The sequence below is a fragment of the Oncorhynchus nerka genome, linkage group LG4 (genome assembly GCF_034236695.1).
Source record: "Oncorhynchus nerka isolate Pitt River linkage group LG4, Oner_Uvic_2.0, whole genome shotgun sequence".
In the NCBI taxonomy this organism is placed as follows: domain Eukaryota; kingdom Metazoa; phylum Chordata; class Actinopteri; order Salmoniformes; family Salmonidae; genus Oncorhynchus; species Oncorhynchus nerka.
The window spans coordinates 2,490,710-2,634,888 of NC_088399.1; the positions used below are offsets into that span (position 1 = coordinate 2,490,710).

The window sequence follows — 144,179 nt, forward strand, 5'->3', positions numbered from 1 at the left end:
TCTGGACCAGGATCAGTCAATATGAGGGATAAACCCTGTGTATTCTGAACCAGGATCAGTCAATATGGGAGAGAAACCTTGTGTATTCTGGACCAGGATCAGTCAATATGAGAGAGAAACCATGTGTATTCTGAACCAGGATCAGGTATCAGTCAATATGAGGAGGGAGAAACCCTGTGTATTCTGGACCAGGATCAGTCAATATGGGGAGGAGAAACCCTGTGTATTCTGAACCAGGATCAGTCAATATGAGGAGAACCGTGTGTATTCTGGACCAGGATCAGTGAATATGGGGAGGGGGGAACCCTGTGTATTCTGAACCAGGATCAGGTATCAGTCAATATGGGAGGGAGAAACCTTGTTTATTCTGAACCAGGATCAGGTATCAGTCAATATGGGGAGGGAGAAACCCTGTGTATTCTGAACCAGGATCAGGTATCAGTCAATATGGGAGGGAGAAACCCTGTTTATTCTGAACCAGTATCAGGTATCAGTCAATATGAGGGAGAAACCCTGTGTATTCTGGACCAGGCTCAGTCAATATGAGGGAGAAACCCTGTGTATTCTGAACCAGGATCAGTCAATATGGGGAGGGAGAAACCCTGTGTATTCTGGACCAGGATCAGGTATCAGTCAATATGGGAGGGAGAAACCCTGTGTATTCTGAACCAGGACCAGGATCAGTCAATATGGGGAGGGAGAAACCCTGTGTATTCTGAACCAGGACCAGGATCAGTCAATATGGGAGGGAGAAACCCTGTGTATTCTGCACCAGGATCAGTCAATATGGGGAGGGAGAAACCCTGTTTATTCTGCACCAGGATTAGTCAATATGAGGGAGAAACCCTTTGTATTCTGGACCAGGATCAGTCAACATGAGGGAGAAACCCTGTGTATTCTGGACCAGGATCAGTCAATATGGGGAAGGAGAAACCCTGTGTATTCTGGACCAGGATCAGGTATCAGTCAATATGGGGAGGGAGAAACCCTGTGTATTCTGAACCAGGATCAGTCAATATGAGGGAGAAACCCTGTGTATTCTGGACCAGGATCAGGTATCAGTCAATATGGGAGGGAGAAATCCTGTGTATTCTGGAACAGGATCAGGTATCAGTCAATATGGGAGAGAGAAACCCTGTGTATTCTGGACCAGGATCAGTCAATATGAGGGAGAAACCCTGTGTGTTCTGAACCAGGATCAGTCAATATGGGAGGGAGAAACCCTGTGTATTCTGGACCAGGATCAGTCAATATGGGAGGGAGAAACCCTGTGTATTCTGGACCAGGATCAGGTATCAGTCAATATGGGAGGGAGAAACCCTGTGTATTCTGAACCAGGATCAGGTATCAGTCAATATGGGAGGGAGAAACCCTGTGTATTCTGGACCAGGATCAGGTATCAGTCAATATGGGAGGGAGAAACCCTGTGTATTCTGAACCAGGACCAGGATCAGTCAATATGGGGAGGGAGAAACCCTGTGTATTCTGAACCAGGACCAGGATCAGTCAATATGGGAGGGAGAAACCCTGTGTATTCTGCACCAGGATCAGTCAATATGGGGAGGGAGAAACCCTGTGTATTCTGGACCAGGATCAGTCAATATGAGGGAGAAACCCTGTGTATTCTGAACCAGGATCAGTCAATATGGGGAGGGAGAAACCCTGTGTATTCTGGACCAGGATCAGGTATCAGTCAATATGGGGAGGGAGAAACCCTGTGTATTCTGGACCAGGATCAGGTATCAGTCAATATGGGAGGGAGAAACCCTGTGTATTCTGAACCAGGATCAGTCAATATGGGGAGGGAGAAACCCTGTGTATTCTGGACCAGGATCAGGTATCAGTCAATATGGGAGGGAGAAACCCTGTGTATTCTGAACCAGGATCAGGTATAAGTCAATATGGGAGGGAGAAGCCCTGTGTATTCTGAATCAGGATCAGGTATCAGTCAATATGGGAGGGAGAAACCCTGTGTATTCTGGACCAGGATCAGTCAATATGAGGAGGGAGAAACCCTGTGTATTCTGGACCAGGATCAGTCAATATGAGGAGTGAGAAACCCTGTGTATTCTGGACCAGGATCAGTCAATATGGGGAGGGAGAAACCCTGTGTATTCTGGACCAGGATCAGTCAATATGAGGAGTGAGAAACCCTGTGTATTCTGGACCAGGATCAGTCAATATGAGGGAGAAACCCTGTGTGTTCTGAACCAGGATCAGTCAATATGGGAGGGAGAAACCCTGTGTATTCTGTACCAGGATCAGTCAATATGGGGAGGGAGAAACCCTGTTTATTCTGCACCAGGATTAGTCAATATGAGGGAGAAACCCTTTGTATTCTGGACCAGGATCAGTCAACATGAGGGAGAAACCCTGTGTATTCTGGACCAGGATCAGTCAATATGGGGAGGGAGAAACCCTGTGTATTCTGGACCAGGATTAGTCAATATGAGGAGTGAGAAACCCTGTGTATTCTGGACCAGGATCAGTCAATATGGGAGGGAGAAACCCTGTGTATTCTGTACCAGGATCAGTCAATATGGGGAGGGAGAAACCCTGTTTATTCTGCACCAGGATTAGTCAATATGAGGGAGAAACCCTTTGTATTCTGGACCAGGATCAGGTATCAATCAATATGGGAGGGAGAAACCCTGTGTATTCTGCACCAGGATCAGACAATATGGGGAGGGAGAAACCCTGTTTATTCTGCACCAGGATTAGTCAATATGAGGGAGAAACCCTTTGTATTCTGGACCAGGATCAGTCAACATGAGGGAGAAACCCTGTGTATTCTGGACCAGGATCAGTCAATATGGGGAAGGAGAAACCCTTTGTATTCTGGACCAGGATCAGGTATCAGTCAATATGGGGAGGGAGAAACCCTGTGTATTCTGGACCAGGATCAGTCAATATGGGGAGGGAGAAACCCTGTGTATTCTGGACCAGGATCAGTCAATATGAGGAGGGAGAAACCCTGTGTATGCTGAACCAGGATCAGGTATCAGTCAATATGGGGAGGTAGAAACCCTGTGTATTCTGGACCAGGATCAGTCAATATGAGGTAGAAACCCCGTGTATTCTGAACCAGGACCAGTCAATATGAGGGAGAAACCCTGTGTATTCTGGACCAGGATCAGTCAATATGAGGGAGAAACCCTGTGTATTCTGGACCAGGATCAGTCAATATGAGGGAGAAACCCTGTGTATTCTGGACCAGGATCAGTCAATATGAGGAGGGAGGATCCCTGTGTATTCTGGACCAGGATCAGTCAATATGGGGAGGGAGAAACCCTGTGTATTCTGGACCAGGATCAGTCAATATGAGGAGGGAGAAACCCTGTGTATTCTGGACCAGGATCAGTCAATATGGGGAGGGAGAAACCCTGTGTATTCTGAACCAGGATCAGTCAATATGAGGAGTGAGAAACCCTGTGTATTCTGAACCAGGATCAGTCAATATGGGGAGGGAGAAACCCTGTGTATTCTGAACCAGGATCAGTTAATATGGGGAGGGAGAAACCCTGTGTATTCTGAACCAGGATCAGTCAATATGAGGAGTGAGAAACCCTGTGTATTCTGAACAAGGATCAGTCAATATGGGGAGGGAGAAACCCTGTGTATTCTGAACCAGGATAAGTCAATATGAGGGAGATCCCCTGTGTGTTCTGAACCAGGATCAGTCAATATGGGAGGGAGAAACCCTGTGTATTCTGGACCAGGATCAGGTATCAGTCAATATGGGAGGGAGAAACCCTGTGTATTCTGGACCAGGATCAGGTATCAGTCAATATGGGGAGGGAGAATCCCTGTGTATTCTGGACCAGGATCAGGTATCAGTCAATATGGGAGGGAGAAACCCTGTGTATTCTGAACCAGGATCAGGTATCAGTCAATATGGGAGGGAGAAACCCTGTGTATTCTGGACCAGGATCAGGTATCAGTCAATATGGGAGGGAGAAACCCTGTGTATTCTGGACCAGGATCAGTCAATATGAGGAGGGAGAAACCCTGTGTATTCTGGACCAGGATCAGTCAATATGAGGGAGAAACCCTGTGTATTCTGAACCAGGATCAGTCAATATGGGAGGAGAAACCCTGTGTATTCTGGACCAGGATCAGTCAATATGAGGAGTGAGAAACCCTGTGTATTCTGGACCAGGATCAGTCAATATGAGGGAGAAACCCTGTGTATTCTGAACCAGGATCAGTCAATATGGGGAGGGAGAAACCCTGTGTATTCTGGACCAGGATCAGTCAATATGAGGGAGAAACCCTGTGTATTCTGAACCAGGATCAGTCAATATGGGGAGGGAGAAACCCTGTGTATTCTGGACCAGGATCAGGTATCAGTCAATATGGGGAGGGAGAAACCCTGTGTATTCTGGACCAGGATCAGGTGTCAGTCAATATGGGAGGGAGAAACCCTGTGTATTCTGAAGCAGGATCAGGTATAAGTCAATATGGGAGGGAGAAGCCCTGTGTATTCTGAATCAGGATCAGGTATCAGTCAATATGGGAGGGAGAAACCCTGTGTATTCTGGACCAGGATCAGTCAATATGAGGAGGGAGAAACCCTGTGTATTCTGGACCAGGATCAGTCAATATGAGGAGTGAGAAACCCTGTGTATTCTGGACCAGGATCAGTCAATATGGGAGGGAGAAACCCTGTGTATTCTGGACCAGGATCAGTCAATATGAGGAGGGAGAAACCCTGTGTATTCTGGACCAGGATCAGTCAATATGAGGGAGAAACCCTGTGTGTTCTGAACCAGGATCAGTCAATATGGGAGGGAGAAACCCTGTGTATTCTGTACCAGGATCAGTCAATATGGGGAGGGAGAAACCCTGTTTATTCTGCACCAGGATTAGTCAATATGAGGGAGAAACCCTTTGTATTCTGGACCAGGATCAGTCAACATGAGGGAGAAACCCTGTGTATCACCAGGATCAATATGGGGAGGGAGAAACCCTGTGTATTCTGGACCAGGATCAGTCAATATGAGGAGTGAGAAACCCTGTGTATTCTGGACCAGGATCAGTCAATATGAGGGAGAAACCCTGTGTGTTCTGAACCAGGATCAGTCAATATGGGAGGGAGAAACCCTGTGTATTCTGTACCAGGATCAGTCAATATGGGGAGGGAGAAACCCTGTTTATTCTGCACCAGGATTAGTCAATATGGGGAGGGAGAAACCCTGTGTATTCTGGACCAGGATCAGTCAATATGGGGAGGGAGAAACCCTGTGTATTCTGGACCAGGATCAGTCAATATGAGGAGTGAGAAACCCTGTGTATTCTGGACCAGGATCAGTCAATATGAGGGAGAAACCCTGTGTGTTCTGAACCAGGATCAGTCAATATGGGAGGGAGAAACCCTGTGTATTCTGTACCAGGATCAGTCAATATGGGGAGGGAGAAACCCTGTTTATTCTGCACCAGGATTAGTCAATATGAGGGAGAAACCCTTTGTATTCTGGACCAGGATCAGGTATCAATCAATATGGGAGGGAGAAACCCTGTGTATTCTGCACCAGGATCAGACAATATGGGGAGGGAGAAACCCTGTTTATTCTGCACCAGGATTAGTCAATATGAGGGAGAAACCCTTTGTATTCTGGACCAGGATCAGTCAACATGAGGGAGAAACCCTGTGTATTCTGGACCAGGATCAGTCAATATGGGGAAGGAGAAACCCTTTGTATTCTGGACCAGGATCAGGTATCAGTCAATAAGGGGAGGGAGAAACCCTGTGTATTCTGGACCAGGTATCAGTCAATATGGGGAGGGAGAAACCCTGTGTATTCTGGACCAGGATCAGTCAATATGAGGAGGGAGAAACCCTGTGTATGCTGAACCAGGATCAGGTATCAGTCAATATGGGGAGGTAGAAACCCTGTGTATTCTGGACCAGGATCAGTCAATATGGGAGGGAGAAACCCTGTGTATTCTGGACCAGGATCAGTCAATATGAGGAGGGAGAAACCCTGTGTATTCTGGACCAGGATCAGTCAATATGAGGGAGAAACCCTGTGTATTCTGGACCAGGATCAGTCAATATGAGGGAGAAACCCTGTGTATTCTGGACCAGGATCAGTCAATATGAGGAGGGAGGATCCCTGTGTATTCTGGACCAGGATCAGTCAATATGGGGAGGGAGAAACCCTGTGTATTCTGGACCAGGATCAGTCAATATGAGGAGGGAGAAACCCTGTGTATTCTGGACCAGGATCAGTCAATATGGGGAGGGAGAAACCCTGTGTATTCTGAACCAGGATCAGTCAATATGAGGAGTGAGAAACCCTGTGTATTCTGAACCAGGATCAGTCAATATGGGGAGGGAGAAACCCTGTGTATTCTGAACCAGGATCAGTTAATATGGGGAGGGAGAAACCCTGTGTATTCTGAACCAGGATCAGGTATCAGTCAATATGGGGAGGGAGAAACCCTGTGTATTCTGAACCAGGATAAGTCAATATGAGGGAGATCCCCTGTGTGTTCTGAACCAGGATCAGTCAATATGGGAGGGAGAAACCCTGTGTATTCTGGACCAGGATCAGGTATCAGTCAATATGGTTGGGAGAAACCCTGTGTATTCTGGACCAGGATCAGGTATCAGTCAATATGGGGAGGGAGAATCCCTGTGTATTCTGGACCAGGATCAGGTATCAGTCAATATGGGAGGGAGAAACCCTGTGTATTCTGGACCAGGATCAGGTATCAGTCAATATGGGGAGGGAGAAACCCTGTGTATTCTGGACCAGGATCAGGTATCAGTCAATATGGGAGGGAGAAACCCTGTGTATTCTGAACCAGGATCAGGTATCAGTCAATATGGGAGGGAGAAACCCTGTGTATTCTGGACCAGGATCAGTCAATATGAGGAGGGAGAAACCCTGTGTATTCTGGACCAGGATCAGTCAATATGAGGAGGAGAAACCCTGTGTATTCTGGACCAGGATCAGTCAATATTGGGAGGGAGAAACCCTGTGTATTCTGGACCAGGATCAGTCAATATGAGGAGTGAGAAACCCTGTGTATTCTGGACCAGGATCAGTCAATATGAGGGAGAAACCCTGTGTGTTCTGAACCAGGATCAGTCAATATGGGGAGGGAGAAACCCTGTGTATTCTGAACCAGGACCAGGATCAGTCAATATGGGGAGGGAGAAACCCTGTGTATTCTGGACCAGGATCAGTCAATATGGGGAGGGAGAAACCCTGTGTATTCTGGACCAGGATCAGGTATCAGTCAATATGGGAGGGAGAAACCCTGTGTATTCTGAACCAGGACCAGGATCAGTCAATATGGGGAGGGAGAAACCCTGTGTATTCTGAACCAGGACCAGGATCAGTCAATATGGGAGGGAGAAACCCTGTGTATTCTGCACCAGGATCAGTCAATATGGGGAGGGAGAAACCCTGTTTATTCTGCACCAGGATTAGTCAATATGAGGGAGAAACCCTTTGTATTCTGGACCAGGATCAGTCAACATGAGGGAGAAACCCTGTGTATTCTGGACCAGGATCAGTCAATATGGGGAAGGAGAAACCCTGTGTATTCTGGACCAGGATCAGGTATCAGTCAATATGGGGAGGGAGAAACCCTGTGTATTCTGAACCAGGATCAGTCAATATGAGGGAGAAACCCTGTGTATTCTGGACCAGGATCAGGTATCAGTCAATATGGGAGGGAGAAACCCTGTGTATTCTGGAACAGGATCAGGTATCAGTCAATATGGGAGGAGAAACCCTGTGTATTCTGGACCAGGATCAGTCAATATGAGGGAGAAACCCTGTGTGTTCTGAACCAGGATCAGTCAATATGGGAGGGAGAAACCCTGTGTATTCTGGACCAGGATCAGTCAATATGGGAGGAGAAACCCTGTGTATTCTGGACCAGGATCAGGTATCAGTCAATATGGGAGGGAGAAACCCTGTGTATTCTGGACCAGGATCAGTCAATATGGGGAGGGAGAAACCCTGTGTATTCTGGACCAGGATCAGGTATCAGTCAATATGGGAGGGAGAAACCCTGTGTATTCTGAACCAGGACCAGGATCAGTCAATATGGGGAGGGAGAAACCCTGTGTATTCTGAACCAGGACCAGGATCAGTCAATATGGGAGGGAGAAACCCTGTGTATTCTGGACCAGGATCAGTCAATATGGGGAGGGAGAAACCCTGTGTATTCTGGACCAGGATCAGTCAATATGAGGGAGAAACCCTGTGTATTCTGGACCAGGATCAGTCAATATGGGGAGGAGAAACCCTGTGTATTCTGGACCAGGATCAGGTATCAGTCAATATGGGGAGGGAGAAACCCTGTGTATTCTGGACCAGGATCAGGTATAAGTCAATATGGGAGGGAGAAGCCCTGTGTATTCTGAACCAGGATCAGTCATCAGTCAATATGGGAGGGAGAAACCCTGTGTATTCTGGACCAGGATCAGGTATCAGTCAATATGGGAGGGAGAAACCCTGTGTATTCTGAACCAGGACCAGGATCAGTCAATATGGGGAGGGAGAAACCCTGTGTATTCTGTACCAGGATCAGTCAATATGGGGAGGGAGAAACCCTGTGTATTCTGGACCAGGATCAGTCAATATGGGGAGGGAGAAACCCTGTGTATTCTGGACCAGGATCAGTCAATATGAGGGAGAAACCCTGTGTATTCTGGACCAGGATCAGTCAATATGGGGAGGGAGAAACCCTGTGTATTCTGGACCAGGATCAGGTATCAGTCAATATGGGGAGGGAGAAACCCTGTGTATTCTGGACCAGGATCAGGTATCAGTCAATATGGGAGGGAGAAACCCTGTGTATTCTGTGGATCAGGTTCTGGGAGGGAGAAACCCTGTGTATTCTGGAACCAGGATCAGTCAATATGGGGAGGGAGAAACCCTGTGTATTCTGGACCAGGATCAGGTATCAGTCAATATGGGAGGGAGAAACCCTGTGTATTCTGAACCAGGATCAGGTATCAGTCAATATGGGAGGGAGAAACCCTGTGTATTCTGGACCAGGATCAGTCAATATGGGAGGGAGAAACCCTGTGTATTCTGGACCAGGATCAGTCAATATGAGGAGGGAGAAACCCTGTGTATTCTGGACCAGGATCAGTCAATATGAGAGAGAAACCCTGTGTATTCTGGACCAGGATCAGTCAATATGGGGAGGGAGAAACCCTGTGTATTCTGGACCAGGATCAGTCAATATGGGAGGGAGAAACCCTGTGTATTCTGGACCAGGATCAGTCAATATGAGGGAGAAACCCTGTGTGTTCTGAACCAGGATCAGTCAATATGGGAGGGAGAAACCCTGTGTATTCTGGACCAGGATCAGTCAATATGGGGAGGGAGAAACCCTGTTTATTCTGGACCAGGATCAGTCAATATGAGGGAGAAACCCTGTGTATTCTGGACCAGGATCAGTCAATATGAGGGAGAAACCCTGTGTATTCTGGACCAGGATCAGTCAATATGGGGAGGGAGAAACCCTGTGTATTCTGGACCAGGATCAGTCAATATGAGGAGAGAGAAACCCTGTGTATTCTGGACCAGGAGTCAATATGGGGAGAAACCCTGTGTATTCTGAACCAGGATCAGTCAATATGGGAGGGAGAAACCCTGTGTATTCTGTACCAGGATCAGTCAATATGGGGAGGGAGAAACCCTGTTTATTCTGCACCAGGATTAGTCAATATGAGGGAGAAACCCTTTGTATTCTGGACCAGGATCAGGTATCAATCAATATGGGAGGGAGAAACCCTGTGTATTCTGCACCAGGATCAATCAATATGGGGAGGGAGAAACCCTGTTTATTCTGCACCAGGATTAGTCAATATGAGGGAGAAACCCTGTGTATTCTGGACCAGGATCAGTCAATATGAGGGAGAAACCCTGTGTATTCTGGACCAGGATCAGTCAATATGGGGAGGGAGAAACCCTGTGTATTCTGGACCAGGATCAGGTATCAGTCAATATGGGAGGGAGAAACCCTGTGTATTCTGGACCAGGATCAGTCAATATGGGGAGGGAGAAACCCTGTGTATTCTGGACCAGGATCAGTCAATATGAGGAGGGAGAAACCCTGTGTATTCTGGACCAGGATCAGGTATCAGTCAATATGGGGAGGGAGAAACCCTGTGTATTCTGGACCAGGATCAGTCAATATGAGGTAGAAACCCCGTGTATTCTGAACCAGGACCAGTCAATATGAGGGAGAAACCCTGTGTATTCTGGACCAGGATCAGTCAAGTCAATATGGGAGGGAGAAACCCTGTGTATTCTGGACCAGGATCAGTCAATATGAGGAGGGAGAAACCCAGGATCAGTCAATATGGGGAGGGAGAAACCCTGTGTATTCTGGACCAGGATCAGTCAATATGGGGAGGGAGAAACCCTGTGTATTCTGGACCAGGATCAGTCAATATGGGGAGGGAGAAACCCTGTGTATTCTGAACCAGGATCAGTCAATATGAGGAGGGAGAAACCCTGTGTATTCTGAACCAGGATCAGTCAATATGGGGAGGGAGAAACCCTGTGTATTCTGGACCAGGATCAGTCAATATGAGGAGAGAAACCCTGTGTATTCTGGAACAGGATCAGTCAATATGGGGAGGAGAAACCCTGTGTATTCTGAACCAGGATCAGGTCCCTGTCAGGATCAGTCATATGGGAGGGAGAAACCCTGTGTATTCTGGACCAGGATCAGGTATCAGTCAATATGGGAGGGAGAAACCCTGTGTATTCTGGACCAGGATCAGTCAAATATGGGGAGGGAGAAACCCTGTGTATTCTGGACCAGGATCAGTCAATATGGGAGGGAGAAACCCTGTGTATTCTGGACCAGGATCAGTCAATATGGGAGGGAGAACCCTGTGTATTCTGAACCAGGATCAGGTATCAGTCAATATGGGAGGGAGAAACCCTGTGTATTCTGGACCAGGATCAGTCAATATGGGAGGGAGAAACCCTGTGTATTCTGGACCAGGATCATTCTGGGGAGAAGGATCCAGGATCAGTCAATATTGGGAGGGAGAAACCCTGTGTATTCTGGACCAGGATCAGTCAATATGAGGAGGAGAAACCCTGTGTATTCTGGACCAGGATCAGTCAATATGAGGGAGAAACCCTGTGTATTCTGAACCAGGATCAGTCAATATGGGGAGGAGAAACCCTGTGTATTCTGGACCAGGATCAGTCAATATGGGAGGAGAAACCCTGTGTATTCTGGACCAGGATCAGTCAATATGGGGAGGGAGAAACCCTGTGTATTCTGGACCAGGATCAGGTATCAGTCAATATGGGGAGGGAGAAACCCTGTGTATTCTGGACCAGGATCAGTGTCAGTCAATATGGGAGGGAGAAACCCTGTGTATTCTGAACCAGGATCAGTCAATATGGGAGAGGAGAAACCCTGTGTATTCTGAACCAGGATCAGGTATCAGTCAATATGGGAGGGAGAAACCCTGTGTATTCTGGACCAGGATCATTCAATATGAGGAGGAGAAACCCTGTGTATTCTGGACCAGGATCAGTCAATATGAGGAGAAGAAACCCTGTGTATTCTGGACCAGGATCAGTCAATATGGGGAGGGAGAAACCCTGTGTATTCTGGACCAGGATCAGGTATCAGTCAATATGAGAGGGAGAAACCCTGTGTATTCTGCACCAGGATCAGTCAATATGGGGAGGGAGAAACCCTGTGTATTCTGCAACAGGATTAGTCAATATGAGGGAGAAACCCTGTGTATTCTGGACCAGGATCAGTCAACATGAGGGAGAAACCCTGTGTATTCTGGACCAGGATCAGTCAATATGGGGAGGGAGAAACCCTGTGTATTCTGGACCAGGATCAGTCAATATGAGGAGTGAGAAACCCTGTGTATTCTGGACCAGGATCAGTCAATATGGGAGAAACCCTGTGTATTCTGGACCAGGATCAGTCAATATGAGAGGGAGAAACCCTGTGTATTCTGCACCAGGATCAGTCAATATGGGGAGGGAGAAACCCTGTGTATTCTGCAACAGGATTAGTCAATATGAGGGAGAAACCCTGTGTATTCTGGACCAGGATCAGTCAGCATGAGGGAGAAACCCTGTGTATTCTGGACCAGGATCAGTCAATATGGGGAGGGAGAAACCCTGTGTATTCTGGAACAGGATCAGGTATCAGTCAATATGGGAGGGAGAAACCCTGTGTATTCTGGACCAGGATCAGTCAATATGAGGAGGGAGAAACCCTGTGTATTCTGGACCAGGATCAGTCAATATGAGAGAGAAACCCTGTGTATTCTGGACCAGGATCAGTCAATCAATATGGGAGGAGAAACCCTGTGTATTCTGGACCAGGATCAGTCAATATGGGTAGGGAGAAACCCTGTGTATTCTGAACCAGGATCAGTCAATATGAGGGAGAAACCCTGTGTATTCTGGACCAGGATCAGGTATCAGTCAATATGGGAGAGACAAACCCTGTGTATGCTGAACCAGGATCAGGTATCAGTCAATATGGGATGGAGAAACCCTGTGTATTCTGGACCAGGATCAGTCAATATGAGGGAGAAACCCTGTGTATTCTGAACCAGGATCAGTCAATATGGGAGGGAGAAACCCTGTGTATTCTGAACCAGGATCAGTCAATATGGGGAGGGAGAAACCCTGTGTATTCTGAACCAGGATCAGTCAATATGAGGGAGAAACCCTGTGTATTCTGGACCAGGATCAGTCAATATGGGAGGGAGAAACCCTGTGTATTCTGGACCAGGATCAGTCAATATGAGGGAGAAACCCTGTGTATTCTGGACCAGGTATCAGTCAATATGGGAGGGAGAAACCTTGTGTATTCTGAACCAGGATCAGGTGTCAGTCAATATGGGGAGGGAGAAACCCTGTGTATTCTGGACCAGGATCAGGTATCAGTCAATATGGGAGGGAGAAACCCTGTGTATTCTGGACCAGGATCAGTCAATATGGGAGGGAGAAACCCTGTGTATTCTGGACCAGGATCAGTCAATATGGGGAGGGAGAAACCCTGTGTATTCTGGACCAGGATCAGTCAATATGGGGAGGGAGAAACCCTGTGTATTCTGGACCAGGATCAGTCAATATGAGGGAGAAACCCTGTGTATTCTGAACCAGGATCAGTCAATATGGGGAGGGAGAAACCCTGTGTATTCTGGACCAGGATCAGTCAATATGGGAGGGAGAAACCCTGTATATTCTGGACCAGGATCAGGTATCAGTCAATATGGGGAGTGAGAAACCCTGTGTATTCTGGACCAGGATCAGTCAATATGAAGAGGGAGAAACTCTGTGTGTTCTGAACCAGGATCAGTCAATATGGGAGGGAGAACCCCTGTGTATTCTGAACCAGGATCATTCAATATGGGAGGGAGAAACCCTGTGTGTTCTGGACCAGGATCAGTCAATATGAGGAGGGAGAAACCCTGTGTATTCTGGACCAGGATCAGGTATCAGTCAATATGGGAGGGAGAAACCCTGTGTATTCTGGACCAGGATCAGTTAATATGGGGAGGGAGAAACCCTGTGTATTCTGAACCAGGATCAGTCAATATGAGGAGGGAGCAACCCTGTGTATTCTGAACCAGGATCAGGTATCAGTCAATATGGGGAGGGAGAAACCCTGTGTATTCTGGACCAGGATCAGTTAATATGGGGAGGGAGAAACCCTGTGTATTCTGAACCAGGATCAGGTATCAGTCAATATGGGGAGGGAGAAACCCTGTGTATTCTGTACCAGGATCAGTCAATATGAGGAGGGAGAAACCCTGGGTATTCTGGACCAGGATCAGTGAATATGGGGAGGGAGAAACCCTGTGTATACTGGACCGGGATCAGGTATCAGTCAATATGAGGAGGGAGAAACCCTGTGTATTCTGAACCAGGATCAGGTATCAGTCAATATGAGGAGGGAGAAACCCTGTGTATTCTGGACCAGGATCAGTCAATATGGGGAGGGAGAAACCCTGTGTATTCTGGACCAGGATCAGTCAATATGGGGAGGGAGAAACCCTGTGTATTCTGAACCAGGATCAGGTATCAGTCAATATGGGGAGGGAGAAACCCTGTGTATTCTGGACCAGGATCAGTCAATATGAGGAGGGAGGAACCCTGTGTATTCTGGGCCAGGATCAGTCAATATGAGGGAGAAACCCTGTGTATTCTGGACCAGGATCAGGTATCAGTCAATATGAGGAGGGAGAAACCCTGTGTATTCTGGACCAGGATCAGGTATCAGTCCATATGAGGAGGGAGAAACCCTGTGTATTCTGGACCAGGATCAGTCAATATGTGGAGGGAGGAACCCTGTGTATTCTGGACCAGGATCAGTCAATATGAGGGAGAAACCCTGTGTATTCTGGACCAGGATCAGGTATCAGTCAATATGGGGAGGGAGAAACCCTGTGTATTCTGAACCAGGATCAGATGTCAGTATATGAGGAGGGAGAAACATGTTACTATGGTAACCCCATTACCAGCAGACAGGAAGCAGTATCCGTATCGGCTGGGAATGACAATGAAAGGTGCACATGGTTAAATAACCAGAACACTTCTTCTATGGTTTTATGTAAAGGCTTGTTTATTCTACATGGAGCTGTTACTACAATTGAAAGTTATCAAAACACTTAGTTTAGAATATCTACATAAATTCAACAATTGCATTCTTCTCATATTACTCTGTAGACTACTGACCAAGTCAAAGCTTCCTCTGGCATCTCACCATACATCTGCCTGTAGTTATTGAACTGAATCTACAGGAGGTTTGTTTGTTGTGAATGAGTGGGGAGGAAACAGCTGCAGGCAAGGTTCTGACAGATGGGTGTGTCTTGGTGGTGGCAAGGACGTCAAACCACACCCCCAAGCCAACTCACGTTTGGTTTCTGTCATGGCCGCCAGTATTTCTTCCAGCTGCTTCGTTAATTTATTATCTAGCTGCATTGTATCCAGATCTCCAGGGCCGGTTGTAGCCTTTTGGGGGCCCCACTACCTCACTGCATTGTATCCAGATCTCCAGGGCCGGTTGTAGCCTTTTGGGGGCCCCACTACCTCACTGCATTGTATCCAGATCTACAGGGCCGGTTGTAGCCTTTTGGGGGCCCCACTACCTCACTGCATTGTATCCAGATCTCCAGGGCCGTTTGTAGCCTTTTGGGGGCCCCACTACCTCACTGCATTGTATCCAGATCTACAGGGCCGGTTGTAGCCTTTTGGGGGCCCCACTACCTCACTGCATTGTATCCAGATCTCCAGGGCCGGTTGTAGCCTTTTGGGGGCCCCACTACCTCACTGCAAAATATTTTAGTGCCCCCCCCTCCTGACGTTGGAGAGAAAAAAACATCTTGTTTTAAAGTTTATTTCCTGCAATTCTGTGAACTGTCTTGTGCAAGTTTTAAATTTCCATAATACCTGTTATGTACCTGGTGTCAGCTAGAGATGACGTGCAGGAACATGATGGTATTTGTAGTTTTTCACGATCTCTACTTTGATGCTAATTAGTGTTTTCAAATCTGAGAGTAAATAGAGACAAATATATTGATAAAAAGTCATCTTGTCCAAGAGAGATGTACAGGTTAATAAAATGCCTACGTGAAACACAGACCTTATTTTAAGTGTTTCTAACAATCCCCAATGGGAAGAATGAATGGTGGAAAATAGACTGGAACCATTTCCCTGTTTCACCGCTAGGTTGTATGGGTATTATCACACCTCCAATGTGGGGCTCTATACACAGCATATACAGTTGAAGTCATAAGTTTACATACAATCAGGTTGGAGTCAATAAAAATTATTTTTCAACCACTCCACAAATTCCTTCTTAACAAACTATAGTTTTGGTAAGTCGGTTAGGACATCTACTTTGTGCATGACAAGTAATTTGTCCTATTGTTTCCAAACAGATTATTTCACTTATAATTCACTGTATCACAATTCCAGTGGATCAGAAGTTTACATACACTAAGTTGACTGTGCCTTTAAAACAGCTTGGAAAATTCCAGAAAATGATGTCATGGCTTTAAAAGCTTCTGATAGGCATCAGAGTGTGGAGTGTCCATCACAAAGCCCTGATCTGGAGTGGAGTGTCCATCACAAAGCCCTGACCTGGAGTGGAGTGTCCATCACAAAGCCCTGACCTGGAGTGGAGTGTCCATCACAAAGCCCTGACCTGGAGTGGAGTGTCCATCACAAAGCCCTGACCTGGAGTGGAGTGTCCATCACAAAGCCCTGACCTCAAATTTATAGAACATTTGTGGGCAGAGCTGAAAGTGTACAAGCAAGGAGGCCTTGCAAACCTGACTCGGTTACACCAGCTCTGTCAGGAGGAATGGGCCAAAATTCACCCAATTTATTGTTGGAAGCTTGTAGAAGGCTAACCAAAACATTTGAGCCAAGTTAACCAATTTAAAGGCAATGCTACCAAATACTAATTGAGTGTATGTAAACTTCTGACCCACATTATCTCTACTATTATTCTGACATTTCATGTTCTTAAAATAAAGTGATTTTTACTAGGATTAAATGTCAGGAATTGTGAAAAACTAAGTTTAGATGTATTTGGCTAAGGTGTATGTAAACTTAGTTTTAGTAACGTACTGAGCTGATGGAGGAATTTAGTAACGTACTGGAGGATGAAAGACGACACCTGGGCTGTTTTATGCGACAGATTTAAATGATTGACATGAAAGAGGAGAGGGACACAAATCAGATGAAGGCTGCTGGGAAAAACTTCAAAGCGAAATAATGCAGCAGATGAGAGGAGGAAGATATTTCAGACCAGAGTCTCTCTGAACAGTTAACCCTATGATGACAACGAGTCTCTCTGAACAGTTAACCCTATGATGACAACGAGTCTCTCTGAACAGTTAACCCTATGATGACAACGGACAACTAGTCCCACCAATATTTAGTAAGCATAAATAACTGGTTAACATCAATGACTACAATGCATGTAGTACCCAGTGGTAGTTCAAATACATTAAAATACTACTTAAGTTAAAATACATTAAAGTACTACTTAAGTTAAAATACATTAAAGTACTACTTAAGTTAAAATACATTAAAGTACTACTTAAGTTAAAATACATTAAAGTACTACTTAAGTTAAAATACATTAAAGTACTACTTAAGTCAGTTTTTTGGATATCTGTACTTTACTATTTATATATTATTGGACAATTTTTATTTTTACTTCACTACATTCCTAAAGAAAAGACTTTAAAAAACAAAAACGTTTTACTCCATACATTTTCTTGAATACTTAGCAGGACAGGAACCTGGTCCAATTCGGGCACTTCTCGAGAGACAACCTTTACTTCACTACATTCCTAAAAATAAAATAAATTTAAAGTACTTTTTACTCCATACACTCAAAAGTACTCATTACATTTTGAATGCTTAGCAGGACAGAAACATGGTCTAATTCACACACTTATCAAGACAACATCTCTGATCTGGTGGACTCACTAAACAGAGAACATCCCTGGTCATCCCTACTGCCTCTGATCTGGTGGACTCACTAAACAGAGAACATCCCTGGTCATCCCTACTGCCTCTGATCTGGAGGACCCACTAAACAGAGAACATCCCTGGTCCTCCCTACTGTCTCTGATCTGGAGGACTCACTAAACAGAGAACATCCCTGGTCATCCCCACTGCATCTGATCTGGCAGACTCACTAAACACAAATGTTTCATTTGTAAATGATGTCTGAGTGTTGGAGTGTGACACTGGCAAACTGTCAATGTAATAAAACCGTGCTATCTGCATTTCTTAATGTAAGGAATATTAAATAATTCATACTTTTGTTTTTGATACTTAAGAACATTTAAAACCAAATACTTTTGACTTTTTACTCAAGTAGTATTTTACTGGCTGACTTTCTCTTGAGTTATTTTCTATTAAGATATCTTTACTTTTACAACAGTATGAAATGACTTTTTCCACCACTGAAACTAACGCTAATAGTATTTCACTACAACGTTACTGTTCTCAGCCCAGTTACAGCATGTTGCATAACGTCATCATTCTACCAAGGTGTATCATGAGCTCTAATTCAATTACAAAATGGGAAGGGAAGTTCTAATAATGAGTTGATTCTCTTAGTTGAGCTGACACCCTGTTGTCGTGGAGAAACAGCAATGCCTGGATCTTGAACTAGCCGGGCCAATTGAACGCCCCCCCAGAACCCGAGAAGAAAACAGCTCATATTGATGTTTTGGCGCTGGAGGGAGAGAAAAATATTCCGCAGACTGAGATTCTGAGTTTACAAAAAAGAGCTACTGCGAATTCAGAAACAGAAACGCCGTCAGCGAAATACATGTGGAAAGAATACTAATCTTGTTATTTATTAAAACAATGCTTTCCCAAGCAATGTGGTGCCCCCGCTCATGTTCTGGTGCTTCCAGTTCCCCCCTTTATGATAGAGAATAACAATGACTTAATAATACATTTTAATGCAGATAGTCTTATTAAGAATTGCACATGTCAGTCAAAATATAATATTGCTTTTTACATGTTACACTACACACACACACACACACATTAGGCTGTAAAAATGGTTCTCAATCAAGGTTCTCCTCACCGCATTCACATCAACAGCATGTTGCACCTGGCCATCTTCTTCATTCTCCTCGTCCTCCTCAGCCTCCTCAGATAGGTCCTCCTCAGGTAGGTCCTTCTCATCCTCCCCAGGTAGGTCCTTCTCATCCTCCTCAGGTAGGTCCTCCTCATCCTCCTCAGGTAGGTCCTCCTCATCCTCCTCAGGTAGGTCCTCCTCATCCTCCTCAGGTCCTCCTCATCCTCCTCAGGTCCTCCTCATCCTCCTCAGGTAGGTCCTCCTCATCCTCCTCAGGTAGGTCCTCCTCATCCTCCTCAGGTAGGTCCTCCTCATCCTCCTCAGGTAGGTCCTCCTCATCAGGTAGGTCCTCCTCATCCTCCTCAGGTAGGTCCTTCTCATCCTCCTCAGGTAGGTCCTCCTCATCCTCCTCAGGTAGGTCCTCCTCAGGTAGGTCCTCCTCATCCTCCTCAGGTAGGTCCTCCTCATCCTCCTCAGGTAGCTCGTCTCCTTGTCTCTTGCTGAAGTTATACATAACTGCCACTGTATATAGTGATTGTCAGTGTAGTGTCCATCTTCATGCACCACCTGTAGGGGAGGGAATCTTCCATACTACAAAAACTCTCTCTATGAGATCTATGGGCAGGATATGAGAGGTGGTGTGTTCTCTCTCTATGAGATCTATTGTCAGGTTATGAGAGGTGGTGTGTTCTCTCTCTATGAGATCTCTTGTCAGGATATGAGAGGTGGTGTGTTCTCTCTCTATGAGATCTCTTGTCAGGATATGAGAGGTGGTGTGTTCTCTCTCTATGAGATCTCTTGTCAGGATATGAGAGGTGGTGTGTTCTCTCTCTATGAGATCTATGGTCAGGATATGAGAGGTGGTGTGTTCTCTCTCTATGAGATCTCTTGTCAGGATATGAGAGGTGGTGTGTTCTCTCTCTATGAGATCTATGGTCAGGATATGAGAGGTGGTGTGTTCTCTCTCTATGAGATCTATGGTCAGGATATGAGAGGTGGTGTGTTCTCTCTCTATGAGATCTATTGTCAGGTTATGAGAGGTGGTGTGTTCTCTCTCTATGAGATCTATGGGCAGGATATGAGAGGTGGTGTGTTCTCTCTCTATGAGATCTCTTCTCAGGATATGAGGTGGTGGTGTGTTCTCTCTCTATGAGATCTCGTCAGGATATGAGAGGTGGTGTGTTCTCTCTCTATGAGATCTCGTCAGGTTATGAGAGGTGGTGTGTTCTCTCTCTATGAGATCTCGTCAGGATATGAGGTGGTGGTGTGTTCTCTCTCTATGAGATCTATGGGCAGGATATGAGAGGTGGTGTGTTCTCTCTCTATGAGATCTCGTCAGGATATGAGAGGTGGTGTGTTCTCTATGAGATTTCGTCAGGATATGAGAGGTGGTGTGTTCTCTCTCTATGAGATCTCGTCAGGATATGAGAGGTGGTGTGTTCTCTCTCTATGAGATCTCGTCAGGATATGACTTGGTGGATTGTCTCTCTTCAGGTGTCTGGGGGTTTAAAAGGGGAGTCATAAGGTGACAAGAATATCCATTGTTACCTAGTAAGGGGCATTCATATGCTCCCCTTTCCAGCATTGCACACAGACGACTATTGTCAAAGTATCTGCTGTCATGGGTGGATCCTGGCCGTCTAGCTAGGATGTTGGTGAGCTGACCTTTGACATCACAGACAGCCTGCAGGTTGACGGAGCAGTAGGATGTTGGTGAGCTGACCTTTGACCACACAGACAGCCTGCAGGTTGACGGAGCAGTAGGATGTTGGTGAGCTGACCTTTGACCACACAGACAGCCTGCAGGTTGACGGAGCAGTAGGATGTTGGTGAGCTGACCTTTGACCACACAGACAGCCTGCACGTTGACTGAGGAGTAATCTTTCTGATTACGGAATAGTCCTCCATTCTCACTACCAGGGTTGGGAATAGGAATGTGTGTCCAGTCTATTGCCCATAGTACACCTGGGAATCTAGCTTTCCTGTAAAAATCCAGCTGCTGTTTCCTCTGTAGGACTGAACCTGATGTACTCATTCTTCAGGCCGGCAACAGCACTGGACACTCTGACTACAATCCTGTAGACGGTTGACTTGTGGAGTCCAGAAAGGTCCACATCCATCCACCATCTGGAAACATCCAGTTACATAGAACCGTAGAGCCATCAGGAGCTGAAATAGTAGGGGTACATCCTCGTTCCCGTCGTTCCCACGCTTGGTCCAATCTTTCTTTCCAGTTGCATTACAGATTCCTTGGAGCATCTCCTTGAAAACTCATCATTATCATAAAAAACCTCAACAGGATACAACCCGTCTCGTAATGTTCTCTGAGGAACTCTGTCATTCTGGTCTCTCCACAGTCGATATCCTGTCATTTTATCAGTTCAACCACATCAAATGGCAGTTCAGAATTCATCTTCAATCTAAGTTAATATTCAAGCTTAAAATTACTCTAGGTTTAAAAGTGAAAACTAAAACTTATGATTAGAGGAAGGATTCATTTTAACTAGGGATAATTTAAAAATAGATTTAAAGTTTGGTGCAACAAGATGAAGATGAAACTGGGTTAAATGAAGGCTTAAGAGTTCCTCCATGTTGGTGCAACCTACCCTGTATATTGGGTTTTCCTAGATTTTGGCAGATCCCTGTATTTGGCATGACAATGAGTGAAAGGTAGTTGCATGACGGCACCAACAAACTGGCCCTCAGGTCAGCTGTATTATAGGTGATATCACTCAGGTTAGCTGTATATTAGGTGATATCACTCAGGTTAGCTGTATTAGAGGTGATATCACTCAGGTCAGCTGTATTAGAGGTGATATCACTCAGGTCAGCTGTATTAGAGGTGATATCACTCAGGTCAGCTGTATTAGAGGTGATATCACTCAGGTCAGCTGTATTAGAGGTGATATCACTCAGGTCAGCTGTATTAGAGGTGATATCACTCAGGTTAGCTGTATTAGAGGTGATATCACTCAGGTTAGCTGTATTAGAGGTGATATCACTCAGGTCAGCTGTATTAGAGGTGATATCACTCAGGTCAGCTGTATTAGAGGTGATATCACTCAGGTCAGCTGTATTAGAGGTGATATCACTCAGGTCAGCTGTATTAGGTGATATCACTCAGGTCAGCTGTATTAGAGGTGATATCACTCAGGTTAGCTGTATTAGAGGTGATATCACTCAGGTCAGCTGTATTAGAGGTGATATCACTCAGGTTAGCTGTATATTAGGTGATATCACTCAGGTCAGCTGTATTAGAGGTGATATCACTCAGGTCACTCAGGTTAGCTGTATTAGAGGTGATATCACTCAGGTCAGCTGTATTAGGTGATATCACTCAGGTTAGCTGTATATTAGGTGATATCACTCAGGTTAGCTGTATTAGAGGTGATATCACTCAGGTTAGCTATATTAGAGGTGATATCACTCAGGTTAGCTATATTAGAGGTGATATCACTCAGGTTAGCTGTATTAGGTGATATCACTCAGGTTAGCTATATTAGAGGTGATATCACTCAGGTTAGCTGTATTAGGTGATATCACTCAGGTCAGCTGTATTAGAGGTGATATCACTCAGGTCAGCTGTATTAGGTGATATCACTCAGGTCAGCTGTATTAGAGGTGATATCACTCAGGTTAGCTGTATTAGAGGTGATATCACTCAGGTCAGCTGTATTAGAGGTGATATCACTCAGGTCAGCTGTATTAGAGGTGATATCACTCAGGTCAGCTGTATTAGAGGTGATATCACTCAGGTCAGCTGTATTAGAGGTGATATCACTCAGGTTAGCTGTATTAGAGGTGATATCACTCAGGTCAGCTGTATTAGAGGTGATATCACTCAGGTCAGCTGTATTAGAGGTGATATCACTCAGGTTAGCTGTATTAGAGGTGATATCACTCAGGTCAGCTGTATTAGAGGTGATATCACTCAGGTCAGCTGTATTAGAGGTGATATCACTCAGGTTAGCTATATTAGAGGTGATATCACTCAGGTCAGCTGTATTAGAGGTGATATCACTCAGGTCAGCTGTATTAGAGGTGCCCATCAATTGCATTAATGCCATCAATACACCTCCTGTAAGCAATTCAGGCCATCTTTAGACCATAACTGTAGATAGATCGAGACACTCCCTTGCCAATGGTCATAGTGTGTTAACCTGAATGTCTGACATGAAAACATCTGGAATGTACACGCTTTATGATCAGTTGTGTTTGACAACGACAGACTTTGGGGTGGAATCTGGCCAAAACGAGAGTTGGGTAAAACAGGTCACCAAGCTTTCAGTTAATGGATCAACATACTTGGCAACAGAAAGTTAAAATTATGAACAGGTCTATGTCCCCAATGGAACCCTATTCCCTTTGTAGTGCACTACTTTAGAGCAGGACCCAAATGGAACCCTATTCCCTTTGTAGTGCACTACTTTAGAGCAGGACCCAAATGGAACCCTATTCCCTTTGTAGTGCACTACTTTAGACCAGAACCCAATGGAACCCTATTCCCTTTGTAGTGCACTACTTTAGACCAGGACCCAATGGAACCCTATTCCCTTTGTAGTGCACTACTTTAGACCAGGACCAATTTGGGACACAGGCCAGGTCTTGGCAGACTAATGACTTGGTTGGCTCCCTTTGGTCTGGGTCAACAACAGAATACAGACAGTAACAAGTATCTAAGTCGTGTGGTCACAATGAAGGCCCAAAAGACCTGGGTAACAGCTGTTCAGCCGTTTAGTCAGACCCTTCTTCCTGTTGTGATGGTAATGTGTTTATAATGACAGTTAAAGAAGTTTAGTCAGAGAGAGGGGGGATACAGAGAGCTTCTGCAGGTAAGTCCTTCACATCATCATACATTAAAGTTTTTAAATAGTTCATGTGGTGTCAACACTAACAAAATAGAAAACAAATAACTAACAACCAATAAGAGTCTTGCAATGAATCTGCCCTCTGTTCCGACCCATCTCCATGGCAACACCCTGGTCAATTATAGTGGGTCCAATTGTCCATCTCCTGGCCACCCACCTCCCTGGCCCCAGCCTGCCCTCGTCCCCCCATCGCCTGGCCACCCCTGGGCTGGGCTCCACACTGTAGCCCCCTCTCCTCTGGTCTCTAGCCCCAGTCCTCTCCTCCTGTCTCCAGCTCCTCTTCTGCTAGCTCCGGCCCTTCTCCTCTCCTCCTGTCTCCAGCCCCAGCCCCTCCCCCCTCCTCCTGTCTCCAGCCACAGTCCCTCTCCTCCTCCTCCAGCCCCTCTCCTCCTGTCTCCAGCCCCCTCCTCCTGTCTCCAGCCCCCTCCTCCTGTCTCCAGCCCCCTCCTCCTGTCTCCAGCCCCCTCCTCCTGTCTCCAGCCCCCTCCTCCTGTCTCCAGCCCCTCTCCTCCTGTCTCCAGCCCCTCTCCTCCTGTCTCCAGCCCCTCTCCTCCTGTCTCCAGCCCCTCTCCTCCTGTCTCCAGCCCCTCTCCTCCTGTCTCCAGCCCCTCTCCTTCTGTCTCCAGCCCCTCTCCTCCTGTCTCCAGCCCCTCTCCTCCTGTCTCCAGCCCCTCTCCTTCTGTCTCCAGTCCCTCTCCTCCTGTCTCCAGCTCCAGCCCCTCTCCTTCTGTCTCCAGCCCCTCTCCTATCTCCACCTCCAGCCCCTCTCCTCCTGCCTCCAGCCCCTCTCCTCACACCACTGAGTGATCATTGTTTTGTCTCCCTCCACTCAGCACGGTGTGATTGATAGAGGAGGCTGAGCGGTCGGAGCCCTCGGCTGCCGTCCCGTTAACGTTCTCCTGGCGCTGACAGCACAGGATCTGCTTGAAGGTGGCGCTCATCTCCTTGTCCCGGTAGCTGTAGATGATGGGGTTCATGGCGGAGTTAAACTCAGCCAGAAGCAGGAAGAACTTCTCAAAGTCTAGGACGTTACAGTTGGCACAGAACACATCGAGGAGGATGAGAACCAGGCCTGGCGTCCAGCACACGATGAACGCACCTGGAGGAGAAGAGAAAAGTGAAAAAGTAAGACTATTCAGTTAGAGAATGAGACTGTTCAGTTAATCTGACCACCAGAAGGAGATGACTGGTTAGAGAATTGGACTGCTCAGTGTGGCCAGAAGTTAGTCTCAACCTACAATTGTTGATTTCTATATAGAAAAGACATTTGAAACGCAGCCATATATTCTGGCATTGTATATTTTGACAGCAGCCCTTTTGATTTTAATGAAACCCGAAACACGTTTTTCCATTGTAGAAGTGGTCAGGAAGTGATTTTTGGACCTGAATGGCAAAACATTCAGGAGATGTTGTGCTCAAAGTTGACCTCTTCTACATACCTTTACCATGAAACATTCGTCTTCGTCACTGGAAAATATCAACGACTGAAATGGAATATATCTTTTTAAAAGTTTATAAGCAGGGATTATCAAACTGTTTTATAATTTCTTGAGAAACATTACATTTCTTAACCTTAAAAGTTAAAACTATCTAAATGTTGTAGCTTGGACCTTATTTTACATCAGAGGTGTTTGTGTTGTGCCATCAGTTGAGGCACAATGTGCACTTGAATATAAGGGGGGGGGTCATATTTTGGCTGACAGTTACTAAAATTAACTTACAAACGGTACCACAAAAAAATAGTTGAAGGTCAACACAGAGAATGTTGACTTGAATGGGAAGGGAATATATTTTGTTTTAAATTATACTGTCAATACTCCATAGGAAACCTATTCAAACATAGATAATGTTTATTCCAACAATGTGCCCTCTAAACGGGGCGCTTGGAGACGCATGCGATCCGCCCCATTAGTTTGTGGTGTATTAGATCCACGTTTGTTTCTATGATAGAATCAACAACATTATATCAGCCCCATTTGAATGCAACAAACCAAAACAAATGTAACTTTGCTAGATTGAGTATGATTTTGTTGCAGGCAGAGCCAGAGCGCAACGGTCTTTCAATCATCCGCAAAGTGAAAACGCTTTTCAGATCAGTTAAGATTCAGAGCCGCGCGTGTGCACATTTGTTGATATTATTTGCTAGTTAGCAAGTTAATAGCCCAATTATAGATGGGGAGTTACTGTTTCCTACAAGAGCACAAAAACCTCTACTGCAGGCCTGAACACCTCATATAGACTACTGTAGACCTGAACACCTCATATAGACTACTGTAGTCTGGAACACCTCATATAGACTACTGTAGACCTGTATACCTCATATAGACTACTGTAGGCCTGAACACCTCATATAGACTACTGTAGACCTGTACACCTCTTATAGACTACTGTAGACCTGAACACCTCATATAGACTACTGTAGACCTGAACACCTCATATAGGCTACTGTAGGCCTTCACTGAACACCTCATATAGACTACTGTAGACCTGAACACCTCATATAGACTACTGTAGACCTGAACACCTCATATAGGCTACTGTAGGCCTTCAATGAACACCTCATATAGACTACTGTAGGCCTTCACTGAACACCTCATATAGACTACTGTAGACCTGAGCACCTGTTATAGACTACTCTAGGCCTTCACTGAACACCTCATATAGGCTACTGTAGGCCTGAACACCTCATATAGATTACTGTAGGCCTGAACACCTCATATAGATTACTGTAGGCCTGAACACCTCATATAGACTACTGTAGTCCTGAGCACCTCATATAGACTACTGTAGACCTGAACACCTCATATAGACTACTGTAGGCCTTCACTGAACACCTCATATAGACTACTGTAGACCTGAGCACCTCATATAGACTACTGTAGACCTGAACACCTCATATAGACTACTGTAGGCCTGAACACCTCATATAGACTACTGTAGGCCTGAACACCTCATAGAGACTACTGTAGGCCTGAACACCTCATAGTTAACTATTGGAGACCTGAACACCTCATGTAGACTACTGTAGGCCTGAACACCTCATGTAGACTACTAAAGGCATGAACACCTCATATAGACTACTGTAGGCCTGAACACCTCATATAGACTACTGTTTAGACCTGAACACCTCATATAGACTACATTTAGACCTGAACACCTCATATAGACTACTGTAGACCTGAACACCTCATATAGACTACTGTAGACCTGAACACCTCATATAGACTACTGTAGGCCTGAACACCTCATATAGACTACTAAAGGCATGAACACCTCATATAGACTACTGTAGACCTGAACACCTCATATAGACTACTGTAGACCTGAACACCTCATATAGACTACTGTAGGCCTGTATTTAACACCACATATAGACTACTGTAGACCTGAACACCTCATATAGACTACTGTAGACCTGAACACCTCATATAGACTACTGTAGGCCTGTATTTAACACCTGTACATATAGACTACTGTGACCTGAACACCTCATATAGACTACTGTAGACCTGAACACCTCATGCAGACTACTGTAGACCTTCACTGAACACCTCATATGACTACTGTAGGCCTGTATTTAACACCACATATAGACTACTGTAGACCTGAACACCTTCCATAGACTACTGTAGGCCTGAACACCTCATATAGACTACTGTAGACCTGAGCACCTCATAATAGACTACTGTAGGCCTGAACACCTCATAATAGACTACTGTAGGCCTGAACACCTCATATACTATTGGAGGCCTGAACACCTCATATAGACTACTGTAGACCTGAACACCTCATATAGACTACTGTAGGCCTGTATTTAACACCACATATAGACTACTGTAGGCCTGAACACCTCGTATAGACTATTGTAGGCCTGAACACCTCATATAGACTACTGTAGGCCTGAACACCTCATATAGACTACTGTAGGCCTGAACACCCAGGGTCATAATAGACCACTGTAGACCTGGAACACCTCATATAGGCTACTGTAGGCCTTCAATGAACACCTCATATAGACTACTGTAGGCCTTCACTGAACACCTCATATAGACTACTGTAGACCTGAGCACCTGTTATAGACTACTCTAGGCCTTCACTGAACACCTCATATAGGCTACTGTAGGCCTGAACACCTCATATAGATTACTGTAGGCCTGAACACCTCATATAGATTACTGTAGGCCTGAACACCTCATATAGACTACTGTAGTCCTGAGCACCTCATATAGACTACTGTAGACCTGAACACCTCATATAGACTACTGTAGGCCTTCACTGAACACCTCATATAGACTACTGTAGACCTGAACACCTCATATAGACTACTGTAGACCTGAACACCTCATATAGACTACTGTAGGCCTGAACACCTCATATAGACTACTGTAGACCTGAACACCTCATATAGACTACTGTACACCTGAACACCTCATGGACTACTGTAGACCTGAACACCTCATATAGACTACTGTAGGCCTGAACACCTCATATAGACTACTAAAGGCATGAACACCTCATATAGACTACTGAAGACCTGAACACCTCATATAGACTACTGTAGACCTGAACACCTCATATAGACTACTGTATGCCTGTATTTAACACCACATATAGACTACTGTAGACCTGAACACCTCATATAGACTACTGTAGACCTGAACACCTCATGCAGACTACTGTAGACCTTCACTGAACACCTCATATAGACTACTGTAGGCCTGTATTTAACACCACATATAGACTACTGTAGACCTGAACACCTCATATAGACTACTGTAGGCCTGAACACCTCATATAGACTACTGTAGAGCTGAGCACCTCATAATAGACTACTGTAGGCCTGAACACCTCTTATAGACTACTGTAGGCCTGAACACCTCATATACTATTGGAGGCCTGAACACCTCATATAGACTACTGTAGACCTGAGCACCTCATATAGACTACTGTAGACCTGAACACCTCATATAGACTACTGTAGGCCTGAACACCTCATATAGACTACTGTAGGCCTGAACACCTCATATAGACTACTGTAGGCCTGAACACCTCATATAGACTATTGGAGACCTGAACACCTCATGTAGACTACTGTAGGCCTGAACACCTCATGTAGACTACTAAAGGCATGAACACCTCATATAGACTACTGTAGGCCTGAACACCTCATATAGACTACTGTAGACCTGAACACCTCATATAGACTACTGTAGACCTGAACACCTCATATAGACTACTGTAGACCTGAACACCTCATATAGACTACTGTAGACCTGAACACCTCATATAGACTACTGTAGGCCTGAACACCTCATATAGACTACTAAAGGCATGAACACCTCATATAGACTACTGTAGACCTGAACACCTCATATAGACTACTGTAGACCTGAACACCTCATATAGACTACTGTAGGCCTGTATTTAACACCACATATAGACTACTGTAGACCTGAACACCTCATATAGACTACTGTAGACCTGAACACCTCATATAGACTACTGTAGGCCTGTATTTAACACCACATATAGACTACTGTAGACCTGAACACCTCATATAGACTACTGTAGACCTGAACACCTCATGCAGACTACTGTAGACCTTCACTGAACACCTCATATAGACTACTGTAGGCCTGTATTTAACACCACATATAGACTACTGTAGACCTGAACACCTCATATAGACTACTGTAGGCCTGAACACCTCATATAGACTACTGTAGACGTGAGCACCTCATAATAGACTACTGTAGGCCTGAACACCTCATAATAGACTACTGTAGGCCTGAACACCTCATATACTATTGGAGGCCTGAACACCTCATATAGACTACTGTAGACCTGAACACCTCATATAGACTACTGTAGGCCTGTATTTAACACCACATATAGACTACTGTAGGCCTGAACACCTCGTATAGACTATTGTAGGCCTGAACACCTCATATAGACTACTGTAGGCCTGAACACCTCATATAGACTACTGTAGGCCTGAACACCTCATAATAGACCACTGTAGACCTGAACACCTCATATAGGCTACTGTAGGCCTTCAATGAACACCTCATATAGACTACTGTAGGCCTTCACTGAACACCTCATATAGACTACTGTAGACCTGAGCACCTGTTATAGACTACTCTAGGCCTTCACTGAACACCTCATATAGGCTACTGTAGGCCTGAACACCTCATATAGATTACTGTAGGCCTGAACACCTCATATAGATTACTGTAGGCCTGAACACCTCATATAGACTACTGTAGTCCTGAGCACCTCATATAGACTACTGTAGACCTGAACACCTCATATAGACTACTGTAGGCCTTCACTGAACACCTCATATAGACTACTGTAGACCTGAACACCTCATATAGACTACTGTAGACCTGAACACCTCATATAGACTACTGTAGGCCTGAACACCTCATATAGACTACTGTAGACCTGAACACCTCATATAGACTACTGTACACCTGAACACCTCATATAGACTACTGTAGACCTGAACACCTCATATAGACTACTGTAGGCCTGAACACCTCATATAGACTACTAAAGGCATGAACACCTCATATAGACTACTGAAGACCTGAACACCTCATATAGACTACTGTAGACCTGAACACCTCATATAGACTACTGTATGCCTGTATTTAACACCACATATAGACTACTGTAGACCTGAACACCTCATATAGACTACTGTAGACCTGAACACCTCATGCAGACTACTGTAGACCTTCACTGAACACCTCATATAGACTACTGTAGGCCTGTATTTAACACCACATATAGACTACTGTAGACCTGAACACCTCATATAGACTACTGTAGGCCTGAACACCTCATATAGACTACTGTAGAGCTGAGCACCTCATAATAGACTACTGTAGGCCTGAACACCTCTTATAGACTACTGTAGGCCTGAACACCTCATATACTATTGGAGGCCTGAACACCTCATATAGACTACTGTAGACCTGAACACCTCATATAGACTACTGTAGGCCTGTATACCTCATATAGACTACTGTAGGCCTGAACACCTCGTATAGACTATTGTAGGCCTGAACACCTCATATAGACTACTGTAGGCCTGAACACCTCATATAGACTACTGTAGGCCTGAACACCTCATAATAGACCACTGTAGACCTGAACACCTCATATAGACTACTGTAGGCCTGAACACCTCATATAGACTACTGTAGACCTGAACACCTCATATAGACTATTGGAGACCTGAACACCTCATGTAGACTACTAAAGGCATGAACACCTCATATAGACTACTGTAGACCTGAACACCTCATATAGACTACTGTAGACCTGAACACCTCATATAGACTACTGTAGGCCTGTATTTAACACCACATATAGACTACTGTACACCAGAACACCTCATATAGACTACTGTAGACCTGAACACCTCATATAGACTACTGTAGGCCTGAACACCTCATATAGACTACTAAAGGCATGAACACCTCATATAGACTATTGTAGACCTGAACACCTCATATAGACTACTATAGACCTGAACACCTCATATAGACTACTGTAGACCTGAACACCTCATATAGACTACTGTAGACCTGAACACCTCATATAGACTACTGTAGACCTGAACACCTCATATAGACTACTGTAGACCTGAACACCTCATATAGACTACTGTAGGCCTGTATTTAACACCACATATAGACTACTGTAGACCTTCACTGAACACCTCATATAGGCTACTGTAGACCTGAGCACCTCATATAGACTACTGTTGGCCTGAACACCTCATATAGACTATTGTAGACCTGAACACCTCATATAGACTACTGTAGACCTGAACACCTCATATAGACTACTAAAGGCATGAACACCTCATATAGACTACTGTAGACCTGAACACCTCATATAGACTACTATAGACCTGAACACCTCATATAGACTACTGTAGACCTGAACACCTCATATAGACTACTGTAGGCCTGTATTTAACACCACATATAGACTACTGTAGACCTTCACTGAACACCTCATATAGGCTACTGTAGACCTGAGCACCTCATATAGACTACTGTAGGCCTGAACACCTCATATAGACTACTGTAGGCCTGAACACCTCATAGACTACTGTAGGCCTGAACACCTCATATACTATTGGAGACCTGAACACCTCATATAGACTACTGTAGGCCTGAACACCTCGTATAGACTACTGTAGGCCTGAACACCTCATATAGACTACTGTAGGCCTGTATTTAACACCTCATATAGACTACTGTAGGCCTGTATTTAACACCTCATATAGACTACTGTAGGCCTGAACACCTCGTATAGACTACTGTAGGCCTGAACACCTCATATAGACTACTGTAGGCCTGAACACCTCATATAGACTACTGTAGGCCTGAATACCTCATATAGACTACTGTACGCCTTCACTGAACACCTCATATAGACTACTGTAGGCCTGAACACCTCATATAGACTACTGTAGACCTGTATTTAACACCTCATATAGACTACTGTAGACCTGAACACCTCATATAGACTACTAAAGGCATGAACACCTCATATAGACTACTGTAGACCTGAACACCTCATATAGACTACTATAGACCTGAACACCTCATATAGACTACTGTAGACCTGAACACCTCATATAGACTACTGTAGGCCTGTATTTAACACCACATATAGACTACTGTAGACCTTCACTGAACACCTCATATAGGCTACTGTAGACCTGAGCACCTCATATAGACTACTGTAGGCCTGAACACCTCATATAGACTACTGTAGGCCTGAACACCTCATAGACTACTGTAGGCCTGAACACCTCATATACTATTGGAGACCTGAACACCTCATATAGACTACTGTAGGCCTGAACACCTCGTATAGACTACTGTAGGCCTGAACACCTCATATAGACTACTGTAGGCCTGTATTTAACACCTCATATAGACTACTGTAGGCCTGTATTTAACACCTCATATAGACTACTGTAGGCCTGAACACCTCGTATAGACTACTGTAGGCCTGAACACCTCATATAGACTACTGTAGGCCTGAACACCTCATATAGACTACTGTAGGCCTGAATACCTCATATAGACTACTGTACGCCTTCACTGAACACCTCATATAGACTACTGTAGGCCTGAACACCTCATATAGACTACTGTAGACCTGTATTTAACACCTCATATAGACTACTGTAGACCTGTATTTAACACCTCATATAGACTACTGTAGACCTGTATTTAACACCTCATATAGACTACTGTAGACCTGAACACCTCATATGGACTATTGTAGACCTGAACACCTCATATAGACTACTGTAGGCCTGAACACCTCATAATAGACTATTGTAGACCTGAACACCTCATATATAGTATTGTAGACCTGAACACCTCATATAGACTATTGTAGACCTGAACACCTCATATAGACTACTGTAGACCTGAACACCTCATATAGACTACTGTAGACCTGAACACCTCATATAGACTACTGTAGGCCTGAAGACCTCATATAGACTACTGTAGGCCTGAACACCTCATATAGACTACTGTAGACCTGAACACCTCATATAGACTACTGTAGTCCTGTATTTAACACCTCATATAGACTATTGTACACCTGAACACCTCATATAGACTACTGTAGGCCTGAACACCTCATATAGACTACTGTAGGCCTGAACACCTCATATAGACTACTGTAGGCCTGTATACCTCATATAGACTACTGTAGGCCTGAACACCTCATATAGACTACTGTAGGCCTGAACACCTCATATAGACTACTGTAGGCCTGAACACCTCATATAGACTATTGTAGACCTGAACACCTCATATAGACTACTGTAGACCTGAACACCTCATATAGACTACTGTAGGCCTGAACACCTCATATAGACTACTGTAGGCCTGTATTTAACACCTCATATAGACTACTGTAGGCCTGTATTTAACACCTCATATAGACTACTGTAGGCCTGAACACCTCATATAGACTACTGTAGGCCTGAACACCTCATATAGACTACTGTAGACCTGAACACCTCATATAGACTACTGTAGGCCTGTATTTAACACCTCATATAGACTACTGTAGGCCTGTATTTAACACCTCATATAGACTACTGTAGGCCTGAACACCTCATATAGACTACTGTAGGCCTGAACACCTCATATAGACTACTGTAGGCCTGTATTCAACACCTCATATAGACTACTGTAGGCCTGAACACCTCCTATAGACTACTGTGGGCCTTCACTGAACACCTCATATAGACTACTGTGGGCCTTCACTGAACACCTCCTATAGACTACTGTAGGCCTTCACTGAACACCTCCTATAGACTACTGTAGGCCTTCACTGAACACCTCATATAGACTACTGTAGGCCTTCACTGAACACCTCCGACAGACTACTGTAGGCCTTCACTGAACACCTCATATAGACTACTGTAGGCCTTCACTGAACACCTAATATAGACTACTGTAGGCCTTCACTGAACACATCCTATAGACTACTGTAGGCCTGTATACCTCATATAGACTACTGTAGGCCTTCACTGAACACCTCATATAGACTACTGTAGGCCTGTACACCTCATATAGACAACTGTAGGCCTTCACTGAACACATCCTATAGAATACTGTAGGCCTGTATTTAACACCTCATATAGACTACTGTAGGCCTGAACACCTCATATAGACTACTGTAGGCCTGAACACCTCATATAGACTACTATAGACCTGAACACCTCATATAGACTACTGTAGGCCTGTATTCAACACCTCATATAGACTACTGTAGGCCTGAACACCTCATATAGACTACTGTAGGCCTTTACTGAACACCTCATATAGACTACTGTAGGCCTGAACACCTCATATAGACTACTGTAGGCCTGTATTTAACACCTCATATAGACTACTGTAGGCCTGAACACCTCATATAGACTACTGTAGGCCTGTATTTAACACCTCATATAGACTACTGTAGGCCTGTATACCTCATATAGACTACTGAAGACCTGAACACCTCATATAGACTACTGTAGGCCTGTATTTAACACCTCATATAGACTACTGTAGACCTGTATTTAACACCTCATATAGACTACTGTAGGCCTGTATTTAACACCTCATATAGACTACTGTAGGCCTGTATACCTCATATAGACTACTGTAGGCCTGTATACCTCTTATAGACTACTGTAGGCCTGTATTTAACACCTCAACTGTCAGGGTTCAGCCTATTGGCTCATGTCTAAAACTGTCAGGGCACAGCCTATTGGCTACTGTCTAAAACTGTCAGGGTGTAGCCTATTGGCTCATGTCTAAAACTGTCAGGGTGCAGCCTATTGGCTCATGTCTAAAACTGTCAGGGTGCAGCCTATTGGCTCATGTCTAAAACTGTCAGGGTGCAGCCTATTGGCTCATGTCTAAAACTGTCAGGGTACAGCCTATTGGCTACTGTCTAAGACTGTAAGGGTACATACAGCCTATTGGCTACTGAAACTGTAAGGGTACAGGGTGAAACTAAGGGTACAGCCTATTGGCTACTGAAACTAAGGGTACAGCCTATTGGCTACTGAAACTAAGGGTACAGCCTATTGGCTACTGAAACTAAGGGTACAGCCTATTGGCTACTGAAACTAAGGGTACAACCTATTGGCTACTGAAACTAAGGGTACAACCTATTGGCTACTGAAACTAAGGGTACAGCCTATTGGCTACTGAAACTAAGGGTACAACCTATTGGCTACTGAAACTAAGGGTACAACCTATTGGCTACTGAAACTAAGGGTACAACTTATTGGCTACTGAAACTAAGGGTACAGCCTCCGGAACGCTCACCGGAAGTTGCACACAATTCTCACAACGTTCAAGTTTCCTCTCACAAAACCTACAATTTGCTCATTGCCCCAAAACGTTAGAGGGAACATTGGACATGACCATTTAAAGTTGGCATTAGGATGGTGGGTGGACAGGACGCCATCTTCGTGGTGGTAATTACAAAGTTGACATTCTATTTAATTTCAATGGTGCACCAGGTAAATTACAGTGTTCTGAAGGCATAGGTCCATTCTATGAATTGTGTTTCTATGATTGAAATGAAACCCACCCTGTAGTCAAGAGCAACCGATGGCGGCACGACACAAAAACCTGGATGTAAATTAGGGTCTAAGCTACAACATAATTAGCATCTGTTTTTACATGCATACTTTATTTTCCAACATAAATTGCAAATAAATTCATTAAAAATCCTACAATGTGATTTTCTGGATTTTTTTCCTCATTTTGTCTGTCATTGTTGAAGTGTACCTATGATGAAAATTACAGGCCTCTCTCATCTTTTTAAGTGGGAGAACTTGCACACTTGGTGGCTGACTGAATACTTTTTTGCCCCACTGTATATCCAACACCGAATGAGACATTGTCTACATGCACTGATATATCCAACACCGAATGAGACATTGTCTACATGCACTGATATATCCAACACCGAACGAGACATTGTCTACATGTGCTGATATATCCAACACCGAATGAGACATTGTCTACATGCACTGATATATCCAACACCGAACGAGACATTGTCTACATGTGCTGATATATCCAACACCGAATGAGACATTGTCTACATGCACTGATATATCCAACACCGAATGAGACATTGTCTACATGTGCTGATATATCCAATATCCAACACCGAACGAGACATTGTCTACATGTGCTGATATATCCAACACCGAATGAGACATTGTCTACATGTGCTGATATATCCAATATCCAACACCGAACGAGACATTGTCTACATGTGCTGATATATCCAACACCGAACGAGACATTGTCTACATGTGCTGATATATCCAACACCGAATGAGACAATGTCTACATGTGCTGATATATCCAACACCGAACGAGACATTGTCTACATGCACTGATATATCCAACACCGAATGAGACATTGTCTACATGTGCTGATATATCCAATATCCAACACCGAACGAGACATTGTCTACATGTGCTGATATATCCAACACCGAACGAGACATTGTCTACATGTGCTGATATATCCAACACAGAATGAGACAATGTCTACATGTGCTGATATATCCAACACCGAATGAGACAATGTCTACATGTGCTGATATATCCAACACCGAATGAGACATTGTCTACATGTGCTTGTTGGAGGATGGGAAGCCAGTCAATCACCTGGTCGGACAACAGACTCTTGAGCATTCTCATGCCATTGGTAAAGTGTTCCTCTTTATAGGCTTTAGTCTTGTGTAAAGTTTAACCGTTATTCATATTTGGGATAATTTAATTTAGTTTGTCAGAAAAACTTTAGTATAATTGTTTTTTTTTGTGTTGTCATTCGAGGCGTTTTGGATGCCACCAAGGCCACATTTTGTGCTGTTTGCCCAGAGGAGGATGAAGGGTCATGGATGAAGAGGTGCATCTCCTTCGGGGCAGATCGTGTCTCCGTGAACATGGGCCACCGTGGGGGAGTGATGTACCACCTGCAGAGAGAGGCAGGGGGGCATATAATCCCAATCCACCATGGGGAGTGATGTACCACCTGCAGAGAGAGGCAGGGGGGGCATATAATCCCAGTCCACCGTGGGGGAGTGATGTACCACCTGCAGAGAGAGGCAGGGGGGCATATAATCCCACTCCACCGTGGGGGAGTGATGTACCACCTGCAGAGAGAGGGGGGGGGCATATAATCCCAGTCCACTGTATGCCACATAGGGTCACCGTGGGGGAGTGATGTACCACCTGCAGAGAGAGGCAGGGGGGGGCATATAATCCCAGTCCACTGTATGCCACATAGGGCCACCGTGGGGGAGTGATGTACCACCTGCAGAGAGAGGCGGGGGGCATATAATCCCAGTCCACCGTGGGGGAGTGATGTACCACCTGCAGAGAGAGGCAGGGGGGCATATAATCCCAGTCCACTGTATGCCACATAGGGCCACCGTGGGGGAGTGATGTACCACCTGCAGAGAGAGGCAGGGGGGGGCATATAATCCCAGTCCACTGTATGCCACATAGGGCCACCGTGGGGGAGTGATGTACCACCTGCAGAGAGAGGCAGGGGGGGGCATATAATCCCAGTCGACCGTGGGGGAGTGATGTACCATCTGCAGAGAGAGGCAGGGGGGCATATAATCCCAGTCCACCATGGGGGAGTGATGTACCACCTGCAGAGAGAGGCAGGGGGGCATATAATCCCAGTCCACCATGGGGGAGTGATGTACCACCTGCAGAGAGAGGCAGGGGGGCATATAATCCCAGTCCACCATGGGGGAGTGATGTACCACCTGCAGAGAGAGGCAGGGGGCATATAATCCCAGTCCACCATGGGGGAGTGATGTACCACCTGCAGAGAGAGGCAGGGGGGCATATAATCCCAGTCCACCGTGGGGGAGTGATGTACCACCTGCAGAGAGAGGCAGGGGGGCATATAATCCCAGTCCACCATGGGGGAGTGATGTACCACCTGCAGAGAGAAGCAGGGGGGCATATAATCCCAGTCCACTGTATGCCACATAGGTTTGTAACTAATAAATTCTCTATGATTTAGTGTGTGCATGCGCTAAGTGCTGGAATGGCTAATAATATAAATAAATAAATATAAATATAATTATTGTTTTCTGTTGGCACAAGAGACAGGGGGGAGATGGTGAATTTCTTTGGGAAGATTCTGTTCTGACTTTCACAGACTAGAGCTGGCACTACTGACCATTCAGAAGGTGGCGTGGATGACCTCAAAACCATGTTTGGTGGTTTGCTAAAGGATGAGGGTGTCCAGACCCCAGCGGAGTCTTTCAGAGTGCTAAACTCTGACACATGACCAGGCCAAGCCTCCTCACCTTCGGGCGATGATGGTGTGGCAGAACTGATGAGGCATTTCAAGGAGCCTCTAGAGAGGTAAGAATTTATTTGACACTGCATTGCCATATGAGAGAGACAATGTTATGTTAGCATATTTTGCAAACTCACTTGCTCTGTTCAATCCTGCAGATCAGGGTGCAACATGGCTGCAATCCAGGATGAGTGGCAGGGGCTGAAAATCCTGGTCAGCCACAATTTCAAGGACAAGTCCTACTGTGGGAGACCATGTTGACAAAGGATCCCTACAGGCACGATTACAAGGTCGACTAACAGTCCTGAGTGCTATCCTATGGTTAGTTTGATAAGTTCATGGTAAGAGTTTAAATGAAATTGAAAGATATCATCTTTTCCCTAGAACATACTGGAGTTGGTGCAGCTTATGCAGGTTCTGCCCATTTCAGCTGCCAAGTGAGAGCGAGGCTTCTCTGCGCAGAACCGGATTAAGAATTCGACAAGAAGCTGCCTTGTGATCTCCATCAACGAAGACCTGATGAGGATCAGCCTGGAGGGGCCTTCTGTCGAGGAGTTGGATCCCACTCCTGCCGTAGACCGCTGGCTGACCTCTAAGCGTGCCAGACGGCCAACATACAAAACCAGCTGGACAACTGATATCCTTTGCGTCTAGTACACATAGGTCATGGGTCATTGTGTGATTTTGGTGGTATGTGCTTTTCCACAGATGTGGCACACACACACACACACACACACACACACACACACACACACACAACATAAACATGTATGTAATAAATTGTTAATAAACGCTCCTACATTTTTTCATTTAGGGGCGGTAGGGTAGTCTAGTGGTTAGAGTGTTGGACTGGTAACCGAAAGGTTGCAAGTTCGAATCCCCGAGCTGACAAGGTACAAATCTGTCGTTCTGCCCCTGAACAGGCAGTTAACCCACTGTTCCTAGGCAGTCATTGAAAATAAGAATTTGTTCTTAATTAACTGACTTGCCTAGTAAAATAAAGGTAAAATTTAAAAAAATAAATAAACATGTACTCCTTGGGGAGAAAGTTAGCGTAGAGCCCTGTTATACCACCCCTACTTTGTCACAACACAACTGATTAGCTCAAACGCATTAAGCTCTTTGGGAAAGGTGGGGTGCTGGGAAAGGGTCCCAGCTACATAACAAATGGTCGTTTTGTTCGATAAAGTCCTTCTTTATATCCCAAAAAGTCTGTTTCGTTGGCGCGTTTGATTCAGTAATCCACCTGTTCCCCTCGATCAAAATGCAGACAATGGAATCCCAAAAGTTACCAATTAACTTCATCCAAACAAGTCAAATAACGTTTCTAATCAATCCTCAGGTACCCCAATATGTAAATAAATGATCAAATTTAAGACTGAGAATAGTATGTTTATTACCGAAGATAAATAACGAAGTGGCCCCTCATCCACGCCCTCATCCACGCACGCTACAAGACTATAGTCAAAAGGAGAGCCACCTTGAAAAACTACAAATTCTGGTTCATTTTTCAAAACACAAGCCTGAAACCCTTTCTAAAGACTGTTGACATCTAGTGGAAGCCCTAGGAACTGCAATCTGGGAGATATTCCTTTGATTTTCCCCATAAACAAGCATTTGAATGGGCAGACACCTCAACAACAAAAGAAACTTGGGTTTTCACCTGCCATATCAGTTCTGTTATACTCACAGACATTATTTTAACAGTTTTAGAAACTACTACCAATTATATGCATATCCTAGCTTCTGTGCCTGAGTAGCAGGCAGTTTACTTTGGCCACCCCAGTCATCCAAACTTCTGAATACTGCCCCGTAGCCTTGAGAAGTTTTAAAGGAGGAAATAAATTCCAAAAATGTACTTTTAACAAGGCACACCTGTTAATTAAAATGCATTCTAGTTGACTACCTCATGAAGCTGGTCGAGAGAATGCAAAGCTGTCATCAAGGCAAAGGCTGGCTACTTTGAAGAATGTCAAATTTAAAATATATTATAATTTGTTTAACTCTTTTTTGGTTACTAGTTCATAGTTTTGATGTCTTCACTATTATTATACAATGTATAACATAGTAAAAAATAAAAACCCTGGGATGAGTACGTGTGTCCCAAATAGGACGCATATATAGTTAGTAGTTCTCTGTTAAGGACAAGGCCTCTCCTTGGTTCCTCTGAGTAGTTCTCTGTTAAGGACAAGGCCTCTCCTTGGTTCCTCTGCGTAGTTCTCTGTTAAGGACAAGGCCTCTCCTTGGTTCCTCTGAGTAGTTCTCTGTTAAGGTCAAGGCCTCTCCTTGGTTCCTCTGACACAAAATGATCCTCGTCTTATCTCCAACTAAAGACAACACGTTCTTGACCATCACAGCAACATCATTTAGCTACAATTCTGCTTTTATCAACATAACATTCGGATTATACCTGAAGATTTACGCTCTACATTCAGCTGAAAATCTCTGTGTTAAAAAAACAAAACAATATTCAGACTTTGTAAGAGAGCAGATGTTTTGTTAAAGCTTTTCTCTCTGCTCAGCGGGTCTCAGCGGGTCTGGCTGTACACCTCATGTCTCAGATATTCAGAGAGAGGCTCTCAGGAGTTAAACAAGCTGTAAGAGTAGAGCAGCCGACTCACATGTTCTACCTGGAACCCAAAATAACATTTAGGTTCTCCCAACCGACAGAGAGAGAGAGAAACAGAGAGAAACAGAGAAACAGAGAAACAGAGAAACAGAGAAACAGAGAAACAGAGAAACAGAGAAACAGAGAGAGAGAGAAACAGAGAGAGAGAGAAACAGAGAGAGAGAGAGAAACAGAGAGAGAGAGAAACAGAGACAGAGACAGAGACAGAGACAGAGACAGAGACAGAGACAGAGACAGAGACAGAGACAGACAGACAGACAGACAGACAGACAGACAGACAGACAGACAGACAGACAGACAGACAGACAGACAGACAGACAGACAGACAGACAGACGTGGGTTGTGAATGGAATGAGAGAGAAACAATGACATCTGAAATATCTATTTTTGGGGGGAACTTTGAGTGTAATGTTTACATTTTATATTGTTTATTATCTATTTCACTTGCTTTGTAAACATACAGTATATTTCCCATGCCAATAAAACCAATTGAATTGACAGCTGTGAATTGTGAATGAGGAGAGAGACATCTGTCAAATTTAAATGTTATGCGTCACATGCGCTGAATACAACAGGTAAATACCATGGAATGCGTAATTAACCAACAATGCAGTTCAGGAATTAGAGTTGAGAAAATATTAGTTAATTTGTACATATAGGTAGGGGTGTGTCAAGTGACAATATATAGATAATAAGCAGCGAGTAGCAGCAGTGTAAAAACAAAGGGTGGGGAGGGGTGTCATTGTAAATAGTCCAGGTAGCCATTTTACAAATTTTTCATCAGTCTTATGGCTTGGGGGTAGAAGCTGTTAAGGAGCCTTTTGGACCTAGACTTGGCGCTCCAGTACCGCTTGTCGTGCGGTAGCAGAGAGAACAGTCTATGACTGGGGTGACTGCCTTGGATGGCAGGAAGCTTGGATGGCAGGAAGCTTGGATGGCAGGAAGCTTGCCCCCAGTGATGTACTGGGCCGTACGCACTATTCTTCGTATCGCCTTACAGTAGGATGATAAGCAGTTGCCGTACCAGGTTGTGCAGCTGTATAACTTTTTGAGGATCTGGGGACCCATGCCAAAGGAAAAGGCATTGTTGTGCCCTCTTCACAACTGTCTTGGTGTGTTTGGACCATGATAGATCGTTGGTGATGTGGACACCAAGGAACTTGAAACTCTCAACCCGCTCCACTACAGCCCCGTCGATGTGAATGGAGGCCTGTTCGGCCTGCCTGTTCCTGTAGTCCATGATCAGCTCATTTGTATTGCTCACGTTGAGGGAGACGTTGTTGTCCTGTCCTCCTCCCTAAAGGCTGTCTCATTGTTGTCGGTGATCAGGCCTATCACCGTTGTGTCGTCAGCAAACTTAATGATGGTGTTGGAGTCGTGTTTGGCCATGCAGTCGTGGGTGAACAGGGAGTACAGGAGGGGACTGAGCACGCACCCCTGAGTGGCCCTTGTGTTGAGGATCAGCGTGGAAGACGTGTTGTTGACTACCCTCACCACCTGGGGGGGGGCAGCCCGTCAGGAAGTCCAGGTTCCAGTTGCAGAAGTTGTTTAGTCACAGGGTCCTTAGCTTAGTGATGAGCTTTGAGGAAACTATGGTGTTGAACACTGAGCTGTAGTCAATGAACAGCATTCTCACATCGGTGTTCCTTTTGTCCAGGTGGGAAAGGGCAGTGGAGTACGATTGAGATGTGTTATTATGTGTTCTCTGTGGATCTGTTGGGGCGGTATGCGAATTGGAGTGGGTCTAGGGTTTCAGGGAAAATGGTGTTGATGTGAGCCATGAGCAGCCTAACAAAGCATTTCATGACTACTGGCATGAGTGGTACGGGGCGGTAGTCATTTAGGCAGGTTACCTTCGCTTTCTTAGACACAGGGACTATGGTGGTCTGCTTAAAACATGTTGGTATTACAGACTCGGTCAGGAGGAGGTTGAAAATGTCAGTGAAGACACTTGCCAGTTGGTCAGCGCATGCTCCGAGTACACATCCTGGTAATCCGTCTGGCCCTGCGGCCTTGTGAACGTTGACCTCTTTAAAAAAGGTCTCTCTCACATCGACTATGGAGAGCGTGATCAGACAATTGTCCGTAACAGCTGGTGCTCTCATGCATGCTTCAGTGTTGCTTGCATCGAAGCAAGCATAACAGGCATTTAGCCCATCTGGTAGGCTTGCATCACTGGGCAACTCGCGTCTTGGTTTCTCTTTTTATATATACGTTTTATAATAGTTTGCAAGCCCTGCCACATCTGACGAGCGTCAGAGCCGGTGTAGTATACAGCTGTAGGTTGTGAATGGGGAGAGAGGAAAGATGCTGTATGAAATAGGCTGTATGAGAGGGGAGAGAGTTTGTATGAGAGTGGAGAGGCTGTATGAGAGGGAGAGGCTGTATGAGAGGGGAGAGAGGCTGTATGAAGGGGAGAGAGGCTGTATGAAGGGGAGAGAGGCTGTGTGAAAGGGGAGAGAGGCTGTGTGAAAGGGGAGAGAGGCTGTATGAAAGGGGAGAGGCTGTATGAGAGAGGAGAGAGGCTGTATGAGAGAGGAGAGAGGCTGTATGAGAGAGGAGAGAGGCTGTATGAGAGAGGAGAGAAACTGTATGAGAGATGCTGTATGAGAGGAGAGAGGCTGTATGAGAGGGGAGAGAGGCTGTATGAGAGGGGAGGGAGGCTGTATGAGAGGGGAGAGAGAGAGGCTGTATGAGAGGGGAGAGAGGCTGTATGAGAGGGGAGAGAGGCTGTATGAGAGGGGAGAGAGGCTGTATGAGAGGGGAGAGAGGCTGTATGAGAGGGGAGAGGGCTGTATGAAAGGGGAGAGAGGCTGTATGAAAGGGGAGAGAGGCTGTGTGAAAGGGGAGAGAGGCTGTGTGAAAGGGGAGAGAGGCTGTGTGAAAGGGGAGAGAGGCTGTGTGAAAGGGGAGAGAGGCTGTATGAAAGGGGAGAGGCTGTATGAAAGGGGAGAGGCTGTATGAAGGGGAGAGAGGCTGTATGAAAGGGGAGAGGCTGTATGAGAGAGGAGAGAGGCTGTATGAGAGAGGAGAGGCTGTATGAGAGAGGAGAGAGGCTGTATGAGAGAGGAGAGAGGCTGTATGAGAGAGGCTGTATGAGAGAGGAGAGAGGCTGTATGAGAGAGGAGAGAGGCTGTATGACAGAGAAGGCTGTATGAGAAAGGAGAGAGGCTGTATGAGAGAGGAGAGAGGCTGTATGACAGAGAAGGCTGTATGAGAAAGGAGAGAGGCTGTATGAGAGAGGAGAGAGGCTGTATGAGAGAGGAGAGAAACTGTATGAGAGATGCTGTATGAGAGGAGAGAGGCTGTATGAGAGGGGAGAGAGGCTGTATGAGAGGGGAGAGAGGCTGTATGAAAGGGGAGAGGCTGTATGAAGGGGAGAGAGGCTGTATGAAAGGGGAGAGGCTGTATGAGAGAGGAGAGAGGCTGTATGAGAGAGGAGAGGCTGTATGAGAGAGGAGAGAGGCTGTATGAGAGAGGCTGTATGAGAGAGGAGAGAAACTGTATGAGATGCTGTATGAGAGGGGAGAGAGGCTGTATGAGAGGGGAGAGAGGCTGTATGAGAGGGGAGAGAGGCTGTATGAGAGGGGAGGGAGGCTGTATGAGAGGGGAGAGAGAGAGGCTGTATGAGAGGGGAGAGAGAGAGGCTGTATGAGAGGGGAGAGAGGCTGTATGAGAGGGGAGAGAGGCTGTATGAAAGGGGAGAGAGGCTGTATGAAAGGGGAGAGAGGCTGTGTGAAAGGGGAGAGAGGCTGTGTGAAAGGGGAGAGAGGCTGTGTGAAAGGGGAGAGAGGCTGTGTGAAAGGGGAGAGAGGCTGTATGAAAGGGGAGAGAGGCTGTGTGAAAGGGGAGAGAGGCTGTGTGAAAGGGGAGAGAGGCTGTGTGAAAGGGGAGAGAGGCTGTGTGAAAGGGGAGAGAGGCTGTGTGAAAGGGGAGAGAGGCTGTGTGAGAACACTTCTCCCTCCTAGTTACTGAGACCTGGGAAGTTGTGGGAACATGAGGACTAATTTATACCAGATGGCAGGGATGAACAGAGACTAAAACACAACACAGCCCAACCCTAACACACCCATGAGAAAAGAAAACACAAACCAGAGAAAAACAGAAAATTAACATTCACATTGTCTGTCTATTCAGTTAGGAACATTCACATTGTCTGTCTATTCAGTTAGGAACATTCACATTGTCTGTCTATTCAGTTAGGAACATTCACATTGTCTGTCTATTCAGTTAGGAACATTCACATTGTCTGTCTATTCAGTTAGGAACATTCACATTGTCTGTCTATTCAGTTAGGAACATTCACATTGTCTATTCAGTTAGGAACATTCACATTGTCTATTCAGTTAGGAACATTCACATTGTCTATTCAGTTAGGAACATTCACATTGTCTATTCAGTTAGGAACATTCACATTGTCTATTCAGTTAGGAACATTCACATTGTCTATTCAGTTAGGAACATTCACATTGTCTATTCAGTTAGGAACATTCACATTGTCTATTCAGTTAGGAACATTCACATTGTCTATTCAGTTAGGAACATTCACATTGTTTCAAACATATCATATCTCAGTCTAACTCTCTTCAGATGTCAGACTGGGAGAGTTAAAATAACACATCTGTTCCTCTCATGTCCTCTGAAAGCTGTTCTAGTATGCTGCTATAGTACTCTCGCTATTGGCCATTCACTACTCTGTGGTCTGGTGTCCTACTAGGGTATATCACAAAGGCCACGTATAACAAACAGATGATGTAATGTGCTGAAAGGAACAATCTCTGCCTCATCATCATTCTCATCAACAGCATCACTTCCTCATAGATCTCTTATAGAAATGGTTCTGAATGACTAAATCGTCACCCTCTTCTGCAGAAATGGAAACTATTTCCTGAACTCATTTGGTCTAAAAGGCACTTTCAATAATTCTGTTTGAAAATGGCACTGGGGGGTAAATGCAGGAATTAGTGTCCTATTTCTCTATTACAGGAAGCCATTATGATGTTTTTAATATCGTTTCTAATATTTATGTTGACGTCCCAAATGGCAGCCTATTCTCTACATAGTGCACCCTATTCTCTACATTGTGCACCCTATTCTCTACATCGTGCACTAAAAGTAGTGCACTATGTAGGGAATAGGGTGCCATTTGGGACAAATTCGTCTCTGAGGTGGTTTTGGTTTCAGTCTCGCTGAAATAAAAAGCTAAAACGTCAACACAAATTTTCACCCAAGACTGAGCTGAGCCGTGCTACAGTAGGCCGTGCTACAGAAGGCTGTGTTACAGTACAGTAGGCCATGCTACAGTACAGTAGGCCGTGCTACAGTACAGTAGGCCGTGCTACAGTAGGCCGTGCTACAGTACAGTAGGCCGTGCTACAGTACAGTAGGCCGTGCTACAGTACAGTAGGCCGTGCTACAGTAGGCCGTGCTACAGTACAGTAGGCCGTGCTACAGTAGGCCGTGCTACAGTACAGTAGGCCGTGCTACAGTAGGATGTGCTACAGTAGGCCGTGCTACAGTACAGTAGGATGTGCTACAGTAGGCCGTGCTACAGTACAGTAGGCCGTGCTACAGTAGGCCGTGCTACAGTACAGTAGGCCGTGCTACAGTAGGCCGTGCTACAGTACAGTAGGCCGTGCTACAGAAGGCCGTGCTACAGTACAGAAGGCCGTGCTACAGTAGGCCGTGCTACAGTAGGCCGTGCTACAGTACAGTAGGATGTGCTACAGTAGGCCGTGCTACAGTAGGGCCGTGCTACAGTAGTAGGCCGTGCTACAGTACAGTAGGCCATGCTACAGTACAGTAGGCCGTGCTACAGTACAGTAGGCCGTGCTACAGTACAGTAGGATGTACTACAGTAGGCCGTGCTACAGTAGGCCATGCTACAGTACAGTAGGCCGTGCTACAGTAGGCCATGCTACAGTAGGCCGTGCTACAGTACAGTAGGCCGTGCTACAGTAGGCCATGCTACAGTAGGCCATGCTACAGTACAGTAGGCCGTGCTACAGTAGGCCATGCTACAGTAGGCCGTGCTACAGTACAGTAGGCCGTGCTACAGTAGGCCGTGCTACAGAAGGCCGTGCTACAGTAGATGTCAGCTTTGCACACTCTTTGCATTCTCTCAACCAGCTTCATGAGGGAGTCACCTGGAATGCATTTCAATTAACAGGTGTGCCTTGTTAAAAGTTGTGGAATATCTTTCCTTCTTAATGTGTTTGAGCCAATCAGTTGTGTTGTGACAAGGTAGAGGTGGTATACAGAAGACAGCCCTATTTGGTAAAAGACCAAGTCCATATTATGGCAAAAACAGTTTAAAAAAGCAAAGAGAAACAACATTCCATCATTGCTTTAAGACATGAAGGTCAGTCAATACGGAACATTTAAAGAACTTTGAAAGTTTCTTAAAGGGCAGTCACAAAAACCATCAAGTGCTATGATGAAACTGGCTCTCATGAGGTCCGTCACAGGAAAGGAAGACCCAGAGTTACCTCTGCTGTTGAGGACAAGTTCATTAGAGTTACCAGCCTCAGATTGTAGGTAAAATAAATTCCTCAGAGTTCAAGTAACAGACACATCAACTGTTCAGAGGAGACTGCGTGAATCAGACCTTCATGGTCAAATTGTTGCAAAGAAACCACTACTAAGTGTCCAATAAGCAGACATTTGCTTGGGCCAAGAAACACAAGCAATGGACATCATGTCCTTTGTTCTGACGAGTCCAAATGTTTCATGTTTTGTTCCTACCGCCGTGTCTTTGTGAGATGCAGAGTAAGTGACCGGATGATCTCTGCATGTGTTGTTCCTACGGTGAAGCATGGAGGAGGAGGTGTGATGGAGCTTTGCTGGTGACAGTGTCTGATTTATTTATAATTCAAGGCACACTTTATCAGCATTGCTACCACATCATTCTGCAGCGATACGTCATCCCATCTGGTTTGCGCTTAATGAGGCTATCATTTGTTTTTCAACAGGACAATGACCCAAAACACACCTCCAGGCTGTGTTTATTTATTATTTATTTATTTCACCTTTATTTAACCAGGTAGGCAAGTTGAGAACAAGTTCTCATTTACAATTGCGACCTGGCCAAGATAAAGCAAAGCAGTTCGACACATACAACGACACAGAGTTGTAAGGGCTATTTGAGTGGAGTGCTGCATCAGATGACCTGGCCTCCACAATCACCCAACCTGAAGCCAATTGAAATGGTTTGGGATGAGTTGGACCGCAGAGTGAAGGAAAAGCAGCCAACAAGTGCTCAGCATACGTGGGAACTCCTTCAAGGCTGTTGGAAAAGCATGTGGGATCTCCTTCAAGATGGTTGGAAAAGCATGTGGGATCTCCTTCAAGACAGTTGGAAAAGCATGTGGGACCTCCTTCAAGGCTTTTGGAAAATGCAAGACGGTTGGAAAAGCATGGGACCTCCTTCAAGACTTTTGGAAAAGCATGTGGGACCTCCTTCAAGGCTTTTGGAAAAGCATGTGGGACCTCCTTCAAGGCTTTTGGAAAAGCATGTGGGACCTCCTTCAAGGCTTTTGGAAAAGCATGTGGGACCTCCTTCAAGGCTTTTGGAAAAGCATGTGGGACCTCCTTCAAGATGGTTGGAAAAGCATGTGGGATCTCCTTCAAGACAGTTGGAAAAGCATGTGGGACCTCCTTCAAGGCTTTTGGAAAAGCATGTGGGACCTCCTTCAAGACTTTTGGAAAAGCATGTGGGACCTCCTTCAAGGCTTTTGGAAAAGCATGTGGGACCTCCTTCAAGGCTTTTGGAAAAGCATGTGGGACCTCCTTCAAGGCTTTTGGAAAAGCATGTGGGACCTCCTTCAAGACGTTTGGAAAAGCATGTGGGACCTCCTTCAAGACGTTTGGAAAAGCATGTGGGACCTCCTTCAAGACGTTTGGAAAAGCATGTGGGACCTCCTTCAAGACGTTTGGAAAAGCATGTCCCAGTAAAGCAATGACAACAATCAATCAATCAATCAAGCATCACAGAAAATGGCTAAACTATAGCCCACATTAATGTAGCCTAAGAAACAAGGTTTATGAAATCAATAACTTCTTAGTAACAGATGACATGTGTATTCTGCAGTGGTAGTAATACATGGTTATAACATCTACAGAAAAGCCAAAGGTGGAGGTGTTTCTGTTTATATTCAGAACCACACTCCTGTAAAGCTTAGAGGCACATCATGTTAAATTCTGTTGAAGTAATATGGCTACAGGTTCGTCTGCCTTACCTAAAGCCCATTCTGGTGGGAAGCTGCTATAGGCCACCAAGTTCTCACAGTCAGTATCTGGTTAGCATGTGTGAAATGCTTGATAATGTATGTGATATCAACAGAGCGGTATATTTTCCGGGTGATTTAAATATTTGACTGGCTTTCATCAAGCTGCCCACTCAATAATAATAAAATAAACTCTAACCAGTACCTGCACCCTGTTTCAGATTATCAGTCAACCTACCAGGGTAGAGCCCCGGAGTGGCACAGCGGTCTAAGGCACTGCATCGCAGTGCTAGAAGCGTCACCAAAGACCCTGGTTCGATTGCAGGCCGTATCACAACCGGCCATGATTGGGAGTCCAATAGGGCGGCGCACAATTGGCCCAGCGTCATACGGGTTTGGCTCTGGGTAGGTGGTCATTGTAAATCAAAATGGTGTTCATAACTGACTTGCCTAGTAAAAACAAAAGGTTCAATAATAATAATAATAATAATAATAATAATTCAACAGAGCAGGAATTAAATAAACCATCAACATGTATTGATCACATCTTTACAAATGCTGTAGAATTTTGTTTTAAGCAGTATCCAAATTCGTTGGATGTTCGGAATAGCCATATCTAGGAAAACCAACGTTCCAAAGGCTGGGCCTAATACAGGGTATAAGAGGTCATACAAGAAGTTTCATAGTGATTCCTATGTTGATGATGTGAAGAATATTTGCTGGTCTGTGGTGAGTAATGAGGAACAACCAGACGCTGCTGGTCTGTGGTGTGTAATGAGGAACAACCAGACGCTGCTGGTCTGTGGTGAGTAATGAGGAGCAACCAGACGCTGCTGGTCTGTGGTGAGTAATGAGGAGCAACCAGACGCTGCACTTGACATTTATGAAATTGCTTATTCCAGTTACTAATAAGCTCATTAAGAATGACTGTAAAAACTTAAATCTAAATGAATTCATGAGGATTTTTAACATTGTATGTTTGAGAGGGATGAGGCAAAAGCAATGGCAAATAAGTCTGAACAACTGATTGACAAACATACTGCAAATTGAGAACTCATGGGCTATTTATTTTTAGCACTTTCTGGGATGCTTGATTGTTTTTAATGCTTTACTGGGAAGCTTATCAGAGGTAGACTTACTCATGTTATTTACATTGGAGTTGATAGTGCAGGGTGAGCTGCATAAAGTGGTCTTCCTACTATTGCACACCACCTCAGTGCTAACAGTGTAACTGGTTTATAGGCTCACGATTACTGCTTACAATAGCTGTAGGATAAACAAATGTATTCGGTGCAATTGGGGGTACATAAATTAAATGACTTACATTGTGTTTGCCAATGCCCCTAGGATCATGTGCATTTGATGCAGCATTATGACGACTCATTGTCACAATGGTAGGGATTAACTGAGCTGGATCATTTACCAGTCATTGTTTCAACGCAGCCTTGAAATGCGTGGACAGAGTCCAGGAGCCAAGATGATTTGGATGGACTCCATTATTCCTGTAGTGGTCAGGTGGCACAAAGAGGGCCCTTAAATGAACACGGAGAGCTAGCGTTAATAATGTCTCAAAGTGGAGGAGGAGGTTGACTTCATTTCTACTTGTTTTTGTAAGAAGTATTGACATTCTGAATGCAAAGTGTCCTGTTTAACTTCTGCAGGATCACCGTCTCAAAATCGGGACAGTTTTTGCTCAATAATGTGACTAGAACGGCGTTGTAAACAACAGCCAACTTTCCCGGGACATAGACATTATATCATCAGAAGCTTTAAAAAGGTGTGTTAATCTGCAGGGTCCAATCTACTGTAGCTGTCCACAGCAAAACAAACAGCTATTGGTTGAGGACACAGCAAAACAAACAGCTATTGGTTGAGGACACAGCAAAACAAACAGCTATTGGTTGAGGACACAGCAAAACAAACAGCTATTGGTTGAGGACACAACAAAACAAACAGCTATTGGTTGAGGACACAACAAAACAAACAGCTATTGGTTGAGGACACAACAAAACAAACAGCTATTGGTTGTTGAGGACACAACAAAACAAACAGCTATTGGTTGAGGACACAGCAAAACAAACAACACAAAAAACAAACAGCTATTGGTTGAGGACACAACAAAACAAACAGCTATTGGTTGAGGACACAACAAAACAAACAGCTATTGGTTGAGGACACAACAAAACAAACAGCTATTGGTTGAGGACACAGCAAAACAAACAGCTATTGGTTGAGGACACAGCAAAACAAACAGCTATTGGTTGAGGACACAGCAAAACAAACAGCTATTGGTTGAGGACACAACAAAACAAACAGCTATTGGTTGAGGACACAACACTTAAAGGCAACTGGTTTGATACCTTCACCTCTGACGGTAAACAATGTACTTTACATTCAGTAATCTGTCTCCGATTTATCATCCTGAGAGTCTCAGAGATAAAAACGTAGCATAGTTTTGTTTGATAAAAATCCGTTTTTATATATTGTGCGCTGCCCTATGGGACTCCCAATCACAGCCGGATATGATACAGCCTGAAATCAAACCGGGGATTGTAGTGATGACTCTTGCACTGAGATGCAGTCCAGGAAAACGTTGCTTAACCCGGTCAGTTTCTGTACAATCTTCACTCGAGAAGGTAAACAAAGTTGTTTCATTATTCTATATTAAGTTACACAACACTCCAAATCAGCCCATGTGAAGGTCAGCCATCATTATGAACCAGCAAGCCGTCACATCGGCCCACTTGGGCATCTTCCCTATCATTGTTACCAATATCTACTGTTTTGATTAGTTAGTTAGTAAATAAATGATTAAGCCAATTGGTGTTGATGATGATTCATAGTTTAGGCTGGGTTCATGCAGATAATCAAGAATTCTACGGCGTTTGAAATGAGACTGAACTTGAGGTAAAGAATAACTCATTAATTGATCAGATATTTTAACTTTGTAATCTGAAGATTCTTCCGTGGTGCCCCGACTTCCTAGTTAATCACATCTACATGATCAGTTTAATCACGTAATAATAATTACAGAGAATTGATTTGATAAAATAACAGTCTTCACCTTTAATGATGCCAAAGACACACACACACACACACACACACACACACACACACTTGGGGTCACTTAGAAATGTCCTTGTTTTTGAAAGAAAAGCACATTTTTTACCATTAAAATTAATCAAATTGATCAGAAATACAGTGTAGACATTGTTAATGTTGTAAATGACTATTGTAGCTGGAGACAACTGATTTTTAATAGAATATCTACATAGGCGTATAGATGCCCAGTATCAGCATACATCACTTCTGTGTTCCAACAGGCACGTTGTGTTAGCTAATCCAAGTTTATCCTTTTAAAAAGGCTAATTGATCATCAGAAAATCCTTTTGAAATTATGTATATAGGGTCCTATCCAGAAGAGGTGTTTAAACTACAAGCACACAGCTTGGACACCCCATATATCATATAGCATAGCATATCCCACAAGTAGGGATGAACGATATATTGGTGAGCGTATCGGAATTGGACGATATAGGCTGAAAATGCCAACATTGGCCCGATGTCCAGTTTAATGGCGATGTGCAAAACTGATGTAAAAGCTGATGTGCATACCTATATAACGTAGGTAGATGACCTACATACCTATATAACGTAGGTAGATGACGTACATACCTATATAACGTAGGTAGATGACCTGCATACCTATATAACGTAGGTAGATGACCTGCATACCTATATAACGTAGGTAGATGACCTACATACCTATATAACGTAGGTAGATGACGTGCATACCTATATAACGTAGGTAGATGACCTACATACCTGTATAACGTAGGTAGATGACCTGCATACCTGTATAACGTAAGTAGATGACCTACATACCTATATTTACATTTACAGATGACCTACATACCTGTATAACGTAGGTAGATGACCTACATACCTATATAACGTAGGTAGATGACGTGCATACCTGTATAACGTAGGTAGATGACCTACATACCTGTATAACGTAGGTAGATGAGGTACATACCTGTATAACGTAGGTAGATGACCTACATACCTATATAACGTAGGTAGATGAGGTACATACCTGTATAACGTAGGTAGATGACCTACATACCTGTATAACGTAGGTAGATGACCTACATACCTGTATAACGTAGGTAGATGACCTACATACCTGTATAACGTAGGTAGATGACCTACATACCTGTATAACGTAGGTAGATGACGTGCATACCTGTATAACGTAAGTAGATGACCTACATACCTATATAACATAGGTAGATGACCTACATACCTGTATAACGTAGGTAGATGACCTACATACCTATATAACGTAGGTAGATGACGTGCATACCTGTATAACGTAGGTAGATGACCTACATACCTGTATAACGTAGGTAGATGAGGTACATACCTGTATAACGTAGGTAGATGACCTACATACCTGTATAACGTAGGTAGATGAGGTACATACCTGTATAACGTAGGTAGATGACCTACATACCTGTATAACGTAGGTAGATGACGTGCATACCTGTATAACGTAGGTAGATGACCTACATACCTGTATAACGTAGGTAGATGACGTGCATACCTGTATAACGTAGGTAGATGACGTGCATACCTATATAACGTAGGTAGATGACCTACATACCTATATAACGTAAGTAGATGACGTGCATACCTATATAACGTAGGTAGATGACCTACATACCTATATAACGTAGGTAGATGACGTGCATACCTATATAACGTAGGTAGATGACCTACATACCTATATAACGTAGGTAGATGACGTGCATACCTGTATAACGTAGGTAGATGACGTGCATACCTGTATAACGTAGGTAGATGACGTGCATACCTGTATAACGTAGGTAGATGACCTGCATACCTATATAACGTAGGTAGATGACGTGCATACCTATATAACGTAGGTAGATGACCTACATACCTATATAACGTAAGTAGATGACGTAATGACGCCTTGAAAAATACACCGCTACTCAGAACAAAAGCAGAAAAACACTAAGCGCACACTTCCAACAACTAAAGAAGTCGAGCAGTCATTTGAAAGAGTAAGAACATTTCAGCGAGACAATTAACGCCAAGATAATGGATTGCATTGCCCGTGACAATCAACCGTCCTCTGTCGTGGATGATATTGGCTTTCGCCGACTGGTCGAGCCCCGGTACACACTATTTTTCAGATGTTGCCCTACCGGAGTTACACAGTACTTTTGGAATGTACATCCACAAGCTACTTGCTATTAGCGTCACTGCTATTAGCTTCACTGCTATGAGTGTCACTGCTATGACTGTCACTGCTATGACTGTCACTGCTATTAGCTTCACTGCTATTAGCTTCACTGCTATGAGTGTCACTGCTATGACTGTCACTGCTATTAGCTTCACTGCTATTAGCTTCACTGCTATGACTGTCACTGCTGTGAGCGTCACTGCTATTAGCTTCACTGCTATTAGCTTCACTGCTATTAGCTTCACTGCTGAGAGTGTCACTGCTGTGAGCGTCACTGCTATTAGCTTCACTGCTATTAGCTTCACTGCTATTAGCTTCACTGCTATTAGCTTCACTGCTATTAGCTTCACTGCTGAGAGTGTCACTGCTGAGAGCGTCACTGCTATTAGCTTCACTGCTATTAGCTTCACTGCTAAGAGTGTCACTGCTGTGAGCGTCACTGCTATTAGCTTCACTGCTATTAGCTTCACTGCTATTAGCTTCACTGCTATTAGCTTCACTGCTATTAGCTTCACTGCTGAGAGTGTCACTGCTGTGAGCGTCACTGCTGTTATCTTCACGACTGACATTTGGACGAGTGATGTCAGCCCCATGAGCAGGCCGAGTCAGACAGCACAGTGATCGTCGTGGATTTCGTACTGAGGAAAGCCGTATTGCTCAAGAATGTGCTGGTTCTCATACCAATGCTGCCATTTCAATGGAATTTGAGAACATGTTTGAAACTTGGAAACATGAACCCATTCCTAGCGCCATTCGACCAACTGACTGGAGAAATAAGTTCATCAACTGTGCCAGCAGCAGACGTGATGCCTTCTGTCATGGCATTGAAACGCCTGGTCAACCAAACTGCCAAACACAGACCGTGGGGTCAAAACTTACAAAGGTGGCATTGTCTCTGAGCCTCATTACTGTGTCGCCACCATGATCGATGCTAGGTACAAGGACCGCTACTTCTTTAACAGGCATTCTCTCTGAGCCTCATTATAAACAGCCACCACTAACATTGAGTGGCTGCTGCCAACACACTGACTCAACTCCAGCCACTTTAATAATGGGAATTGATGGGAAATGATGTAAAATATATCACTAGCCACTTTAAACAATGCTACCTAATATAATGTTTACATACCCTTCATTATTCATATGTATACGTATATACTGTACTCTATATCATCTACTGCATCCTTATGTAATACATGTATCACTAGCCACTTTAACTATGCCACTTTGTTTACATACTCATCTCATATGTATATACTGCACTCAATACCATCTACTGTATCTTGCCTATGCCGCTCTGTACCATCACTCATTCATATATATTTATGTACATATTCTTTAACCCCTTACACTTGTGTCTATAAGGTAGTAGTTTTGGAATTGTTAGCTAGATTACTTGTTGATTATTACTGCATTGTCGGAACTAGAAGCACAAGCATTTCGCTACTCTCGCACTAACATCTGCTAACCATGTGTATGTGACAAATAAAATTTATTTGAATTTGATTTGAATTTCATTACTGTGTCGCCACCATGATCGATGCTAGGTACAAGGACCGCTACTTCTTTAACAGGCATTCTCTCTTACTGTGTCGCCACCATGCTCGATGCTAGGTACAAGGACCGCTACTTCTTTAACAGGCATTCTCTCTTTACCGTGTCGCCACCATGCTCGATGCTAGGTACAAGGACCGCTACTCCTTTAACAGGCATTCTCTCTTTACTGTGTCGCCACCATGCTCGATGTTAGGTACAAGGACCGCTACTCCTTTAACAGGCATTCTCTTTTTACAGTGTCGCCACCATGCTCGATGCTAGGTACAAGGACCGCTACTTCTTTAACAGGCATTCTCTCTTTACTGTGTCGCCACCATGCTCGATGCTAGGTACAAGGACCGCTACTTCTTTAACAGGCATTCTCTCTTTACCGTGTCGCCACCATGCTCGATGCTAGGTACAAGGACCGCTACTTCTTTAACAGGCATTCTCTCTTTACTGTGTCGCCACCATGATCGATGCTAGGTACAAGGACCGCTACTCCTTTAACAGGCATTCTCTTTTTACTGTGTCGCCACCATGCTCAATGCTAGGTACAAGGACCGCTACTCCTTTAACAGGCATTCTCTCTTTACTGTGTCGCCACCATGCTCGATGTTAGGTACAAGGACCGCTACTCCTTTAACAGGCATTCTCTTTTTACAGTGTCGCCACCATGCTCGATGCTAGGTACAAGGACCGCTACTTCTTTAACAGGCATTCTCTCTTTACTGTGTCGCCACCATGCTCGATGCTAGGTACAAGGACCGCTACTTCTTTAACAGGCATTCTCTCTTTACTGTGTCGCCACCATGATCGATGCTAGGTACAAGGACCGCTACTCTTTTAACAGGCATTCTCTCTTTACTGTGTCGCCACCATGATCGATGCTAGGTACAAGGACCGCTACTCCTTTAACAGGCATTCTCTTTTTACTGTGTCGCCACCATGCTCGATGCTAGGTACAAGGACCGCTACTCCTTTAACAGGCATTCTCTTTTTACTGTGTCGCCACCATGATCGATGCTAGGTACAAGGACCGCTACTCCTTTAACAGGCATTCTCTCTTTACTGTGTCGCCACCATGCTCGAGGCTAGGTACAAGGACCGCTACTCCTTTAACAGGCATTCTCTTTTTACTGTGTCGCCACCATGCTCGATGCTAGGTACAAGGACCGGTACCTCGATGCAGACAAGAACATCAGGGACTGTGAAGAGAGACCGGAACAGACACGCATGCATTGTACCATTGGTGGTATTATACATGTTGTATTGTAGATATGTAGTGGTGTAATAATGCTATATACTGTACTGTTTTACTTTTTGTTGTGTGTGTGAAGTAAGTGCCTTAATTGTTTGGACCCCAGGAAGAGTAGCTGCTGCCTTGGCAGGAACTAAATGGGGCTACATAATAAACCCCAGGAAGAGTAGCTGCTGCCTTGGAAGGAACTAATGGGGCTACATAATAAACCCCAGGAAGAGTTGCTGCTGCCTTGGCAGGAACTAATGGGGATCCATAATAAATACAAAATACAAATACTCTATCTTTAGCGTGTTGTGTTCCTCAAGGCAGCTGCCTAGGACCAATCCTCTATTCTCTTTATCTTATGGTGTTCCTCAAGGCAGTTGCCTAGGACCACTCCTCTACTCCATCTTTACTAATGGTTTACCCTCAGTAATGAACGAAGCGAGAGTGGTTAAGTATGCTGATGACTCTACAATGTATAGTGCTGCATCAACATTTAATGAACTAACAGATGTACTGAGCAGAGAACTAAAAACAGTGTCTGAGTGGGTTAATTTGAACACATTGGTGTTGGAATATTTTTCTAAAACAAAATGTATTGTATTTGGTCCAAGATATATGCTTACTGGTGACTGGACAGATACTAAATCACAAAAAAATGTTAAGTGTATTACATGCAAGGTATTTTCTCTTTAACGTCTACTTGTTCAATGTTTGTAATGTCTTAATGTTAAATGTAATTGTTTGTAATGTATATTTTGTCCTATGTTGGAGCCCAGGAAGAATAGCTGACGTTAAGGAAACAGCTATTGGGATAAAAAAAAAATAACTGACCAACGTTGTTGGATCCACAGCTTTGCAGAACTAGGCAGACTGCAGAAGTGTAGACATGGAAAGACAGAATGAAGCGGACGAGTTGTGCTCAGGACAATGTATACAGCTGTCAAACCGACCACGGGAGGACATGGCCCATGGTTCAAGATGGGAGGACATGGTCCATGGTTCACGATGGGAGGACATGGTCCATGGTTCACGATGGGAGGACATGGTCCATGGTTCACGATGGGAGGACATGGTCCATGGTTCACGATGGGAGGACATGGTCCATGGTTCAAGATGGGAGGACATGGCCCATGGTTCACGATGGGAGGACATGGTCCATGGTTCACGATGGGAGGACATGGCCCATGGTTCACGATGGGAGGACATGGCCCATGGTTCACGATGGGAGGACATGGTCCATGGTTCACGATGGGAGGACATGGTCCATGGTTCACGATGGGAGGACATGGCCCATGGTTCACGATGGGAGGACATGGTCCATGGTTCACGATGGGAGGACATGGTCCATGGTTCACGATGGGAGGACAAGGCCCATGGTTCACGATGGGAGGACAAGGCCCATGGTTCACGATGGGAGGACAAGGCCCATGGTTCACGATGGGAGGACAAGGCCCATGGTTCACGATGGGAGGACATGGCCCATGGTTCACGATGGGAGGACATGGCCCATGGTTCAAGACGGAGGGCTGGTCCATGGTTTAAGGCAGGCAGGCCAGAGATGGGAGGGCTTGGCCCATGGTTCAAGGCAGGCAGGCCAGAGATGGGAGGGCTTGGCCCATGGTTTAAGGCAGGCAGGCCAGAGATGGGAGGGCTTGGCCCATGATTTAAGGCAGGCAGGCCAGAGATGGGAGGGCTTGGCCCATGGTTCAAGGCAGGCAGGCCAGAGATGGGAGGGCTTGGCCCATGGTTCAAGGCAGGCAGGCCAGAGATGGGAGGGCTTGGCCCATGATTTAAGGCAGGCAGGCCAGAGATGGGAGGGCTTGGCCCATGGTTTAAGGCAGGCGGGCCAGAGATGGGAGGGCTTGGCTAGTGTCTGTGCCCCAAATGGCACCCTATTCCTACATAGAGCACTACCCTTGACCAGAGCCCTACGACCAGGGCTCTGGTCGTTTGTTCTGAATTCACAGGGCAGAAACACACAACTCATTGTTTCAAAGGCAGTTTGTCTGAATCTAGAACAGTATTATTGTCCTTCTCTCCCTCTGTGTGCGCGTGTGAAAGAGTGATATAACAGTGAATTAGACAGGGTTATTCAGTAATCTGAAACTTTACATTTGGTGTCATTACAGAGATTCGTTAACTAGGACAATTAATCAGATTCAGGTTACAGTCCTGGGTTGTGAGTGAGTGAGTGAATGAGTGAGTGAGTGAGTGAGTGAGTGAGTGAGTGAGTGAGTGAGTGAGTGAGTGAGTGAGTGAGTGAATGAGTGAGTGTTAGTGTGAGTGTGAGTGAGTGTTAGTGTGAGTGGTGAGGGTTAGTGTGAGTGAGTGAGTGAGTGTTAGTGTGGTGAGTGAGGGTTAGTGTGAGTGAGTGGTGGTGAGTGAGTGTTAGTGTGAGTGAGTGAGGGTTAGTGTGAGTGAGTGAGTGTGAGTGAGTGTTAGTGTGAGTGTGAGTGAGTGTTAGTGTGAGTGAGTGAGTGTTAGTGTGAGTGAGTGAGTGTTAGTGTGAGTGAGTGTTAGTGTGAGTGAGTGAGGGTTAGTGTGAGTGAGTGAGGGTTAGTGTGAGTGAGTGAGGGTTAGTGTGAGTGAGTGAGGGTTAGTGTGAGTGAGTGAGTGTTAGTGTGAGTGAGTGAGTGTTAGTGTTAGTGTGAGTGAGTGTTAGTGTGAGTGAGTGAGTGAGTGTTAGTGTGAGTGAGTGAGTGAGTGTTAGTGTGAGTGAGTGAGTGAGTGAGTGAGTGAGTGAGTGAGTGAGTGAGTGTTAGTGTGAGTGAGTGAGTGTTAGTGTGAGTGAGTGAGTGTTAGTGTGAGTGAGTGTTAGTGTGAGTGAGTGAGTGAGTGTTAGTGTGAGTGAGTGAGGGTTAGTGTGAGTGAGTGAGTGAGTGTTAGTGTGAGTGTCCGTGTCAGCCAGCCCAGGTCCCATAGCTCCATCTCTGTCATCTTTAGGAGCTTCTGGGAAACACACCTGGTACTAATAAAACTCTTGTTTGTTTCACACCTGAGTGGCTCTTCATCACAGTGATACTGGTCTTCCTTAGCCAATAAGAAGTGACAGGTGAATGTGGATGTTCCTGGGTATTATATCTTAGCCAATAAGAAGTGACAGGTGAATGTGGATGTTCCTGGGTATTATATCTTAGCCAATAAGAAGTGACAGGTGAATGTGGATGTTCCTGGGTAACTTTGTCCCTTTGTATTACACTTCAGAGCCCTGGTCAAACGTAGTGCACTATTCCCAGAACAGGTTATCATGTGGGTTGTGTTTATGGGCAGATGCCCTGGTCAAACGTAGTGCACTATTTCCAGAACAGGTTATCATGTGGGGTGTGTTTATGGGCAGATGGGTTGGTGCTAGTTGGACATCCTGCTCTTTTCTCTGATAGATGTTCCCAGGAGAAATCAGGACATATTTTAAGCAGAAAGCTGTAATCTGCCCTCATCTGCTTTCCAGATGTGTTACTTGGAAATATGTTAAGTTTCCCTCCAACTATTAAACTAAACTCACTTCAGCTGAAGAGAGAGAAAACTTCAAAATCCACCCACCGTGCTTCCTCAGAAATATACACATCATTAGTAAATGGTAAGCCGCTGAAGCAAACAATAGCTTTGAGAAGTGATATATTGTGATACTGAGAACCTCACAACTTATTCTACAAAATACAATAGATATCACTATTGTACCTGGTGGTCAATTTATCTAACTTAGAGCTCTGTCATTTTCGAAAACAAATTGTAGTGTTAGTTGATTGCGACAAATCTGACAGACGAAAAGAAAAACAATTGGCTTGACTTTAAATTATCTTCAGTCCGGTGAGAAAGGGACTGAGATAATGCTGGAATGGTACGTCTGACTGGCCTCCTCCACCGTACTGGGGTTCATGGCTTGGCTTTTGACCTATGACCTATGACCTGTACTACTGTAAAGACTGGTTCTGGTGCTTCAACAATGTGACGTTATACCGTGCTTTGCAGACACTGGGACATGTCTGGCAGTAGGGCTGCTATGGTGTCAGGCACTGCAGTTGTCCCGGACAATCAGTTGTATTGTTCAACTCCACAACCCTGACACATTAACCACTGAGCAGGAAGCTTAACAGTCCATCTCTCTTTGCTAGGACCTAACTAAAACGCTATGTAAACGCAACATGCAACAACTTCAACTGTTTTACTGAGTTACAATTCATATAAGGAAATCAGTCAATTGAAATAAATAAATTAGGCCCTAATCTATGGCTTTCACATGACTGGGAATACCGATATGCATCGGTTGGTCACAGTTACCCTAAAGAAAAGGTAGGGGCGTGGATCAGAAAACCAGTCAGTATCTGGTGTGACCTCCATTTGCCTCATGCAGTGTGACACATCTCCTTCACATCGAGTTGATCAGATTGTGTGGAATGTTGTGTGGAGTTGATCAGGAGTTGCGATTGGCTGTGGCCTGTGGAATGTTGTGTGGAGTTGATCAGGCTGTTGATTGGCTGTGGCCTGTGGAATGTTGTGTGGAGTTGATCAGGCTGTTGATTGGCTGTGGCCTGTGGAATGTTGTGTGGAGTTGATAATGGCTGTTGATTGGCTGTGGCCTGTGGAATGTTGTGTGGAGTTGATCAGGCTGTTGATTGGCTGTGGCCTGTGGAATGTTGTGTGGAGTTGATCAGGCTGTTGATTGGCTGTGGCCTGTGGAATGTTGTGTGGAGTTGATCAGGCTGTTGATTGGCTGTGGCCTGTGGAATGTTGTGTGGAGTTGATCAGGCTGTTGATTGGCTGTGGCCTGTGGAATGTTGTGTGGAGTTGATCAGGCTGTTGATTGGCTGTGGCCTGTGGAATGTTGTGTGGAGTTGATCAGGCTGTTGATTGGCTGTGGCCTGTGGAATGTTGTGTGGAGTTGATCAGGCTGTTGATTGGCTGTGGCCTGTGGAATGTTGTGTGGAGTTGATCAGGCTGTTGATTGGCTGTGGCCTGTGGAATGTTGTGTGGAGTTGATCAGGCTGTTGATTGGCTGTGGCCTGTGGAATGTTGTGTGGAGTTGATCAGGCTGTTGATTGGCTGTGGCCTGTGGAATGTTGTGTGGAGTTGATCAGGAGTTGCGATTGGCTGTGGCCTGTGGAATGTTGTGTGGAGTTGATCAGGCTGTTGATTGGCTGTGGCCTGTGGAATGTTGTGTGGAGTTGATCAGGCTGTTGATTGGCTGTGGCCTGTGGAATGTTGTGTGGAGTTGATCAGGCTGTTGATTGGCTGTGGCCTGTGGAATGTTGTGTGGAGTTGATCAGGCTGTTGATTGGCTGTGGCCTGTGGAATGTTGTGTGGAGTTGATCAGGCTGTTGATTGGCTGTGGCCTGTGGAATGTTGTGTGGAGTTGATCAGGCTGTTGATTGGCTGTGGCCTGTGGAATGTTGTGTGGAGTTGATCAGGCTGCTGATTGGCTGTGGCCTGTGGAATGTTGTGTGGAGTTGATCAGGCTGTTGATTGGCTGTGGCCTGTGGAATGTTGTGTGGAGTTGATCAGGCTGCTGATTGGCTGTGGCCTGTGGAATGTTGTGTGGAGTTGATCAGGAGTTGCGATTGGCTGTGGCCTGTGGAATGTTGTGTGGAGTTGATCAGGCTGTTGATTGGCTGTGGCCTGTGGAATGTTGTGTGGAGTTGATCAGGCTGTTGATTGGCTGTGGCCTGTGGAATGTTGTGTGGAGTTGATCAGGCTGTTGATTGGCTGTGGCCTGTGGAATGTTGTGTGGAGTTGATCAGGCTGTTGATTGGCTGTGGCCTGTGGAATGTTGTGTGGAGTTGATCAGGCTGTTGATTGGCTGTGGCCTGTGGAATGTTGTGTGGAGTTGATCAGGCTGTTGATTGGCTGTGGCCTGTGGAATGTTGTGTGGAGTTGATCAGGAGTTGCGATTGGCTGTGGCCTGTGGAATGTTGTGTGGAGTTGATCAGGCTGTTGATTGGCTGTGGCCTGTGGAATGTTGTGTGGAGTTGATCAGGCTGTTGATTGGCTGTGGCCTGTGGAATGTTGTGTGGAGTTGATCAGGCTGTTGATTGGCTGTGGCCTGTGGAATGTTGTGTGGAGTTGATCAGGCTGTTGATTGGCTGTGGCCTGTGGAATGTTGTGTGGAGTTGATCAGGCTGTTGATTGGCTGTGGCCTGTGGAATGTTGTGTGGAGTTGATCAGGCTGCTGATTGGCTGTGGCCTGTGGAATGTTGTGTGGAGTTGATCAGGCTGTTGATTGGCTGTGGCCTGTGGAATGTTGTGTGGAGTTGATCAGGCTGCTGATTGGCTGTGGCCTGTGGAATGTTGTCCCACAGTGTGAAATTACTGGATATTGGCGGGAACTGGAAAAAGCTGTCATTCACGTCGATCCAGAGCATCCCAAACATGCTCAATGGGTGACATGGCCTGCATGCTCACCAGACATGGAAGAACCGGGATATTTTCAGCTTCCAGGGATTGTGTACAGATCCTTGCGACATGGGGCCGTGCATTATCATGCTGAAACATTTTTACCTTTATTTAACTAGGCAAGTCAGTTAAGAAAAACAATCTTATTTTCAATGAGGGCCTAGGAACAGTGGGTTAACTGCCTGTTCAGGGGCAGAACGACCTTGTCAGCTCGGGGGTTTGAACTTGCAACCTTCCGGTTACTAGTCCAACGCTCTAACCACTAGGCTACCCTGCCGCCCCCATCACATGAAGTGATGGCAGCGGATAAATGGAACGACAATGGGCCTCAGGATCTCTTTATGGTATCTCTGTGCATTCAAATTGCCATCGATAAACTGCAAGTGTGTCTGTTGTCCGTAGCTCTTGTTTATTAAACGTTTTTATTTTACCTTTATTTAACTAGGCAAGTCCGTTAACAAATTATTATGCCTGCCCAGTTTAAATTTAGAATGGCCCATTATCCAAATTGGCAGGAACAGGGGCAGGGGGAAATGCATGTTGTCTGTATGTATAGTGGAATGGAGAACCCCTTCTTTCCCTCATGCTGGGTAGGCCAGTCTGGTTATTTTGTTGTGCAACAGGTGATATTCCACCTAAACTCTGGATGCCATGGGCTCTCCTACCCTGTTCCTGCAGCTACCCAGTACTCCGTATGCCATGGGCTCTCCTACCCTGTTCCTGCAGCTACCCAGTACTCCGTATACCATGGGCTCTCCAACCCTGTTCCTGCAGCTACCCAGTACTCTGGATGCCATGGGCTCACCAACCCTGTTCATGCAGCTACCCAGTGATTAATGTGGAAACCAAGTGAAATCTGTTCAGGAACATCAATAGTAACATGTTTTCACAAGGACACATATTTCATTAAACTGTTGACAGCCCTTCTCTGTGTTCTGGAGAAAGGAATGAAGAAGAGGGGAGGAAATTAGAGGTCGACCGAATATGATTTTTCAACGCCGATACCGTAACCGATTATTGGAGGACCAAAAAAAGCTGATACCGATTAATCATCCGATTTTCATAAATATATATTTGTAATAATGACAATTAAAACAATATTGAATACACAATGAACTCTTATTTTAACTCAATATAAAACATCAATAAAATCTGTTTAGCCTCAAACAAATAATGAAACATGTTCAATTTGGTTTAAATAATGCAAAAGCAAAGTGTTGGAGAAGAAAGTAAAAGTGCAATATGTGCTATGTAAGAAAGCTAACGTTTCAGTTCCTTGCTCAGAACATATGAGAGCTGGTGGTTCCTTTTAACATGAGTCTTCAATATTCCCAGGTAAGAAGTTTTAGGTTGTATTATTATTATAGGACGTTGCTCTCTATACCATTTGTATTTCATATACCTTTGACTATTGGATGTTCTATTAGGTACTTTAGTATTGCCATCCTCATCTCAGGAGTTGATAGGCTTGAAGTCATAAACAGCGCAATGCTTGAAGCATTGCAAAGAGCTGCTGGCAAACGCAGGAAAGTGCTGTTTGAATGAATGCTTAAGAGCCTGCTGCTGCCTACCACCACTCAGTCAGACTGCTCTATCAAATCATAGACTTAATTATAATAACACACAGAAATACGAGCCTTAGGTCATGAATATGGTCAAAATCCGGAAACTATAATTTAGAAAACAAAATGTTTATTCTTTCAGTGAAATACGGAACCGTTCCATATTTTATCTAACGGGTGGCATCCATAAGTCTAAATATTGCTGTTACATTGCGCAACCTCCAATGTTATGTCATAATTACATAAAATTCTGGCAAATTAGTTCGCAATGAGCCAGGCGGCCCAAACTGTTGCATATACCGTGACTCTGCGTGCAATGAACGCAGGAGAAGTGACACAATTTCCCCTGGTTAATATTGCCTGCTAACATGATTTTATTTTAACTAAATATGCAGGTTTAAAAACATATACTTCTGTGTATTGATTTTAAGAAAGGCATTCATGTTTATTGTTAGGTACATTCGTGCAACGATTGTGCTTTTTTCGCAAATGTGCTTTTGTTAAATCAGCCAACAATAATGAACGAAGCGAGAGTGGTTAAGTATGCTGATGACTCTACAATGTATAGTGCTGCATCAACATTTAATGAACTAACAGATGTACTGAGCAGAGAACTAAAAACAGTGTCTGAGTGGGTTAATTTGAACACATTGGTGTTGGAATATTTTTCTAAAACAAAATGTATTGTATTTGGTCCAAGATATATGCTTACTGGTGACTGGACAGATACTAAATCACAAAAAAATGTTAAGTGTATTACATGCAAGGTATTTTCTCTTTAACGTCTACTTGTTCAATGTTTGTAATGTCTTAATGTTAAATGTAATTGTTTGTAATGTATATTTTGTCCTATGTTGGAGCCCAGGAAGAATAGCTGACGTTAAGGAAACAGCTATTGGGATAAAAAAAAAATAACTGACCAACGTTGTTGGATCCACAGCTTTGCAGAACTAGGCAGACTGCAGAAGTGTAGACATGGAAAGACAGAATGAAGCGGACGAGTTGTGCTCAGGACAATGTATACAGCTGTCAAACCGACCACGGGAGGACATGGCCCATGGTTCAAGATGGGAGGACATGGTCCATGGTTCACGATGGGAGGACATGGTCCATGGTTCACGATGGGAGGACATGGTCCATGGTTCACGATGGGAGGACATGGTCCATGGTTCACGATGGGAGGACATGGTCCATGGTTCAAGATGGGAGGACATGGCCCATGGTTCACGATGGGAGGACATGGTCCATGGTTCACGATGGGAGGACATGGCCCATGGTTCACGATGGGAGGACATGGCCCATGGTTCACGATGGGAGGACATGGTCCATGGTTCACGATGGGAGGACATGGCCCATGGTTCACGATGGGAGGACATGGTCCATGGTTCACGATGGGAGGACATGGTCCATGGTTCACGATGGGAGGACAAGGCCCATGGTTCACGATGGGAGGACAAGGCCCATGGTTCACGATGGGAGGACAAGGCCCATGGTTCACGATGGGAGGACAAGGCCCATGGTTCACGATGGGAGGACATGGCCCATGGTTCACGATGGGAGGACATGGCCCATGGTTCAAGACGGGAGGGCTGGTCCATGGTTTAAGGCAGGCAGGCCAGAGATGGGAGGGCTTGGCCCATGGTTCAAGGCAGGCAGGCCAGAGATGGGAGGGCTTGGCCCATGGTTTAAGGCAGGCAGGCCAGAGATGGGAGGGCTTGGCCCATGATTTAAGGCAGGCAGGCCAGAGATGGGAGGGCTTGGCCCATGGTTCAAGGCAGGCAGGCCAGAGATGGGAGGGCTTGGCCCATGGTTCAAGGCAGGCAGGCCAGAGATGGGAGGGCTTGGCCCATGATTTAAGGCAGGCAGGCCAGAGATGGGAGGGCTTGGCCCATGGTTTAAGGCAGGCGGGCCAGAGATGGGAGGGCTTGGCTAGTGTCTGTGCCCCAAATGGCACCCTATTCCTACATAGAGCACTACCCTTGACCAGAGCCCTACGACCAGGGCTCTGGTCGTTTGTTCTGAATTCACAGGGCAGAAACACACAACTCATTGTTTCAAAGGCAGTTTGTCTGAATCTAGAACAGTATTATTGTCCTTCTCTCCCTCTGTGTGCGCGTGTGAAAGAGTGATATAACAGTGAATTAGACAGGGTTATTCAGTAATCTGAAACTTTACATTTGGTGTCATTACAGAGATTCGTTAACTAGGACAATTAATCAGATTCAGGTTACAGTCCTGGGTTGTGAGTGAGTGAGTGAATGAGTGAGTGAGTGAGTGAGTGAGTGAGTGAGTGAGTGAGTGAGTGAGTGAGTGAGTGAATGAGTGAGTGTTAGTGTGAGTGTGAGTGAGTGTTAGTGTGAGTGAGTGAGGGTTAGTGTGAGTGAGTGAGTGAGTGTTAGTGTGAGTGAGTGAGGGTTAGTGTGAGTGAGTGAGTGAGTGAGTGAGTGTTAGTGTGAGTGAGTGAGGGTTAGTGTGAGTGAGTGAGTGTGAGTGAGTGTTAGTGTGAGTGTGAGTGAGTGTTAGTGTGAGTGAGTGAGTGTTAGTGTGAGTGAGTGAGTGTTAGTGTGAGTGAGTGTTAGTGTGAGTGAGTGAGGGTTAGTGTGAGTGAGTGAGGGTTAGTGTGAGTGAGTGAGGGTTAGTGTGAGTGAGTGAGGGTTAGTGTGAGTGAGTGAGGGTTAGTGTGAGTGAGTGAGTGTTAGTGTGAGTGAGTGAGGGTTAGTGTGAGTGAGTGAGTGTTAGTGTGAGTGAGTGAGTGTTAGTGTTAGTGTGAGTGAGTGTTAGTGTGAGTGAGTGAGTGAGTGTTAGTGTGAGTGAGTGAGTGAGTGTTAGTGTGAGTGAGTGAGTGAGTGAGTGAGTGAGTGAGTGAGTGTTAGTGTGAGTGAGTGAGTGTTAGTGTGAGTGAGTGAGTGTTAGTGTGAGTGAGTGTTAGTGTGAGTGAGTGAGTGAGTGTTAGTGTGAGTGAGTGAGGGTTAGTGTGAGTGAGTGAGTGAGTGTTAGTGTGAGTGTCCGTGTCAGCCAGCCCAGGTCCCATAGCTCCATCTCTGTCATCTTTAGGAGCTTCTGGGAAACACACCTGGTACTAATAAAACTCTTGTTTGTTTCACACCTGAGTGGCTCTTCATCACAGTGATACTGGTCTTCCTTAGCCAATAAGAAGTGACAGGTGAATGTGGATGTTCCTGGGTATTATATCTTAGCCAATAAGAAGTGACAGGTGAATGTGGATGTTCCTGGGTATTATATCTTAGCCAATAAGAAGTGACAGGTGAATGTGGATGTTCCTGGGTAACTTTGTCCCTTTGTATTACACTTCAGAGCCCTGGTCAAACGTAGTGCACTATTCCCAGAACAGGTTATCATGTGGGTTGTGTTTATGGGCAGATGCCCTGGTCAAACGTAGTGCACTATTTCCAGAACAGGTTATCATGTGGGGTGTGTTTATGGGCAGATGGGTTGGTGCTAGTTGGACATCCTGCTCTTCAACATCCTGTTGATTGGCTGTGGCCTGTGGAATGTTGTGTGGAGTTGATCAGGCTGTTGATTGGCTGTGGCCTGTGGAATGTTGTGTGGAGTTGATCAGGCTGTTGATTGGCTGTGGCCTGTGGAATGTTGTGTGGAGTTGATCAGGAGTTGCGATTGGCTGTGGCCTGTGGAATGTTGTGTGGAGTTGATCAGGCTGTTGATTGGCTGTGGCCTGTGGAATGTTGTGTGGAGTTGATCAGGCTGTTGATTGGCTGTGGCCTGTGGAATGTTGTGTGGAGTTGATCAGGCTGTTGATTGGCTGTGGCCTGTGGAATGTTGTGTGAGTTGATCAGGCTGTTGATTGGCTGTGGCCTGTGGAATGTTGTGTGGAGTTGATCAGGCTGTTGATTGGCTGTGGCCTGTGGAATGTTGTGTGGAGTTGATCAGGCTGCTGATTGGCTGTGGCCTGTGGAATGTTGTGTGGAGTTGATCAGGCTGTTGATTGGCTGTGGCCTGTGGAATGTTGTGTGGAGTTGATCAGGCTGCTGATTGGCTGTGGCCTGTGGAATGTTGTCCCACAGTGTGAAATTACTGGATATTGGCGGGAACTGGAAAAAGCTGTCATTCACGTCGATCCAGAGCATCCCAAACATGCTCAATGGGTGACATGGCCTGCATGCTCACCAGACATGGAAGAACCGGGATATTTTCAGCTTCCAGGGATTGTGTACAGATCCTTGCGACATGGGGCCGTGCATTATCATGCTGAAACATTTTTACCTTTATTTAACTAGGCAAGTCAGTTAAGAAAAACAATCTTATTTTCAATGAGGGCCTAGGAACAGTGGGTTAACTGCCTGTTCAGGGGCAGAACGACCTTGTCAGCTCGGGGGTTTGAACTTGCAACCTTCCGGTTACTAGTCCAACGCTCTAACCACTAGGCTACCCTGCCGCCCCATCACATGAAGTGATGGCAGCGGATAAATGGAACGACAATGGGCCTCAGGATCTCTTTATGGTATCTCTGTGCATTCAAATTGCCATCGATAAACTGCAAGTGTGTCTGTTGTCCGTAGCTCTTGTTTATTAAACGTTTTTTATTTTACCTTTATTTAACTAGGCAAGTCCGTTAACAAATTATTATGCCTGCCCAGTTTAAATTTAGAATGGCCCATTATCCAAATTGGCAGGAACAGGGGCAGGGGGAAATGCATGTTGTCTGTATGTATAGTGGAATGGAGAACCCCTTCTTTCCCTCATGCTGGGTAGGCCAGTCTGGTTATTTTGTTGTGCAACAGGTGATATTCCACCTAAACTCTGGATGCCATGGGCTCTCCTACCCTGTTCCTGCAGCTACCCAGTACTCCGTATGCCATGGGCTCTCCTACCCTGTTCCTGCAGCTACCCAGTACTCCGTATACCATGGGCTCTCCAACCCTGTTCCTGCAGCTACCCAGTACTCTGGATGCCATGGGCTCACCAACCCTGTTCATGCAGCTACCCAGTGATTAATGTGGGAAACCAAGTGAAATCTGTTCAGGAACATCAATAGTAACATGTTTTCACAAGGACACATATTTCATTAAACTGTTGACAGCCCTTCTCTGTGTTCTGGAGAAAGGAATGAAGAAGAGGGGAGGAAATTAGAGGTCGACCGAATATGATTTTTCAACGCCGATACCGTAACCGATTATTGGAGGACCAAAAAAAGCTGATACCGATTAATCATCCGATTTTCATAAATATATATTTGTAATAATGACAATTAAAACAATATTGAATACACAATGAACTCTTATTTTAACTCAATATAAAACATCAATAAAATCTGTTTAGCCTCAAACAAATAATGAAACATGTTCAATTTGGTTTAAATAATGCAAAAGCAAAGTGTTGGAGAAGAAAGTAAAAGTGCAATATGTGCTATGTAAGAAAGCTAACGTTTCAGTTCCTTGCTCAGAACATATGAGAGCTGGTGGTTCCTTTTAACATGAGTCTTCAATATTCCCAGGTAAGAAGTTTTAGGTTGTATTATTATTATAGGACGTTGCTCTCTATACCATTTGTATTTCATATACCTTTGACTATTGGATGTTCTATTAGGTACTTTAGTATTGCCATCCTCATCTCAGGAGTTGATAGGCTTGAAGTCATAAACAGCGCAATGCTTGAAGCATTGCAAAGAGCTGCTGGCAAACGCAGGAAAGTGCTGTTTGAATGAATGCTTAAGAGCCTGCTGCTGCCTACCACCACTCAGTCAGACTGCTCTATCAAATCATAGACTTAATTATAATAACACACAGAAATACGAGCCTTAGGTCATGAATATGGTCAAAATCCGGAAACTATAATTTAGAAAACAAAATGTTTATTCTTTCAGTGAAATACGGAACCGTTCCATATTTTATCTAACGGGTGGCATCCATAAGTCTAAATATTGCTGTTACATTGCGCAACCTCCAATGTTATGTCATAATTACATAAAATTCTGGCAAATTAGTTCGCAATGAGCCAGGCGGCCCAAACTGTTGCATATACCGTGACTCTGCGTGCAATGAACGCAGGAGAAGTGACACAATTTCCCCTGGTTAATATTGCCTGCTAACATGATTTTATTTTAACTAAATATGCAGGTTTAAAAACATATACTTCTGTGTATTGATTTTAAGAAAGGCATTCATGTTTATTGTTAGGTACATTCGTGCAACGATTGTGCTTTTTTCGCAAATGTGCTTTTGTTAAATCAGCCAACATCGTTTGGCGACGTTGGCTGTCTTTGTTAGAAAGAAATAGTCTTCACACAGTTCGCAAAGAGTTAGGCGGCCCAAACTGCTGCATATACCCTGACTCTGTTACACAGAACGCAAGATAAGTGACAAGTGATAAAAGAAATTCATGTTAGCAGGCAATATTACATGTGCTTCTACACCTGCATTGCTTGCTGTTTGGGGTTTTAGGCTGGGTTTCTGTACAGCACTTTGATATATCAGCTGACGTAAGAAGGGCTACATAAATACATTTGAATATTAACTAAATATGCAGGTTTAAAAAGATATACTTCTGTATTTATTATAAGAAAGGCATTGATGTTTATGGTTAGGTACACATTGGTGCAATGACAGTGCTTTTTTCGCTAATGCGATTGCTAAATCACCAATTTGGCGAAGTAGGCTGTGATTCATTGATAAATTAACAGGCACCGCATCGATTATATGCAACGCAGGACAAGCTAGATAAACTAGTAATATCATCAATCATGTGTAATTAACTAGTGATTATGTTAAGATTGATTGTTTTTTCTAAGATACGTTTAATGCTAGCTAGCACTTTACCTTGGCTCCTTGCTGCACTCGCATAACAGGTAGTCAGCCTGCCACGCAGTCTCCTCGTGGAGTGCAATGTAATCGGCCATGATCGGGGTCCCAAAATGCTGATTACCGATTGTTATGAAAACTTGAAATCGTCCCTAATTAATCGGCCGACCTCTAGAGGAGATGGAAACACATGGTGGAGAGATTCTGGAGGAAGGAATGAAGAAGAGGGGAGGAGGAGATGGAAACATGGTGGAGAGATTCTGGAGGAAGGAATGAAGAAGAGGAGGAGATGGAAACATGGTGGAGAGATTCTGGAGGAAGGAATGAAGAAGAGGGGAGGAGGAGATGGAAACACATGGTGGAGAGATTCTGGAGGAAGGAATGAAGAAGAAGAGAGGAGGAGATGGAAACACATGGTGGAGAGATTCTGGAGGAAGGAATGAAGAAGAGGAGGAGATGGAAACATATGGTGGAGAGATGTTCTGGAGGAAGGAATGAAGAAGAAGGGAGGAGGAGATGGAAACATATGGTGGAGAGATGTTCTGGAGGAAGGAATGAAGAAGAGGAGGAGATGGAAACATATGGTGGAGAGATGTTCTGGAGGAAGGAATGAAGAAGAGGAGGAGATGGAAACATGGTGGAGAGATGTTCTGGAGGAAGGAATGAAGAAGAGGGGAGGAGGAGATGGAAACACATGGTGGAGAGATTCTGGAGAAAGGAATGAAGAAGAGGAGGAGATGGAAACACATGGTGGAGAGATTCTGGAGCTATAGGTACCAGGCCATTAGGACCTGATGGAGGGACAATAGAGCCCTGAGTACCAGGCCATTAGGACCTGATGGAGGGACAATAGAGCCCTGAGTACCAGGCCATAGAGCCCTGAGTACCAGGCCATAGAGCCCTGAGTACCAGGCCATAGAGCCCTGAGTACCAGGCCATTAGGACCTGATGGGGGAACAATAGAGGGGATTACCTGGGCTCAACAGTCACGTAGAATTTTACTGCGGTCGTGACTGACGACTTCCAGTATGGCGGTAATACGGTCATGACAACATCCCTAATCCTTACTCCAGGTTCTTGACCTCAGTTTTACAGGGATACTGTGTTATGTTATTATGGGATGTCAAGGGTAAGGTCTTACCCAGTACAATCCTGACCGTCTTCAGCAGGCTCATCATGATGTCTCTGTTCCTACGTGGTCCTACGCAGTACTAGTATCTAACATATAGGTTCTGGTGTGAAGGTAGTGGAGGTTCTTACCCAATACGATGACGACTGTCTTCAGCAGACTCATCATGGTGTCTCTGTTCCTGCGTGGCCCAGAGCTTTGTCTGCTCATCCTCATGGTCCTCTGTCTCACGTACATAAAGATGTGAGCGTACAGCACCACCATGACCAGGAAGGTGACCAGGTTGAATACGGCCCAGAACACCAGGTAGGAGTTACAGTACAGCGGAGCCATGCTAGAACACGTGCCGATGTCACAGATACAGTTCCACCCTACCGACGGGATGGCTCCCATGACGATAGACAAGGTCCAGATGACTACAATCACCACCACCACACGCCGGTTGGACATGCGCGTGTGTAGCTGCATGCGGAAAACGGTGATGTGGCGCTCGATGGCGATGGCGAGGAGGTTACACACGGACGCCGTGAGGGACGTGTCGATGAGACCCTGTCGGAGCAGCCACGTGGAGACCGTGAGGCGCCGCGTGTTCGGGCCCGTGTTGAACATCAGGTAGAAGTACGCCAGACCGGCAAAGAAGTCCGCGGCCGCCAGGTTGGCCATCAGGTAGTAAATAGGGAAGTGGAAGCGGCGGTTGACGTATATAGCCACCATGACCAGCAAGTTAGCCAGCATGATGAAGATACATACTGTGATACCCAGCCCCATCACCAGCTTACTGACGGTATTCCACTCTGTAGCCAGATACTTTCCACTGTGGTTGTAGAAGAAGGCAATGGACTCATTGTAGAAGCACTGTTCCTCCTCCATCTTGAAGGCTGGCTAGGGGATCTGGAGGAGAGGAGATAGGGGTTAGAGGGTCTGGAGGAGAGGAGACAGGGGTTAGAGAGACACAGTAGGTTGTTAGGGAGACACAGTAGGTTGTTAGGGAGACAGGGGCTAGTAGTAATCTAGGACAAATGACAACTGGAGGGGCCCTGACCTGGCACTCAGATATCATATTAGCATGGTATAAGTCATAGCAAAGTGTCTGAATACTTACGTAAATAAGGTATTAATGTTTTTACTTTTAATACATTTGGGAAAGGGAAAGGGGTCTAAATACTGTCTGAATGCACTATATATAAAACAAAGAAAATCAAAATTTTGACCGCACTGGGCCTTTAAAACTGCAACATTTTCTCTATTGTAATTTTTCTCCACCGTCAAGAGGGGGCAATAAAATATTTTGCTGCAAGGTGGGTAAGCAACTCTAGTGTAGATTTGGCCTTGTGTTTTAGGTTATTGTCCTGCTGAAAGGTCAATTCATCTCTCCGTGTCTGGTGGAAAGCAGACTGAACCAGGTTTTCCTCTGGGATTTTAATATGTGTTTAGCGCCATTCAGTTAATTTTTTATCCTGAAAAACTCCCCAGTCCTTAACGACTACAAGCATACCCATAACATGATGCAGGCAGCAACGTGTTGTATTGGAATTGTCCAAACATAACACTTTGTAAAAGTGAAGTGCTTTGCCACATTTTTTGCAGTATTACTTTAGTGCAGGATGCATGTTTTTGAAATATATTTTTTATCCTGTACAGGCTTCCTACCTTTCACTCTGTCAATTAGGTTAGTATTGTGGATTAACTACAATAGTGCTGATCCATCCTCAGTTTTCTCCTGTCACAGCTATTAAACTCTTGTCATTTAGGTTAGTATTGTGGAGTAACTATGTTGTTGATCCATCCTCAGTTCTCTCCTATCACAGCCATTTCACTCTGTAACTGTTTTAAAGTCACCATTGGCCTCATGGTGAAATCCCTGAATGGTTTCCTTCCTCTCCGGCAACCGAGTTAGGAAGGACGCCTGTATCTTTGTAGTGACTGGGTGTATTGATACACCGAGTTAGGAAGGACGCCTGTATCTTTGTAGTGACTGGGTGTATTGATACACGGAGTTAGGAAGGACGCCTGTATCTTTGTAGTGACTGGGTGTATTGATACACCGAGTTAGGAAGGACGCCTGTATCTTTGTAGTGACTGGGTGTATTGATACACCGAGTTAGGAAGGACGCCTGTATCTTTGTAGTGACTGGGTGTATTGATACACCGAGTTAGGAAGGACGCCTGTATCTTTGTAGTGACTGGGTGTATTGATACACCGAGTTAGGAAGGACGCCTGTATCTTTGTAGTGACTGGATATTGATACACTGAGTTAGGAAGGACGCCTGTATCTCTGTAGTGAATGGGGGTATTGATACACTGAGTTAGGAAGGACGCCTGTATCTTTGTAGTGACTGGATATTGATACACTGAGTTAGGAAGGACGCCTGTATCTTTGTAGTGACTGGGTGTATTGATACACTGAGTTAGGAAGGACGCCTGTATCTTTGTAGTGACTGGGTGTATTGATACACTGAGTTAGGAAGGACGCCTGTATCTTTGTAGTGACTGGATGTATTGATACACTGAGTTAGGAAGGACGCCTGTATCTTTGTAGTGACTGGGTGTATTGATACACTGGAGTAGTGACTGTATTGATACACTGAGTTAGGAAGGATGCCTGTATCTTTGTAGTGACTGGGTGTATTGATACACTGAGTTAGGAAGGACGCCTGTATCTTTGTAGTGACTGGGTGTATTGATACACTGAGTTAGGAAGGACGCCTGTATCTTTGTAGTGACTGGATATTGATACACCGAGTTAGGAAGGACGCCTGTATCTTTGTAGTGACTGGGTGTATTGATACACTGAGTTAGGAAGGACGCCTGTATCTTTGTAGTGACTGGGTGTATTGATACACTGAGTTAGGAAGGACGCCTGTATCTTTGTAGTGACTGGATATTGATACACCGAGTTAGGAAGGACGCCTGTATCTTTGTAGTGACTGGGTGTATTGATACACTGAGTTAGGAAGGACGCCTGTATCTTTGTAGTGACTGGGTGTATTGATACACTGAGTTAGGAAGGACGCCTGTATCTTTGTAGTGACTGGGTGTATCTTTGAGTGACACTGAGTTAGGAAGGACGCCTGTATCTTTGTAGTGACTGGATATTGATACACCGAGTTAGGAAGGACGCCTGTATCTTTGTAGTGACTGGGTGTATTGATACACTGAGTTAGGAAGGACGCCTGTATCTTTGTAGTGACTGGGTGTATTGATACACTGAGTTAGGAAGGACGCCTGTATCTTTGTAGTGACTGGATATTGATACACCGAGTTAGGAAGGAGGAAGGACGCCTGTATCTTTGTAGTGACTGGGTGTATTGATACACTGAGTTAGGAAGGACTTTGAAGTGACCTGTATCTTTGTAGTGACTGGGTGTATTGATACACTGAGTTAGGAAGGACGCCTGTATCTTTGTAGTGACTGGATATTGATACACTGAGTTAGGAAGGACGCCTGTATCTTTGTAGTGACTGGGTGTATTGATACGCCTGTATCTTTGTAGTGACTGGGTGTATTGATACACTGAGTTAGGAAGGACGCCTGTATCTTTGTAGTGACTGGGTGTATTGATACACTGAGTTAGGAAGGACGCCTGTATCTTTGTAGTGACTGGGTGTATTGATACACTGAGTTAGGAAGGACGCCTGTATCTTTGTAGTGACTGGGTATTGATACACTGAGTTAGGAAGGACGCCTGTATCTTTGTAGTGACTGGGTGTATTGATACACTGAGTTAGGAAGGACACCTGTATCTTTGTAGTGACTGGGTGTATTGATACACTGAGTTAGGAAGGACGCCTGTATCTTTGTAGTGACTGGGTGTATTGATACACTGAGTTAGGAAGGACGCCTGTATCTTTGTAGTGACTGGGTGTATTGATACACTGAGTTAGGAAGGACGCCTGTATCTTTGTAGTGACTGGGTGTATTGATACACTGAGTTAGGAAGGACGCCTGTATCTTTGTAGTGACTGGGTGTATTGATACACTGAGTTAGGAAGGACGCCTGTATCTTTGTAGTGACTGGGTGTATTGATACACTGAGTTAGGAAGGACGCCTGTATCTTTGTAGTGACTGGGTGTATTGATACACTGAGTTAGGAAGGACGCCTGTATCTTTGTAGTGACTGGATATTGATACACTGAGTTAGGAAGGACGCCTGTATCTTTGTAGTGACTGGGTGTATTGATACACTGAGTTAGGAAGGACGCCTGTATCTTTGTAGTGACTGGGTGACTATTGATACACTGAGTTAGGAAGGACGCCTGTATCTTTGTAGTGACTGGGTGTATTGATACACTGAGTTAGGAAGGACGCCTGTATCTTTGTAGTGACTGGATGTATTGATACACTGAGTTAGGAAGGACGCCTGTATCTTTGTAGTGACTGGGTGTATTGATACACTGAGTTAGGAAGGACGCCTGTATCTTTGTAGTGACTGGGTGTATTGATACACTGAGTTAGGAAGGACGCCTGTATCTTTGTAGTGACTGGGTGTATTGATACACTGAGTTAGGAAGGACACCTGTATCTTTGTAGTGACTGGATGTATTGATACACTGAGTTAGGAAGGACGCCTGTATCTTTGTAGTGACTGGGTGTATTGATACACTGAGTTAGGAAGGACGCCTGTATCTTTGTAGTGACTGGGTACACTGAGTTGTATTGATACACTGAGTACACTGAGTTAGGAAGGAAGGACGCCTGTATCTTTGTAGTGACTGGGTGTATTGATACACTGAGTTAGGAAGGACGCCTGTATCTTTGTAGTGACTGGGTGTATTGATACACTGAGTTAGGAAGGACGCCTGTATCTTTGTAGTGACTGGGTGTATTGATACACTGAGTTAGGAAGGACGCCTGTATCTTTGTAGTGACTGGGTGTATTGATACACTGAGTTAGGAAGGACGCCTGTATCTTTGTAGTGACTGGGTGTATTGATACACTGAGTTAGGAAGGACGCCTGTATCTTTGTAGTGACTGGGTGTATTGATACACTGAGTTAGGAAGGACGCCTGTATCTTTGTAGTGACTGGGTGTATTGATACACTGAGTTAGGAAGGACGCCTGTATCTTTGTAGTGACTGGGTGTATTGATACACTGAGTTAGGAAGGACGCCTGTATCTTTGTAGTGACTGGGTGTATTGATACACTGAGTTAGGAAGGACGCCTGTATCTTGTAGTGACTGGGTGTATTGATACACTGAGTTAGGAAGGACGCCTGTATCTTTGTAGTGACTGGGTGTATTGATACACTGAGTTAGGAAGGACGCCTGTATCTTTGTAGTGACTGGATGTATTGATACACTGAGTTAGGAAGGACGCCTGTATCTTTGTAGTGACTGGGTGTATTGATACACTGAGTTAGGAAGGACGCCTGTATCTTTGTAGTGACTGGGTGTATTGATACACTGAGTTAGGAAGGACGCCTGTATCTTTGTAGTGACTGGGTGTATTGATACACTGAGTTAGGAAGGACGCCTGTATCTTTGTAGTGACTGGGTGTATTGATACACTGAGTTAGGAAGGACGCCTGTATCTTTGTAGTGACTGGATGTATTGATACACTGAGTTAGGAAGGACGCCTGTATCTTTGTAGTGACTGGGTGTATTGATACACTGAGTTAGGAAGGACGCCTGTATCTTTGTAGTGACTGGGTGTATTGATACACTGAGTTAGGAAGGACGCCTGTATCTTTGTAGTGACTGGGTGTATTGATACACTGAGTTAGGAAGGACGCCTGTATCTTTGTAGTGACTGGGTGTATTGATACACTGAGTTAGGAAGGACGCCTGTATCTTTGTAGTGACTGGGTGTATTGATACACTGAGTTAGGAAGGACGCCTGTATCTTTGTAGTGACTGGGTGTATTGATACACTGAGTTAGGAAGGACGCCTGTATCTTTGTAGTGACTGGATATTGATACACTGAGTTAGGAAGGACGCCTGTATCTTTGTAGTGACTGGGTGTATTGATACACTGAGTTAGGAAGGACGCCTGTATCTTTGTAGTGACTGGGTGTATTGATACACTGAGTTAGGAAGGACGCCTGTATCTTTGTAGTGACTGGATGTATTGATACACTGAGTTAGGAAGGACGCCTGTATCTTTGTAGTGACTGGGTGTATTGATACACTGAGTTAGGAAGGACGCCTGTATCTTTGTAGTGACTGGGTGTATTGATACACTGAGTTAGGAAGGACGCCTGTATCTTTGTAGTGACTGGATGTATTGATACACTGAGTTAGGAAGGACGCCTGTATCTTTGTAGTGACTGGATGTTGTATCAATTCCCCCAAAGTGTTATTAATAACTTCACCATGCTCAAAGGGATATTCAATGTCTTTTCGTTTACCCATCTACCAATAGGTGACCTTCTTTGCAACAAGGCATTGGGAAGCCTCCCTGGTCTTTGTGGTTGATAATTGTGGGGTACAGTATGTGTGGGTTACAGAGATCAAGTAGTCATTCAAAAATGAATGTTAAACACAATTATTGCACACAGAGTCCTTGCAACTTATTATGTGACTTGTTAAGCAGATTTTTTTTTACCCCTGAACTTATTTAGGCTTGCCATAACAAAGGGGTTGAATACTTATTGAAAAGCTGAAATGTCTTGAGTCAATTTTTGTATTCATTTGTAAAACTTTGACAAACATAATTCCACTTTGACATTATGGGGTATTTTATGTAGGCCAATGACCAAAAATCTCAATATAATCCATTTTTAAATTCAGAAACATCACAATGTGGAAAAAGTCAAGGGGTGTGAATACTTTCTGAAAAGCACATTAGTCAGTCCAAAATAGATTTTGAATTCTGTCATGGAAATATATGTATTTCCTGTTAACAAGTCATTTACGGTTTCTATGCCTTTAGTATTCCATGTGGGTCAACGTATCAGTGAATTGTGAAAATCTATCCAAGGATCGTTCCATAGGGTTGTGTTCGTAGGGAGCGATATTGGTTTAATTTTCCTCCATATTGTAGTTAACTATATAGTTGTTCATGTTCTCAGCTGTATCCTTTCAAAATAGACAAAATATTCAGGGGATGAGCATGTGCATCTTTAATATGTACCCGTTGTTCCTCTTTAGTGATTTAACTAGATGTTGCAAGTCCCTGGGTGGTGAGTTGATACAATTCCAAATCCGGAAGGTTAAAACCCACAGACTCTGGAAGACATAAAACGTTCCTATTTATTCGATGAGTTTGATTCGCCCATATAAAAAGTCTTATGACCGAGTATACTTTTTTTTAAAGAACGTCTTCGGTATTATCAAGAATAAATCTAAAAACTTGCCATGCCGTTCAAGAGGTTTATTCTACCTTTAAGATTTATGGGAAGAATGTTCCATTTAATTAGATCTGCTTTCATATTGTTGAGTAAAATGGAATAAAGTTATCTTTATATATTTGTCACTTATTAACCTCTACGGGATTGGTGTCCCTCAACCAGGACAGTTGTTGCTTAATATGAGATAATGAGACTAGAATGAGATTGTAAACAACAGCCATCTTTCCGGGACATAGACATATCTCATATGGGTAGAAAGCTTAAATTCTTGTTAATCTAACTGCAGTGTCCACCTTACAGTAGATTTCACAGCAAAAACAAATAACATTGTTTGAGGATAGTGCAAAAATAACAAATCAAAGCAACTGGTTTGATACATTCAGTAATCTTGCTCTGATTTGTCATCCTGAGGGTCCCAGAGATAAAATGCAGCATAGTTTTGATAAAAATCTATTTTTACACTCAAATGTAGGAACTGGGTTCTACAGCTTGAACCCCTGCTGTATCTGGCACCACACCCACCCCACCTGGCCATCTAAATGTGTGAAGGTTAGTGTCTTTTCTGTAGGGAAGCTAATGATCCATCGTGTATGACATTCCTGCGAATGTGTAAACTAAACAAAAATGTATTACCATAGCATGTTTGTAAGTTTTCTATAGTTAGTCTCTATGTAGTTGAGAATGTATAAATTGACCAATTCAGCACATTTGTGCAAAATTGATGCAAAATATTGTGTAGGGATGTAATTCTTCACTGGATCAGTCTGAAACTTTGCACACACACTGCTGCCATCTTGTGGACAACATCTACATTACACCTAAAATCCAATCTCAATGTATGGTCCTTTGGAACAAAAAAACTAATAGAACACATTTTTTATATGGTCTTTTACCAGATCTAATGTATTATATTATTATTATTATTATTATTATTATTATTATTATTATTATTATTATTATTATTATTATTATTATTATTATTATTATATTATTATATTCTCCTACATTAATTTCACATTTCCACAAACTTCAAAGTGTTTCATTTTAAATAGTATCAGGAATATGCATATCCTTCAGGTCCTGAGCTACAGGCAGTTAGATTTGAGTGTCATTTTAGGAAAAATTGAAAAAAAGAGTTTGGTCCTTCCTTAAGCCTTCTAAGTATTTTTGTGGTCTACTTAAAGGATTGCTGTAGATGGTGAGTTATTCTTTTCATTTTTCCTATTGCCATTATTTCTGTTTTTTTCCACATACATTTTTTAATTGAGAGATTTTAGAATATTCTGAAAATATTTCTAGCAAGGGGGACATCGAGTTTTCAGTATTGGTCAGGTATATCAGGAGATCTGTAAATCATTTTATTTGATTGTTTACCAATACCTGTTAACGTTTGGGTCCTGTCAAATTGTTTCTGCTAGCAGTTCATTCCCGTCTTATGCCCCTTTCATCAGATAATCTATTATTTTTGCTTTGGAAAAATATTTTTATTACATTTATTATTTAGGATGTAAAGTTGAACACTTCCAAAGTTTTGAATAGAAAAAGGCCATTCAAGATGGTCAAAAGGCTTTTTGGATGGTACATTACTGAGCTTGGTAGAGGAATACATTGTGACTTGTTTTCCACATATTCAATTTAAGCCTAGAAAACTGTGTGTGCCCTCAGACCTGGAGGGAGTCAAAGGTCATTCAGCTACCCAAGAATCAGAAAGCAGATCACCCTTTAATATTTCAAACGGCCGATCAATCAGCCTGTTACCAGTGCTTAGTAAACTTTTGGGAAAAAATGTATTTGATCAAATACAAAGTTAATTTACAAAAGAAAATGCTTATAGGAAAGGGCTCATCATGCTCAGCACTGACAAAAAATGACTGAGGAAACGGATAGTAAATATATATAATAAATATAAAAATACTCATAAAGGTTTTGATCTTTGACAAAAATGTAAAATATCACAGCACAATTGAAAAATATATAGGGCACATGGAAACCAAACAGGTGGTCTGAGTGGCTGAGGGTAAAGAGGGTTAGGGTTAGGGTTAGGGTGAGGGTTTGGGATAAAGAGCTTATGTTCAGGGTTAGGGTTAGGGTTAGGGTGAGGGTTAGGGATAAAGAGCTTATGTTCAGGGTTAGGGTCAGGGTTAGGGTGAGGATTAGGGTTAGGGTGAGGGTTTGGGTTAGGGTTAGGGTTAGGGTTGGGGTGAGGGTGAGGGTTAGGGATAAAGAGCTTATGTTCAGGGTTAGGGTCAGGGTTAGGGTGAGGATTAGGGTTAGGGTGAGGGGTTTGGGTTAGGGTTAGGGTTAGGGTTGGGGTGAAGGTTAGGGATAAAGAGCTTATGTTCAGGGTTAGGGTTAGGGTGAGGGTTAGGGTGAGGGTTAGGGTTTGGGATAAAGGGTTAGGGTTAGGGTTAGGGTTTGGGATAAAGGGTTAGGGTTAGGGTGAGGGTTAGGGTGAGGGTGAGGGTTAGGGTGAGGGTTAGGGTGAGGGTTAGGGTTAGGGTGAGGGTTAGGGTGAGGGTGAGGGTTAGGGTGAGGGTTAGGGTGAGGGTTAGGGTTAGGGTTAGGGATAAAGAGCTTATGTTCAGGGTTAGGGTTAGGGATAAAGAGCTTATGTTCAGGGTTAGGGTTAGAGGAGGGTTAGGGTTTGGGATAAAGGGTTAGGGTTAGGGGGATGAGGGGGTTGAGGGTGAGGGTTAGGTTGAGGGTTAGGGTGAGGGTGAGGGTGAGGGTTAGGGTGAGGGTGAGGGTGAGGGATAAAGAGCTCAGTACCGCATTATTGTTATGTGATGGCTGTATAGAGAAGTACAATGTAAAAATGTATATTTAAAATGTACAGTACCAGTCAAACGTTTGGACACCTACTCATTCAAGGGCTTTTCTTTATTTTTACCATTTACTACGTTGCAGAATAATAGTTAAGACATCAAAACTATGAAATAACACATATGGAATTATGTAGCCAACTCTCTGACCAAGGACCTTCTCCCCTGATTGCTCATCTTGTCTGGGCGGCCAGCTCTAGGAAGCGACTTGATGGTTCTGAACATCTTCCATTTAAGAATGGAGACCATTGTGTTCTTGGGGAACTTCAATGCTGCAGAAATATTTAGGTACCCAGATGTGTGCCTCGACACAATACGGTCTTGGAGGGCTACGGACAATTCATTCTACCTCATTACTTGTTTTTTTCGCTGACATGCATTGTCAACTTCGGGACTTTATCTAGACAGGTGTGCATCTTCACAAATCATTTCCAACTAATTGAATTTACCACAGGTGGACTCCAATCAAGTTGTAGAAACATCAAGGACGATCAATGGACACAAGATGCACCGGAGCTCACTTTTGAGTCTCGTAGCAAAGGGTCTGATTACTTTTGTAAATAAGGTATTTGTTTGTAATTTTCAATACATTTGCAAAAATTTCTAAAACCTGTTTTCACTTTGTCATTATGGGATATTGTGATGTGATTATGGGGTATTGTGATGTCATTATGGGATATTGTGATGTCGTTATGGGGTATTGTGATGTCATTATGGGGTATTGTGATGTCATTATGGGATATTGTGATGTCATTATGGGGTATTGTGATGTCATTATGGGGTATTGTGATGTCATTATGGGGTATTGTGATGTCATTATGGGGTATTGTGATGTCATTATGGGGTATTGTGTAAATTGATGAGGATTTTTAATTTATTTAATCCATTTTAGAAAAGCTGTAAAGTAACAAAATGCTGAAAAAGTCAAGGGGTCTGAATAATTTCTGAATGCACTGTTTGTTTGATACAGTACCAGTCTACTCATTCAAGGGGTTTTTCTTTACTTTTACTACTTTCTACATTGTGGAAAAATAGTGAAGACATCAAAACTATGAAATAACACAATATGGAATAACACAATATGGAATCATGTAGTAACCAAAAATGTTTAAACAAATCAAAATGTTTTATTTGAGATTCTACAAATAGCCACTCTTTGCCTTGATGACAGCTTTGCACACTCTTGGCATTCTCTCAACCAGCTTCATGAGGTAGTCACCTGGAATGTGTTTCAATTAACAGATGTGCCTTGTTAAAAGTGAATTTGTGGAATTTCTTTCCTTCTTAATGTGTTTGAGCCAATCAGTTGTGTTGGGACAAAGTAGGGTTGGTATACAAAAGATATCCCTATTTGGTAAAAGTCCATATTATGGCAAAAACAGCTCAAATATGCAAAGACCAACAAAAGTCCATTATTACTTTAAGACATGAACATTTTCATTATTGACTGACCTTCAACAACGTTTCTTCAAGTGCAGTCACAAAAAACCATCCAGCGCTATGATGAAACTGGCTCTCATGAGGACCGCCACAGGAAAGGAAGACCCAGAGTTACCTCTGCTGCAGAGGATAAGTTCATTAGAGTTACCAGCCTCATAAATTGCAGCCCAATTAAATGGGCCACAGAGTTAAAGTAACAGACATCTCAACATCAACTGTTCAGAGATTGTGTGAATCAGGCCTTCATGGTTGAATTTCTGCAAAGAAACCACTATTAAAGGGACACCAATAACAAGAAGAGACTTGCTTGGGCCAAGAAACAGGTGCAATGCACATTAGACAGGTGGAGATCTGTCCTTTAGTCTGATGAGTCCAAATGTGAGATTTTTGATTCCAACCGCCTTGTCTTTGAGATGCAGAGTAGGTGAACAGATGATCTCCGCATGTGTGGTTCCCACCATGAAGCAAAGAGGAGGTGTGATGTTGTGGGGGTGCTTTTCTGGTGATACGGTCAGTGATTTATTTAGAATTGAAGGCACACTTAACCAGAATGGCTACCACAGCATACGCCATCCCATCTGGTTTGTGCTTAGTGGGACTATCATTTGTTTTTCAACAGGACAATGACCCAACACACCTCCAGGCTGTAGAAGGGCTATTTGACCAAGAAGGAGTCATGGAGTGCTGCATCAGATGACCTGGCAATCACCACAATCACCCGACCTCAACCCAACTGAGATGTTTTGAGAGGAAAAGCAGCCAACAAGTGCTCAGCATATCTGGGAACTCCTTCAAGAACATTGGAAAACAATTCTTCATTAAGTTTGTTGAGAGAATGGTGACGCTGGTTGAGAGAATGGTGACGCTGGTTGAGAGAATGGTGAAGCTGGTTGAGAGAATGCCAAGAGTGTGCAAAGCTGTCATCAAAGCAAAGGGTGGCTACTTTGAAAAATCTCAAATATATTTAGATTTGATTAACACTTTTTTGGTTACTACATGATTCCATGTGTTACTAAATAGTTTGTTTTCACTATTATTCTACAATGTAGGAAATAGTCAAATTAAAGAAAAGAAAAACCCTTGAATGAGTAGTTGTCCAAACTTTTGACTGGTACTGTATGAATTTCAGCCAATCCTCTCCTCTCCAGTCATATGTAATACAGCCATACCTCCTCTCCTCTCCAGTCATATGTAATACAGCCATACCTCCTCTCCTCTCCTCTCCAGTCATATGTAATACAGCCATACCTCCTCTCCTCTCCAGTCATATGTAATACAGCCATACCTCCTCTCCTCTCCAGTCATATGTAATACAGCCATACCTCCTCTCCTCTCCTCTCCTCCTCCTCTCCAGTCATATGTAATACAGTCATACCTCCTCTCCTCTCCAGTCATATGTAATACAGCCATACCTCCTCTCCTCTCCTCTCCAGTCATATGTATTACCCATGTATTACCTTCTGCTGGGCAGATGGAAGTACTGTGTCCCAAATGGCACTCCAGTACCGGTGACAGTCTAAAGTAGTGCACTAAATATGGAAGAGAGAGCCATTTGGGAACGCCTCCATTGATTCTCATGGAATGGCTGTGTTTAATTGTATCCCCGACCAGATAAGAGTTCCTTTGTTCTGTCTCTTCTGGGAGCGACAGGATAATAGGCAGGCTGTGACCTCATCAGTACTAGACACAGGGTGCTCCAGGGTGGTCCTGTCTACAAGAGAAGACAAATGGACGTGTCCCAAATGGCCCATGTTTATCTGGTGAGAAGTAGTGCATTATATAGGGAATGGAGAGCCATTTGAGATGCACGCCGCCTGGTCTTTTTATCCCATTGATGGAGAGAGAGAGTGGACTGTCTGCACACAGTTAAGCATAGAAGCATTTTGTCCTCCCTTCACGTCAACACAGTCCCATCAAAAGGTTCACAGACGACGGGGGGGGGCAAAAGGCAGCCCCCCCATCTCACGACAAAACATTTTAGTCGCCCACCTCTTCACGGTGGAAAGATAATTTAATTTCCTGCAAATCGACACATTTTGCCGTAAAGAAAATGTTTTCTGCAATTCCGGAGGGCAGAGAGAACTTTGCAATTTTATAACATAAGATTAAAAAAAAGCTATTATAATGTCCTGCAATTCTATTCATTTTGCCATGGGGTCCCACATGAAAAAATACTGAAGTCTTAGTAAATTTATACCCGTCTGTACGTTATGCCCTGAATCTATTATAACAAGCCCAGAAATCTGCTCCTTTATTTCTCTGCCCCTAACGCCCTAGACGACCCGTTTTGATAGCCTTTAGCCGTACCCTCATCCTACTCTGTTCCTCAGGTGATGGTAGAGGTTAACCCAGGCCCTGTGTGTACCCAGGCACTCTACTTTTTGTTGACTTCTGTAACCGTAAAAGCCTTGGTTTTGCGATGTTAACATCAGAAGTCTCCTCCCAACGTCTGTTATACTCACTGCTTTAGCACACTCCACCAACCCCGATGTCCTAGCCATGTCTGAATCCTGGCTTAGGAAGGCCACCAACAATTCTGAGATGTCCATACCCAACTACAACATTTTCCATCAAGATAGAACTGCCAAAGGGGGAAGAGTTACAATCTACTGCAGAGATAGTTTGCAAAGTTCTGTCATACTTTCCAGGTCTGTCCCCAAACAGTTCGAGCTTCTGGTTTTAAAAATGAATCTCTCCAGAAATAAGTCACTGTTGCCGTTTGTTATAGACCCCCTCGGCCCCCAGTTGTGCCCTGGACACCATTATATGTGAGTTGATCGCCCCCCATTTATCTTCAGAGTTTGTTAGGTGACCTAAACTGGGATATGCTTATTAACATCAAGGAACCCACCAGGTACAACCCTAAATCTGTAAACATGGGCACCCTCATAGATATTATCCTGACCAACTTGCCATCTAAATACACCTCTGCAGTTTTCAATCAGGATCTCAGCAATCACTGCCTCATTGCCTGCATCAGTAATGGGTCAGCAGTCAAATGACCACCCCTCATCACTGTCAAACGTGTTATAGGGAGCTTCTGCGAGCAGGCCTTTCTAATCGATCTGGCCCAGGTATCCTGGAAGGATATTGACCTCATCCTGTCAGTAGAGGATGCCTGGTTGTTCTTTCAAAGTAATTTCCTCAACATCATAAATAAGCATGCCCCGTTCAAAAATGTAGAACTAAGAACAGATATAGCCCTTGGTTCACTCCAGACCGGACTGCCCTCGACCAGCACAAAAACATCCTGTGGCGTACTGCATTAGCATCGAATAGCCCCCGCAATATGCAACTTTTCAGGGAAATAAGGAACCAATACACACAGTCAGTTTCTAAAAGCGAGCCTTTGCTTTCCTAACAGAAATCTCCAGCTCTAACTCCAAAAAGTTCTGGGACACTAAAGTCCATGGAGAATAAGAGCACCTCCTCCCAGCTGCCCACTGCACTGAGGCTAGGAAACACTACCACCACCGATAAATCCACGATAATCAAGAATTTCAACAAGCATCTCTACAGCTGGCCATGCTTTCCTCCTGGCTACCCCAACCTTGGCCAACAAGCGCCGCACCCCACGCAGCTACTTGCCCAAGCCTCAGCAGCTTCTCCTTCACCCAAATCCAGATAGCAGATGTTCTGAAAGAGCTACAAAACCTCCATTTAGCTGGGCTAGAAAATCTGGACCCTCTCTATCTAAAATCATCCGCCACCATTGTTGCAACCCCTATCACTAGTCTGTTCAACCTCTCTTTCATATCATCCGAGATTCCTAAAGATTGGAAAGCTGCCGCAGTCATTCCCCTCTTCAAAAGGAGGTGACAATCTAGACCCAAACTGTTACAGACCTATATCCATCCTGCCCTTCCTTTCTAAAGTCTTCGAAAGCCAAGTTAAACAGATTTCGACCAAACCATTTCGAATCCCACCGTACCTTCTCCGCAGTGCAATCCGGTTTCCGAGCTGGTCACGGGAGCACCTCGGCCACGCTCAAGGTATTAAACAATATCATAACAACCACCATCAATAAAAGACAGTACTGCGCAGCAGTCTTCGTCCACCTGGCCAAGGCTTTCGACTGTCAATCACCGTAATCGTATAGGCAGATTCAACAGCCTTGGATTCTCAAATGACTGCCTTGCCTGGTTCACCAACTACATCTCAGATAGATTTCAAATCGGAAAGGCCTGTTCACCGGCCCTCTGGCAGTCTCTATGGGGTACCACAGGGTTCAATTCTCAGGCTGACTATTTTCTATGTATATATCAATGATGTCGCTCTTGCTGCTGGTGGTTCCCTGATCCACCTCTACGCAGACAACACACTTCTATATACATCTGGCCCTTCTATGGACACTGTGTTAACTAACCTCCAAACAAGCTTCAATGCCATACAACACTCCTTTCGTGGCCTCCAACAGCTCTTAAAACGCTAGAAAAACCAAATGCATGCTTTTCAACCGTTTGCTGCCCTCACCACACACACAACTAGTATCACTACTTTGAACGGTTCTGACTTAGAATATGTGGACAACTTCAAATACCTAGGTGTCTGGTTAGACTGTAAACTCTCCTTCCAGACTCATTAAAACATCTCCAATCCAAAATTAGAAATCAGCTTCCTATTTCACAGCAAAGACACCTTCACTCACGCCGCCAAACACACCCTTGTAAAAAACGGACTATCCTACCGATCCTCGGTGATGTCATTTTCAAAATGGCCTCCAACACTCTACTCAGCAAATTGGATGTGTATCACAGTGCCATCCATTTTGTCACCAAAGCCCCATTACCACCCACCACTGCGACCTGTATGCTCTTGTCGGCTGGCCCTCGCTACTTATTCGTTGCCAGACCCACTGACTCCAGGTCATCTATAAGTCTTTGCTAGGTAAGCTCTGCCTTATCTCAGTTCACTGGTCACCATAACACCCACCCGTAGCACGCGCTCCAGCAGGTATATCTCACTAGTCATCCCCAAAGCCAATACTTCCTTTGGCCGCCTTTCCTTCCCGTTCTCTGCTGCCAATGACTGGAATGAATTTCAAAAATCGCTGAAGTTGGAGACTCCCATCTCCCTCACTCAGTTTAAGCATCAGCTATCTGAGCAGCTTACCGATCGCTGCAGCTGTACACAGCCCATCTGTAAATAGCCCACCCAATCCACCTACTTTATCCCCATATTGCACACCAGTATTTCTACTTGCACATCATCATCTGCACATCTATCACTCCAGCGAAGATTTAGCTAAATTGTAATTACTTCGCTACTATGGCCTATTTATTGCCTTACCTCCTTACTCCATCTGCACACACTGTATATAGACTTTTCTATTGTTATTGACTGTATGTTTGTTTACTCCATGTGTAACTCTGTTGTTTGTGTCGCACTGCTTTGCTTTATCTTGGCCAGGTCGCAGTTATAAATGAGAAGTTGTTCTGAAATGTAAAGTGTTGGTCCCATGGACCCCAGGAAGAGTATTTTTCTACCATAAGCCGCCTCCAATGTCATTTTAGAGAATTTGTCAGTACGTCCAAACGGCCTCACAACCGCAGACCACGCGTAACCATGGGAACACATCCAGCTTCTTCACCTGCAGGATCGCGTGAGCAGTTAGGATGAAATGATTGAATAACATGCTTACGTAAATTTATTTTGCAACGCTCGCACACAATGCTCCCTCAAGACAAAGTCCCAAATTGCAACCTATAGTATCTGGTAAAAAGTAGTGCACTAGTAGGGAATAGGGTGCCATTTGGGATGTATCCTGATTAATGACAGACGTGTGGATGAAAGAAACACTTTTAACACACACACACACACACACCAAAAAAATGGGGACTGCTCTTAAGTGTTCCTGCTAATTTATTGATTATTCATTAAGACAAGCAGTGGAGTGTGAGGTGGCTCATTGATAGAAATGGGAGGCTTTCAACACTTTGAGGCTTTTAAAAGTTAATCCCATAGTTGACTAGTATTCACTGGAGTTCAGAAAGGATGGGGTTGATGTGGGCTGACTTCCTGGTCAGGACTCTGGAGAAGTTGTAGCCTCTGAAGTCATTTGTCTGGTAGCCCCCCTCCCTCCGAACAGAGCACTGCCGTAGTCAACCCGGGAGAAGATGAAGGCGTGGACAAGTTTCACAGAGTACTGCCGTAGTCAACCCGGGAGAAGATGAAGGCGTGGATAAGATTCACAGATGGAAACATTATCTTTAGCAGACATGTTCAATATGACCATTAAAAGGACAGAAAAGTATCAAACTTGACTCCCAGGTTGGATATGACAGGGAACAGATGGATGTCTTGACCAACAATTGTAGGGCAGATGTTTCCAGCACTGCTGACCTGCTTGGGTGTCTCAAATAAGCATTGCCTCAGTCTTGCAGCTGGAGGAAGTAATTTCATCCATACGATGACGTCATCTAGGCAGCTGAGTGCTGAGATGGTAATATATACCTGGGTATCGTCAGCGTAGCTTAACAGCCGTGGAAGTTGATGTTACGGAATCTGAGGATTTGGCCGAGAGGGTGCTTGTAAATGACGGACAGAAACATAGCCCGGTGGGACATTGCATGTGACTGCAGACTCCTCCGATCTGGACTCTCCAGTGATGTATTGCTTCCCATTGGAGAGATAGGAGAACCAATTGTTCCAGAGACAGCCGTGTGCTCTCTGAGACGCCGCAGGGGGATGGTGTGGTCTAGAGACCGCAGCAGTGTGCTATCTGAGATGCTGCAGGAGGATGGTGTGGTCTAGAGACAGCAGCAGTGTGCTCACTGAGACCCCGCAGGAGGATGGTGTGGTCTAGAGACAGCAGCACTGTGCTCTGAGACATCACAGGAGGATGTGCTCTCTGAGACAACCGCAGGAGGATGCTATGGTCTAGAAGGCAGTAGTGTGCTCTGAGACACTGCAGGAGGATGGTGTTTTCTACGGCAGGGTTCCCCAACTGGTGGCCCACGGGCCATTTTATTTATCCCCCCAAAGTTTTGAGCAAATGTTTTATTTATTTGTTATTGATGGTCAATAGACTGTAAAAACACCAGTAAATCAACTCCAAGTGATTTTAATTAAGAAATATTTTCCCAAGTATTCCAACGCGTAATATGTAAGTTTATAATGATTGTGTTTTAGTCAAACATATCTGTTTGGGCTTCTTGCGGTCAATTTGCAGTCTACAAATTATTTGTAATTATGACCATCCCCGACCATCCGCTCAAAAAAGAAAGAAACAAAAAGAGGATGCTGGGAGATCCAGAATCTGCAGTCAACAGCAGATTGTTAATACCTTCCACCACAGCTGTTTCGGTGTTGAGCAAGAGCCATGCAGAAGGCTGGAAGATTTTACATCATTATTTTACAAACAGCTGTTAAGAAGGGGGATCTGAAATAGCGTCAGGCCGTACTCATAAAAGCAGAACAGATGGAAATGTTTTACATACTGACAGATATAACACTAAGTTGTGCTAACACACCCAACCCCCAAAGTCCTCCATTTCAGGCACAGCCCATGAATTCCACAGTTTATAGTATTTAGACAGGACCCCCCCCCCCCCCCCCAACCCCTAACTCCTAACTTATACAGACCCCCACCGAACCCTTGACATAGCTTAGGACTATACTGAACAAAATGAGCTTCCCTGAGCCTGTTTCTGACAGTTTGTGTAGAAATGATTAGGTTGTGTAAAACAGTTTCCTGTCCGGGTGGCTGGTCTCAGCCCGCAGGTGAAGGAGGACGATGTGGAGGTCCTGGGCTGCCGTGGTTACTTGTGGTCTGCAGTTGTGTGGCCAGTTGGACATACTACAAAATTCTCTAAAACAATGTTGGAGGTGGCTTATGGTAGATCATTTAATATTAAATTATCTGGCAACAGCTCTGGTGGACGTTCCTGCAGTCAGTCAATTGTACGCTCCCTCAAAACGTGAGACATCTGTGGCATTGTGTTGTGTGACAAAACTGCACATTTTAGAGTGGACTTTTATTGTCCCCAGCACAAGGTGCATCTGTGTAATGATTGTGCTGTTTAATCAGCTTCAATGATAAGGCCACACCTGTCAGGTGGATGGATTATCTTGGCAAAGGAGAAATGCTCACTAACAAGGACGTAAACAAATTTTATGCATCATATTTGAGAGAAATATATATTTTTGTGCGTATGGAACATTTCTGGGATCTTTTATTTCAGCTCATGAAACATGGAGACCAACACTTTACATGTTGCTTTCAAACGTTTGTTTATTTAGTATTAATTAGGATCCACAGGGTTAGTTTATATATTTGTTCATTGTTGTGTCACGCTGCTATAGAGACACTGTAAGGAATGTGAACATATAAGATGACCACACACATGCACATTGCTGTGCGTAAATGATAAGGATTCGATTACAAGACTCACGCTGAGGCTCCAGGCTTTTTTCACAAACATGTGCACGTGCTCAAGGCGCAGCCCAGAGGCCCATTACTTCCTGCCAGGGTGTTGGGGGAGAAGAGAATCAGCCAATTCAACTCTAGAGCTCTGGCCTGAATACACTGGACATACACTATGTGTGTGTGTGTGTGAGAGAGCCTGTGTTTAACTCAACCAGTGCATTGCTTTGCTGACTGAGTTCCTCTGTTGAGTTTTAAAGCAGGAAAACTCAGAAAAGGTCCTGTTTTCAATACTGCTGGGTGGCATTTGGCCCACACTCCTTATATGGCATTTGGCCCACACTCCTTATATGGCATTTGGCCCACACTCCTTATATGGCATTTGGCCCACACTCCTTATATGGCATTTGGCCCACACTTATATGGCATTTGGCCCACACTGGCATTTGGCCCACACTCATTTGGCCCACACTTATATGGCATTTGGCCCACACTCCTTATATGGCATTTGGCCCACACTCTTATATGGCATTTGGCCCACACTCCTTATATGGCATTTGGCCCACACTCCTTATATGGCATTTGGCCCACACTCCTTATATGGCATTTGGCCCACACTCCTTATATGGCATTTGGCCCACACTCCTTATATGGCATTTGGCCCACACTCCTTATATGGCATTTGGCCCACACTCCTTATATGGCATTTGGCCCACACTCCTTATATGGCATTTGGCCAACCTAGTGAGATATCTGTTAGTCACACTGTGTCACAATGTCTGTTTTGTCACAAACACCTCATGAGCAAAATCTCCTTTTGACTTACCTACAGTGCCTAAAGAAGGTACAGTTGTCGGAAGGTTACATACACCTTAGCCAAATACATTTAAACTCAGTTTCACAATTCCTGACATTTAATCCTAGTAAAAATTCCCTGCCTTAGGTCAGATAGGATCACCACTTTATTTTAAGAATGTGACATGTCAGAATAATAGTAGAGAGAATGATTTATTTAAGATTTTATTTCCTTCATCACATTCCCAGTGGGTCTGAAGTTTACATACACTCAATTAATATTTGGTAGCATTGCCTTTAAACTGTTTAACTTGGGTCAAATGTTTTGGGTAGCCTTCCACGAGCTAACCACAATATGTTGGGTGAATTTTGGCCCATTCCTCCTGACAGAGCTGGTGTAACTGAGTCAGGTTTGTAGGCCTCCTTGCTCACACACGCTTTCCATAGGATTGAGATTTCTATTTCATTTTCTATGGGATTGTGGTCAGAGCTTTTATGGTCACTCCAATACCTTGACATTGTTGTCCTGAAGCCATTTTGCCACAACTTTGTAAGTATGCTTGGGGTCATTGTCCATTTGGAAGATCCATTTGTGACCAAGCTTTAACTTCCTGACTGATGTCTTGACATGTTGCTTCAATATATCCACATAATTTCCCCTCCTCATGATGCTATCTATTTTGTGAAGTGCACCAGTCCCTCCTGCAGCAAAGCACTCCCACAACATGATGCTGCCAACCCCGTGCTTCACGGTTGGGATGATGTTCTTCGGCTTGCAAGCCTCCCCCTTTTTCCTCCAAACATAACGATGGTCATTATGGCTAAACAGTTCTATTTTTGTTTCATCAGACCAGAGGACATTTATACAAAAAGTACAATCTTTGTCCCCATGTGGAGTTGCAAACCGTAGTCTGGCTTTTTTATGGAGGTTTTGGAGCAGTGGCTTCTTCCTTGCTGAGCGGCCTTTCAGATTATGTCGATATAGGACTCATTTACTGTGGATATAGATACTTTTGTCCCGTTTCCTCCAGCATCGTCACAAGGTCCTTTGCTGGGATTCTGGGATTGATTTTCATTTTTCGCAACAAAGTACGTTCATCTCTAGGAGACAGAACGCGTCTCCTTCCTGAGCAGTATGACGGCTGCGTGGTCCCATGGTGTTTATACTCACGTACTATTGTTTGTACAGATGAACGTGGTAACTTCAGGAGTTTGGGAAATTGCTCCCAAGGATGAACCAGACTTTTTGAATTCTACAAATGATTCCCGAGGTCTTGGCTGATTTATTTTGATTTTCCCATGATGTCAAGCAAAGATGCACTGAGTTTGAAGGTAGGCCTTGAAATACATCAACATGTACACCTATCAGAAGCTTCTAAAGCCATGACATAATTTTCTGGAATTTTCCAAGCTGTGTAAAGGCACAGTCAACTCGTGCATGTAAACTTCTGAACAACTGGAATTGTGATACAGTGAATTATAAGTGAAGTAATCTGTCTGTAAACAATTGTTGGAAAAATGACTTGTGTCATGCACAAAGTAGATGTCCTAACCGACTTGCAAAACTATAGTTTGTTAAAACCTCTTTGGGCTAGGGGGCAGTATTCGGAAGTTCGGTTGACTGAGGTGTCCAAAGTAAACTGCCTGTTACTCAGGCCCGGAAGCTAGGAAATGCATATAATTGGTAGCATTGGATAGAAAACACTCTGAAGTTTACAAAACTGTTAACCTCTTAGATAAAAAATCTTACTACAAAATATTCATATGCTTTACAGACAAAGCAAGACAAGCATTTGTGTAAGTTTATCGATAGCCTAGCATAGCATTATGTACAGCGAGCAGCCGGTAACTTCAGAAAATCAGAAAAGCAATCAAATTAAATTGTTTACTTTTGATAAGCTTCGGATGTTTTCACTCACGAGACTCCCAGTTAGACAGCAAATGTTCATTTTGTCCCATAAAGATTATTTTTATAGCCGAAATACCTCCGTTTGTTCTTCACGTTTTGTTGAGAAATCCACCGGAAATTGCGGTCACAACAACCCGTAAAAATATTCCAAATTAGATCCATAATATCGACAGAAACATGGCAAACGTTTTTTAAAATAATCAAGCCTCAAGGTGTTTTTCAAATATCTATTCGATAATATATCAACCCGGGACAATTGGCTTCTTAGTAGGAGCGAGAGGAACAATGGCCGCCTTTGTCTATTACGCACAAATCACTCTGAGAGCCACCAGCTGACCACTGACACAATGTTGTCGCTCACGCTCATTTTTCAAAATAAAAGCCTGAAACTATGTCTTGTGACTCTAGACACATTAGGGAAGCCATAGAAAAAAGAATCTGGTTGATATCCCTTTCAATGCTCAATAGGGAGGCACAGGAACGCAGAGTTTTTTTTTTAAAGAGTCACTTCCTGATTGGATTTTTCACAGGCTTGCAATATCAGTTCTGTTATACTCACAGGCAATATTTTTACAGTTTTGGAAACTTTAGAGTGTTTTCTATCCTAATTATATGCATATTCTATTATCTTGTCCTGAGAAATAGCCTGTTTACTTTGGGAACGTTATTTTTCCAAAAATGAAAATACTGCCCCCTAGTCTCAAGAGGTTAAAATAATGTCTGAGTGTAACACAACTGATATGGCAGGTGAAAACGCAAGGAGAATCCATTCAGGAAAAAATATTTGTTGAGGTCACAGGCCATTTCAATGCTAGTCTATGGGATATTCAAAATACTTCCTCCCAGATTGCAGTTCCTATGGCTTCCACGAGAGGTCAACAGTCTTTAGAAAGGGGTTCAGGCTTGTTTTTTGAAAAATGAGCAAATAGTTGTAGTTTTTCTGCCTCTGCTGGTTTGAAAAATGTTTTTAATGTTGGTGTATGCGGAGAGCTGTCCTCAGATAATTGCATGGTATGCTTCCGCCGTAAAGCCTTTTTGAAATCTAACAAAGCCGCTGGATTAACAAGAAGTTAAGCTTTTAAACGATGTAAGACACTTGTATTTTCATGAATGTTTAATATTATGATTTTTGTATTTTGAATTTTGCCCTGTGCGATTTCACCGGATGTTGTCGTGGTGGGTCACTAGTATTCACCCGTCTTGGAATACCTGATGGACAAATGCAGATCCTTCAACCCCCCCCAACTCCCCTCAAAATGGTCCTGCTCTTTGGTCAATTCATCGACAAGACCAACCTTAAAACGTTCCGGCAAACCCCAACTTAAAATTCTCTCAAACCTTGATAAAATAAAAAAATTTTTTAAATATGATTTGCATCAATTAACAAAAAATAACTCACGAACAGTCACAGCCAGAGACACTAAATCAACATGCACATGTTCAGGCTATCAAATTCTTAACACATCTTTATCAAATATAAATACACATTTGCAAAAATAAACTCACCAACAGTAAAACTCTTGAACCGTTCAAGCTACACCAAACTGACTTTAACATGTTCCTACAAACTGAAAATGGTCCACCCGCACAGATGGCTGGTGAAGGCAGCGCAACAACCCCTCTTCAACCGCAGGAGGCTGAACAAATTTGGCTTGGCACCTTAAGCTTTTACAGATGCACAGTTGAGAGCATCCTGTAAAGCAACTGCACCGCCCAACCGAAGGGCTCTCCACAGGGTGGTGCGGTCTGCCCACCGTATCACCGGGGGCAAACTACCTGGGGGCAAACTACCTGTCTTCCAGGACACCTGCAGCACCTAATGTCACAGGAAGGCAAAAAAATATCATCAAGGACAACAACCACCCGAGCCACTGCCTGTTCACCCTGCTATCATCCAGAAGGTGAGGTCAGTACAGGTGCATCAAAGCTGGGAACGAGAGAATGAAAAAACACTTCTATCTCAAGGCCATCAGACTGTTAAACAGCCATCACTAGCACAGAGAGGGTGCTGCCTTATATACATAGACATGACATCACTGGACACATTTATAATTGGAACAATAGTCACTTTAATAATGTTCACATAGTTTGCATTAAATCATCTCATATGTATATACTGCATCTTAGTCTTTGCCGCTGGCATTGCTCTTCCGTTTATTTTAAATATTCTTAAATCCATTCCTTTACTTAGATCTGTTTGGGTATATGTGGTGAAATTGTTAGATATTACTGCACTATTGGAGCTAGAAATACAAGCATTTCAAATTCAAATTCAAATGATAAAAAACATTTATCAACCATATAAATCTAGAGACACCAAACTAACTTTCTCATGTTCAGGCTAATAACTACTGTAGTCACTACCACTACTAGAACCAGTCACTACCATTACTACTGTAGTCACTACCACTACTAGAACCAGTCACTACCATTACTACTGTAGTCACTACCACTACTATAACCAGTCACTACCACTACTATAACCAGTCACTACCACTACTAGAACCAGTCACTACCATTACTACTGTAGTCACTACCACTACTAGAACCAGTCACTACCACTACTAGAACCAGTCACTACCACTACTACTGTAGTCACTACCACTACTAGAACCAGTCACTACCACTACTACTGTAGTCACTACCACTACTAGAACCAGTCACTACCACTACTACTGTAGTCACTACCACTACTAGAACCAGTCACTACCATTACTACTGTAGTCACTACCACTACTAGAACCAGTCACTACCATTACTAGAACCAGTCACTACCACTACTACTGTAGTCACTACCACTACTAGAACCAGTCACTACCACTACTACTGTTACTACCATTACTAGTCACTACCACTACTAGAACCAGTCACTACCACTACTACTGTAGTCACTACCACTACTATAACCAGTCACTACCACTACTATAACCAGTCACTACCACTACTAGAACCAGTCACTACCACTACTATAACCAGTCACTACCACTACTATAACCAGTCACTACCACTACTATAACCAGTCACTACCACTACTATAACCAGTCACTACCACTACTAGAACCAGTCACTACCACTACTAGAACCAGTCACTACCACTACTACTGTAGTCACTACCACTACTATAACCAGTCACTACCACTACTATAACCAGTCACTACCATTACTAGAACCAGTCACTACCACTACTATAACCAGACACTACCACTACTATAACCAGTCACTACCACTACCACTGTAGTCACTACCACTACTATAACCAGTCACTACCATTACTACTGTAGTCACTACCACTACTAGAACCAGTCACTAGCACTACTATAACCAGTCACTACCACTACTATAACCAGTCACTACCACTACTATAACCAGTCACTACCACTACTATAACCAGTCACTACCATTACTACTGTAGTCACTACCACTACTATAACCAGTCACTACCACTACTATAACCAGTCACTACCACTACTATAACCAGTCACTACCACTACTATAACCAGTCACTACCACTACTATAACCAGTCACTACCACTACTATAACCAGTCACTACCACTACTATAACCAGTCACTACCACTATTATAACCAGTTACTACCATTACTATAACCAGTCACTACCACTACTATAACCAGTCACTACCACTACTATAACCAGTCACTACCACTACTATAACCAGTCACTACCACTACTATAACCAGTCACTACCATTACTAGAACCAGTCACTACCATTACTAGAACCAGTCACTACCACTACTACTGTAGTCACTACCACTACTATAACCAGTCACTACCACTACTATAACCAGTTACTACCACTACTAGAACCAGTCACTACCACTACTATAACCAGTCACTACCACTACTATAACCAGTCACTACCACTACTATAACCAGTTACTACCACTACTATAACCAGTCACTACCACTACTATAACCAGTCACTACCACTACTATAACCAGTCACTACCACTACTACTGTAGACACTACCACTACTATAACCAGTCACTACCACTACTATAACCAGTCACTACCATTACTATAACCAGTCACTACCACTACTATAACCAGACACTACCACTACTATAACCAGTCACTACCACTACCACTGTAGTCACTACCACTACTATAACCAGTCACTACCATTACTACTGTAGTCACTACCACTACTATGACCAGTCACTAGCACTACTATAACCAGTCACTACCACTACTATAACCAGTCACTACCACTACTATAACCAGTCACTACCATTACTACTGTAGTCACTACCACTACTATAACCAGTCACTACCACTACTATAACCAGTCACTACCACTACTATAACCAGTCACTACCACTACTATAACCAGTCACTACCACTACTATAACCAGTCACTACCACTACTATAACCAGTCACTACCACTACTATAACCAGTCACTACCACTATTATAACCAGTCACTACCATTACTACTGTAGTCACTACCATTACTATAACCAGTCACTACCATTACTACTGTAGTCACTACCACTACTATAACCAGTCACTACCACTATTATAACCAGTTACTACCATTACTATAACCAGTCACTACCATTACTATAACCAGTCACTACCACTACTAGAACCAGTCACTACCACTACTAGAACCAGTCACTACCACTACTAGAACCAGTCACTACCACTACTAGAACCAGTCACTACTACTACTAGAACCAGTCACTACCACTACTAGAACCAGTCACTACTACTACTATAACCAGTCACTACCACTACTATAACCAGTCACTACCATTACTACTGTAGTCACTACCACTACTATAACAAGTCACTACCATTACTATAACTATAACCAGTCACTACCATTACTACTATAACCAGTCACTACCATTACTATAACTATAACCAGTCACTACCATTACTATAACTATAACCAGTCACTACCATTACTATAACCAATTACTACCACTACTAGAACCAGTCACTATCACTACTATAACCAGTCACTACCACTACTAGAACCAGTCACTACCATTACTACTGTAGACACTACCACTACTATAACTATAACCAGCCACTACCACTACTATAACTATAACCAACCACTACCACTACTATAACTATAACCAGTCACTACCACTACTATAACTATAACCAGTCACTACCACTACTATAACCAGTCACTACCACTACTATAACCAGTCACTACCACTACTATAACCAGTCACTACCATTACTACTGTAGACACTACCACTACTATAACCAGTCACTACCATTACTACTGTAGAAACTACCACTACTATACCAAGTCACTAGCACTACTATAACCAGTCACTACCACTACTATAACCAGTCACTACCACTACTATAACCAGTCACTACCATTACTACTGTAGACACTACCACTACTATAACCAGTCACTACCACTACTATAACTAGTCACTACCACTACTATAACCAGTCACTACCACTACTATAACTATAACCAGTCACTACCACTACTATAACTATAACCAGTCACTACCACTACTATAACCAGTCACTACCATTACTACTGTAGTCACTACCACTACTATAACCAGTCACTACCACTACTATAACCAGTCACTACCATTACTACTGTAGTCACTACCACTACTATAACCAGTCACTACCATTACTACTGTAGTCACTACCACTACTATAACCAGTCACTACCATTACTACTGTAGTCACTACCACTACTATAACCAGTCACTACCATTACTACTGTAGTCACTACCACTACTATAACCAGTCACTACCACTACTATAACCAGTCACTACCACTACTATAACCAGTCACTACCATTACTACTGTAGTCACTACCACTACTATAACCAGTCACTACCACTACTATAACCAGTCACTACCACTACTTTAACCAGTCACTACCACTACTTTAACCAGTCACTACCACTACTATAACCAGTCACTACCACTACTATATCTACCATTACTACTGTAGTCACTACCACTACTATAACCAGTCACTACCACTACTATATCTACCATTACTACTGTAGTCACTACCACTACTATAACCAGTCACTACCACTACTATAACCAGTCACTACCACTACTATAACCAGTCACTACCACTACTATAACCAGTCACTACCACTACTATAACCAGTCACTACCACTACTATAACCAGTCACTACCACTACTATAACCAGTCACTACCACTACTATATCTACCATTACTACTGTAGTCACTACCACTACTATAACCAGTCACTACCACTACTATAACCAGTCTACCACTACTACTAACCAGTCACTACCACTACTATAACCAGTCACTACCACTACTATAACCAGTCACTACCACTACTATATCTACCATTACTACTGTAGTCACTACCACTACTATATCTACCATTACTACTGTAGTCACTACCACTACTATAACCAGTCACTACCACTACTATATCTACCATTACTACTGTAGTCACTACCACTACTATAACCAGTCACTACCACTACTTTAACCAGTCACTACCACTACTTTAACCAGTCACTACCACTACTATAACCAGTCACTACCACTACTATAACCAGTCACTACCACTACTATAACCAGTCACTACCACTACTATAACCAGTCACTACCACTACTATATCTACCATTACTACTGTAGTCACTACCACTACTATAACCAGTCACTACCACTACTATAACCAGTCACTACCACTACTATAACCAGTCACTACCACTACTATAACCAGTCACTACCACTACTATAACCAGTCACTACCACTACTATATCTACCATTACTACTGTAGTCACTACCACTACTATATCTACCATTACTACTGTAGTCACTACCACTACTATAACCAGTCACTACCACTACTATATCTACCATTACTACTGTAGTCACTACCACTACTATAACCAGTCACTACCACTACTATAACCAGTCACTACCACTACTATATCTACCATTACTACTGTAGTCACTACCACTACTATATCTACCATTACTACTGTAGTCACTACCACTACTATAACCAAGGTGTAAAAATAAATAAATAAAAAGTTGGAGCCCAAAAATACCGATTTCCGATTGTTATGAAAAGTTGAAATCGGCCATTCAGATGAATCGGTTGACCTCTACTACAGAGTGTTATTCTCCCTCCGGGTTGGGCATGGAGTGTGTCCGACGTGGGTATACAATACACCAGACAGTGAGGGGTATTACATGTTTACTTGCCCAATGAACATGAAGCCATCCCTGGGAGAGCTTAGGAAGGGGCTGGGGTTGAGGCTGGGACAGGACGCAGGTCTCTCCTGTGACTGACCGGTGCAGGCTCTTCCCATCTGGTTGGTTTGACAGCACCAACAATCACTATCACCACTCATCATTTGTCACATTCACAAAAACACAGGGACAGTCCCAAATTGCACCGTATTCCCGATAGTGCACTACTATAGACCAGGGCCTATTCCCTATATAGTGCACTATTACAGACCAGAGCCCTATATAGTACGCTACTTTAGACCAGAGCCCTATATAGCACACTACTTTAGACCAGAACCCTATAAAAGGGCATGCCATTTAGAAAACCACTGAGGTGCCTTTAATCTACTTCCTGCCTCACGTCCCTGTGATACTGATGCCCATCGTGTTAAAGTGGTGAAACCCATACCAGGGCATTCTTAATATGATGCCCACTGTGTTAACATGGTGAAACCCATACCAGGGTCTTCTTAATATGATGCCCACTGTGTTAACATGGTGAAACCCATACCAGGGTCTTCTTAATATGATGCCCACTGTGTTAACAACCCATACCAGGGCCTTCTTAATATGATGCCCACTGTGTTAACAACCCATACCAGGGCCTTCTTACTATGATGCCCACTGTGTTAACAACCCATACCAGGGTCTTCTTACTATGATGCCCACTGTGTTAACATGGTGAAACCCATACCAGGGCCTTCTTACTATGATGCCCACTGTGTTAACAACCCATACCAGGGCCTTCTTACTATGATGCCCACTGTGTTAACATGGTGAAACCCATACCAGGGCCTTCTTACTATGATGTCCACTGTGTTAACAACCCATACCAGGGTCTTCTTACTATGATGCCCACTGTGTTAACATGGTGAAACCCATACCAGGGCCTTCTTACTATGATGCCCACTGTGTTAACATGGTGAAACCCATACCAGGGTCTTCTTAATATGATGCCCACTGTGTTAACAACCCATACCAGGGCCTTCTTACTATGATGCCCACTGTGTTAACATGGTGAAACCCATACCAGGGCCTTCTTACTATGATGCCCACTGTGTTAACAACCCATACCAGGGCATTCTTACTATGATGCCCACTGTGTTAACATGGTGAAACCCATACCAGGGCATTCTTACTATGATGCCCACTGTGTTAACATGGTGAAACCCATACCAGGGCCTTCTTAATATGATGCCCACTGTGTTAACATGGTGAAACCCATACCAGGGCCTTCTTACTGCCCACTGTGTTAACAACCCATACCAGGGCATTCTTACTATGATGCCCACTGTGTTAACATGGTGAAACCCATACCAGGGCCTTCTTACTATGATGCCCACTGTGTTAACAACCCATACCAGGGCATTCTTACTATGATGCCCACTGTGTTAACATGGTGAAACCCATACCAGGGCCTTCTTACTATGATGCCCACTGTGTTAACATGGTGAAACCCATACCAGGGCCTTCTTAATATGATGCCCACTGTGTTAACAACCCATACCAGGGCCTTCTTACTATGATGCCCACTGTGTTAACAACCCATACCAGGGCCTTCTTAATATGATGCCCACTGTGTTAACATGGTGAAACCCATACCAGGGCCTTCTTAATATGATGCCCACTGTGTGGTGAAACCCATACCAGGGCCTTCTTACTATGATGCCCACTGTGTTAACAACCCATACCAGGGCCTTCTTAATGCCCACTGTGATGCAACCCATACCAGGGCCTTCTTAATATGATGCCCACTGTGTTAACATGGTGAAACCCATACCAGGGCCTTCTTAATATGATGCCCACTGTGTTAACAACCCATACCAGGGCCTTCTTACTATGATGCCCACTGTGTTAACATGGTGAAACCCATACCAGGGCCTTCTTAATATGATGCCCACTGTGTTAACAACCCATGGTGAAACCCATACCAGGGCCTTCTTACTATGATGCCCACTGTGTTAACATGGTGAAACCCATACCAGGGCCTTCTTACTATGATGCCCACTGTGTTAACAACCCATACCAGGGTCTTCTTAATATGATGCCCACTGTGTTAACATGGTGAAACCCATACCAGGGCCTTCTTACTATGATGCCCACTGTGTTAACATGGTGAAACCCATACCAGGGCCTTCTTACTATGATGCCCACTGTGTTAACATGGTGAAACCCATACCAGGGCCTTCTTAATATGATGCCCACTGTGTTAACATGGTGAAACCCATACCAGGGCCTTCTTAATATGATGCCCACTGTGTTAACAACCCATACCAGGGCCTTCTTAATATGATGCCCACTGTGTTAACATGGTGAAACCCATACCAGGGCCTTCTTACTATGATGCCCACTGTGTTAACATGGTGAAACCCATGCTGTGTTTTCGACTAGCGATTACAGATACATTTTCAGAAGGAAAATTTTAACACTTAATCTGCTATGGTCGATGTCTACGCCCCCGCGGAAATCTAAATAGCATAATACTAAACAAATGTCTCAATCTACCACATCTGCCTGTATCGCACTTTCGCATCTGCTGTGAAAGATGACAGAGCGGTGTCTGCACAGACCATGAGACATCACGAAAAACGGTCTTCTCACAAAATCATCTGGAACGGTTTGTCCTACAAACTGCTCTGCCTCGCACGCGACGGCTGGGGAGGTGTAAAGCTCACCGCCATTGGAATCTGGAGCAGTGGAAACACGTTCTCTGGAGTGATGAATCATACTTCATCATCTGGCAGTCCGACGGACAAATCTGGGTTTGGTGGATGGCAGGAGAAGACTATGCGTAGTGCCAACTGTAAATTTTGGTGGAGGAGGAATAATGGCATGGGGCTGTTTTTCATGGTTCAGGCCCCTTAGTTCCAGTGAAGGGAAATCTTAAATGCTACAGCATACAATGACATTCTAGACGATTCTGTGCTTCCAAATGTGTGGCAACAATTCCCCCGTGCAGAAAAACGAGGTCCAAACAGGAATTGTTTGTCGAGATCGAAGAGGAAAAACTTGACTGGATTGCACAGAGCCCTAACCTTAACCCCAACCAACACCTTTGGGATGAATTGAAATGCCACCTGCGAGCCAGGCCTAATCACTCAACATCAGTACCCGACCTCACTAAAGCTCTTGGACCCGCCGCAATGTTCCTACATCAAGTGGAAAGGCTTCCCAGATGAGTGGAGGCTGTTGTCGCAGCAATGTTCCAACATCAAGTGGAAAGGCTTCCCAGAAGAGTGGAGGCTGTTATAGCAGCAATGTTCCAACATCAAGTGGAAAGGCTTCCCAGAAGAGTGGAGGCTGTTGTCGCAGCAATGTTCCAACATCAAGTGGAAAGGCTTCCCAGAAGAGTGGAGGCTGTTGTCGCAGCAATGTTCCAACATCAAGTGGAAAAGCTTCCCAGACGAGTGGAGGCTGTTGTAGCAGCAATGTTCCAACATCAAGTGGAAAGGCTTCCCAGAAGAGTGGACGCTGTTGTCGCAGCAATGTTCCAACATCAAGTGGAAAAGCTTCCCAGAAGAGTAGAGGCTGTTATAGCAGCAATGTTCCAACATCTAGTGGAAAGCCTTCCCAGAAGAGTGGAGGCTGTTATAGCAGCAATGTTCCAACATCACGTGGAAAAGCTTCCCAGAAGAGTGGAGGCTGTTATAGCAGCAAAGGGGGGGATGGGTGCAAGTCCATATTAATGCCCATGATTTTAGAATGAGATGTTCAACGAGCAGGTGTCCACATCCTTTCAGTCATGTAGTCCATGTAGTCCAAATTCATGTACATCTTAATGCATTGGCAAATAAAGGTAGTTCTGATTCAAAGCAAAACAAAGTGAAAAAAACAGATTACTCTTGTCAAATGTCCAAACCATTGTTAGTGAGACCTCAGACCGGCACCCAGCATTGAACACAGCCCTCTCAGAGCCAGAGAGAGACTACACCAAGGCGTAGACTTTGGGGACATGCCAAAAACAAACAGGAATGTTTGATGACTATCAATCTGTCCTAGCCAATGTTTAAACACAAAACTGAAATAATCTGTAAGAGCTACGGGACAGCATAGAGCCTGGAGGAATACAGGACTACGGCATAGAGCCTGGAGGATTACAGGACGACAGCATAGAGCCTGGAGGATTACAGGACGACAGCATAGAGCCTGGAGGATTACAGGACGACAGCATAGAGCCTGGAGGATTACAGGACAACATCATAGAGCCTGGATGGTTACAGGACGACGGCATAGAGCCTGGAGGATTACAGGATGACGGGACAGCATAGAGCCTGGAGGATTACAGGATTACAGGACAGCATAGAGCCTGGAGGATTACAGGACGACAGCAAAGAGCCTGGCGGATTACAGGATGACAGTACAGCATAGAGCCTGGAGGATTACAGGACGACAGCAAAGAGCCTGGAGGATTACAGGACGACAGGATAGAGCCTGGAGGAAAACAGGACGACAGCATAGAGCCTGGAGGATTACAGGACGACAGGAGAGAGCCTGGAGGATTACAGGACGACGGAATAGAGCCTGGAGGATTACAGGACGACAGCATAGAGCCTGGAGGATTACAGGACGACGGCATAGAGCCTGGCGGATTACAGGATGACAGTACAGCATAGAGCCTGGAGGATTACAGGACAACATCATAGAGCCTGGATGGTTACAGGACGACGGCATAGAGCCTGGAGGATTACAGGATGACGGGACAGCATAGAGCCTGGAGGATTACAGGATTACAGGACAGCATAGAGCCTGGAGGATTACAGGACGACAGCATAGAGCCTGGAGGATTACAGGACGACAGGAGAGAGCCTGGAGGATTACAGGACGACGGAATAGAGCCTGGAGGATTACAGGACGACAGCATAGAGCCTGGAGGATTACAGGACGCCTGGAGGATTACAGGACGACAGGATAGAGCCTGGAGGATTACAGGACGACAGGCCTGGAGGATTACCTGGAGGATTACAGGACGACAACATAGAGCCTGGAGGATTACAGGACGACAGGACAGCATAGAGCCTGGAAGGATTACAGGACGACAGGATAGAGCCTGGAGGATTACAGGATGACAGCATAGACCTGGAGCAGGACGAGATAGAGCCTGGAGGATTACAGGACCTAGAGCCTGAAGGATTACAGGACGACAGGACAGCATAGAGCCTGAAGGATTACAGGACGACAGGATAGAGCCTGGGGATTACAGGATGACAGGACAACATAGAGCCTGGAGGATTACAGGACGACAGCATAGAGCCTGGAGGATTACAGGACGACGGCATAGAGCCTGAAGGATTACAGGACGACAGGACAGCATAGAGCCTGGAGGATTACAGGACGACAGGATAGAGCCTGGAGGATTACATGGCACCTGGGGAACAGGACAGCATAGAGCCTGGAGGATTACAGGACGACAGCATAGAGCCTGGAGGATTACAGGACGACAGCATAGAGCCTGGAGGATTACAGGACACGGGACAGCATAGAGCCTGGAGGATTACAGGATTACAGGACAGCATAGAGCCTGGAGGATTACAGGACGACAGCAAAGAGCCTGGCGGATTACAGGATGACAGTACAGCATAGAGCCTGGAGGATTACAGGACGACAGCAAAGAGCCTGGAGGATTACAGGATGACAGGATAGAGCCTGGAGGAATACAGGACGACAGCATAGAGCCTGGAGGATTACAGGACGACAGGAGAGAGCCTGGAGGATTACAGGACGACGGAATAGAGCCTGGAGGATTACAGGACGACAGCATAGAGCCTGGAGGATTACAGGACGACGGCATAGAGCCTGGAGGATTACAGGACGACAGGATAGAGCCTGGAGGATTACAGGACGACAGCATAGAGCCTGGAGGATTACAGGACGACAGGACAGCATAGAGCCTGGAGGATTACAGGACGACAACATAGAGTCTGAAGGATTACAGGACGACAGGACAGCATAGAGCCTGAAGGATTACAGGACGACAGGATAGAGCCTGGGGGATTACAGGATGACAGCATAGAGCCTGGAGGATTACAGGACGACGGCATAGAGCCTGGAGGATTACAGGACGACGGCATAGAGCCTGAAGGATTACAGGACGACAGGACAGCATAGAGCCTGAAGGATTACAGGACGACAGCATAGAGCCTGGAGGATTACAGGACGACAGCATAGAGCCTGGAGGATTACAGGACGACGGGACAGCATAGACCCTGGAGGATTACAGGACGACATCATAGAGCCTGGAGGATTACAGGACGATGGCATAGAGCCTGGGGATTACAGGACGACGGGACAGCATATAGCCTGGAGGATTACAGGACGACAGCATAGAGCCTGGAGGATTACAGGTCGACAGGATAGAGCCTGGAGGATTACAGGACGACAGCATAGAGCCTGGAGGATTACAGGACGACAGCATAGAGCCTGGAGGATTACAGGACGACAGCATAGAGCCTGGGGATTACAGGATTACAGGACAGCATAGAGCCAGGAGGATTACAGGATTACAGGACAGCATAGAGCCTGGAGGATTACAGGACGACATCAAAGAGCCTGGGGGATTACAGGATGACAGGACAGCATAGAGCCTGGAGGATTACAGGACAACAGCAAAGAGCCTGGAGGATTACAGGACGACAGAATAGAGCCTGGAGGAATACAGGACGACAGCATAGAGCCTGGAGGATTACAGGATGACGGAATAGAGCCTGGAGGATTACAGGACGACAGCATAGAGCCTGGAGGATTACAGGACGACGGCATAGAGCCTGGAGGATTACAGGACGACAGGATAGAGCCTGGAGGATTACAGGACGACAGCATAGAGCCTGGAGGATTACAGGACGACAGCATAGAGCCTGGAGGATTACAGGACGACAGGACAGCATAGAGCCTGGAGGATTACAGGACGACGGCATAGAGCCTGGAGGATTACAGGACGACAACATAGAGCCTGAAGGATTACAGGACCACAGGATAGAGCCTGGGGGATTACAGGATGACAGCATAGAGCCTGAAGGATTACAGGATGACAGCATAGAGCCTGGAGGATTACATGACAACAGGACAGCATAGAGGCTGGAGGATTACAGGACGACAGGATAGAGCCTGGGGGATTACAGGACGACAGGATAGAGCCTGGGGGATTACAGGACGACAGGATAGAGCCTGGAGGATTACAGGATGACAGCATAGAGCCTGGAGGATTACAGGACGACAGGATAGAGCCTGGAGGATTACAGGACGACAGGATAGAGCCTGGGGGATTACAGGATGACAGGACAGCATAGAGCCTGGAGGATTACAGGACGACAGCATAGAGCCTGGGGGATTACAGGACGACAGGATAGAGCCTGGGGGATTACAGGACCCAGGTGTTTTATTCTGAATAATTAGTCTACCATGGATTCATCGAAGAAAAAGTGAAAAAAGTTGCCCAAATCGATCAACCCAGGTAACAGTTATTCCCATTTTCCAAAACCCACATTTCATCTGTTGTTTTTTTGTCCATGGAAAAACGAAGATTCATATATTGAACTAATGTAAAAATTCAATAGCTTTACCTGGCACTGCACAGGCGCAACAAGTTATGATTCAGCTGCACGGTTTTCTGCCGTGAGATCCAGACATATTAAATAGACGTTGACCAGGAACACGACATAGGCGGTAACTACCATTAAAACAGTTGTCAATCGATTGTGGCCGGTAACATACTAGTTCGACTTTTGAAAACAACCTACCTACGTTTGCATAGACACCTGAAGATGCAGCTGAAGGTGCGCGAGGGAGAAAGAAAAACGGACACATCTCGTATATAGCTATAGCCTACGTGTTGGAGATTAAAATGTTTTATGTTCGAGATAAACAAATAAATTCCTACTTACAGTCGTTCTGTCTCAGCGATATTTACAAACTGTTGCTTGAAACGCCAAAAGATTATTTCTGAGTGAACTCCCAAACTCCAAAAAGTGAATTCCGTTATTGTGTTGGTCGTCAGAGTCGCATGTGTCGTTTCTTCCAATCCAAGTTGAGGATGTGTGATCTTTTCATTTTACAGTCCATAGAGACGAGTGTGTTTTTGTGATTGCATAGTTATGGTGGCTCTCTACTTTCCTCGCGTCCTCCTCTGCAGCGTCTCAGAGCCCTGTTCGTCACTCGACGGGACTGGACCGCTGTATGACGTCACACTTTTTTCTTGAGCGCATAATTGAAAACACTCTTTTTTTGTAGCGCGAGGTGGAGGAGAGACACGCGATTGTATTATTGACCAATTAGCTTCCTATATGTTCTAATTTAGGTAGTTTTATTTTTCTTTGTGATATTATAGACTAAGGTTAAATATATAGAAAGATTGTTTTTAATAGCGTTGTATTGGCACGCAAACGCTAGGTCTACAGTGATTGCTAATGAGCATCACATGACGCAGCATCATAGCTAGTCAAATTGAAAATTAATTTAGGACAGAACTGCTGCTCATGCATGCCTAATTAGTTTAAAATTCATATTTTATTTTTAATTAAGCAGGTGACAACATATATCTGCATGATTTCCTGATAAAGTTTGCTTTGAACAACATGGCTAGATGTATGTTATGCAACAGTAGGTGACATGTTTTCAGGGATGAGGGGGGCATCAGAAACGTGTATGTATTTTTGAACACGAGATATATTTACATAAGCACATTTCCTATCTAAATCTCTTTAGTTGTGTTCTGTTTGTGTTTACATAAGCACACTTATTCCACTTATTCTGTTCCATTACCACGAGCCCATCCTTTTCTATTAAGATACCACCAGCCTCCTGTCTTTAGTACAGTCAGTTTACCTCCACTCATGACTGTATGGGTCAGTAGAGGGGGTGGGTGGTCAGTGGAGGGGCTGGGGTGGTCAGTGTAGGGGCTGGGGTGGTCAGTGGAGGGGCTGGGGTGGTCAGTGTAGGGGCTAGGGTGGTCAGTGGAGGGGCTGGGGTGGTCAGTGTAGGGGCTAGGTGGTCAGTGTAGGGGCTAGGGTGGTCAGTGTAGGGGCTGGGGTGGTCAGTGTAGGGGCTAGGGTGGTCAGTACAGGGGCTAGGGTGGTCAGTGTAGGGGCTAGGGTAGTCAGTGTAGGGGCTGGGGTGGTCAGTAGGGCTAGGGGGTGTGGGGGTCAGTGTAGGGGCTGAGGTGGTCAGTGAAGGGGGTGTGGGGTCAGTAGAGGGGGCTGGGGGGTCAGTGAAGGGGGTGTGGGGTCAGTAGAGGGGTGGGGGTCAGTGTAGGGGCTGGGGGTCAGTGTAGTCAGTAGAGGGGCTGGGGTGGTCAGTGTAGGGGTGGGGGGTCAGTAGAGGGGTGGGGGGTCAGTAGAGGGGTGGGGGGTCAGTAGAGGGGGTGGGGGTCAGTGAAGGGGGTGGGGGTCAGTGTAGGGGCTGGGGGGGGTCAGTAGAGGGGCTGGGGTGGTCAGTGTAGGGGCTGGGGTGGTCAGTGAAGGGGCTGGGGGGTCAGTGAAGGGGATGGGGGGTCAGTTAAGGGATGGGGGTCAGTAGAGGGGGTGGGGGGGGGTCAGTTAAGGGGGTGGGGGTCAGTAGATGGGGTGGGGGTCAGTAGAGGGGTGGGGTCAGTGAAGGGGTGGGGGTCAGTAAAGGGGGTGGGGGTCAGTAGAGGGGGTGGGGGGTCAGTTCCTTGGGGAACTAAGGGTACATCCCATATGACACCCTATTCTCTGGGGAACTCAGTCTCTCGGTATCCTGTATTTTTTTTCTTCCTTTTCCTTTGATTTGCACATTGCATCCCCAGTGGCCGTCAGTCAGGAATCATCAACAAGTTGAATGTCGGTGTTGTTTCCTTCAGCTTGCTCTGAGTTGCTTGTGGCTTTAGAGAGTTTTATGTAATTACTGTTTTTCAGTCTGTCAGACTGAATTGCACAGCCCAGATGCTGAGGAGTCAGTGACTGAATGTGTTTCACCTCTTCCCCTCCGGTCTGGTCTAATCACTCTCCAGCCAGGAGACGTAGTGATGTCAGGACAGAGTGTGACGTAGTGAAATGGCAACACAATGGAGATGAGTTTACAACCTCCCTGTTCCATTAGACAGCCACTATGACTCAACTCAGAGTACAGTTTACAACCTCCCTGTTCCATTAGACAGCCAACTCAGAGTACAGTTTACAACCTCCCTGTTCCATTAGACAGCCACTATGACTCAACTCTACAACCTCCCTGTTCTATTAGACAGCCACTATGACTCAACTCAGAGTAGAGTTTACAACCTCCCTGTTCCATTAGACAGCCACTATGACTCAACTCTACAACCTCCCTGTTCCATTAGACAGCCACTATGACTCAACACAGAGTAGAGTTTACAACCTCCCTGTTCCATTGGACAGCCACTATGACTCAACTCTACAACCTCCCTGTTCCATTAGACAGCCACTATGACTCAACACAGAGTACAGTTTACAACCTCCCTGTTCCATTAGACAGCCACTATGACTCAACTCTACAACCTCCCTGTTCCATTAGACAGCCACTATGACTCAACTCAGAGTACAGTTTACAACCTCCCTGTTCCATTAGACAGCCACTATGACTCAACACAGAGTAGAGTTTACAACCTCCCTGTTCTATTAGACAGCCACTATGACTCAACACAGAGTAGAGTTTACAACCTCCTGACTCAACACAAGACTCAACTCTAGAGTTTAGAACCACTCCCTGTTCTATTAGACAGCCACTATGACTCAACTCAGAGTACAGTTTACAACCTCCCTGTTCCATTAGACAGCCACTATGACTCAACTCTACAACCTCCCTGATCCATTAGACAGCCACTATGACTCAACTCTACAACCTCCCTGTTCTATTAGACAGCCACTATGACTCAACTCAGAGTACAGTTTACAACCTCCCTGTTCCATTAGACAGCCACTATGACTCAACTCAGAGTAGAGTTTACAACCTCCCTGTTCTATTAGACAGCCACTATGACTCAACTCAGAGAGTACAGTTCCATTAGACAGCCACAACTCCCAGAGTGAGTTTACAACCTCCCTGTTCCATTAGACAGCCACTATGACTCAACACAGAGTAGAGTTTACAACCTCCCTGTTCTATTAGACAGCCACTATGACTCAACACAGAGTACAGTTTACAACCTCCCTGTTCTATTAGACAGCCACTATGACTCAACTCAGAGTACAGTTTACAACCTCCCTGTTCTATTAGACAGCCACTATGACTCAACTCAGAGTACAGTTTACAACCTCCCTGTTCCATTAGACAGCCACTATGACTCAACACAGAGTACAGACAGCCACTATGACTCAACTCAGAGTAGAGTTTACAACCTCCCTGTTCCATTAGACAGCCACTATGACTCAACACAGAGTAGAGTTTACAACCTCCCTGTTCTATTAGACAGCCACTATGACTCAACTCAGAGTAGAGTTTACAACCTCCCTGATCCATTAGACAGCCACTATGACTCAACACAGAGTAGAGTTTACAACCTCCCTGATCCATTAGACAGCCACTATGACTCAACTCAGAGTACAGTTTACAACCTCCCTGTTCTATTAGATAGCCACTATGACTCAACCATTAGACAGAGTACTCAACTCAGAGTTTTACAATTAGACCTCCAACTCAGAGTAGAGTTTAGAACCTGTTCCATTAGACAGCCACTATGACTCAACTCAGAGTAGAGTTTACAACCTCCCTGTTCCATTAGACAGCCACTATGACTCAACTCAGAGTAGAGTTTACAACCTCCCTGATCCATTAGACAGCCACTATGACTCAACTCAGAGTACAGTTTACAACCTCCCTGTTCCATTAGACCGATGTAACATTTTACATTGGACCAGACCCAACCCTTTTTTTTATTTTACCTTTATTTAACCAGGCAAGTCAGTTAAGAACAAATTCTTATTTTCAATGACGGCCTAGGAACAGTGGGTTAACTGCCTGTTCAGGGGCAGAATGACAGATTTGTACCTTGTCAGCTCGGGGTTTGAACTTGCAACCTTCCGGTTACTAGTCCAATGCTCTAACCGCTAGGCTACCCTCACAACAATATAACCTTGTGGAGCCACTGGTCTGCTCAGAGTAATACCATCAACCTAGCAGTAGCAGTATTGTGATAGGCTAGCCTTAGCAGTAACCTAGCAGTAGCAGCACTGTCATAGGCTAGCCTGAATAGCACTAACCTAGCAGTAGCAGTAGTGTGATAGGCTTGCCTTGTTAGCAGTAACCTAGCAGTACCAGTACTGTGATGTGCTATTAAGTCTAGCCTTAACCTAGCAGTAGTAGCACTGTGATAGGCTAGCCTTTTTAGCAGTAACCTAGCAGTACAGTACTGTGATAGGCTAGCCTTGTTAGCAGTAGCACTAACCTAGCAGTAGCAGTACTGTGATAGGCTAGCCTTAATAGCACTAACCTAGCAGTAGTAGCACTGTGATAGGCTAGCCTTGTTAGCAGTAACCTAGCAGTAGCAGTACTGTGATAGGCTAGCCTTAATAGCACTAACCTAGCAGTAGCAGTAGTGTGATAGGCTAGCCTTGTTAGCACTAACCTAGCAGTAGCAGTACTGTGATAGGCTAGCCTTAATAGCACTAACCTAGCAGTAGCAGAACTGTGATAGGCTAGCCTTGTTAGCAGTAGCAGTAGTGTGATAGGCTAGCCTTGTTAGCAGTAACCTAGCAGTAGCAGAACTGTGATAGGCTAGCCTTGTTAGAACTAACCTAGCAGTAGCAGTACTGTAATAGGCGAGAATTGTTAGCAGTAACATAGTAGTAGCAGTACTGTGATAGGCTAGCCTTGTTAGCAGTAGCTTGTGCTGCTAGGGGACCTAAACTGGGACATGCTTAGCACCCCAGCCATCCTACAATCTAAGCTTGATGCCCTCAATCTCACACAAATTATCAATGAACCTACCAGGTACAACCCCAAATCCTTAAACACGGGCACCCTCCATAGATATCATCCTAACTAACTTGCCCTCCAAATACACCTCTGCTGTTTTCAACCAGGATCTCAGCGATCACTGCCTCTTTGCCTGCATCCGTAATGGGTCAGCGGTCAAACGACCACCCCTCATCACTGTCAAACGCTCCCTAAAACACTTCAGCGAGCAGGCCTTTCTAATCGACCTGGCCCAGGTATCCTGGAAGGATATTGACCTCATCCTGTCAGTAGAGGATGCCTGGTTATTCTTTAAAAGTGCCTTCCTCACCAATAAAATTAAGAACCAGGAACAGATATAGCCCATGGTTCATTCCAGACCTGCCTGCCCTTGACCAGCACAAAAACATCCTATTAGCACCGAATAGCCCCCACGATATGCAACTTTTCAGGGAAGTTAGGAACCAATATACACAGGCAGTTAGGAGTGTTAAGGCTAAATTTGCATCCTGTAGCACAAACTCAAAAAAGTTCTGGGACATTGTAAAGTCAATGGAGAATAAGAGCACCTCCGCCCAGCTGCCCACTGCACTGAAGATAGGGTACATTGTCACCACCGATAAATCCACTAAAATTGAGAATTTCAATAAGCATTTTTCTACAGCTGGTCATGCTTTCCACCTGGCTACCCCTACCCCGGCCAACAGCCCTGCACCCCGCACAGCAACTGGCCCAAGCCCCCCCCCCCCCCCTCCCTGCTATTCCTTCACCCAAATCCAGACAGCTGATGTTTTGAAGAGCTGCAAAATCTGGACAACTACAAATCAGCTGGGCTAGACAATCTGGACCCTCTCTTTCTAAAATTATCTACCGAAATTGTTGCAACCCCTATTATTAGCCTGTTCCTCCTCTCTTTCGTATCATCTGAGATTCTTAAAGATTGGAAAGCTGCCGCGATCATCCCCCTCTTCAAAGGAGGAGACACTCTACTCAACAAACTGGATGCAGTCTATCACAGTGCCATCTGTTTTGTCACCAAAGCCCCATATACTACCCACCACTGCGACCTCTATGCTGTCGTTGGCTGGCCCTCGCTTCATACTCGTCGCCAAACCCACTGGCTCCAGGTCATCTACAAGACCCTGCTAGGGAAAGCCCCGCCTTATCTCAGCTCACTGGTCACCATAGCAGCACCCACCTGCAGCACGCGCTTCAGCAGGTATATTTCACTGGTCACCCCCAAAGCCAATTCCTCATTTGGCCACCTTTCCTTCCAGTTCTCTGCTGCCACTGACTGGAACGAACTGCAAAAATTACTGAAGCTGGAGACTCGTATCTCCCTCACTAGCTTTAAACACCAGCTGTCAGAGCAACTCACAGATCACTGCACCTGTACACAGCCCATCTGTAAATAGTCCATCCAACTACCTCATCCCCATAATGTATTTATTTATCTAGCTCCTTTGCACCCCAGTATCTCTACTTGCACATTCATCTTCTGCACATCTATCACTCCAGTGTTTAATTGGTATATTGTGATTAAATTGCCACCATAGCCTATTTATTGCCTTACCTTATCTTACCTCATTAACACACACTGTATATGGACTTTTTCTACTGTATTATTGACTGTATGTTAGTTTATGTATGTTAGTTTATTCCATGTGTAACTCTGTTGTTTGTGTCGCACTGCTTTGCTTTATCTTGGCCAGGTCGCAATTGTAAATAAGAACTTGTTCTCAACTAGCCTACCTGGTTAAATAAAGGTGAAGTAAATATAAAAGTAACCTAGCAGTAGCAGTAGTGTGATATGCTAGCCATGTTAGCAGTAACCTAGCAGTAGCAGTAGTGTGATATGCTAGCCATGTTAGCAGTAACCTAGCAGTAGCAGTAGTGTGATAGGCTAGCCTTGTTAGCAGTAACATAGCAGTAGTGGTACTGTGATAGGCTAGCCATGTTAGCAGTAACCTAGCAGTAGCAGTAGTGTGATAGGCTAGCCTTGTTAGCAGTAACATAGCAGTAGTGGTACTGTGATAGGCTAGCCTTGTTAGCAGTAACAGAGCAGTAGTGGTACTGTGATAGGCTAGCCTTGTTAGCAGTAACCTAGCAGTAGCAGTAGTGTGATAGGCCAGCCTTGTTAGCAGTAACCTAGCAGTAGCAGTAGTGTGATAGGCTAGCCTTGTTAGCAGTAACCTAGCAGTAGCAGTTGTGTGATAGGCTAGCCTTGTTAGCAGTAACCTAGCAGTAGCAGTAGTGGGATAGGCTAGCCTTGTGTTAGAAGAAACCTAGCGGTAACTACATTCTCCAGAGTTGAGTCATTCAGTGGGCTGTCTGACTGGGAGACTGAGTGGAGATGGGGTAGAGCAGCAGCTGAAACATGAATCTGATTAGCATCTTTAGCGCCACGCTAAACTGCTACACACACACACCCACACATACTTCTAGAAAGAACTCCAGCCACCCTCAGATCGGAGGAATGGAAAAGGGCCTATTATTTAGAGAAGCAGGCAAAGAGCAGAAACTTGACACCAGGAAACAATTACCCTTCTTTCCACACAGACTGGCTGTAAACGCCCACTCTAACTCTCTCTACCTCCCCTCGTCTCTCTGCCTCTACACCTCACTCTGCCTCTACCTCTCTCTACCTCTACACATCTCTCTGCCTCTACCTCTCTCTACATCCTCCTCTCTAACTCTACCTCTCTCTACCTCCTCCTCTCTGCCTCTCCCTCCCTCTACCCCCTCCTCTCTTTAGTCCACCTCTCCACTTCTCTCTACCCCACCTCTCTACCTCCATCTCTATACCCCTCCCTACCTCTCTCTACCCACCTCTATACCCCTCCCTCCCTCTCTCTACCCACCTCTCTACCTCTACCTCTCTACCCCACCTCTCTACCTCTACTTCACCTCTACCTCTCTCTGCCCCACCTCTACCTCTACCCCACCTCTACCTCTCACCCCACCTCTCTACCTCTCTCTGCCCCACCTCTACCTCTACTTCACCTCTACCTCTCTCTACCCCACCTCTCTCTCTACCTCTACCTCTATCCCACCCCATCTCTACCTCTACTTCACCTCTACCTCTCTACCCCACCTCTCTACCTCTACTTCACCTCTACCTCTCTCTGCCCCACCTCTACCTCTACTTCACCTCTACCTCTCTCTACCCCACCTCTCTACCTCTACTTCACCTCTACCTCTCTCTGCCCCACCTCTACCTCTACCCCACCTCTACCTCTCTATCCCACCTCTCTACCTCTACTTCACCTCTACCTCTCTCTGCCCCACCTCTACCTCTACTTCACCTCTACCTCTCTCTACCCCACCTCTCTCTCTACCTCTACCTCTATCCCACCCCATCTCTACCTCTACTTCACCTCTACCTCTCTACCCCACCTCTCTACCTCCACCTCTATACCCCTCCCTACCTCTCTCTACCCACCTCTATACCCCTCCCTCCCTCTCTCTACCCACCTCTCTACCTCTACCTCTCTACCCCACCTCTCTACCTCTACTTCACCTCTACCTCTCTCTGCCCCACCTCTACCTCTACCCCACCTCTACCTCTCTACCCCACCTCTCTACCTCTACTTCACCTCTACCTCTCTCTACACCACCTCTACCTCTACTTCACCTCTACCTCTACTTCACGTCTACCTCTCTCTGTCCCACCTCTACCTCTACTTCACCTCTACCTCTCTCTGCCCCACCTTTACCTCTACCTCTACCTCTATCCCACCCCACCTCTACCTCTACTTCACCTCTACCTCTCTCTACCCCACCTCTCTCTCTACCTCTATCCCACCTCTACCTCTACTTCACCTCTACCTCTCTCTACCCCACCTCTACCTCTACTTCCCCTACCTCTCTCTACCCCACCTCCTCCTCTACTTCACCTCTACCTCTCTCTACCCCACCTCTACCTCTACTTCACCTCTACCTCTCTCTACCCTACCTCTACCTCTACTTCACCTCTACCTCTCTCTACCCCACCTCTACCTCTACTTCACCTCTACCTCTCTCTACCCCACCTCCTCCTCTACTTCACCTCTACCTCGCTCTACCCCACCTCTACCTCTACTTCACCTCTACCTCTCTCTGCCCCACCTCTCGCTCTCTACCTCTACCTCTACCTCTACTTCACCTCTACCTCTCTCTGCCCCACCTCTACCTCCACTTCACCTCTACCTCTCTCTACCCCACCTCTACCTCTACTTCACCTCTACCTCTCTCTACCCCACCTCTACCTCTACTTTACCTCTACCTCTCTCTGCGCCACCTCTACCTCTCTCCCTCACCTCTACCTCTACTTCACCTCTACCTCTCTCTGCCCCACCTCTCTCTCTACCTCTATCCCACCTCTACCTCTACTTCACCTCTACCTCTACTTCTCCTCTACCTCAACCTCTCTGCCCCACCTCTCTCTCTCTACCTCTCTATCACAACCCACCTCTCTACCTCTCTACCCCACCTCTCGCTCTACCTCTCTCTACTCCACCTCTCTACCTCTACCTACCCCCAACTCTACATCTCTCTACCTCTCTCTACCCAACAACTTTCTACCCCACCTCTCTATCCTCCCTGGCCCCTCCCCCCCTGGCCCCCTTCTCCCTGGCTCCGCCCCTGCCCCTCCCTCCCTGGCCCCCTCTCCATAGCTCCGCCCCTGCCCCTCCCTCCCTGGCTAACTAGCTAACATTGAACATATTTGGTTAACTTTAGCTAGCTATGACATTTGGTTTGTATTGATAGTACTCTATGGATTGGGATTGTGGTTCATTGTTTAGCTGGCTAGCTACATGTCTAAACAAAAGTCTCAGCTTCGCCAGATAATTACACGACTCATCAAGTTAACCAGGTGTGTCTGACGGTGATTACGGCCACCTATTGTATAATAATGACAAAATATTTGTATCTGAAATTTGTCTTTCAGCATCAGTAGAACACACCTGACTCTCCTCAAACAAGGAGAATGGTCTAATGACTCCCATCAGAAAGACCTGTAGAACACACCTGACTCTCCTCACCAGTCATACAAGGAGAATGGTCTAATGTCTCCCATCAGAAAGACCTGTAGAACACACCTGACTCTCCTCACCAGTCATACAAGGAGAATGGTCTAATGTCTCCCATCAGAAAGACCTGTAGAACACACCTGACTCTCCTCACCAGTCATACAAGGAGAATGGTCTAATGTCTCCCATCAGAAAGACCTGTAGAACACACCTGACTCTCCTCATACAAGGAGAATGGACTAATGCCTCCCATCAGAAAGACCTGTAGAACACACCTGACTCTCCTACACCAGTCATCAGAAAGACCTGTAGAACACACCTGACTCTCCTCACCAGTCATACAAGGAGAATGGTCTAATGTCTCCCATCAGAAAGACCTGTAGAACACACCTGACTCTCCTCACCAGTCATACAAGGAGAATGGTCTAATGTCTCCCATCAGAAAGACCTGTAGAACACACCTGACTCTCCTCACCAGTCATACAAGGAGAATGGTCTAATGTCTCCCATCAGAAAGACCTGTAGAACACACCTGACTCTCCTCACCAGTCATACAAGGAGAATGGTCTAATGTCTCCCATCAGAAAGACCTGTAGAACACACCTGACTCTCCTCACCAGTCATACAAGGAGAATGGTCTAATGACTCCCATCAGAAAGACCTGTAGAACACACCTGACTCTCCTCATACAAGGAGAATGGTCTAATGACTCCCATCAGAAAGACCTGTAGAACACACCTGACTCTCCTCATACAAGGAGAATGGTCTAATGACTCCCATCAGAAAGAGAGCTGGCCCAAGCCCTGGTTACACCTGAAGCAAGAGGACTTGCAGCGAGTGGTGAACTTCATCAACAACTACACAGAGGATAATGCCATAGTGTTACCAGGACGCCACCCAGGACACAAACACTTTGGTGGAAAGCTGCTGCCGTCCAGTGTGACGAAAGCAGCAGTGTGGCGTCTCTACACGGAATCAATGACAACACTTGGTATGCATAAACAACACATTTTTATTATTTAACCTCTTCAACCTATGGGGCGCTATGTCATTATTGGATAAAAAAAAACGTGCCCGTTTTAAGCGCAATATTTTGTCACGAAAAGATGCTCGACTATGCATATAATTGGCAGTTTTGGAAAGAAAACACTCTGACGTTTCCAAAACTGCAAATATATTATCTGTGAGTGCCCCAGAACTGATGCTACAGGCGAAACCAAGATGAAACTTCAAACAGGAAATGAGCAGGATTTTTGACGCTCTGTTTTTCATAGTCTCCTTATATGGCTGTGAAAGCGCCACGAATTAGCCTGCCCTTTCTATCGTTTCTCCAAGTTGTCTGCAGCATTGTGACGTATTTGTAGGCATATCATTGGAAGATTGGCCATAAGAGACTACATTTACCAGGGGTCCGCCCGGTGTCCTTTGTTGAAATTGTTGCGTAATCTCCAACCTGCTCATAATTAATCCATGTGATTGAGACAGAGAGGAGACTTCCAGGAATGATATATCATGAAGAGATATGTGAAAAACACCTTGAGGATTGATTCTAAACAACGTTTACCATGTTTCAGTCGATATTATGGAGTTAATTAATGTGGAAGAAAGTTTGGCGTTTGGATGAATGAATTTTCATTTTTTTTTGGTAGCCAAACATGACGCAGAAAACGGACCGATTTCTCCTGCACAAATAATCTTTCAGGAAAACTGAACATTTGCTATCTAACTGAGTCTCCTCATTGAAAACATCCGAAGTTCTTCAAAGGTAAATGATTTATTGAATGTTTTGCTGGTTTTTGTGAAAATATTGCCTGCTAATGCTAACGCTAAATGCTAATGCTAAATGCTAACGCTAAATGCTAATGCTAAATGCTAACGCTAAATGCTAATGCTAAATGCTAACGCTAAATGCTAAATGCTAGTTTGAGAAGCATATTTTTGAAAATCTGAGATGACTGTGTTGTTAACAAAAGGCTAAGCTTGAGAGCTAGCATATTGATTTCATTTCATTTGCGCTTTTCATGAATAGTTAACGTTGCGTTATGGTAATGGGCATGAGGCTGTAGTCATGATTCCGCATCCGGGTTGGCTCGACGCAAGAAGTTAATTGACCTTCAATATGATTGGCACTACTTTTATGGATCTCACATCATTTGTACATTTTTAAGAGGTATGTGTAGTCGAGCTGCCTTCCTTCTAGAATCTGTGGAGAGATTGCTGGTGTTGTGAAGGACAGCACTGTGACGGGTCAACATCCCACAGCTGGTTGGACTGGAGGATGGTACGGTGCTGGTGGATAGCTATGACTGGCAACAACACCTGACTCCCTACTTTAGGCTGCTGGCACGGATCAAGCATCACTTCAGGTGAATATAGTTTTCATTGTATGAGGTTATTCTTATTATCTCAACTTGAGAGTGCAATCGATGTTATGCAAGGTTGTAATTTTCTATTTTCCTGATTACCGTTTTACAGGTGTATGACTGCTGCAAGATGAATTCCCTCTCTGAGGAAATTAAAGTTTTCTCATGCTCTGGAGCCTGATGTTGTTGTCGCCAAAGAGCTTTTGGCCTTCATGGTTGAATTGCTGCAAAGAAACCACTACTAAAGGACATCAATAAGAAGAAGAGACTTGCTTGGGCCAAGAAACACAAGCAGTGGACTTTAGACCTGGGAAATCTGTCCTTTGGTCTGATGATTTTTGGTTCTAACCACCGTTTCTTTGTGAGACGCAGAGTAGGTGAACGGATGATCTCCGCATGTGTGGTTCCCACTGTGAAGCATGGAGGAGGAGGTCTGATGGTGTGGGGGTGCTTTGCTGCTGAACCTATCTGTAATTGATTTAGAATTCAAGGCACACTTAACCAGCATGGCTACCACAGCATTCTGCAGCGATACTCCATCCCATCTGGTTTGCGCTTAGTGGGACTATCATTTGTTTTTCAACAGGACAATGACCCAACACACCTCCAGGCTGTAGAAGGGCTATTTGACCAAGAAGGAGAGTGATGGAGTGCTGCATCAGATGACCTGGCCACCACAATCACCCAACCACAACCCAATTGAGATTGCTTGAAGGAAAAGAAGCCAACAAGTGATCAGCATATGTGTGAACTCCTTCACATACCACTCTACTTTAGCTCTGTCTCCTTTCACCACAGATGGGATGTCTCCTGGTCTGTTCAGATACACCACTCTATCTCTGTCTTCTTTCACCACAGATGTGATGTCTCCTGGTCTGTTCAGCTCTGTCTCCTTTCACCACAGATGGGATGTCTCCTGGTCTGTTCAGATACCACTCTACTGTAGCTCTGTCTCCTTTCACCACAGATGGGATGTCTCCTGGTCTGTTCAGATACACCCTACTGTATCTCTGTCTTCTTTCACCACAGATGTGATGTCTCCTGGTCTGTTCAGATACCACCCTACTGTATCTCTGTCTTCTTTCACCACAGATGTGATGTCTCCTGGTCTGTTCAGATACCACCCTACTGTAGCTCTGTCTCCTTTCACCACAGATGTGATGTCTCCTGGTCTGTTCAGATACCACCCTACTGTAGCTCTGTCTCCTTTCACCACAGATGTGATGTCTCCTGGTCTGTTCAGATACCACCCTACTGTAGCTCTGTCTCCTTTCACCACAGATGGGATGTCTCCTGGTCTGTTCAGATACCACTCTACTGTAGCTCTGTCTCCTTTCACCACAGATGGGATGTCTCCTGGTCTGTTCAGATACCACTCTACTGTAGCTCTGTCTCCTTTCACCACAGATGGGGAAGTGTGACACTGGCAGATGCAGTAGATTGATACTCATCCATTGAAAAGAAAACCTGATATCTCTTAAACTGACAGATTTTGATGGGGATATGTTTGTTATGTAATTTAGATTGATGCACCGTGCATTAATAGACTCTAGGGGGTTAAATCACATTATCTGGGCTAACAATCTGAAGCTAAGAAAACTGGTGATCAGCCGATGATGGGAGAGGTGGTCATGATGAAATTGGCATTCCAAAGAAACACACAGTTAGTTCAGGGAATACTTGTAAAGCTGTGGGAGGAGTCATGATCAGACTGCCATTCATTCAGATATGACAGACTCTCTCTCTCCTCTCCATTTTATGGGCACGGGAAACATATGTTAACATTGATCTTTATTGGTATGGGAAACATGTTAACATTGATCTTTATTGGCTTGGGAAACATGTTAACATTGATCTTTATTGGTATGGGAAACATATGTTAACATTGATCTTTATTGGTATGGGAAACATGTTAACATTGATCTTTATTGGTATGGGAAACATATGTTAACATTGCTCTTTATTGACATGGGAAACATATGTTAACATTGCTCTTTATTGACATGGGAAACATATGTTAACATTGCTAATGCAAGTGAAGTAGATAATATACAAAAGTGAAATAAACAATCAAAATTAACAGTAAAAATTACACTGTAATGATATGCAAATTGTTAAAGCACAAAAGGGAAAATAAATAAACATAAATTGGGTTGTATTTACAATGGTGTTTGTTCTTCACTGGTTGCCTTTTTCTTGTGGCAACAGGTCACAAATCTTGCTACTGTGATGGCACACTGTGGAATTTCACCCAGTAGATATGGGAGTTTATCCAAATTTGGTTTGTTTTCAAATTTTATATGGGTCTGAATAATCTGAGGGAAATATGTGTCTCTAATATGGTCATACATTGGGCAGGAGGTTAGGAAGTGCAGTTCAGTTTCCACCTCATTTTGTGGGCAGTGAGCACATAGCCTGTCTTCTCATGAGAGCCAGGTCTGTCTACGGCGGCCTTTCTCAATAGCAAGGCTATGCTCACTGAGTCTGTACACAGTCAAAGCTTTCCTTAAATTTGTGTCAGTCAAACGTGGAAAATGTATACTGATAACACAGACAACTTTTAGAAAAGAGAACAATCACTTACCTTTGACGGTAACAAATATAAATAGTCATTTTTCAAATGTATTGCTCAAGATCGACTAAGGATATATATATGATATGATTTCAGCTGGTTATAATGATACGTTATATTAGGCGACATAACAACATTTGATGGTAGTTTGAAATATAGTTGGTTGTGAAAAGTTGGTTTGAGGGTGTTTTGTCCATATGGCTGGGGAAGTGGTGATGTGAACACACACCCAGGTGTGTGTGTGTGTGTGTCTGTGTCTGTGTCTGTGTGGTGTGTGTGAGAGACAGAGTTGTTGTATGTGTGTGACATCAAAGCAGCCAGTTGCCCAAGAGGAAAACAATGTATATTTGTATATATTACGAGGATTTGTAAAGTATACTACAAATTGAAATCAAACTTAAAATACTGTACTTTTCAATGTGTTATTTTTATTTTTACCTCACCTTTATTTAACCAGGTAGTCCAGTTGAGAACACCTTTATTTAACCAGGTAGTCCAGTTGAGAACACCTTTATTTAACCAGGTAGTCCAGTTGAGAACACCTTTATTTAACCAGGTAGTCCAGTTGAGAACACCTTTATTTAACCAGGTTTTGATTTATTTAACCAGGTAGGCTAGTTGAGAACACCTTTATTTAACCAGGTAGGCCAGTTGAGAACACCTTTATTTAACCAGGTAGTCCAGTTGAGAACACCTTTATTTAACCAGGTAGTCCAGTTGAGAACACCTTTATTTAACCAGGTAGGCCAGTTGAGAACACCTTTATTTAACCAGGTAGGCCAGTTGAGAACACCTTTATTTAACCAGGTAGGGTAGTTGAGAACACCTTTATTTAACCAGGTAGTCCAGTTGAGAACACCTTTATTTAACCAGGTAGTCCAGTTGAGAACACCTTTATTTAACCAGGTAGGCTAGTTGAGAACACCTTTATTTAACCAGGTAGGCTAGTTGAGAACACCTTTATTTAACCAGGTAGGCTAGTTGTGAACAAGTTCTCATTTACAACTGCGACCTGGCCAAGATAAAGCAAAGCAGTTCGACACATACAACAACACAGAGTTACACATGGAATAAACTAACATACAGTCAATAATACAGTAGAAAAAAAAGAAAACAAAGTCTATATACAGTGTGTGCAAATAAGGGAGTTAAGGCAATAAATAGGCCATCGTGTCGAAGTAATTACAATATGGCAATTAAACACTGGAATGGTAGATGTGCAAAAGATGGATGTTCAAGTAGAGATACTGGGGTGCAAAAGGAGCAAAATAAATAAATGCAGTATGGGGATGAGGTAGGTAGATAGATGGTGTATACAAATGGGCTATGAACAGGTGCAGTGATCTGTGAGCTGCTCTGACAGCTGGTGCTTAAAGCTAGTGAGGGAGATGGGAATCACCAGCTTCAGTGATTTTTGCAGTTCGTTCCAGTCAGTGGCAGCAGAGAACTGGAAGGAAAGGCGACCAAAGGAGGAATTGGCTTTGGGGGTGACCAGTGAGATATACCTGCTGGAGCGTGTGCTACGAGTGGGTGCTGCTATGGTGACCAGCAAGCTGAGATAGGGCGGGGCTTTACCTAGCAGAGGCTTGTAGATAACCTGTAGCCAGTGGGTTTAGCGATGAGTATGAAGCGAGGGCCAGCCAACGAGAGCGTACATGTAGGTAAAGTGACTATGCATGGATAATAAACAGAGAGTAGCAGCGGCGTAAAAATGGGGTGTGGGGTGGTGGGGACAATGCAAATAGTCCGGGTAGCCATCTGATTAGATGTTCAGGAGTCTTATGGCTTTGGGGGTAGTAGCTGTTTAGAAGTCTCTTGGACCTAGACTTGGCGCTCCGGTACCGCTTGTCGTGCGGTAGCAGAGAGCACAGTCTATGACTAGGTTGGCTGGAGTCTTTGGCAAATTTTTGGGCCTTCCTCTGACACCGCCTGGTATGGAGGTCCTGGATGGCAGTGATGATGTACTGGGCCATATGCACTACCCTCTGTAGTGCCTTGCGGTTGGAGGCCGAGCAGTTGCCGTAACAGGCGGTGACGCAACTAGTCAGGACTCTCTTGATGGTGCAGCTGTTGAACTTTTTGAGTATCAGAGGACCCATGCCAAATCGTTTAAGTTTCCTGAGGGTGAATAGGCTTTTGTTGTGCCCTCTTCACAACTGTCTTGGTGTGTTTGGGCCATTCTAGTTTGTTGTTGATGTGGACACCAAGGAACTTGAAGCTCTCATCCTGCTCCACTACAGCCCCATTGATGAGAATGGGTGTGTGCTGGGGGTATGTGTAGTCCACAATCATCTCCTTTGTCTTGATCATGTTGAGGGAGAGGTTGTTATCCTGGCACCACACTGTAAGGTCTCTGACCTCCTCCCTATAGGCTGTCTCATCGTTGTCGGTGATCAGGCCTACCACTGTTGTGTCGTCAGAAAACGTATTGATGGTGTTTGAGTCGGGTCTGGCCATGCAGTCATGGGTGAACAGGGAGTACAGGAGTGGACTGAGCAAGGACCCCTGAGGGGCCCCCCGTGTTGAGGATCTGCGTGGAAGATGTGTTGTTACCTACCATCACCAACTGGGGGAGGCCCGTCAGGAAGTCCAGGATCCAGTTGCAGAGGGAGGTGTTTAGTCCCAGGGTCCTTAGCTTAGTGATGAGCTTTGAGGGCACTATGGTGTTGAATGGAGTCAATGAATAGCATCCTAACGTAGATGTTCCTTTTGTCCAAGAGGGAAAGGGCAACGTGGAGTGCAATAGAGATTGCATCATCTGTGGATCTGTGCGAAAAAGCATGTCCTCGTCAAGTTTTCCATCAAAACTGTATCTGATGAATACAACTCATCATGTTGTTTCCCTCCCTTCACCCTGTCAATCATTTGCCATGTCATTAATACACTGAGCAACAATGTCATTATACAGCAGGACTGTTTAAGCTCACAGGCTATTTTAGCACCATACATGGCCACTGCAGCGGGCTTGATTAGGGTTTTCCCCATTGTATGTGGCTTTTTGGACTGTGGTCTTGAACTTCATAGGATGCCTTTTCAGCTCTGGTGGGGATTGTGGTTTGCTGAGTTATCCTTTGGCCCCACAGCCTTCCAGCTCTCCTTCCTTCCTCTGGTAAAAGTCTATTGATTCATCGGCATGGTTGTTTCTGCTTTCAGAGCCCAGAACACATTGAATGAGAATGGCGACAAAGGAGATGGCAGCCATTTTACAATCCCGATGTTGTGCTATTGTGTATGTTGTTTTGCATTATTTGTAACTCATTTTGTACATAATGTTTCTGCCACCGTGTCTTATGACCGAAAAGAGTTTCTAGATATGAGGACAGCGATTACTCACCTCGTAAAGAAGGAATAATCTTTCTTCAACAAGTCGGATGGGAAGGATTTACTTCAGGCGCCCGACAAGCCCCTCATCCCCGTCATTCGCAGGAGAAAGAGACGGAGGTATTGAGGACGAATATCCGGGTGCCTTGTAAGGATCCTTCGCCGAGAGTAGTTTAAATTGATTTTTAATTGGATTTTATGTAATGGACATATATACAATAGTCCAAATTGGTGAAGTGAAATGAAAAAAAATTAATTGTTTAAAATATAACAAATAAAAAACAGAAAACTCCCTTTACATATGTATTCACTCCCTTTACATATGTATTCACTCCCTTTACATATGTATTCACCCCTTTACAAATGTATTCACCCTTTACATATGTATTCACTCCCTTTACATATGTATTCACTCCCTTTACATATGTATTCACCCCTTTACATATGTATTCATATGTATTCACCCCTTTACATATGTATTCTCTCCCTTTACATATGTATTCACTCCTTTACATATGTATTCACTCATATGTATTCCTCCTTTACATATGTATTCACTCCCTTTACATATGTATTCACTCCTTTACATATGTATTCTTTACATATGTATTCACTCCTTTACATATGTATTCACTCCCTTTACATATGTATTCTCCCCTTTACATATGTATTCACTCCCATTTACATATGTATTCACCCCTTTACATATGTATTCCTCCCTTTACATATGTATTCACTCCCTTTACATATGTATTCACCCCTTTACATATGTATTCACTCCCTTTACATATGTATTCACTCCCCTTTACATATGTATTCACTCCTTTACATATGTATTCACTCCCTTTACATATGTATTCACTCCTTTACATATGTATTCACTCCCTTTACATATGTATTCACTCCCTTTACATATGTATTCACCCCTTTTACATATGTATTCACATATGTATTCCCTTTACATATGTATTCACTCCTTTACATATGTATTCACTCCCTTTACATATGTATTCACTCCCTTTACATATGTATTCACTCCTTTACATATGTATTCACTCCCATTTATTCATATGTATTCACTCCTTTACATATGTATTCACTCCTTTACATATGTATTCACTCCCTTTACATATGTATTCACTCCCTTTACATATGTATTCACTCCTTTACATATGTATTCACCCCTTTACATATGTATTCACCCCTTTACATATGTATTCACCCCTTTACATATGTATTCACCCCATTTACATATGTATTCACCCCCTTTACATATGTATTCACCCCTTTACATATGTATTCACCCCTTTACATATGTATTCACTCCCCTTACATATGTATTCTCCTTTACTGTATTCACTCCTTTACATATGTATTCTCCCCCTTTACATATGTATTCACCCTTTACATATGTATTCACTCCCTTTACATACATGTATTCACTCCTTTACATATGTATTCACTCCCTTTACATATGTATTCACTCCTTTACATATGTATTCACTCCCTTTACATATGTATTCACTCCTTTACATATGTATTCCTCCCTTTACATATGTATTCACTCCCTTTACATATGTATTCACTCCTTTACATATGTATTCACTCCTTTACATATGTATTCATATGTATTCACTCCCTTTACATATGTATTCACTCCTTTACATATGTATTCACTCCTTTACATATGTATTCACTCCTTTACATATGTATTCTATTATCCCTTTACATATGTATTCACTTTACATATGTATTCCTTTTACATATGTATTCACTCCTTACATATGTATTCTCTCCCTTTACATATGTATTATCCCCTTTACATATGTATTCACCCCTTTACATATGTATTCTCCCCTTTACATATGTATTCTCTCCTTTACATATGTATTCACTCCCTTACATTGTATTCATATGTATTCACTCCTTTACATATGTATTCACTCCCTTTACATATGTATTCACTCCCTTTACATATGTATTCACTCCTTTACATATGTATTCACTCCCTTACATATGTATTCACTCCCTTTACATATGTATTCCTCCCTTTACATATGTATTCACTCCTTTACATATGTATTCACTCCCCCTTTACATATGTATTCACTCCTTACATATGTATTCACTCCTTTACATATGTATTCACTCCTTTACATATGTATTCACTCCCTTTACATATGTATTCACCCCTTTACATATGTATTCACTCCCTTTACATATGTATTCTCCCCTTTACATATGTATTCACCCCTTTACATATGTATTCACCCCTTTACATATGTATTCACCCCCTTTACATATGTATTCTCTCCTTTACATATGTATTCATCCCCCTTTACATATGTATTCACTCCCTTTACATATGTATTCACCTTTACATATGTATTCTTTTACATATGTATTCACCCCTTTACATATGTATTCACCCCTTTACATATGTATTCACTCCCTTTACATATGTATTCACCCCTTTACATATGTATTCACTCCTTTACATATGTATTCACCCCCTTTACATATGTATTCACCCCTTACATATGTATTCACCCCTTTACATATGTATTCACATATGTATTCCTTTACATATGTATTCACTCACTTACATATGTATTCACCCCTTTACATATGTATTATTCTCCCTTTACATATGTATTCACTATTCATATGTATTCTCCCCTTTACATATGTATTCACTCCCTTTACATATGTATTCTCTCCCCATTTACATATGTATTCACTCCCTTTACATATGTATTCACCCCTTTACATATGTATTCTCTCCTTTACATATGTATTCACTCCTTTACATATGTATTCTCCCCTTTACATATGTATTCACTCCTTTACATATGTATTCACCCCCTTTACATATGTATTCTCCCCCCCTTTACATATGTATTCACTCCCTTTACATATGTATTCACCCCTTTACATATGTATTCACTCCCTTTACATATGTATTCACTCCTTTACATATGTATTCACTCCTTTACATATGTATTCACTCCTTTACATATGTATTCACTCCCTTTACATATGTATTCTCTCCTTTACATATGTATTCACCCCCTTTACATATGTATTCACCCCTTTACATATGTATTCACCCCCTTTACATATGTATTCACTCCTTTACATATGTATTCACTCCCTTTACATATGTATTCACCCCCTTTACATATGTATTCACTCCCCTTACATATGTATTCACTCCTTTACATATGTATTCTCTCCTTTACATATGTATTCTCTCCTTTACATATGTATTCACTCCTTTACATATGTATTCACTCCCTTTACATATGTATTCTCTCCCTTTACATATGTATTCACTCCCTTTACATATGTATTCACCCCTTTACATATGTATTCACTCCCTTATTCACATATGTATTCACTCCTTTACATATGTACATATGTATTCACTCCCTTTACATATGTATTCACTCCTATGTACATATGTATTCACTCCCTTTACATATGTATTCACTCCTTTACATATGTATTCACTCCTTTACATATGTATTCACTCCTTTACATATGTATTCACCCCTTTACATATGTATTCACTCCTTTACATATGTATTCCCTTTACATATGTATTCCTCCCCTTTACATATGTATTCACTCCTTTACATATGTATTCACTCCTCATATGTATTCACTCCTTTACATATGTATTCACTCCCCCCTTTACATATGTATTCACTCCTTTACATATGTATTCACTCCCTTACATATGTATTCACTCCTTTACATATGTATTCACCCCTTTACCCTTTACATATGTATTCACCCTTTACATATGTATTCACTCCTTATATTCATATGTATTCACCCCTTTACATATGTATTCACCCCTTTACATATGTATTCACCCCCTTTACATATGTATTCACCCCTTTACATATGTATTCACCCCTTTACATATGTATTCACCCCTTTACATATGTATTCACCCCCTTTACATATGTATTCTCCTTTACATATGTATTCACCCCATATGTATTCATACATATGTATTCACCCCTTTACATATGTATTCACCCTTTACATATGTATTCACCCCCTTACATATGTATTCCCTTTACATATGTATTCACCCCCTTTACATATGTATTCACCCCTTTACATATGTATTCACCCCTTTACATATGTATTCACCCCTTTACATATGTATTCACTCCTTTTACATATGTATTCACCCCTTTACATATGTATTCATCCCCTTTACATATGTATTCATCCCTTTACATATGTATTCACCCCTTTACATATGTATTCACCCCTTTACATATGTATTATCCCCCTTTACATATGTATTCCCCCCTTTACATATGTATTCACCCTTTACATATGTATTCACCCCTTTACATATGTATTCACCCCTTTACATATGTATTCACCCCCTTACATATGTATTCACCCCTTTACATATGTATTCACCCCCTTTACATATGTATTCACCCCCTTTACATATGTATTCACCCCTTTACATATGTATTCACTCCTTTACATATGTATTCACTCCCTTTACATATGTATTCACCCCTTTACATATGTATTCACCCTTTACATATGTATTCACCCCTTTACATATGTATTCACCCCTTTACCCCCTTTACATATGTATTCACTCCCTTTACATATGTATTCACCCCTTTACATATGTATTCACCCCTTTACATATGTATTCCTTTACATATGTATTCCTTTACATATGTATTCACTCCCCTTTACATATGTATTCACTCCTTTACATATGTATTCACCCCCTTTACATATGTATTCACCCCTTTACATATGTATTCACTCCTTTACATATGTATTCACTCCCTTTACATATGTATTCACCCTTTACATATGTATTCACTCCCTTTACATATGTATTCACATATGTATTCCCCTTTACATATGTATTCACCCCTTTACATATGTATTCACCCCTTTACATATGTATTATCCCCCTTTACATATGTATTCACCCCCTTTACATATGTATTCACCCCCTTTACATATGTATTCACCCCTTTACATATGTATTCACCCCCTTTACATATGTATTCACTCCCTTTACATATGTATTCACTCCTTTACATATGTATTCACTCCTTTACATATGTATTCACCCCCTTTACATATGTATTCATCCCTTTACATATGTATTCACCCCTTTACATATGTATTCCTCCTTTACATATGTATTCACCCCTTTACATATGTATTCACCCCTTTACATATGTATTATCCCCTTTACATATGTATTCACCCCTTTACATATGTATTCACTCCCCTTACATATGTATTCACTCCCTTTACATATGTATTCACCCCCTTTACATATGTATTCACCCCTTTACATATGTATTCACCCCTTTACATATGTATTCACCCCTTTACATATGTATTATCCCCTTTACATATGTATTCACCCCCTTTACATATGTATTATCCCCTTTACATATGTATTCACTCCCTTTACACCCCTTTATATATTCACCCCCTTTATGTATTATCCCCCTTTATGTATTCACCCCTTTACATATGTATTCATCCCCATATGTATTCACCCCTTTACATATGTATTATCCCCCTTTACATATGTATTCACTCCCCCTTTACATATGTATTCACCCCTTTACATATGTATTCACTCCTTTACATATGTATTCCCCCTTTACATATGTATTCACTCCTTTACATATGTATTCACCCCCTTTACATATGTATTCACCCCCTTTACATATGTATTCACCCCTTTACATATGTATTCACCCCTTTACATATGTATTCCCTTTACATATGTATTCACCCCTTTACATATGTATTCACTCCTTTACATATGTATTCACTCCCCTTTACATATGTATTATCCCCTTTACATATGTATTATCCCCTTTACATATGTATTCACTCCCTTTACATATGTATTCACCCCCTTTACATATGTATTCACCCCTTTACATATGTATTCATCCCTTTACATATGTATTATCCCCTTTACATATGTATTCACCCCCTTTACATATGTATTCTCTCCTTTACATATGTATTCACTCCCTTTACATATGTATTCACCATATGTATTATCCTTTACATATGTATTCACCTTTACATATGTATTCCTCCCTTTACATATGTATTCACTCCCTTTACATATGTATTCACCCCTTTACATATGTATTCACTCCCTTTACATATGTATTCACCCCTTTACATATGTATTCACTCCCTTTACATATGTATTCACCCCTTTACATATGTATTCACTCCTTTACATATGTATTCACCCCCTTTACATATGTATTCATCCCTTTACATATGTATTCACCCCTTTACATATGTATTCACCCCCTTTACATATGTATTATCCCCTTTACATATGTATTCACTCCCTTTACATATGTATTCACTCCCTTTACATATGTATTCACTCCCTGTACATATGTATTCACCCCTTTGCACATGTATTCACCCCTTTGCACATGTATTAACCCCCTCTGCATATGTATTTACTCACTTTGCTATGAAGCCCCTAAATATATCTGGTGCAACCAATTACCTTCAGAAGTCACATAATTATTTAAATAAAGTCCACTTGTGTGCAATCTAATTGTCACATGATCTGTCACATGATCTCAGTATATATATAGCTGTTCTGAAAGGCCCCAGAGTCTGCAACACCACTAAGGAAGGGGCACCACCAAGCAAGCAGCATCATGAAGACCAAGGAGCTCTCCAAACAGGTCAGGGTTGTGGAGAAGTACAGATCAGGGTTGGGTTATAAAAAAATCCCAATGGAGCACCATTAAATCCATTATTTAAAAAATGGAAAGAATATGGCACCACAACAAACCTGCCAAGAGAGGGCTGCCGACCAAAACTCACAGACCAGGCAAGGAGGGCATTAACCGGAGAGGCAAAAAAGACACCAAAGATAACCCTGAAAGAGCTGCAAAGCTCCACAGCGGAGATTGGAGTATCTGTCCATAGGACAACATTAAGCCCTACACTCCACAGAGCTGGGCTTCACAAAAGAGTGACCAGAAAAAATCCATTGCTTAAAGAAAAAAACAAGCAAACACATTTGGTGTTCGCCAAAAGGCATGTGGGAGACTCCCCAAACTTATGGAAGAATGTACTCTGGTCAGATGAGACAAAAACTTTGCTTTTGGGCCATCAAGGAAAATGCTATGTCTGGTACAAACCCAACACCTCCCATCACCCCGAGAAAACCATCCCCAGTGAAGTATGGTGGGGACAGCATCATGCTGTGGGGATGTTTTTCATCGGCAGGGACTGGGAAAAGCCCAGACCTCAGTCCAATTGAGAATCTGTGGTATGACTTAAAGATTGCTGTACACCAGCGGAACCCATCCAACTTGAGGGAGCTGGATCAGTTTTGCCTTGAATAATGAGCGAAAATCCCAGTGATTAGATGTACCAAGCTTATAGAGACATTCACCAAGAGACTTGCAGCTGCAATACTTTATAAGGTGGCTCTACAGAATACTGACTTTGGGGGGGGTGAATAGTTATGCACGCTCAAGTTTTAATTTTTTGGGTTCTTATTTCTTGTTTATTTCACAATAAAACATATTTTGCATCTTCAAAGTGGTAGGCATGTTGTGTAAATCAAATGATACAAACCTCCCAAAAAATCTATTTTAATTCCAGGTTGTAAGGCAACAAAATAGGAAAAATGCCAAGAGGGGTGAATACTTTTGCAAGCCACTATACTACCACAAACCAATGCTGGCACTCAATGAGGCCATAAGCAAACAGGAAAACGCTCATCCAGAGGCAGCGCTCCTAGTGGCCGGGGACTTTAATGCAGGAAAACTCAAATCCTTTTGACCTGATTTCTACCAGCATGTTACAGGTGCAACCAGAGGGAAAAAAATCCTCTAGACCACCTTTACTCCACACATGTACAAAGCTCTCCCTCGCCCCAATTTGGCAAATCTGACCATAAGGCAGTACAGAGGGTAATGCGTATGGCCCAGTACATCACTGGCTTCCTGCCATCATCAGGTCCTCTCCAGGACCTCTATACCAGGCGGTGTCAGAGGAAGGCCCAGTACATCACTGGGGCCAAGCTTCCTGCCATCCAGGACCTCTATACCAGGCGGTGTCAGAGGAAGGCCATAAGAATTTTCAAAGACTTCAGCCACCCTAGTCATGGACTGTTCTCTCTGCTACCACACTGCAAGCGGTACCGGAGTGCCAAGTCTAGGTCAAAAAGGCTTCTTAACAGCTTCTACCAGCAAGCCATAAGACTCCTGAACAGCTAATCAAAGGGCTACCCAGACATTTTGCATTGCCTCACCGTTTTTCGCTACTGCTACTCTCTTATTTATTATCACTTTAACTCTACCGACAAGTACATATTACCTCGACTAACCGGTACCCCCTGTATACAGCCTCCACATTGACTCTGTACCGGTACCCCCTGTATATAGCCTCCACATTGACTCTGTACCGTAACACCCTGTATATAGCCTCCACATTGACTCTGTACCGTACCCCTGTATATAACCTCCACATTGACTCTGTACCGGTACCCCCTGTATATAGCCTCCACATTGACTCTGTGCAGGTACCCCTGTATATAGCCTCCACATTGACTCTGTACTGGTACCCCCCTGTATATAGCCTCCACATTGACTCTGTAGAGGTACCCCTGTATATAGCCTCCACATTGACTCTGTACCGGTACCCCTGTATATAGCCTCCACATGGACTCTGTACCGGTACCCCCTGTATATAGCCTCCACATTGACTCTGTACTGGTACCCCCTGTATATAGCCTCCACATTGACTCTGTGCCGGTACCCCTGTATATAGCCTCCACATTGACTCTGTACCAGTACCCCTGTATATAGCCTCCACATTGACTCTGTACCGGTACACCCTGTATATAGCCTCCACATTGACTCTGTACTGGTACCCCCTGTATATAGCCTCCACATTGACTCTGTACCGTAACCCCTGTATATAGCCTCCACATTGACTCTGTACCGGTACCCCTGTATATAGCCTCCACATTGACTCTGTACCGTAACCCCCTGTATATAGCCTCCACATTGACTCTGTACTGGTACCCCCTGTATATAGCCTCCACATTGACTCTGTAGAGGTACCCCTGTATATAGCCTCCACATTGACTCTGTACTGGTACCCCTGTATATAGCCTCCACATTGACTCTGTACCGGTACCCCTGTATATAGCCTCCACATTGACTCTGTACCAGTACCCCCTGTATATAGCCTCCACATTGACTCTGTACCAGTACCCCCTGTATATAGCCTCCACATTGACTCTGTACCGTAACACCCTGTATATAGCCTCCACATTGACTCTGTACCGGTACCCCCTGTATATAGCCTCCACACTGACTCTGTACCAGTACCCCCTGTATATAGCCTCCACATTGACTCTGTACCGGTACCCCCTGTATATAGCCTCCACATTGACTCTGTACCAGTACCCCCTGTATATAGCCTCCACATTGACTCTGTACCGGTACCCCCTGTATATAGCCTCCACATTGACTCTGTAACGTAACACCCTGTATATAGCCTCCACATTGACTCTGTACCGTAACACCCTGTATATAGCCTCCACATTGACTCTGTACCGTAACACCCTGTATATAGCCTCCACATTGACTCTATTGACTCTGTACCGGTACCCCTGTATATAGCCTCCACATTGACTCTGTACCGGTACCCCCTGTATATAGCCTCCACATTGAGTCTGTACCGGTACCCCCTGTATATAGCCTCCACATTGACTCTGTACCAGTACACCCTGTATATAGCCTCCACATTGACTCTGTACCGTAATACCCTGTATATAGTCTCCACATTGACTCTGTACCGTAACACCCTATCTATAGCCTCCACATTGACTCTGTACCAGTACACCCTGTATATAGCCTCCACATTGACTCTGTACCGTAATACCCTGTATATAGCCTCCACATTGACTCTGTACCGGTACCCCCTGTATATAGCCTCCACATTGACTCTGTACCGGTACCCCCTGTATATAGCCTCCACATTGACTCTGTACCAGTACCCCTGTATATAACCTCCACATTGACTCTGTACCGTAACACCCTGTATATAGCCTCCACATTGACTCTGTACCGGTACCCCCTGTATATAACCTCCACATTGACTCTGTACTGGTACCCCCTGTATATAGCCTCCACATTGACTCTGTACCGTAACCCCTGTATATAGCCTCCACATTGACTCTGTAGAGGTACCCCCTGTATATAGCCTCCACATTGACTCTGTACCAGTACCCCTGTATATAGCCTCCACATTGACTCTGTACCGGTACCCCCTGTATATAGCCTCCACATTGACTCTGTACCAGTACCCCCTGTATATAGCCTCCACATTGACTCTGTACCGGTACCCCTGTATATAGCCTCCACATTGACTCTGTACGTACCCCCTGTATATAGCCTCCACATTGACTCTGTACCATAACACCCTGTATATAGCCTCCACATTGACTCTGTACCGTACCCCTGTATATAGCCTCCACATTGACTCTGTACCGGTACCCCCTGTATATAGCCTCCACATTGACTCTGTACCGTAACACCCTGTATATAGCCTCCACATTGACTCTGTACTGGTACCCCTGTATATAGCCTCCACATTGACTCTGTAGAGGTACCCTGTATATAGTCTCCACATTGACTCTGTACTGGTACCCCCTGTATATAGCCTCCACATTGACTCTGTACCAGTACCCCCTGTATATAACCTCCACATTGACTCTGTACCAGTACCCCCTGTATATAGCCTCCACATTGACTCTGTACCGGTACCCTGTATATAGCCTCCACATTGACTCTGTACCGGTACCCCTGTATATAGCCTCCACATTGACTCTGTACTGGTACCCCCTGTATATAGCCTCTACATTGACTCTGTACCAGTACGCCCTGTATATAGCATCCACATTGACTCTGTACCGGTACCCCCTGTATATAGCCTCCACATTGACTCTGTACCAGTAACCCCCTGTATATAGCCTCCACATTGACTCTGTACCGTAATACCCCCTGTATATAGCCTCCACATTGACTCTGTACCAGTACCCCTGTATATAGCCTCCACATTGACTCTGTACCGTAACACCCTGTATATAGCCTCCACATTGACTCTGTACCGGTACCCCCCTGTATATAGCCTCCACACTGACTCTGTACCAATACCCCTGTATATAGCCTCCACATTGACTCTGTACCGGTACCCCCTGTATATAGCCTCCACATTGACTCTGTACCAGTACCCCCTGTATATAGCCTCCACATTGACTCTGTACCGGTACCCCTGTATATAGCCTCCACATTGACTCTGTAACGTACACCCTGTATATAGCCTCCACATTGACTCTGTACCAGTACACCCTGTATATAGCCTCCACATTGACTCTGTACCGTAACACCCTGTATATAGTCTCCACAATGACTCTGTACCGTAACCCCCTATCTATAGCCTCCACATTGACTCTGTACCAGTACACCCTGTATATAGCCTCCACATTGACTCTGTACCGGTACCCCTGTATATAGCCTCCACATTGACTCTGTACCGTAACCCCTGTATATAGCCTCCACATTGACTCTGTACCGGTACCCCCTGTATATAGCCTCCACATTGACTCTGTACCGTACACCCTGTATATAACCTCCACATTGACTCTGTACCGTAACACCCTGTATATAGCCTCCACATTGACTCTGTACCGGTACCCCTGTATATAACCTCCACATTGACTCTGTACTGGTACCCCTGTATATAGCCTCCACATTGACTCTGTACCAGTACCCCCTGTATATAGCCTCCACATTGACTCTGTAGGTACCCCCTGTATATAGCCTCCCACATTGACTCTGTACTGGTACCCCTGTATATAGCCTCCACATTGACTCTGTACCGTACCCCCTGTATATAGCCTCCACATTGACTCTGTACCAGTACCCCTGTATATAGCCTCTACATTGACTCTGTACCGGTACTCCCTGTATATAGCCTCCACATTGACTCTGTACCGGTACCCCCTGTATATAGCCTCCACATTGACTCTGTACCATAACACCCTGTATATAGCCTCCACATTGACTCTGTACCGGTACCCCTGTATATAGCCTCCACATTGACTCTGTACCGGTACCCCCTGTATATAGCCTCCACATTGACTCTGTACCGTAACACCCTGTATATAGCCTCCACATTGACTCTGTACTGGTACCCCTGTATATAGCCTCCACATTGACTCTGTGCCGGTACCCCTGTATATAGCCTCCACATTGACTCTGTACTGGTACCCCCTGTATATAGCCTCCACATTGACTCTGTACCAGTACCCCTGTATATAATCTCCACATTGACTCTGTACCAGTACCCCTGTATATAGCCTCCACATTGACTCTGTACCGGTACCCCCTGTATATAGCCTCCACATTGACTCTGTACCGGTACCCCTGTATATAGCCTCCACATTGACTCTGTACTGGTACCCCTGTATATAGCCTCCACATTGACTCTGTACCAGTACCCCCTGCATATAGCCTCCACATTGACTCTGTACCGGTACCCCCTGTATATAGCCTCCACATTGACTCTGTACCAGTACCCCTGTATATAGCCTCCACATTGACTCTGTACCGGTACCCCCTGTATATAGCCTCCACATTGACTCTGTACCGTACCCCTGTATATAGCCTCCACATTGACTCTGTACCGTAACACCCTGTATATAGCCTCCACATTGACTCTGTACCGGTACCCCCTGTATATAGCCTCCACATTGACTCTGTACCGGTACCCCCTGTATATAGCCTCCACATTGACTCTGTACCCCCTGGTACCCCACATTTACTCTGTATATAGCCTCCACATTGACTCTGTACCGGTACCCCCTGTATATAGCCTCCACATTGACTCTGTACCGGTACCCCTGTATATAGCCTCCACATTGACTCTGTACCCCCTGTAACACCCTGTATATAGCCTCCACATTGACTCTGTACCGGTACCCCTGTATATAGCCTCCACATTGACTCTGTACTGGTACCCCCTGTATATAGCCTCCACATTGACTCTGTACTGGGGTACCCCCTGTATATAGCCTCCACATTGACTCTGTAGCAATACCCCCTGTATATAGCCTCCACATTGACTCTGTACCAGTACCCCCTGTATATAGCCTCCCACATTGACTCTGTACGGTACCCCCTGTATATAGCCTCCACATTGACTCTGTGCCAGTACCCCCTGTATATAGCCTCCACATTGACTCTGTACCTGTACCCCTGTATATAGCCTCCACATTGACTCTGTAATGGTAACCCCTGTATATAGCCTCCACATTGACTCTGTACCGTAACACCCTGTATATAGCCTCCACATTGACTCTGTACCGTAACACCCTGTATATAGCCTCCACATTGACTCTGTACCGGTACCCCCTGTATATAGCCTCCACATTGACTCTGTACAAGCCTAATACCCCTGTATATAGCCTCCACATTGACTCTGTACCGTAATACCCTGTATATAGCCTCCACATTGACTCTGTACCGTACCCCCTGTATATAGTCTCCACATTGACTCTGTACCGTAATACCCTGTATATAGCCTCCACATTGACTCTGTGTAATACCCCCTGTATATAGCCTCCACATTGACTCTGTACCGTAATACCCTGTATGTATATAGCCTCCACATTGACTCTGTACCGGTACCCCCTGTATATAGCCTCCACATTGACTCTGTACCGGTACCCCCTGTATATAGCCTCCACATTGACTCTGTACCAGTACCCCCTGTATATAGCCTCCACATTGACTCTGTACCGTACCCCTGTATATAGCCTCCACATTGACTCTGTACCGGTACCCCCTGTATATAGCCTCCACATTGACTCTGTACCGGTACCCCCCTGTATATAGCCTCCACATTGACTCTGTACCGGTACCCCCTGTATATAGCCTCCACATTGACTCTGTACCGGTACCCCCTGTATATAGCCTCCACATTGACTCTGTACCAGTACCCCCTGTATATAGCCTCCACATTGACTCTGTACCGGTAGTACCCCTGTATATAGCCTCCACATTGACTCTGTACCAGTACCCCCTGTATATAGCCTCCACATTGACTCTGTACAGTACCCCCTGTATATAGCCTCCACATTGACTCTGTAACGTAACCCCCTGTATATAGCCTCCACATTGACTCTGTACCGTAACACCCTGTATATAGCCTCCACATTGACTCTGTACCGTAACCCCTGTATATAGCCTCCACATTGACTCTGTACCGGTACCCCCTGTATATAGCCTCCACATTGACTCTGTACCGTACCCCCTGTATATAGCCTCCACATTGACTCTGTACCGTACCCCCTGTATATAGCCTCCACATTGACTCTGTACCGTAACACCCTGTATATAGCCTCCACATTGACTCTGTACCGTACCCCCTGTATATAGCCTCCACATTGACTCTGTACCGTACCCCCTGTATATAGCCTCCACATTGACTCTGTACCGGTACCCCCTGTATATAGCCTCCACATTGACTCTGTACCAGTACCCCCTGTATATAGCCTCCACATTGACTCTGTACCGGTACCCCCTGTATATAGCCTCCACATTGACTCTGTACCGTACCCCCTGTATATAGCCTCCACATTGACTCTGTACCAGTACCCCCCTGTATATAGCCTCCACATTGACTCTGTACCGGTACCCCTGTATATAGCCTCCACATTGACTCTGTAACGTAACCCCTGTATATAGCCTCCACATTGACTCTGTACCGGTACCCCTGTATATAGCCTCCACATTGACTCTGTACCAGTACCCCCTGTATATAGCCTCCACATTGACTCTGTACCGGTACCCCCTGTATATAGCCTCCACATTGACTCTGTACCGTACCCCCTGTATATAGCCTCCACATTGACTCTGTACCAGTACCCCCTGTATATAGCCT

The 144,179-nt window shown here is 44.3% G+C and overlaps 1 protein-coding gene across 1 annotated transcript; it reads right to left on the reverse strand.

The window, feature by feature from the left end:
- Positions 1 to 24,195: 24,195 nt before the first annotated feature.
- Positions 24,196 to 111,188, reverse strand: LOC115121548 (lysophosphatidic acid receptor 1). The gene is made up of 3 exons (XM_065017145.1): positions 110,892 to 111,188; positions 73,266 to 74,025; positions 24,196 to 24,564 (listed from the first exon to the last, which is right to left on the reverse strand). Exons 2-3 carry the CDS (start codon positions 74,002 to 74,004, stop codon positions 24,257 to 24,259), a joined length of 1,047 nt encoding a protein of 348 aa, XP_064873217.1. The 5' UTR covers positions 74,005 to 74,025; positions 110,892 to 111,188; the 3' UTR covers positions 24,196 to 24,256.
- Positions 111,189 to 144,179: the final 32,991 nt, after the last annotated feature.

Excerpts from the sequence above, each read along its gene's own strand:
- LOC115121548 (XM_065017145.1), bottom strand. The coding sequence starts at position 74,004 with ATGGAGGAGGAACAGTGCTTCTACAATGAGTCCATTGCCTTCTTCTAC. Across the intron at positions 24,565-73,265 it reads GACAGTCGTCATCGTATTGG|GTGCGTTCATCGTGTGCTGG; the intron begins GTAAGAACCTCC and ends CTTCTCCTCCAG.